This window comes from Vicia villosa, linkage group LG1 (genome assembly GCF_029867415.1).
Source record: "Vicia villosa cultivar HV-30 ecotype Madison, WI linkage group LG1, Vvil1.0, whole genome shotgun sequence".
NCBI classification, from domain to species: Eukaryota; Viridiplantae; Streptophyta; class Magnoliopsida; order Fabales; family Fabaceae; genus Vicia; species Vicia villosa.
The window spans coordinates 138,230,835-138,375,013 of NC_081180.1; the positions used below are offsets into that span (position 1 = coordinate 138,230,835).

Consider the following 144,179-nt stretch of genomic DNA (forward strand, 5'->3'; position numbering starts at 1 on the left):
CTCTATCAGAAGAGGATGAAAAAAGCGTTCGATAAGAAGGTCCGACCTCGAACCTACAAAGAAGGTGACATTGTCCTCAAGAAGATATTGTTACCTCGACTCGACGCCCGTGGAAAGTGGACACCTAACTACGAAGGTCCATACATTGTAAAAACGGTTTTCTCAGGAGGGGCATTAGTCCTCACTACAATGGATGGGGATGAGCTACCGCACCCAATCAACTCAGACGCGGTCAAGAAGTACTATGCCTAGCAAAGGCAGGATTACCGGACATAAGCCGAAGGCAAACTACGAAGGATGAGAGGTCGTGCAATCATCTACTTCCAAAGTCGAAGGATTATTGGGGCCCTCGATAACAAAAAAAGAGCAACGGCAGTATTAATATCATTTCTATTTGTCATTTTCTTTCTTCGCATTTCTGTACACTCGCCAATTCAAGGCAATATCAATAAATTTTCCTTTTTGCATACTATGCTTCATTTCTAATTTCAGTACCATTTGCAAAGGATAATAAACCCTAACATGGATTTAACATGAGAAACTTACAAACTTTCAACGCAAAAGCAATAGAATAAAACTGTGAAATCTCCGGAAGGCTGCAAACACCCTGTGATGCGATCACTTAAAAAAAAAATCTAGCCGAACATCATTTTAAAGGATGGTATTAATGGATTAATCAGACTGAGCCAGAAAGTCACAAACAACTCAAAAGAAAAGGGGTTAAACAAAAGCAATGGGTGATAAGGAGATGAGTGATAAATGTAGGGGGTATCATATATACATACATTCATCAATCTACATGCAACATACACATGTGTAAGCATTCATACATACGCATTATACAAACAACAAGGGCATATGCACAACATATGAACATAATGCATACGCATTTACAAGAACAAAAATTCGACACAGGTAAATTCTGCAACAACACTTGCAGATAACCCTGTTAGTGCAGGTGAACTTGCTAGAACTATAGCAAGCAATCCTATTGGGATACAAACTGCGACGTAACTTGCCAGAACTATGGTGAGTGAGAGATACAAACTGCGACGTAACTTGCCAGAACTATGGTGAGTGAGAGATACAAACTGCGACGTAACTTGCCAGAACTATGGTGAGTGAGAGATACAAACTGCGACGTAACTTGCCAGAACTATGGTGAGTGAGAGATACAAACTGCGACGTAACTTGCCAGAACTATGGTGAGTGAGAGACACAAACTGCGACGTAACTTGCCAGAACTATGGTGAGTGAGAGACACAAACTGCGACGTAACTTGCTAGAACTATGGTAAGTGAGAGGTACACAAAATGCGAGTAGCTTACCAGCACTATGGTAAGTGAGGGATCCACAAACTACGGAGGCTTGCTGGACATAGCAAGCCGATTACACAACCAACAAAGGTCCTCGCTATGTAAGACTCAGGCTTTAGCAGGACATTTCTCTTCATCCACACTCAAGCTCAAGGCAAATTTAGGGGCCTTCCAGTATTTAATGACTCTTCGATCGGAACGACGCGAGATCTATACACTCTCTTGTCACCCAATCCAAGGTAATTAAATAGGGGCAGCTGTCATACCCCAAAATTTACCTCCCATACTTCTCTCATAACAAAGGCAAGTTCAAATCTCAAGACATGGCTCATTCAAATGACCCAGATAATTCACAGTCAACTGATTCAAACTGAAAGGTCAATCATAACCAAGGCATGATTCAAACCATAATCATTGGGCAAACATCAAGTATGGGGTGCATAACCATCATTTGATCAAGAATTGATCATGATTCCATTAATAGAAACTCAGAGATGAACAAATACAAAAAGGTTCAAATTAGGGTTTTCTTAGGAGAAAGTCAACCCAACTTTGACTGGGCATAACTTTCACATGGAACCTCAGAAATTCCCCACTCAAAGCCTATTTTGAAGGAAATTGAATTCTCTACAACTTTGTGGCTCACAAGCCAAGGCCAAAAGTGCTTCATTTAAGAGATACAAAGCAAAACAGTTATAGGTCATTTTCAGGCATCCTTCAGAAACAGTTTTTCCCCAAAGAGAATATGGTCAAGATAAAAGCTTCAAATGAAAAATATATTCCAAAGTGACTTATAGAGGACCTCTTGAGGTTTCTAAAAAGTATTAGATCTCCCTCATAGCTTAAAAATTGAAGGAGATATGCTTGATCAAAGTCAGGTGAGTTTGAGGGACCAAATGTGAAAAAGGAGGGTTTCAAAAGTGAAGTTCTTACAAATGGGCCTACATTTTATGACCCAAACTCGGTCCACAAGCCATCCAAAACATATGCCATGAATTGTATCATTTTATTGGATTTTACATAAGTTTATTTCATTTAAAATTATTTTTTAATGATTTAATTAAATGAAAAAATCAAATATTTGGTAGAAATAATGTTTTGATTATTTTTTTAATCAATATTAATGGCAATGTATGATGTAATTTCGTGGTAATTGGACCAAGAAAGAATAAAATCAAATATTGGCCAAATTAGTAGCTTGACATTCAAGTAAGGAAAATCAAATTTTCTCAAAATAGCAAGATTGGATTTAAGGGGAGTTTTGGGCAAAGATTTAACCTAATGTATTCACTATAAGTAGAGGGAGAATCGCAGATGGTTAGGGGACGAATTTCTGGAGAAAAGAGGCCCGAGCAAGAACAAGAAAAGAGCTTCAAAAAATTGAATTCGGTTTTGGAGTTCTAGGAGGTTTCAACAAGAACCAGCGGTTGCAAAAGATTCCTGGGAAGATTCTGAACGTGTCTGGATACTAGCATAGCATCAACACCCCCAGAAATCTCTCCGTTTAACTCAGGTAGGTGATTCTGAAAACTTGGTCGATCTGAATGATTCATGCATTTATTTTGGAAATTGATTGCATGTTTAGGTTTGTCTTGTTGTTCTGATCGTTCCTGAATAAATTGTTTGGTGTTTATGTGCCTTAAACATGATTTGCCATTAGAGGCCGGTTTGAGTTCTAGGTTTTCCGATTTGGGGTTTCTTATTAGGATTAAAATTAGGGTTAATTGAATATATGAATGAACTCGCGTGGTTTAGGTGAGACGATTGCAGGGGTCGCGAAAGATTTATGTGAGAGTATAGCCTAATCGCTATTTTCGTGTTCTGATTTGCTACGAGTAAAGCCGTAGCAATTTCGTAGCTAAATTTACAGGCCTTTAGGGAAACTTGCGAAGAAGATGATGCGTTGGCATCCGTTGGTTGGATCGTTTGAATTTCGCGCGCAGAAAATTCCATTTAGGGTCACATGTTTTATTTGTTTGACTGGAAGCGTATAATAATCAGATGTGTGGTTTGGTTGAGTTGGTTGTGCAGCGCGCCTGGGAGTGGGGGGTCGTGGGTTCGAGCCCTCCCTCCTTCATATTTTTAAAAACATGTTTCCATGTGATCCCATGCACCCAGCCTAGCACCTGTGCCATATGCCTTCAGATCTGAACCACTAAACCCCCACTAACCTCAGATCTAACCACCCAGAATGAATACCTATATCATACAACCTCATGAATGCCACACTGAACCAAAACCTTAATAAATCTAATTTATTTTAATTATTTGTTTATTTTAATTAAAATACTTATTTTTAATATATATTAATTATGTTATAATTATTTTTTTAACAAAATAAATACATAATGATTATATTGAATATTTTTAATTTGTTATTCGTGCCGATTAAATAAATTGATCGCTATGGTTAACAATAATTTTAATTAAAATACTATTTAATTAAAAATAAAAAAATCAAACTAAATTCGATTAAATGGCTGCAATCATCTTATTGATTGTGGTGATTAATCCTGCCTCGTTCTATAATTAATCTGTTATTATTTGTGACCGTATTAATCGGTTATGAGAGGTAACAGTATAAAAATACAAATTCATAAAATAATAAAATACATTAATTCATTATTAGTGATAATCGAATCAATCGATTTGAATTGGTAATGGTGCAAAACCCCAATCTTTTAACTATGGTGATCAAACCTATTGATCATTGCGGTTAATTGTGCCAAATCAGGGTTGTACGCCCGAAACATCTAAAATACACTAAACCACGATACTACAGGATTTTTATCCTGGGCAACTCAAAATGCCCTTTCAAATCAAATTCAAACTGCGATAGGCAATTCGAAGAGCCTCAAAACAATTTCAAAACAACTTCACACAATCTCTATAATCAATTCTAAGGCGTACAATTCTGTCCCCGAACTACGTTGACTCTGATTCTCCCTAAGGAGATACGTAGGCACTTGGCAACAAGGCGAGTCCCCCTCCCTAAAATCTCAATTTTCCCCCTATTCAATTCCTTGCCATAAACCTTTACCTTAGATTCAAAGCCAATAGGAAAGGGTTGAGGGTGCCTAACACCTTCCCTCGACCTGAATATAGTATCTTACCCTGATCTCTTAATTGCATAGGTTTCCTATTCGCCTTGGTAGAATAGGTGGCGACTCTCTAAGTATAATTTTAGGCAGGTTGCTACAGTATCTATAGTACTCTATAGGTTTCTTTGTTGTGTTTGTTTCATTCTATGTTATGGTGGAGGTTCTGTTGTGAAATAGGTGGGACCTAAGGTGTTTGTTTGATTATGCTCGCAAAGATCATCGCGATCCTCTGCATACATATCCCTTAGAGGGAATCAGAGCATCTGTAGCTCGGGGTCTACGGGTGCTAAGGTTTGAATGGTTTGAGGGAGAAGTTTTGCTCGCCAAGGATACGACCTTGTGCCTACGTATTCTCAAAGGGATGTTGAGAAAGTCAGAGCAATCGTAGTTCCCACTTATGCTAGTGGAAGCAAAGGATAATAGACAAATGTCATCTAAATGTTCGATGTATCTAATCTATATCATCACATACATCTGTTTGTTTTTTGTTTGAAAATCTTTTCATTATAAGCCCTGGGCCATGCCACTTATGGTGCTTAGAATGATAAAGATGTTTTTTTAGCCAGCCTTGTGGCAAAAACTTTCAATGAAGTCAGCCTTGTGACAAAAAGTTTTGATTAATCAGCCAGCCTTGTGGCAAAAGTTTCAATGAAGTCAGCCTTGTGACAAAAACTTTGATTAATCAGCCAGTATGGTGGCAAAAAGGTTTGATTGATTAGCCAGCCTTGTGGCAAAAAAGTTTGATTGATTGATTGATTGATTGATTGTTTGTGATGATATAGATGAGATACTCCTATCATAGAGATGAAAAATGTCTAATCTCCTAGGGATTTTTGATTTGGATATTGGGGATGCTTACAAGAAGCCCGTGGGTCCTTGTACGAAGCCCAAGAGGAGGCTATCCGAGGGTCCTTGCATTGTAAGCCCAAGAGGAGGCTATGGGAGGGACAATCCAGGGTCCTTGCATTGTAAGCCCAAGAGGAGGCTATGGGAGGGTCACTCGTTTGTACAAAGCCCAAGGGGAGGCATGGTATAGCTGGTTTGAGCTCTTAGAGCGATTTCACCGGGAAACCATACTCTATGTCCTAACCTAAACTAGGGAGATTCTTTGCACGAAGCCCAATAGGAGGCTATGGGGAACCTAGTGTTGTACTAAGTTGAACAAGCATATATAACATGAACAAACACATGAACAAGTATGAACAAACATGGACAAACATGAACAAGTATGAACAATTACATATATATGACAAAGTGTGTGTATATAATGGAGTTTATGAAGGAAATATACCTGTAAGCATGATCCATTTGTATACACGGGGCTCGGGACTTATACTCGGGGAGAGACCCACTTGAGTTTATTCAAAAGCTATGTAAACAAGTATTTACAAAAGGGCTTGGGACTTATACCTACATGGAGGCCCATGATATTTTTGGGAAGATTTAAAGAAAACCTTCATTTTTTGATTTGTTATTCAAAGTTAAATATAAAATGATCGAGGTATGTACAAAAAGGTGAATGTACAATGAAATACCTAATTTCATGTACAGGAATGGGACTTATACCTATGTGGAGGCCCCTGTTTTATTTTATAAGACTTGGTTGATTGCTTTGTTAACAGAACACGAGGTTTCGCTTTTGAAAAACTGTTTCAAGATTTGTTTTTGAAAAAAAGTTTACTTGTTTTGGACAAAAAAGACTGTATAAAAAGAAAAAGGAGTGGGTCTTATACTCTCTAATATTCGAGAGGCCCCACATAGTTTTGAAAATCAATTGATCAATCAAAAGATTTAATCAATAATTTCTTTCGAAAAGAAAACCAAAAAGCAATGCTTTATCGTTTTGAAAAACTGTGATCGTTTGTTTTAAAACAGTTTGAAATTTTGAAAGAAATCAAATTAATTAAGATAAACACAAAGATTATACTTAATTAACACCTAAATGATTAGGGTTTGATCACAAAATATTTACAAATGATTAAGTTTGAAAAATCAAATGAAAAAACAATATTTAAAGTACTTTAAAAAACACTTAAAAACATGTCATTTTAAACCTAATTAAAAATGTATTAAATAAATATTTTTTTGTGATTTTTTTGGATGTTCATAAAATATATATGTTAAATGAGGAGTGTATAAAAAATGAAGTAAAAATGAATTGATTTGAATGGTTAATTAATTAAGTGAAGTTGTTAAAAAAATGAAGAAAATAAGTGGTAAAAAATTGGGTTTTGTCTTCACAAGGGTTTGAACCCACGCCCTTATACTTACTAGCCAAAACAACAACCAACTGAGCTGCGCGCGCAGCTTGTTAATGATACACACTCATTTGATTATATTTAAAAACTAACAATTTGAAAATTCTGAACAGAAAATGGCGCCAAGAACACCATCCCCAATTGAATTTGAAAATTCTGAAAACTGAATTGTTTGGATCAAGTGAATAGCCTATCTTGCTCGATTTTTCACCAGGAACATGATGGTACCATTTAATTTCATTTATTTTCACTCTAAGGCTACTAATTTTCTGATGAACACGAAGAACCCTAATTCTGAATTTGAACATGAAATCGTGTATGATTGATGAATTATGAAATTGATTGAGGGCTAATGATCAGTGATAGTGCAGAAACAAGATGGCAAAGCAATATTTCATTTATGATGCATGATTCATAGAGTTTGAAGTTCAAGTGTTCTTACCTCAAAAACGACAAAACTGGAGATTTGATTCTTCAATATAAGTGTTACAGATGCTTTGTATCGATCTGGATAGCTTCAATGATGATTATGGAAGGTGTCTGGATGCTTGGAACCACCAGAATTCATCTGAGCATGGCCATGGTACCCGATCTGCAGAAGCTTCAAGAGTGAATCGAATTTGATGATGGAGATGTTTCAGGTCATGTGTGAGTGTTTGGATAGTTCACATATGGTATATGGAATGTGTTTGGATGATTAGCTTGGGCAGAATTGGCCTGGAATTGATTTTGGCATGATAAGGCTAAGGTTATGCATATTTGGGAAGTGAGGTAGTGATTCTGAGTTTTTGATGTTTTTGGAAGGTTTCAAAGGTTCAAACAACTTCCATATGGTATTTGGGAAGTGTTAGGAGCATCACTTTGCTTAGAACTTCAAAGGTTTAGAGGTTGAGAATTTACCTCTTTTGAAAACTATGAAACTTGCATTCTAAGAAAGAAAGAGAAAACCTATGTTTATGAGGTTTTGGTGTGAGTTTGAAGATGATTTGAACCTCTATTTATAGGCCAAGGATTCTGAACTCAAAGCTCTTGCAAGATGATTCAAGAATGATGATTTGGCTTAAGAGATAAAATGGAATCTTTCACATTAAATGCAAATGGTTAAAGTGACTTAACCATGGTTATTTCTCTAAGCTTCTTATCTCTTTCCATTCTGATCTCAAATCAGAAAATATCATTCAATTATTGCATTGGTGTGTCATCACTTGGATTATAGGTCATGTAGTCTTGAAACTTAGTGAAAAATGGTGAAAATTCAAGTGAAAATGATCACTAATGTCAAAATTCAAAACCATGGCTACACTCCATATTTTTTCATGCTCTTGGACATTTTGGAAAGCTCATGTTATGTACTTCAAAACCCTAGTTGGAAGTTTCTTAAAGACCTTTAAGGAAATGGGTGAAAAAAATCCATGAACTTTGAAGAAAATGAAGTTTTAAGTGAAATTTTCAAAAGATACCAACATTGAAGTTTCATATCTCTTAAATGGTTGATCTTTTGAAAAAAATTTATATGTGACAAAGTTGTTCATTGGATCAAAATCTACAACTTTCATGTTGGAAGTTTTTTTCAGTTTGTAGGTGAAATTTTGAGAAATTCCCTTCCAAAGTTTGGAAAAAACCATTGAAAAACACTTAGAATTTTTCTAAGTATGGAAAGTCAAACTTTTGACTTTTTGATTCTTGATTGATTTTCTTGATTTTCCTTGATCAAATGACTTCATATATCATATATTGATGACTCAAAACTTCAAAAGTCATGGTTGACCAAAATTCCCCAAAAGTCAATGGTGATTTTGTACAGTTGACTTTTTCAGACGAATCGCGTTTCTGGAGATTTCAAATGAAACAGGCTATCCTCACCAAATGAATGGTATGAATGGATAATATTGAGGCATTAGAGGATATTGAGCCATGGTTTGAGTTGTGGCACCATGTCCTGATTAAAAAGTCAGTTGTTCAGTTGAATTAGGTCAAAAAACCCTAATTGTCGACCTGATGAAATTGATGACTGTGGATCTTGAATTGAGATGTAATTTCCATTGGATGTTGTCATAGGGATTATTTGAAGATGATTGAAACCTTTGATTGACTTCCTGGGGATTTTTAGGGTTTCCCAAATGTGATCCCTGATTTCAGTCCCTGATAGTTCAAAACCCTAATCTGATGATTTGAAATTTCACTGTTGATCAATCCTTGTGTAGGAGATGTTCTGAGCCAATGGATTAAGTCAAAATGATGCACTTGGGGTCTTGAGGTCATGTCCCAAGTCATCAGGTCAAATCCTGAGCAAAAGTCAGGGGTGTGCTAACTTCAGTCAAAACCCTAACTTGGTTGATTCAGAGCCTTTGAGCTTGTTGAAATGAATATCTGAGGACCAAATGTTGATTGTTGATGAAGATGATTCATTTGAAATGAAGGGAGAACAAAACCCTAATTGATTGTTACTTGTACTGATGAGTGATTTCCTGATCAAATCCTGCTGAGTCACAAGTAGCAAACACAAGCTATGCAATTTGTTAGAGATGCAAATGATGCATATGCTATGATATGAGGTGGTATCTTAGGTCAAAAATTGGGGTATGACAGTTGTGACCTTTGCTTTGGTTCTTCTCTTTCTCCTTCTTAAGGTATGGACAATCCGGTTTGTAGTGACCGACTTTGCCACAATTGAAGCAAGGGCCTTTGATCTTTCCTTTGTTATTGTCATCTTGTTTGAACTTGTTTGATTGCTTTCTATAGTTGATCAAGCCTTTGTCGGAATGTTTTGCTCCATTTTTCTTTAGGTATTTGTTGTATCTTCGCACAAACAGTCCCATTTCCTCATCATCGGAGTCTTCATCATCACTTGTATCACTATCCTCTAGCTCTTGTCTTGAGGTCTTGGAGCTTGAAGCTTTTAGAGCTATTGACTTTTTCTCTACCTCTTTCTCCATGTTCTTCTCTTTCTTTGCCCTTTTCTCATGCATGTCAAGGCATTTAAGATGTTGTTCATGTTCTTCTAGTTTACCAACGAGAGTGGTGATGTCTAAGGTGTTTAGATCATTTGCTTCCTTTATTGCCGTAACCTTGGGTTGCCATTCCCTATTCAAGCATCTCAAGATTTTGTTAGTAGCAACTGCATTGGAAACAGGTCTATCAAGAGAGTTTAAACGATTTTTCAAATGAACGAATCTCTTTTGCATGTTTTCGATGGATTCACCATCTTCCATGTGAAAGAGTTCGAACTCTTGAGTTAACGTATTGATTCTAGCTAGTTTGACATCATCCGTTCCCTCATAGGCAAATTGCAATGTGTCCCACATAGCTTTAGCGGATCTACAATGGGAAACGCGATAGTATTCATCAACTCCTAGAGCTGAGATTAGAATGTTTCTCGCTTTCCAATCGTATCCATATCTCTTTTCATCTTCAGCATCCCAAGTATTTTCTGGTTTTGGAACAACGCCACCAGCTGCATTTGTCATTGTGATCTGAAAGGGACCATTGACAATTGCTGTCCAGATGTTCCTATCAATGGCATTGATGTGAACACACATACAATCCTTCCAATAGCCATAGTTTTCACCGTTGAAAACTGGAGCTCTATTGTGAGCCCCTTTAGGTCCGGAAGCCATCTTTCCAATAAGTGTTTCACGTAGCACGGAATAAACCAGAGCTCTGATACCACTTGCTAGACGCTAGGCTTAAGGATCTAGGGGGTGAATAGATCTCACAGAATTTTTCGGAATTATTTCAAACTTAAGCGAAAGCGGTTCTGAATCGACTTGCGTCTATTCCGGACCACTATTGCAAGGGTTGTATATGTGCTAGAACCACAAGATAATTGGGATTAACAATGAAAGGATATGTTATCGAATCAATTCGTTACACTAAAGAAAATCGATTTACTTCTAATTTGATAAACTTTGGTTTGCAACGCAGTAATAATGGAAGAAGCGAAAAGACAAACACTTGGTGATAATGTTCAAATTGATGGTGATTCAATGTGTGGTGAATTGTGATGTTTATTCAAGTTCTTAATTCACAATTTTAACACTTGAATCGTTTGTCAATTTGCAATTATAACCAAGTATGAACAGGACGTAAATGAAAAGATAAAAGCGACAAGAACACGATATTTGTTTAGGCAGTTCGTCGATCGTCCTTGCTACGACTACGTCTGCCCCCAATTCCAAACTGAAATTGGGAAATCTTCTATTAATGTTGAAAGCAATTTATACAAAGAAGATAACAAAGCGATAAACAATAAACCAAATTTGTCGATCCTTTGAATCTCCTTCCCCCTTAATCTTGAGCCAGATTAAGGTCTTCCAAGAGCTTCACTTTGATCCCTTTCTGCAGTGTCTTGAATTGCTTGAACACTTGTTCTTCAATCTTCACACTCAGCTGGATCCTTGATGAAGCCTCTTGATAAAAAACCCCAAAATTCACCAATCTTGGAGGACAAAACCCTCAGATTTTATTCACCAAAAACCCCACAAATCTTCACCCACTAGGAATCTTCAATTCCGTTCCATGGACGTTATCGATCTTGAACGCAAACCCTCAACGCAAAAATGATTGTGTGTAGTTGTGTTGGAGTTGTGTCGATGATTGAAGATGAGAAGCCTTTGTGTATCTTTCAGTTGTTGGTGTTGATCACTCAATAATTCACATTAGATCATATATATGAGGGCTGTCAGTTGGAGCATAGCAGATCTGCAAATTTGGCCAATTTGAGCAAATAGGTCGACCTCTTGTAGTGCTTAGGTCGACCTAACAGAATTGGATTCAACCTGGATGAAATTCTTCCCAGTTAGGTCGACTTGTCGAAGGTTTAGGTCGACCAGAGTTCTGTTGAAACATGTACTGAAGACTTTTCTTCAGTTTAGGTCGACCTAGAGGTTATGTGAGTCGACCTAACAGAGAGGTGTGTAAATTTCATCATTTTAGGTCGACCTGGAGTGTGAGTAGGTCGACCTAACTGTGGCATTTCTGAATCTTCCTTGTTTTCCTTGTTTTGAGTCGACCTAGATGCATAGCAGGTCGACCTGATTTGTCTTGAATAGCCAAACTTACTTTTCCTTGAGTTCTTCTGCTTGTGCCTTGTTGCTTGTTTGCTTGTGGAGTTTGCCATGGATCAAAAACTCCTTTGTGAGTGTGGTCTTGGATTCACAGAGGTACAATCAACAAACAGAAAAAACTAAAAAAATTAACATTTGTAATCGATTACGCAAAAGTTGTAACTAGTTATAGAACACTATTACCTAAATCATGTTTCAGTTGTAACGTGTTACACCAAAGTTGTAACCGATTATCCGATACTTTTGTTTAAGTGCTACATTTAGTAACCAATTACACTAAATCTGTAACCAGTTATACGAAGTTTATGTTTGAAATCTACAAAGGGGTGTAACTGGTTACAGCCCCGTAGTAACCAGTTACAAGCACTGGAATTAGTTTTTTTTACCTAACACATCATGTTAATTCATGTGCTCTAAGTCTTCCATGACCATAAACTTCTTCAATCTCTTGAACACTTCAATCAATATACCTTTGATCAACAAATCAGACACTAGATCTTCACTTCTACAATAGCCCAACCTCAATCTTCTTTCACTAACAAGTTCTCTCAAGTAGTGAAACCTCATATCAATATACTTGCTTCTCCCTTGTGCAATGGGATTCTTAGTAAGGTTTACATAGAAAACATTATCAACCATGAGTGTTATAGTGTCACCCTCTTTGCTGCCTAGCTACTTCAACAGATTCTTCAACCACACGACTTGGCACACACACCGAAGCTGCAATGTACACGTCCTCACAATAGAGAGTGTCATTATCGATTCCTTCTTCAAACACCATAACATTGGTGTTTCACTGAACATAAAGATCTATCCGACTTTGGATTTTCTTTCATCTTTATCTCCGCACCATTTGGAATCAGTATATCTGAGTAAATTGTATTTTCTCCCCTTGTCCATTGCGGGATAGAGAATTTCGTAGCCAGTAGATCCTATGATGTATCTTAGAATCCTATTGACTATTATCAAGTGAGAGACCATCAGTCTCTATATGAATCTGCTCAAAATACCGACACTAAACGTCAAATCTAGTCGCATATTGCACAAATAACACAAGGATCCAATCATCCCCCGATACTGAGTTGGATTAACATCCTGCTCATTCTCATCTTTCAACGAATCCAACCTCGGTTCATCCAGTGTAATGAGAGCATTACAATGCTCCATTTCAAATTTATTCAAAATATGAAGCGCATACCTTCTTTGGTGCAAGAGCAGTCCCTTCTTGGACTTATAGAACTCAATACCAAGGAAGTATGTCATGAGATCTAGGCAGGTCATCTCAAACCCCTTCATAAGCTCACTCTTAAACTTAGAAATATACCTTTCATTGCTGCTTGTAATCAAAAAACCGACTATGTAGAGCCATAGGATTATCACCCCCTTCATTTGTATCCTTCTTCACATACACACCATGTTTGGATATGCGCTTCTTAAAGCATGTCTCTTTTAAGAAACCATCTATCCTTTTGTTCTAAGATCTTGGAGCTTGATTAAAACCGTTCGACTCCTTATTCAATTTATAGAACTTTAAATCTTGATTTTTCACAACAAAACCATGAGGTTGTTCTACATATACCTCCTCTTTAAACAATTCATTAAAAAAAAGCATATTTCACGTCCATTTGATAAATGGATCAATTGTTGTTGTTTGTAATCCCAACACCAATATGATGGTTTCAATCCTTTCTTGTGGTGCGAACACTTCCTCAAAGTATATTCCCTTCTTTTGCAAAAATCCCTTAGCTACCAATATAGCGTTGTGCTTCACCACTTCTCCTTTTGGATTTGCTTTGACCTTGTACACCCATTTCACACCTATAGGCTTTTTACCTTGAGGAAAATAACTAGCTCCCAAGTCTTTTTCCTTATCAATCAATTCCATTTCCTCCTTCATAGCACAAATCGATTTTGGATCACTTAAAGCCTCCTCTATTTTAACGGGTTCAGATTCCCCCATAAGTATAAAATGCACGAAATTACCATCACCATTGATTTTGTTATCTTGGAATAACTCGCAATCTTAGAGTCTTGCAGGGAAACTTCTTTGTCGTGTTGATCTACTCACATTAACTTCCATTTGGGCTTTAACGGAGGATGATTATGTACCGTCCAGCATTGTAGAAACAAAATTTCCATTGTTGTAACTGGTTACTGTCCATTGGTAACCAATTTCAAGAAGCTGCAACTGCTTGATTTCATCAAAAATAACATATATGATAGTCACGATTCTTTTGTTTGTTGCATCATACAAATTGTAACCACTGGTAGAGTGATACCTTACAAGTATCATCTTCTTTCCCCTGTCATCTATTTTCTTTCTAAGTTGATTCAAAACATGTTGATACACCACCGAGCCAAAGAGTCTCAGGTGACTCAAGTTCGATTTCAATTTGAACCAAACTTCTTTTGGTTTGATATTTTCTAGCTTCTTAGTTGGATACCTATTCAACAAACATGAAGCTTTGGACACTGCTTATCCTCACAATTCTTTCGGAAAGTTCTTCCCTTTTAACATACTTCTAACTATGTTCATAGATTGATTTATCCTTTCGACAACACCATTTTGTTGTGGTGTATATGGCGATACTCCCTCACGTACTTTGCCCTCTTGATCACAAAACCTACCAAAGTAATTTGATACATATTTGCCTCCATCATCCATTTTGAGAACTTTGAGTTTGCGGTCGCTTTTCTTTTCAACATTGGACTTGAACTTTTTAAACACTTCAATCACCTCATCCTTTCTATTGATTAGGTACGTCCAATGTTTTCTACTATGATCATCAATGAATGTGACAAAATATCTATTTCCACCAATGGAGTCAACTTTCATCGGTCAACACACATTCGAATACACCACCTCAAGGTGACACTTGATTCTAAAACCTGCATCCTTATTAAATTTTACCTTATACTGCTTCGCTTGCACACATTCTTCACGAATTTTGGACGGTATGTTGATCAATGGCAGCCCCGTCACTATTTCATTCTCTTTCATCGCATCGAGATCTCATAAATTAAGATGCCCAAGCCTATAAAGCAATATCCACTATTCTTGACTAGCCATGTTATCAAGACACCTATGCTCCATAACCTTTAACTCAACCTTGAAATTTCTATTGGGAGCCATAGAAGTCTTTATGACCAAAGCTCCGTTTGCGTCCATAACACGTAACGTCTTGTTCTCCATATGAATCTTGTAATCCTTCTCAATAAATTGGTAAATACTTAAAAGATTACATTTGATTATGGGAATATTTTACACGTCCTTTATCAAAGAATGTCTACCATCCCTTGTCTCGACCGATACGTCATCGATTCCTTCCGCAGTTAGAGTGTATCATCCGTGAACTTCATCTTGTTCTTCATGGCACGATTAATTGTAAAAAAACCGATATTTATTTCCCCTCATATGTGTTGAACATCCGGAGTCCAAATACCATTGATCGTTGCACTACACTTCCTCTTTCGTAGTCATCATGGCATTTTCTTCTTCCTGTAACTGGTTACAGGATGGTTGTAACCTGTTACATACAGGTTGTAACTTGTTACATCCTTCTTTGACGGCATGCGTAACACGCTATAGCTGTTCGAAACTCCATTACTGCGACATTCTCCTTTAGTGATCATCACCAACAATGTGTTATCATCATCAAACTTTGGTCTAGCAACTCTAGGTTCACCTTCTTAAGGTTATCTCTTGTTGGTATAGAAACTCTTGGCCAACCTTTTAACAATTATAGCATTGCACATTGCTCTTGTCAACCATCATTCTTACACCTCTACCTCTAACATTGCCTCCTCTAGAGTTGTTTGACCTAGAAGCCCTATTGCCATTGTTTTCATCCTTTTGGAATGTTGATTTTTGGGAACTTTAGGATTCCCTTCCACCAAAATTCTGAAAGTTTCCTCTACCTTTGTTCATGGGTCCATTTCCCTCCGCCTTCTTGTTTCTCTCATTGAAACGCGCTTACAAAGCGATCTCAGCCTTTGCCTTATCAACATCAAATTCCTCCATCATTTTCTTATGTGCTTCAAGAGAGCTTTGTAGCTCCTCTTTGCTCTTCCCCGCCACATCTTTCAGTTCCTCAATCACTACGACTATGTTATCGAATCTTGCCGTCAAAGAACGCAAGATTTTTGCGACAACATATTTTTATGTAATTGTTTTCCACACACATTTACTTGGTTCACCAACCGAGTAATTCTCATTGTAAAATCGTTGATAATCTCCTTCTCCTCCATTTGAATCAACTCAAGCTGTCTTTTGTGAGTTTGTAATCTCATAACCTTTGCCTTGTCAGCTTCTGCATACAGCTTCTCAAGAATCTCCCATGTTCGTTTAGATGATTTGCAATCTCCAACTTTCTGAAATTTGTTCGTATCAACAAATTGATGGATTAAAAATAGCGCTTTGTAATCTTTCTTCTTTTCTTTCTTATGTGACGCTATTTGCTCTGGAGTCACACCGTCAACAAAAGGATTCACACATTTCTTGATCACATCGAGAACTTATTGGTAGCCAAACAATATATTCATTTGCTTGCAACATTTGTCGTAATTCTTTGCATCAAGAATAGGTAAATTTTCAGGGATTCTTTCCTTGGAGACAGGGGTCTTTTTTGCACATTAGGTGTTTGATGGACCGAACCAGGCTCTAGATGTCAAATGTTGAAACTTGGAGTCACAAGGATGGTGAATAATTGAGTGTGGAGATGGAGAGAGTAATTGAGAGACAAAACCAATATTATTATATTAATGTGATATCTAAAGAGTAATTATACAAAGTACAATGATTGAGGTACAATTAACAAACTGAAAACTGGAAAAAAAACTAACAGTTGTAATCGATTAATCAAAAACTGTATTCGGTTACAAAATGCTATTTCCTAAATTTTATTTTAGTTGTAATCGGTTACACCAAAACTATAACCAGTTACTAAAGGCTTCTATTTCAGTGCTATACAGTTAGTAATCAGTTACACCAAACTTATAAGCGATTACACGAAAATTCTATTTAAAATTTTAAAAATATATATAATCCATTACAGCCCCGCATTAACTAGTTACAAGCACTTTTTTTTTTTTGTTTAACATAACCCAATTCTAAATGATGAGAAACACATTTAAAAAACTAAATTTCTTGGACCTTAAATTAAGTTTTTTTTAATTGCTTTAAATGCATATGTTTTACATGTAATAAGGAGTCTCATTTTTATATTGCCATATTCGAAAACTCTAATCTCAGTACAGTTATACATAGAGTTGTCAAAATGGGTTCGGCCCATTGGGCCGGCCCATAAGCCCTATAATTTAGCGTGGGCCGGACCGCAAAATACCTTAAAAAAACACGACCCTGTCTTTTTGGGCCAGCCCACTGGGCCTATGTTTTTTATGGATTGGGCCGGGCCAAGCGGGCTTCGGGCTGACCCATTAAAAAAAGATTTTGGTAAATTTTGAAGAAAAAAGATTGAGATAAGGCCTATGTTTTTTATGGATTGGGCCGGGCCGGGCCAAGCGGACTTCGGGCTGGCCCATTAAAAAAAGATTTTGGTAAATTTTGAAGAAAAAAGATTGAGATAAGATATGATTTCATAAATGTGTTCTCAAGTTATAAAGAAAATTTAAAGAGGATTAAGATATATTTTTAAAATGATGTGATCAAGGAAATGGTTGTGAGATGTAGAAAAAATTTGATAAGTATTGGTGATAATATTAAGTTACTTTATACTTTTACATGGATGATTTTGTGGTATTAATATATATTTATGGATAAATATTGTAAACATCACTTATATACGTTTATGATGACTCTCTACTTATGTTGTATTGCATTTATCCATTACATCCTTTTAATAAAATTGAAATTATAATATTGAAATACGGGTCGGGCTGGCCCATCGGCCCGCGCGAGCCTTTGAAAAATGGGTCGGGCTCATTTTATATGGCCCATTTAGCAATTGGGTTGGGCCGGACCGGCCCATTTAAACACGTTGGCCCGCCGGGCCAAAGCGGGCTATGCCGGGCCGGCCCATTTGACAGCTCTAGTTATACATAACGAAGATAAGAGAGTTTGAGCGTTAATTACAAAACATGACTAGTTTATACATAAGCAACAAATTAATACACCAAAGATAAAAGAGTTTCTTCGTGTTATTTTTCTAACAATAAATTTATGGGTTAATACATATTTTCACCCCTGTCATATGGGGTTGGTTATAAAAACCTCCCTGCCAAAAAAAAAAAGTTGCAAGATTTCCCCTAACAATTGAAGATTCTCTCGTTTTAAACCTTGTAAAATTTTTACTTCTAAAACCAACCTTGCCACTTGAAGGACTCTGTCATTTTGAACCCTGTAAATTAATTTTTTTTAGTAAAATCAATTTTGCCCGTCATTTTCCAAAGGATTTAAAATGACATAATCTACAAGATTATAGGGTTTAAAATGACCGAATTTTCAAATGGCAAGATTAGTTTTAAAAGCAAAAATTTTACAAGGTTTAAAATGAGGGAATCTTCAAATGTTAGGGGAAATCTTGCAACTTTTTTTTTGGTAGGGGGATTTTTCAAACCTACCTCATATGACAGGGGTAAAAATAGGTATTAACCCTAAATTTTTTAAGTTATTTTTATAATTATATTAAAAAAATTATATCACATTGTCATTTTATTTATTAAAAAAACTATATTATGTAAGTGCAAAAGGATGTAGGTGTGGCAAAACGGGCCGCCCGCCCTGCCCGTCGCCCGCCCCGTCTTAAGCCCGCCAAAAAACGAATGGAGCGGGCATGCTCGCCAAGTGAAATGGGCATAAAAATCATGTCCGCCCCACCAAGATGGTGGGTTGGCGGGCGGCGGGCTTCCCCGCCTATTTTTATTTATTTATTTTCATTTTTTTAATAGATTAATAAACTTTTTTTTATCTTTTAATTAAATTTTTCACTTATTTTTTAAAACAAATTTTTAACAAATTTTACTTAAAAAAGTATTACATATATTTACAACTAAATATATAAAATAAACGATCAAGAATTGGAATTACTAGAATTAACTAAAAAAGAGGGAATTTTGGAGGAGGGACGGGCTTTGGCAGGGGCCGGACATTTGCGAGGCGGGCTATGGTAGACAGCGGATTTTGGTTGAGCGGACCTAAAATATCAACCTGCCATTATTTGGCGGGTGCGCGGGCAGGCCCGACAGACCACGATTCGTTTTGTCACCCCTAAAAGGATGACTCTTCATGCACTGAAATAATAGTGTTTGTTTGGGCAAGAAATATACACTCACATATTTGTCTATCTTTCCAATTCACTTGATGATTTTCCCAAAGAATTACAACCATAATCTTAAATTATGTTTTTTTAAACTGTTTTACTTTTACAATTTTGAGATGTATAACAATTTGTCTTAGAACAATATCTATAATTTTTAAGATGATTGATTTAGCATCTAAAAAAAGATAACGGCACAATTTATTGTTCGTTTGCATAATCTTGAAATATAATTAATGTAGTGATTTAAAAAAAAAATCATATTTAGATTTTCAAATTCATAAACTCTTTTTTGCATATAATCTCAACCCAATTATACATTAAAAAAAAAAAGGATTGGGAATTTATTACAAAACATGAGTATATTCTATATACCCAAGCAATTTGACAAACTAATGAACCAAATCCATCTCATAATTCTCTTGCCAAAATGAATTGTAAGCATGTTCTTCCCTATCAAACTCAAACCCATAATCACAAACCATTAAATGATCAACCATCACATCTTTCTCATCTCCAAAACACTCCCAACCTCCATCATCAAATTGGAAGGATGGTATCAAATCCATATCAACCCATTCAACCCCAAACTCATGCTCTTCACCCACTTGTCCTATGTTCCATGATTCATTGTAATTTTCTTCAAAATTTCTCTTCATTTGTAATGATTCTATACTTGTTAAATCATCATGATCACCCATCTTGCTTTCACTAATTTCAGCCTCAAAAGATCTTATCAAGATATCTAATCTTTCATCATCATTTTCATCACATGGTAACTCTTCCATTAGTGACATGAGAAGATTATCACCCTTGATTTCTACATCATAAGCTAAAGTTTCACAAACTTGTGAATCCATTTGTTAGATATTACTATTAAATTGGTTTAAGTTGTACCTTGAAGAAGAGAAAAGGATGAACAATAATAGAGAGAATAGAGAATAAGAGAAAAAGATTAAGAAGAATTGATTGTAAATGAATGAGGGAAGTTATGGTTTTATATACACAATTCATGTGAGGTGCCACATCACTTCATTAAGGGACATTACATCCATTATGGCCTAGACAGTCATGTGCACACTAAAATAAAAAAACTATATAGATGGATATGTGATCATGTTGCATTGAATATTAGCAATATGGCATAAATAATAAATTAAAAGTATGGAGACATAAATGTATATGTGTTGTGGCAATAGGGATGGTTCATAGTAATCAAGATATTGTGGTCATCATAGAATATGACCCCAAAACCTCAATTGATGGTTGGTGGGACAATGAAACATGAAAAGACAGAGACTAGTCTATTTTTTATTTGGAGTTGTGGTTAGTTAGATAAATATATTTCCAAACAATATAAATCTTTTTGATGTATAAGAATCGATGTGATGATAAATTATTTTAGGGCCTATAATAATAGTACTAATAACTTGTTTAGGGCTCTATAGGTGTTAAATATTCCAACACATAAAGGAAGCTTCCCTGCTGTGTATTATTTTTGGGTTAGATAATACTATAATAGCAATAACACAAAACACATAACATGATTTTGTTTATATTAATAATGTTTTTGGGTACGAAGGTTAGGAGATGTTATCATAAGATACGATAACAATAATGTGGGCTTCCTACAAGATATCAAACTCTTTTTCTAATTTCATTATTTTCCCTCGCTTTATTTTATTTACAGTGTGCTTCTTTTTTGCCATCTCGTGTTTATTCTTTATTTCATCTATTATTACGTTGCTTAATCTTTATTTGTTTTATAAAACTATCTTAATTTTTTATAAATCAAATTTTTTATAATTGGATTTTGATTTTCAATTCACCCTTCCTTTTGTATATGAAATAATTCAGTCAACAAGTGACATCAGAGTCTAACTCTTATTATATAATTAATCTTCTCATAAATTTCAAACTCTTCTTCTAACAATAGACTTTTAATGAATACATCGCCATCATTTAATGGTAAACAGTTTAATTATATAGAAAGAAAGAATAAAAATATATTTTGAAGCTACTAAATTTTAATTATAGAATTTTGTTATTAACGATATGTTTGTTTCTAATCATTTGACTAAATAAACTAAGTAATTTATGGACCATATAACATAAAAGAAAAGTTAAATTAAATTTTAAAGTCAAGTACTTAATGATGTGTGCATTAAGCACTAGAGGGTATCTCTATATTTTTTTAGATTAATAAAAAAAAATGAACATATGAATTCAAAAAAATGAGACATCAAGTGAACGTGAAAATCATATTCAAGGATGATTCTCAAACATTGAAATCTTTAGGAGCTATTTTAAAAAATTGTGTCTAACAAATATCTTAAATTTAAAAATTGGTGTAAAAAAATTGACTCAGTACTTGAAAGTAGAAAGGTTTGTGATAAATTTCAAGAAAAATCTAAGAAGGAGAAAATCATTCTAAAACTTGAATAGTTAATCCAGCTACTAAAATATGAAGGGAATAATTCAAGAATTTAAAGAAGCTTCGCCATTTTCAAATTCATCAAAAGAGTTACATGAAGAAAATGTTGAAAGACCAACACCAAAAATATCATTTAATAGAACTGTCATTGTGTATGAAGGATCCTCTGAAAAATCATCATCCATAATAATTTTTGAGAAATGATCCTCTGGAAGAATCTTTTAAGAATTATTATCGAAAAAATCATTTAGAAAATGATTGTATCAAGAGTTCATTCCAACGTACGAAAACTTGATAGCATCACATGAAACAACATATGAAGAATGAATTAGAAAAAATTTAAATTCTTCAAAACATACATAATTGAAAAACTAACTATGACATCCTATAACATTAAATATATTATTGAATATCAAAACATAATTAAAATTGTAATTTTTCAAAAAGTTATATTTTAAAAATAATTTTTATAAAAAGTTATTTGAAATAGTTTTAAAATTAAATAATGTTTTGAAATTTTGATATCAAAATTTTTTAATAAAATATTTGAAATAAAATTTTAAAAATAACTATTCAAAATAAATTTTCAGATTTTGTTGCGACGTAATGTTGCGACGTGATTATCACGTGGCTCAAAAAAGTGAGTTGCGACGTGATAATCACGTCACTATAAGTTTTTAATATTAAAAAACTAAAACCAACGTTGGCACATGGGGTGTCTGAAATATTATTTTAAAAAAATAGTTGCGAAGTGAAAAACACGTCGCAACCTTTAAATAAAATAAAATAAATTGAAAACAGATAAAGTAGTCTGACAAAGGGGGGAATTTCAAAGAGGGGAATTTCAAATTTTCATTTTTTTTGTTGCGGCGTGTATTTCACGTCGCAAGTATTTTAAGTATACCACGCCATAATTAATGCAGAACGTTGACTGACACATTTATTATACTTTAGGAAGTTGCGACGTGATTTTCACTTCGCAACCTAGACACGTGAAAATCACGTCGCTAAAGTCTTTATTAGCTTTTGCCAAAAAGCTTCTTCCCCTCTCTCGTTCCAGAAACGTTTCCCTCAACCCTTTCTTTCTCTTCTTCCTCTCAACCCTTCTTCCCCATTTTCTCCAACCCTTCTTCCCCATTTTCTCCCAAAATCTCTTCTCCCATTCTTGTAACACCCCAAATCTACCCCTCAATTAATAAGAGAAATCAGAGTATAAAACATCAAAACAAGCAACTAATTTGAGGCATCACATATTCGACTTAAACAAAACTACAATTCATGCTCAAAGTACATGGATACATAACACTTATATCAGAGGAAACTCATAATTCATCAATCTTTTAAATCCAAACAACTTCATAATATTGCAGCGGAATCCAAATAATAACACATATCTAGATCAACATATGTCCTTGCCAACATGGCACAATGTGTCCAAAACGTCTCCACAAGACGCAACATCAAAGTTCAAAAAAAGATAATCAACATAAAACAAGACACAAGCAAGTATCGCAAACATTCCCCCCGAGTGCTACGTATTAGAGCATCGACACACCGACTCGAGCTATAAGGTACACGGCTACTCCACGTCGTTACCTGCACGTTACCAACGGAGGGTAACATTCAAACATAAGGGGTGAGATATCATTCATTATAAAGAAACGTATGATAACATTCCAAGCAAGAGGAAAGATCATACATTGGTCACCACCTCTCACCACAATACTCAATACAACGATTTCACATCACATAATCAAATAAGAAACGACAACAATGTCATCAATTCGACTATGACGATAGATACAATTTGCAAGTAAAATTCCACACAATCGCAACAAACATCTCATCATCAAGTCACCACATCATAATCAAGTAAGACTCGAATGCAATTCACATGTGACTCGACTTATGCAAATGCATGTGGTACCATTTGGAGTAAAACTCCCACGTCTCAAGATTTGCCATTGGGCACACCGTCGCTAATTGCCAATAAGGCCACCGTCACTTTTTACCATTAAGGCCACTGTCTCTTTATGCAATGGATGTGACTCACTAAATGCAACATCCATACAAACACGACATTCACAAATACATCACAAATACCGACTAAACATCATTACTTTTATAGTAATTCGCCACTTCCCAATCACGTCGCTACGTTGCATCATCATACAACAACACACCACTTCACCACACAAATCATAACATCAAACAAATACATTTAAAGAAGGATTAAAATATTTATAAGCATTCCTAAATCACATTCATTAGAGAGGTCTCAATTATAGCTTCGCATAGGTTCAAACGGCACTTAAAAAGGAGTTACGGTTCAAAAGTTACATCATTTCAAAGTTTAGGAAAAATTCTGCAAAACAGGGTTCGCGGCGCCAACAAGGTTCGCGGCGCGAACTGAGCAAATCCAAAAATCCCTAACTTTTTGCCAAGCAGTTCGCGGCGCCAACAAGGGGTCGCGGCGCGAACTGAGCAGATCCAGTTTTTCCCAAGTTTCTGCCAAGAGGTTCGCGGCGTCAACAGTGGTTCGCGGCGCGAACTGGCGATTTTCTGAAAACCCCAAACACAGAAAACAGCATACGAAACCCATCCAAAAACCCCTAAACTCAACCCAATCAAGTTGGAAAACACCAAGCATCACGAATATCAATAGAATACATGTTATAGACACAATTATAACACCTATTATAGGTCTTCTAACATCATAACATCTTCAATCATGCTTAGATTCACAATTTCATAGAAGTCTAATATAAACTCTAACAATCTCTATTCAATTTCAACACAATCATGGAAAATAACATATAATCAAAACCCCACCCAAAACATCATCATACATCCCTTTAGCATGAAAGAATCCCACCCTTACCATAGATTTTGGATTGAAGCCAACTCTATCTTCAACCTTGAGATTCTCCTCTTTCTCTCCTCTCTTCTCTTCTTTCACCAAAAACTCCAAAATGAACTTCTAATTTCTATTTCCTCTAAAACTCTTGTTTTAGTTAAACCCTTACTATCTTAAATTACTAATGGGCTCTAACTAACACCCCTCACTTACTAATACCAACTTAGGCCCAATTATCAACCACACTTACTATCTTATATTATATACTAATAATTCCCAAATAAAACAACATAAAATCAATTAAGCATATAATTAACACATAGATCACAATTAATTCACATAAATAAGGAATTAAAGAAAAATGGTCGTTACAATTCTCTCAAATTGCATTTTATTCCTTCCAATTGCAAAATATTCAAGGTAAGTATGAAATCTTTTTTAATTTTCTGTATTTTATTTGTTATTTTCGTTTTAATTTGTATAATTTATTTGTTTGTGTTATAAATTTATTTTAGGTGTAATATTTGTGATTGAAGATTAGAGGAAGATATTTGAAGATTGATAGAGGAAGATAGAGGTAATTTTGGAATTTTATTTTTTTTAGGTCTTTTTTTATTGATGAATTAGATTGTAGAAAATTAGGTTTGTAGAAAATTAGATTGAAGGTTAAAATTGATGAATGTTAGTTTTGTAGTAAATTAGGTTTGTAGAAAATTAGTGTTGGAAATTAGATTGTAAATTAGAGTAAAAAAATTGATGATTAGAGTTGAAATAGATTGAATAGATTGAATATTGAATTTTGATTGACTATTGAATTTTGATGATTAGAGATGATGAAAAATTGATGAAATATATTAGGTATAATAAGTTTGTATATTTGGTATAATTGAATTTTGATGATTAGAGATCATAAAAATTGATGAACAAAATAGAAATGAAATGTTATTAGAAATAAAATATATTAGGTATATATTTAAAATAAAATACAATGGAGTAGAATTATATTTTATATTTCTTAAAAGGAATAATAAGTTTGTTAAGAGCAAAATAGTGTGAATTAGTATTTTTTAAACAACATTTTAAAAGAAGGTTACTACATAGTTATTAAAAAATAATATATTATTTTGTTTTAAAAATGTTATTATAGTGTAAAGTATATTATTTTGTTTTAAAAAATAATATAATAATATTTTGTTTATAGTTGATATAAGTAAATGTTTAATTATTTACTTATAGTTGATATAAGTAAATGTTTAATTATTGTTACTAAAAAGAGAATGATTGGATATATGTGCAGTATGGAATATTATTTATATTATCGTAGTTGGATGTACGATAGAGTGGAACCAGGAAGACGTGCACTTAAACCCAATTTTATAGAAGGAGTTAACGGGTTTATCACGTGGGCGTTTGCTCAAGAATGTTGTCGAAGCGAAGGAGGAGTTAGGTGTCCCTGTCTTAAATGTGAATGTAGACCTATAATTAGTGACCCAGATGAAGTGGTCATGCATTTGTATAGAAGGGGTTTCATGGAAAATTATTGGGTTTGGACGTTTAATGGTGAAAAATTACCGAGTAACGTACCAGAGACTAGCAATACGCATGCTTCAAGTAGTCGTCCGTCAATGGAATATGAGGAAAGACCGCCTATTGAATATGAGGAAAACTTTAATCAGATCGGTGACATGGTTGAGGATGCTTTTGGTGTGAACGTGACCTATGATCAACCTGAAGATTGTGATGGGGAAGAGATGTCGAACGAAGAAGCGCAGAGATTTTATCAGTTGTTGAATGAGATGAATACGCCGTTGTTTGACGGTTCGTCTGACTCCAAGTTATCAATGTGTGTGAGATTATTGGCCGTCAAGTCAAATTGGAATGTTCCTGATCAGTGTTTGGAATTCTTTGTAAAAATGATGTTGGACTCAACTGCAATGAAAGACGACTTACCTACAACATTTTATGAAGCAAAGAAGTTGGTGTCGAAATTGGGCTTAAGAGTAAGAAAGATTGATTGTTGCATTAATGGTTGTATGTTGTTTTATGACAATGAGTTTGGTACTCAAGATGGATTGTTGGAGGAATGCAAATTTTGTATGAGTCCAAGATATAAAGTTCGCAGTAGAGCCATTAACACTAATCAAGACCGTGTAGCAGAAAAGTCCATGTTTTATCTTCCGATAATTCCAAGGTTAAAAAGAATGTTTGCTTCAATGCACAGTGCAAGTCAAATGATATGGCATCATACAAACAAAACAAGTCCAGGCACTATGCGGCATCCATCTGATGGCGAGGCATAGAAACACTTTGATCGAATACATCCTGATTTTGCCGCAGAACCTAGAAATGTCAGGCTTGGATTATGCTCTGATGGTTTTGCTCCTTATGTTCAAGCGTCGGGAAGTGCGTATTCTTGTTGGCCAGTTATTGTAACCCCTTACAACCTCCCTCTCGAGATGTGCATGACAAAACCATATATGTTTTTGACGTGCATCATTACAGGACCTTCGAGTCCAAAATCCGGAATTGATGTGTATTTACAACCTTTAATTAATGATTTGAAGAGGTTGTGGATTGGTGGAGAATGGACTTATGATATATCACGTAAGCAAAATTTTACTATGCGAGCTGCCTTGATGTGGACCATCAACGACTTTCCAGCATATGGCATGTTGTCTGGTTGGGGTACACATGGCAGAATGGGTTGCCCGCATTGTATGAAAGAGACGAAGGCGTTTACGTTGGATAAAGGGGGGAAAAGCTCGTGGTTTGATGTCACCGCAGATTTCTACCAAAAAATCATCCGTATAGAAAGAACAAGACAAATTTCATAAAAGACAAACAGGTAACAGATATGCCTCCGCCCCGATTGTCACCAGGTGTTGTATGGGACAAAGTTTGTGGGCTACCAAAAATTACAGATACTGGAAAGGCATGTAGAATTGAAGGATATGGAGTCGATCACAATTGGACAAAGAGAAGTATATTTTGGGACCTTCCATATTGGAAAGATAATTTGTTGCGCCATAATCTAGATGTTATGCATATTGAGAAGAATTTTTTTGATAATGTATTTAACACCGTGATGGATGTTAAAGACAAGACGAAAGATAATGAGAAGGCTAGAAATGACATGGAAAAATGGTGCAATCGAAAAGAGTTGGAGTTGAAGCCTCAACCAAATGGGAAATTATTGAAACCGAAGGCTTGTTTCAGTCTGACCTCCCAAGAAGGTAAAGCGGTTTGTCGATGGTTAAAAGAATTGAGAATGCCCGACGGCTATTCTTCAAATTTAGCAAGGTGTGCTGACGCCAACACTGGGAAGTTGCATGGTATGAAAAGTCATGATTGCCATGTTTTTATGGAACAATTGCTACCAATTGCGTTTGGTTCTCTACCTAAACATGTGCTTAATCCACTAACTGAAATTAGTCAATTTTTCAGAGATATTTGTGCTTCAGCTTTAAAAGTAGATGACGTCATTAAGTTGGATCGAAATATTCCAGTCATTCTATGCAAGTTGGAACAAGTATTTCCGCCTGGTTTGTATGACTCCATGGAACATCTACCTGTGCATCTCGCCTATGAAGCTTATCTTGGAGGACCTGTTCAATATAGGTGGATGTATCCGTTTGAAAGGTTCATGGGTGATTCAAAACGATCAGTGAAAAATAAGGCTAGAGTTGAAGGATCGATATGTGCACATTACTTGCATCGAGAAACAACACATTTTTGCAGTCACTATTTCAAGCATTTGATGTTAACTCCAAGAATCATTCGAAATCCTGTCAATGTTAGTGAAAGGAGTCAATTCACTTTATCGATCTTCGGGCTTCCAGGTCGTCCATCTGGAAAAAAGGGTGTGCATTGGTTGACCCAACAAGAAATGCAACCTGCCCATGTTCATGTCTTAATCAACTGCGTTGAAGTTAAACCATTTCTTGAGTAAGTATACATACCCCTAACTTTTAATTTTCTTTACAATCATAAAACTCATTACTCTGAAACTTATAATGTGTTTCTTTTTAGGGAATTCAACAACACCTATTTTCATACTACCGGTGTACAATCAACATCTGGTGTTATCCATGCTCAATTTCCAACATGGTTTAAGGAGAGATTGTATAGCATTGTTGCACCGACTCCCGAAATACTCCATTTGAGAAACTTGTCTCAAGGCCCTATTCAAAGCGCAAATGAATGGCACACATACTTCGTGAATGGATATAAATTTCACACTCATACATGGACTGAAGGGAAAAAGACCATAAACAGTGGTGTTTTTGTGAAAGGAGTTACAGATGGTGGTGAAGATGACTTCTATGTTTTTGTCAAACATATCTACGAGTTGGTGTACACTTACTTCGAGGGGATGATGATCCGAGTCAGATTCATATCATTGACGGGAGATTTTTTATTAGGCCCGAAGGAAGCTCGTAAGTTTCTTATTTATCAATTTTTATTTAAGTATACGTTTCCATTTTTTATAACTTTATAATTAATGTTAATTCAATTAATGTTGTTTAGATTCACGCCGAGTCGGACTGCTGCCAAAGTTATAAGTTATATAATTCAGCAGAATTATAAAAAAACTTATAAAGACTTTTAAAGATGTTAAGGGCGATGATAGAGAACATTGGTTTACGCATTTTCAGGTATACTTAATTTATTGTTTAAGTTATTGATATTTAAATAACTTTTTCACTACAGTTATCTAACTTTTATTTTATCTACTTTTATTGCAGGAAAAATGTGTGTGGGAACCAATGAAAGAGAGACAGATTAAAAAAAATTATTATGGCAGAACTGCAAGACGACTTTCTGACATGCTACGACATGTTAGAAAGCGTTGGGAACTTCATGGCATCCGTCCTAGTTGGATAGGAGAAGAAATCTTTCGGGAACTTCTTAAATATTGGGAGAGTGATGAGTTTGCGGCCAAATCTGAAAATGCAAAGAAGATGACAGCATCTGAAAAGGGTGGTTGCCTTAATGCTGTTGGAAGTATAAGCACTGCTGAGCATGTTCGTCGCATGGTAATAATCATTACCACTTCTTAAAGTTATAATTTCAATTAATAATTGATATTATTAATTATAGTTTATTTTGTTATTTAGAATAAGGAATTAAATAGACCACCACTTATGACCGAGTTGGTTGCGAGGACTCGGAAAAAGAAAACAGGAGCTTTTGTTAACAATCGTACACAAAAAGCTATGGTAAGTTATTTAAGCTATCGGTATTATTTTTTTAAGCTATCTGTATTATTTGGTTAAGCTATCAGTATTATATTTGGTTAAGCTATCGGTATTATTTGGTTAAGTTGGGTATTATATTTGGTTAAGCTATCGGTATTATATTTAGTTAAGCTATCGGTATTATTTGGTTAAGTTGGGTATTATATTTGGTTAAGCTATCCGTATTATATTTGGTTAAGCTATCGGTATTATTTGGTTAAGTTGGGTATTATATTTAGTTAAGCTATTGGTATTATATTTGGTTAAGCTATCGGTATTATTTGGTTAAGTTGGGTATTATATTTGGTTAAGCTATCGGTATTATATTTGGTTAAGCTATCGGTATTATTTGGTTAAGTTGGGTATTATATTTGGTTAAGCTATCCGTATTATATTTGGTTAAGCTATCCGTATTATTTGGTTAAGTTGGGTATTATATTTAGTTAACCTATCGGTATTATTTTTTTAAGCTATCGGTATTTCTGTAAGCGATGAATTGTGATGTATTTGGTGGTGATTGTGAAGTGCCGATAAAGTGTTGATATATATGAATTAAATTGGTGATAAAAGTGCCGATTCTGAACTGATGTAAATGCTTATGTATGGCATAAATGATAATGTATCCTCTATCGTGTGCATATATATATATATATATATATATATATATATATATATATATGTGTGCTTATGAGATGATTGATGATATGATCGGTATATCCGAATGAATATTAACCTGATGATGCAAAAAATATTGCAAAGTGGAAACCATGAATATGTGATTCCTTAATTTGTTGATGAAGTTTTATTATTCTGATTTATTAATTAATTCCGACAGGTAGAATGTATGTGTTATAATTTTCATGTGGCATGTTGTGGCATGAAAATCATGTGGCAACTAAATTTGTGGCGTGAAATTCATGTGGCAACTAAATTATATTTAACTTTTTTTTTGTATGTGTAGGATGATTATCAGGCATTGCTTGTACAATTTCTGACTGTTAATCCTCAGTATACTCCAAGACCGGGAGAGCCGCTTCATCCGGATGTGGATTTTTATCTTTGGAGTAAAGTCATTGGCGGCAAGGGGCCTAACGGGTGTTTTTTTGGTGGTGGAAATTTGGCAGGCACCTTGAGATCTGATGATAGAACTCTATATCAAAGAGTTCTCGACGGGGAAGGAGGTTCACGTCCTGTAACTTTAACAGATGAACAGAGAGAGACACCGTAAGACAATTGGCGATAAATGAGGTGAGGCGTGAGACGGCGGAACGTGAAGCGGCACTGAAAGCCCAAATGGAGGCCCAAATGATGGCAATGCGGAATGATCATCAGCGGGAAATGGAGGTCATGGCGAAAAGACAATCGGATATGGAGGCACAAATGCGAAAATTTATGCAATCCTTTGGTGGAAACCAAAATATGGGGGGTTCTGCGCCGACTGATCAGGAAAATCTAAATGAGGATGAGTTTCCCGACCCGAACTGATTGTTGATTTAATTTAGTTTTTATTTTGTTGTTACTTTTGATTTTGAATTTGTGTAAACTATTAATTAAATTATAATTACATTATTTAGTAATATTAGATTTATAATTTTAGTTTCTTAATTTTAATATATTTAGTTTATTGAATTAATTTATAAATTTTATAAATTTTAATATATTTAGTTTATTAATTTAAATATATATATATATATATATATATATATATATATATTTGATGTTTTGCAAAAAAAAAAAAATATTAGTGATATGATTTCCATGTCACTAAGTAGTGACATGAAAATCACGTCGCAACATTACACATTAAATGCGCTATTTCATTCACTCCTAGACAAATTTAGTGACGTGATTTACATGTCACTACTTAGTGACATGAAATTCACGTCGCAACTAAAGATGCTTTTTCTGGATTTTCACTTCATTAAATAGTGAAGTGAAAATCACGTCACTAAAAGTTGCCACCTTACCTCCTGCGACGTAAATAGACACATCGCAAATGGTATTGGTTTGTGATGTGTTTTTTTGGGTTGTGGCGTGAAATTCACGTCACTACTGAGACATTTTTTTGTGTTTAAACATTTTTTTTTAAAAGACCATTTTAAGAAAAGGCAAAACAAATGGACCTATTATATACACTACTAAAAATCTCGCCTTTAGAGACCGATTTAGAGACTGAAAATCTGCAAAATCAGTCACTAAATTCATCAGCGACCAAATTCGCGACCAAAATTGGGCAGTAGCGAAAACCCTGGTCGCTAGTTCGTAGCGACCATTTTAGAGACCGATCTTTAGTGACCGAATTTAGTGACTGATTTCAGAGACTGAATTTAGTGACTGATTTCAGAGACGGAAACAGTGACCGAACCCATATTTTGAATTCAGAGACCATTTTTGTGACTGATTTTGAATTAATTTATATGTTTGTTGTGACCGAATTTGCTACTGATTAAGAAACATTGTATGATAAATTCAGTCTCTATTTCGGTCTCTGAAATCTGAGTTTGTTATTATAATTATTATTAATAATTTACATTTCCGGGTAGCAATTTTTTAGATTTAATTTAATATGTCTAAAATTATTTCATACACACCAAACAATTAAACAAGCACACAACCATATGAAAATAATATATTTAACTATTACCAAAAACTTATCAAAAGATACATAATCAATCCAAAACATAACCAAGACTAAGTTATCACTACTAAACTTGCAAGTATCATCAGTAAATGGATGATTTTCAACATATTCAAACTTACAAAAGAGGGAATAAATCCCTTTCAACTCTTGCATACAAAAAGCAATATACTAACTCCAAAACATAAAAAGTTAAGCCACACTACTACACTTGTCATTCTTGAACTAATTCATCACCATCATTAGGCACATCATCATTATCATAACACATATCATCATTATCATCAGCCACATCATCATTATCATCAACCACATCATCTTCATGAACTTGATCTCTAATATATGGCTTGGGCCGAAAGTTTAAGCTTTTCATCAATTGTTTTAACATATCACGAAGTTCATCCCTTTCATTTCTCATTTCTTCCCTTTCAATTCTCATTTCTTCCCTTTCAATTTTTAATTCTTCAAATTCATGCCTTTGCACCCATTCTGTTGACGAGGAACTTGAACCACGGTAATTTCGCCTGCTTGCAAATGAAGAAGATTCACTCCCAAGGCCATACACATGTCCTTTCCTTATTCCCGCAACTTCAGTCCACACATCAATTTCTTTTGGTGGCGGAGTTCCTTGCGAAGATTCTTGTTGAGTTAATTCTTCCCATCTACGTTTAAATTTTTCCTATTGACATAAATATAAGACAAATTAATATTTTAAAATAAAGTAAAATAAAATGAAATCAACATGAAAAATAAAAATAAAATAACTATTTAAGATTGAGAACTCATTACATAAACATGTTCAGATCTTCGATCAACCCAAGTATTATTCTTGCGATGTTGGTGTGTGTGAACAAACAAATCTGAAGGAGCGGGAGGAGTGCCATTCAGTTCCGTCTATAACAAAACAAAAAATATGAATTAGAACTAGAAACCAAAGAATATTTTTCATTTACCATCATCACAATACATATTGTCACCACAAAATGGTGATTGATTTATAAACTCAATTGACTATTTGCAACAATCATATGCAGCAGTGGAATGTTTCAATTTAGTAACTTATCTATTGGCGCGGATCTAATGAGGAGCCCTCAAAAATAGCATTCAATTTGAAAGTCACGTGTTAATATACAAAACAAAAAGTAAATAAATTAAATCAAATAATTATTTGATCTTCATGTATCTTGTACCGATAAAATTCTGAAAGGAATTCAGTGAAGAGAACTTAAAATATCAAGCTTGAGGTATTCAAAATCTTAGAAGTATCACCTAGATCAAAACTCGACTTTTGTATTCTCTCTTGTCACAAAGCAATTCACAATGCTCCCATAAGGAATACTAAAGTTTCTCATCCAATCAAAACTAATGCAATGAATGTTAAACTCACGCTAATTAAAGCTCCTATGCTGGTCCACAAACACGGTAATGTGTTAAGAAAATGATTAAACATTGGTTTTATGCTTTGTTGCATGGAGAGCAGCTAGGTAAGTTTTCAACTACATGGCTTTTTTTCCATTTGTCAATGTCTAAACTCTAAAGCATCCATGCCTACACATAGAAATATAACGATGTAGAGCAAAGGTGTTACTTGGAAGGTGATTTGGATTATGCTACATATCATGAAATTAATGGTCACAAGAATATTATCACACCAATAGGATTTTTCATTTTCATGGCACAATCCAATCTGTGTAATAAATAATTGTATAAATCTGTGTAATAAATAATAAATCCAATAGCACACTAAACCACTCAAAATCACAAACATATGCAGCAAAAACAAAATTAACAGCACACAAAATCAATCATATAAACACCATAATAATATAAACAACATAAAATTTACCAAATTAGCTCTATGTTGGGAAGTGGTGATAGAGCCACAAGTGTGAAGGGGCATTCCAAAACCTCCACAGTCAGATGCTCGATTTGTTTTTGCCTGCATACTCTTTTTCTTATATTCTGAAGTTCCCCAATGCTCACATAGTGTATTCCACATATTCAGATCAATCCAACTTGGTCTTTTCCTTGTGACACGGACCTTGTTTAAGTTATTTTTCATTATTGTTGCACCTCGTCTTTCAAAGTTCTTTCTAGCCCATGCATCATCCAGTGGAACAAAATTATACTTTTTCTGTATATATAGATATATATAACAAACATATGATTAGACAAATAGTTGGCTAAAACAAACACAATGGCTAACACAATAAGCATAATAATAGAAGTATTCGAAAAATACCTTAAACTCTCCAAACCACAAGTCCCTCGTATCACTGTCTATCTTCTTCCATGAGTTCCATGGCATACTATAGTTACTCCTAATGATATCTCCAATCCCACTAGCCGCAGCATATGAAGGCAAAAATCTATAAACAATACATATTAATAGGTAAGAAATATATATATATATATATATATATATAGTATATGAAAAGAACTAAAAGTAAGTATACATATATATACCCTTGTAAGTCAAGGTATAAGGTTTGCTTTCCGCCATTACTTCGTGTCTCGGATGGAACGACAGTTTCACTTGATCTTGGGGTTTGTGCCCCATCAGAATCAGAAGGTTGTGAAATAGATGGTGATGTTACCCCTCTTATTGTAGACGGGGGTGTGAGACTTGATGTCCTAGTAGCAGATCCAGCATGAGGAATTGAGACATTAGATGTCCTAGTAGCAGATGCAGAATGAGGAAGTGGGACATTAGGTGTCCTAGTAGCAGATGCAGCATGAGGAAGTGGGACATTAGGTGTCCTAGTAGCAGATGCAACATGAGGAAGTGGAACATTAGATGTGCTAGTAGCAGATGCAACATGAGGAAGTGGAACATTAGATGTCCTAGTGGCAGATGCAACATGAGGAAGTGAGGCATTAGATGTCCTATTAGTAGATGCAACATGAGAAGAAGGAATATTAGATGTTCTAGTAGCAGATTCCCTTGTAGGAGGTGCAACATAAGGATGTGGGCCATCAAATGTCCTAGTATAAGATGTCATAGTATGAGGTGGGCCATTAGATTTCCTAGTAATAGATGTCCTACAAAAAGGTGCAACACGAGATGTGCTTGAAGAGGGTGCAACATGAGATGTACTATGAAGAGATGCAAAATTCAATGTCTTGGGAGGAAGTGTAACATGTAATTTCTTATGAGAAGGTTCAAGAGGAGGAGATACATCATGAGATGTCATATGAGGAGGTGCATCATGAGATGTCATAGGTGGAGGTGCATCATGAGATGCTATATGGGGAGGTGCATCATGAGATGCATTTGGTGTTGTAGTCCAACAGCATCATAAATCATGTTCTCAAAAGTACTGTGGTGGTTGCTATGAGCCTCTTGTGCAGATTTTTCTTTATTAATTTCTACAAGCAACTCCGGATCACTTTCTCCATGACATGTCCAATACCAATAATTAGGTTTGAACCCTTTCTGAAAAATATGAACTTTAACTTCTTCGAAGTGTTTCAAAGGGACGTTTTTGCAATTAGAACAGGGACATCTAATTTCATCATTAATTATGCCGTCTTGTTGGAGTGCAAATGACACAAATTCATCTAACCCATTTCGAAACTCTTCTGTGTACCCCTTTCGGCCAGGATTTAGCCTATTATACATCCAACTACGATCTATTCGGATGTCCATGTGTTGAGTCCAACACACAATTATAAAATAATATTTTGAGAATACAGGTGGATAGAAAGACCAACAATGTATCAATAATTCCCTACTAGAAACCTATTGCCGGAGAGAAAGAAGCATGCATTAAAATATATCAAATTTATTATAAATATGCATATATAACTACCTAAAACAATATTTAGATTAGTGAAAGCTAATAATTATTAAACTGTTTACTTACATAATAGCATCTTTATCATAAAAAAAAATGAATAATAGAAATAGAGGGGGATATCCACGTACAGTAAGTGATATAAGTGGAAAAGAAAAAGCAACATTCATTCCCTCTCTTAATGATTTTCTTTATTTCTCATTACTACCCCTTTATTCAATTTATACACAAAACAACAACAAATTCAAACATGAATGATCGAAAATAATTGAGAAACAAAACAAACCGAGACCGTCGGAGGGAGCTCGTCGGTTGACAAGTGGTAATTTTCTTTTGGTTAATAATGTAAGTTACTTGGTTGTGGTTCAAATTTTAAAACAAACATATACACACATATGATCTATCATGCGAGCTCTTTAAAGCTAGACACATGCTATACACTAGGGGTGGACAAAATATTTCAATCCTAATGATGTAGTATGTGCACATCTGTACTAGTAGTCTGCTATTTCTAGGCTAATGTGATAGACCCAAAAAATCAATTAATTGATTTTCACTTTCCCACTCTCTCACGCATTCTCTTTCATTCCCTCTCTCAATCTCTCTTTTTCGTCTTCTTACTGTGTATTGTGTACCTCTCATCTTCTCTAAGAACCATCATCTTCTCACTTCTCTTATCTTCTTTTCACAACCATTTTAATCCTTTCCAATTACTATTTACTGAAGTTATCTTTTTTCACAACTTTTTCATCTATTCCAATTAAAAACATTTATTCTATTTTACTGAAATTATGGTTATTCTATTGTTTTTTCATATTAATGGTTGTTGTTATTTTAATAGTTTATATATTTTAATGGTTGTTGTTATTTTAATGGTTTATCTATTTTAATAGTTGTTGTTGTTTTAATGGTTTATATATGGGTTGTTTCCACTTTCTACTGGATTTTTTTTCTCCCGGGAGTTCAAACTTTAGATCGATTTCAAACCGGTTGAAACCACCCAAATAAACCGAAACCCGATAAATCCATAGTCCGACTTAACCGAGACCCAAAACGGATGGAAGTGGTAAAATTCCCCTCCTAATTTTTCAATAGAAATTAGAATCATATGTAACAAAATGAGTTATTTTTATGAGAAAAAAAATGCAATTACCTTGATTTCCTGTCTTCTTTGTGCAGTGTAGATACAGTATTAAGCAGTAGGACTTATCAATTGTGAGTCTCAAATAAAATTCTACCTGAATATTGAAAAAGTTAAGAAATATTAGGAATTTACAAACTTTTCACAAGAAATTTAGGGTTTACAATCTCTACAATTACCAAACAACATAAAAGTTTTTCTATGAAATTGATTAGAAACTTAGGTTTTAGTCAGAAATTAGTCAAGAACAAAAGAATTTGGAGACTTACCTTGGAGTCAACACGGCCATGGCTCCATATATGATGAAGGTGACAAATGTTGCCGTCGAACAACGAAAGAATTACAGTGAGAGAATCTGTCAAATGAGAGGAATGAGTGAGAGAGGGAGATGGGGTTAGGGCACACGGTTTTCACTCTGTTTCTGTTTCAAACGAATTCTCCCCTTAATTGTGTGAGGCTTAATTTTAGGAAAAAGTAGAGAGTGATTAATATTAATGATTTGTTTTGTTTTTCATTGAATAATTAAACTCTGCAATTAAAAAAGTATTATTCTTTTTAATTTTAAAATATTTTGACCTACGAATATTTATTTTATAATAAGGTGAAAGTTGAAAAGTTGGACATTTTATTTATTAATATTTTTTAATAAAAATAAATATTATGGTTTAAAATGAATTTAGCCCTTGTACTTTTATTCAAGGAAAAGAAGAGAACTAAAAATTAGGAGGGAATTTTACCGCTAAAAAAACTAAATCTTGTGAAGGAATTAATTATTAATAAAGAGAGACTAAAAGTTCAATAAAGATAATTTAACACAATGAGTAGGAAAACAAAAATAATAAATATGTTTAATAGTGACCGAAATTTTGGTCTCTAAATATAGTGACAGAGTCACGGATTTCTTTTACAAAATTAATAAATATGGCGAACTGATTTGGGTTTGGCATAACTATACATGTTAGAGACTGATATTTCGGTCACAACTTTTTCAGTTGCTAATTCCGTGGCTAATTTAATTTTGTGACCTATTTAGCCACCAAAATATTTCTTACTTTTATTTGGTGGCTAATTCGGTCACTATTGTGACCAAAATATTTTGGTGTCTAAATCAGTCTCTAATAGCGTTTTTTTAGTAGTGATATATATATATATATATATATATATATATATATATATATATATATATATATATATATATATATATATATATATAGAGCTAATTTTCTCTCCACTTTGAATTCTTTAATTTTAAATAAAAGACCAATTAAAAAATATCTTGTAATTAATTCATAACATATAGTTTTAAAAAGTAGGAATAGGTCCATATCATATTAATATTTTTATTGAAGTACTGAAAAGTCTGGTATGTGGGACTCTTTAAGATTTTAGCCAACTTTTACATTGTTCATATGGTGCACTCGAAAGATATGCTTCAAATGAAATAATTTGATGTCATGAAAAGAAAGTGGGCACATTTAAACCAAACAAAGAGCCTGATACCCATATTTGTGACCACTCAACTCATGTTACTTTAAATAATGGAGGACAAATGAACCTAGCTATATGATATGCCAAATCCAACCCCTTTTGGCATAAACAAATTCATTGAGGAGAGGAGATAAATAAGCATATATATTATTATATTATATCCTATGAATTTGACAAGCAAATGCTAATATCTATGGAATGGCAGGACCAAAGTCAGTGTATCTTCTATACCATTACTTTATTGCAAAAAGGTGACTCTTCATGCACTGAATAATATATATAGTCAAAAGCTAGTCCTCCGAAAAAGAAACACGACGACAAATTATTGGGTTAAATAAGTTTTTGGTCTTTATAAATATTGCAGTTTTTCTTTTTAGTCTCTCTCTGCCTTTAGGCAACAATTTTTACAAAAAAAAAACCGTTGCCAAAATTAGCTAAAACCATTGTCAAAACCCAGGAGAGATTAAAAGCGAAACTGCAATATTTATAGGACCAAAAAGTTATTTATAACTCTAAATTATTTTAGGTGCTCAATGTTACATTAAATTTTAAAATAAAGATCTTGCTTTGATATCCTAGCCTTTTTGGTTCTATACCAAAAATAAGTAAATAACTATTCAATTTTGAGGTGGATCATAATAAAAGCAATAAAAATAATAAATATTTTGTAGTGACAAATTAATATTGTTTTTTAGTGACAAATTAATATATTAATAAGAAAAGTGAAAAAAATACAAATAATTTTAAAACACAAAAAATATCTAAAGAACTATTAAGAATACAAATAAAAAATTAACAAAAAAAAAATTCAACTAAGAGAACAACAAACTAAATACAAGGAAAAATAGTCAAGCAACTAAAAACTCGCCCCTTATAGGATCATATTAGAACTCATGTCGTCAGAATCACCATCAACATATCAAAATTTACCAAAAAAATGACAAAATCATATGACATAACCTATTTCAGAACTAAGATAAACAATCGGTTGACTATTGGTTAAGGTAGAGAATACAAATCTGAAGTCAAACATTATATGTGCATGAGTTCATCCTGATCTACCTAGAAACCATTTAAAAAAATACTATTTTCCTATACTCATTTAACAATATTTGTAACATCATTAAAAAGGATATCATTATGAGCTCTCCAAATGGTCTAAACTAGAGTAGATAATAACAAAATGACCGATAGATTTGGTCCTACCACCTAAAGAAAGAAAAGACACAAAGAGAACCATATAATCACTAAGAAGAATCCCTTGTAAATCCAACTATTGGAAGATCATATACCACATAGACAATACTAACTCACAAATACAAAGAGATGAGAAACAAACTCTACCGAACTCCGAAAAAAAAAGACAAGAGATTCCACTAGAATCAATAATCACCCCTTTGATATAAGTTCTCTCTATAAGGGAATTTATCATGAGAATACTAACACTTTAGAATGAGTCTAACTACCCTAAATAAGGGTATTACACTAGGATTTTTAGCTAATGGAAAGTCAACGAAGATTACGAAGGAATATTTAGTGTTAATGGCATTAAAATCATGTGTTTAAGGACATTAATGATCCAGCGTCGACAGAACATTAACCAAGGATTCGACTGGTGTGATAGCTATGATTTGGAAGAATCACAAGAACAGATCCAGAAGATTAGGATCACCTAGAAACATGTCCAAAATCTTGAGAAGGACAGTCAATAGGACTTGTGTGTCAACATGAATATTAGTCGATGAAGCCACAGAGAAGTGAAATACATAGCAATTCCCCAAGTTCAAGTTTCAAACAAAGATGAAGTTGACAACACGTTGGTATATATTATCACGAGTTCGTGGAGAGGTTTGAAGTAGTTATTTCAACAAGGGTTGCAATCAATGAATTGTGGGTGACACGTAGACAGACTAGTGGAAAATTGAAGATTAGAAGTGGGTTGAAATGTGGAACCTCCTTAGTGGTCAGAACCATCATCGATGATTACTTGTAAGTAGAATATATAAAAGACTCATACATTCTAACAAGGGTCGCAAAAATTTGATACATACTCTCCATACGAATAGAGTACCCAAGTCAAAGAGCGAAACAGTTTGTGAGAAACATGTATGTGTCTGCGTCCAATATTTTCATTATTTTCTTATTTCCTTAAGTGAAACATTTGTTTTTTCTTTCTTTTATCTTTACCTTTGTTTAATATCATTTATTTCAATTTATCTTCTTGTCATTTATCAAAGCTCGCCTTCATTAAAATTTTATCTTTATGATGTCTTCACATGAACGACTACATTCCATTCGCATGCACGTGTTTTCATACAAATTATTTGCACAAATTTCTTTGGAGATAATTTTCGAGTTAATCTCTCTTGGGTTTTAAACTCGTGATTGTTTACTAAAAACACAAGTAAACAAAGGGGAAAGTTTAAATTCTCATCCATAAGAGACGGGGACAAACTAGCAAAGTGATCTTGATAGATAGAGACAACAAAGAAATTATTGTCTCTTGTATGCTTCCAACTCCACTTATCTCTCTCCTGAGAGAGGATAAAATTCTAGATCTTAGAGGGAAGATTTTCAAACACATGTAGAAAGAAATGTTTTCACCACCTGAGATCGTAAACTAGATCCTTGTTATCCACCCTACCGATATCTCCCACCAGCCCATCTAATTGATCAGAGTTAAAAAATATACCAAGGAAATTTAACTTTATGGGAATGGATCCTAATCAATGATCACTCAAGAAAGAATTATGAAGGCCCGACTCTAATTTTTAAGGATACCATGAACAAATAAATCAGAAGGGTCGTCCTATTTAGACCCAAAAATAGACACATTTTCCACCAAGTTGAAGAAGATAGGAACCCCAATACCCCTTCCCCTCAAAAAGAGGAAACGTCTGAAGAACCATACCTAGATACAAGAATATCATGCCACGTCCCTGAAATACCTGTAAGCAATCTACATCTTCACTTAGCCAAAAGGACTAGATTAACTAGTTGAAGATCTCTAACTCCTAACCCCTCTTTACTCTTAGGCTTACAAACATTATCCCATTTAATCCAACAAGTTTTAGATTCCCCATTCACCGCTCTCCAAAGAAAACTTCTATGTAACTTAACAAGTTTCTTGAAAATATTTACACGCATCTTCAAAAGGACAAGAAAAATATAAGAATAGCATTAAGCATAAAATTAAGAAGAATCACCCTACCTTCAAAACTAACATATATGTGTTTCCAGGAATGGGGCCTCCTAGTCATCAAATTGATTAAAGGGCCTCAAGTAGATTCCAACCAAGGATTAGCCCTTACCAGCAATCAAAGGTACTTAAAAGAAAGAGTTTCAATCTAACGGTTAAGGAAATCACATGCAGAAGGTAGTGCCTGATCAATATTTAGCAAGTGTACTAAATCTCATTGCAAGTAATAAAAATTGTTTTTATCATGTGCATTATTTTATTTTAACAAAATAACTAATGTGCTATAATAATAAAATTGAGAGGTTTTCAAGATTTGAATTTATATAAAATGCTTAAATAAAATGATGAAAAATTTATCAGATTAAATGCAACTAGGCTTTGTTTTAAATCCCCTATATGTCATTGTTAATATCGGCGTCTATTTGTCCTAAGTTGATTTATCATAAATTACAATGATTTAACCAAGTCATTATACTCAATCGCTTGGTGTATAACTTACTATTCTACACTACAACTCCCTAATCCCTTGTGTCAAGTTGAATTTAAAATACGTAATTTAGATCGTTAAACCATTTAGTCACAACTTATAATTTCTTACTGCTAATCAATTACTAAGTTGAATGTTCAAACAAATTCGAAATCACAAAGTTAGGGTCAGTAATCTCTATAATTATAGGTTCGATATTTGAGTGCGTAGACAGATACAAAGCAAATGAACACAAGATTAACTTAATAACAAATACTAAATAATTGAAATAATGCAACTAGGCTTTGTTTTAAATCCCCTATATGTCATTGTTAATATCGGCGTCTATTTTTCCTAAGTTAATTTATCATAAATTACAACGATTTAACCAAGTCATTATACTCAGTTTCTTGGTGTATAACTTACTATTCTACCCTACAACTCCCTAATTCCTTATGTCAATTTGAATTTAAAATAGGTAATTTGGATGGTTAAACCATTTAGTCACAACTTATAATTTCTTATTGCTAATCAATTACTAAGTTGAATGTTTAAACCAATTTGAAATCACAAAGTTAGGGTCAGTAATCTCTATAATTATAGGTTCGATATTTGAGTGCGTAGACAGATACAAAGCAAATGAACACAAGATTAACTGAATAACAAATACTAAATAATCGAAATATGCAAATATTATAAAACCCAGACATATGCCCTAACAAGTTTATACAGGTTCGTCTAACAAACCCTACTAAGTAGAAATTTAACTACTCATTCTAACTTGATTCATAGCAATAAAAGTAAAGAAACAATATATTAAATTACATTAAGAGTTAGGTTAATACCATTTTACCCCTGCCATATATGCGACTTCTAGTTTACCCACTGTAAAAAAAGATTGTAAAAATAACCTTGCCACTTGATGATTCCGTCATTTTAAACACTGTAAACTTTTTTTGTAAAACCACCTTTGCCACTTGAAGATTCTTTCATTTTAAACCATGTAAACTTGAATATTCTATCATTTTAAACCCTCTTGAATCTGACTGGAAAGGTTGGTTTAAAAAAAATACATGGTTTAAAATGAGAGAATCTTCAAGTGGCAAGGTTAGTTTTAAAAGCAATTTTTACAAGGTTTAAAACGAAAAAATCTTCACATGCTTAGGTTGGTTTTACAAAAAAGAAATTTACTAGGGGGTAAACCAGAAATCACCTATATGATAGAGGGTAAAATAATATTAACCCTTACGAATTTGGTCTTCAATGGTGAAAAACTTTGCTTCAGAGCTCTAATATCAGTCTTTGCCGTCAAATTTTATTTTATTTTATTTTCATAAATTCTTCACAAAACTTCCTTTAGCTATGTTTCTTCAACTTCTTTACTTTTTTCCTATTCCTTAATAAAATTCAACCATAATTTACTAAAATTGCTAAAAACATATGCAAATGTTTATTAAAATTATATGATTATATGGTGTCATCAGTGTGCCTGTTTGTTTCCGTTCTTTTAAATATAATTTTTGGCTTAAATAGTCTTTTATTTCTGTTAAGTTGTTATATTTTTTATTTTTCGTTCCTGTATTTTTTTTTAACAAGTATTTTGAGACCCATTTGATTTTTCATCCCTGTATATTTTTAAGTTTGGCTCTAATATGTATCTTTTTAAATTGGCATATGTTGAGACTCATTTGATTTTTCGTCCATGTATAATATATTTAAACAAGTTCTTAAATATGTCCCTTTTTCTTATTTTTCGTCCATGTAAGTTAGAGAGTTTTTAGTTTTCATACCTTTATCTTAGCAAGTTTTTGAGTTTTACAAGGATGAAAATCAAAAAAAAAAAAAAAAAAATACGCAACTTACATGGACCAAAAGATTATTTAAGCCAGAATTTATATAGTTTTACTTATTTTTGTGTAAAATAAACTTTACTTTTATTAAAAAAAATACTAATAAAAATTTCTTAATAAATTTTTTATAAAATTTTATTTTATATATTTCATCTTTTTATTATAACATTTTTATATTTAAATTTAAAAAAATAAGATTCATTAAAGATTTAGACTAGGGACATAAGGTTTGCACACATAAGGACAAACATAGTATACAATAAATTATCTACATTGCGTATTCAATCATTCACGTATTTGCAAAATGTTAATCATGTTAGCACTCTAAATTTGTATTCTCTCAAAATTTTATGTGATTAGAATTCTAAATTTGTATTTTCTCAAAATTTATGTTCGGTCACAATTAACACTATAGACGAAAGACTCACTCGTCTCGAATTATGTTCATGTTGACAAAGTATAAGCATCATCATTTGTGTTGCACTTGTAATTAATCATGTTTCGATAAGCAACAATCATATGCTACAAGAGGTAAGTGACCAGTTCGTGACTCGAGAGTATTCATAAGTTTACATTGAAAGGGAAATTTAAATGTTTATCATCTGCATTTACTCTTTTTTATTGGAGATTTTCCGTTGCTAAGGACTGGATCCTGAAGCCTTTGGATGTGGAAGTATCTCATGTTGCAGAGCACATGAGTGGCGTAAAGATTCCTACTCCACTAAAATCCACAATTTATGTCTTGAACCTAATATTTGCAGAGCTGTATCCCTTTCGATGGCGAGGAGAAGGTTATTTCAAGGAAAAGTGATTCATTTTGGTGATACATATTTGGGATGTGGTGGTTTTTCCTGTTTGTAAGATTATTAGTGATGATCAACGTTTTAAAACCGAACTGGAGAAAGAACTGTTAAAATATACGGGTCATGGTTCAACCGTGATTGAACCGTATATTAAATTTAAACTAAAAAAATTAATAAATATATTATTAAATATCCTAATAAAATTAATTTATATCAATTTATAAAATAAAATTCTCAAATAAATACGATAATAATAAACAAGCTCACAAAATAAGAAAAATTCAATGTAAGACCTAATAACAAATTATAAAATTAGTTAAGGACCAATATGTATATATTTGTCCTAATTGCTTAAGTCAAAGTCATAAGTTATTCATCTGTATAATGTTTCACATCTCTTTACATACCAACATCGGTTATCTTGTGTCGACATACATTATATTATTTCTTCTCTTTATATTACATTTACATTGTCTCGTGTCCTTCAATTTTATTTTTTATTTTTCATCTATATAATTTTAAATGTTTGTTATAATTAATTTTTTAGATTTAAAAAAAAATAAAATGAAGTAAAACATAAAAAAGGTTATCTTTGATTTTCTGAACCATCTAGTTCACCAAAATCGGTCTCAATTTTACGGTTATTTTGCGCTTGAAGCAATTTTATCACAATTTTATGGACCTATCTGTTTATTAGTTCAAACCAAACCGAATTAGACAACAGTTCAAAATTGAAAGTCAATCCAGATTTTAAAACTTTAGTGATGATTTGATTTGGAAATTGATGTAATTCAAGTATTATCGGACTTTCTCAATTTCTTTCTTGTGTTTGGAGAATTATATTGTAATGTATATTTTATGGTGAAACTAAAAGGAATATATTTTTACTCATGACTTTAATGCACTTGGGGTAATTTTTTTCTTGCTTATATCGAATTAAAAGATGAAATAAAAAATATCTAGACCATTAAATAAGATACTTCACATATAATGTGATTAATTGAAATTAACATGTTTGGTACATGTATTCTAGGACTCTTCCCTTCACAACAAATATAATACTATTAATTAATTAATTATTTAATTTCATAATACTACATTATTTGATACTTTGGACAAATTATAAGTTTCTCTATATTCTTGTTCCACGAAAACTCCGCAACATTAATGAAAATCATCAATAAAATTTTAATTTTCATATTCCATTTTCACATGCTCCATCTCAATTTTATAAGGAATTCATGCATTCACATTCACCTCATCAAACGTCGAGGAAGAGATCAATTTCATATCAACTCAATGATCATAATCAATGAATGACGATGTGGAACAATTTTGGTCATCCACATATCCTCCCATGTCATAATTTTGAGTGTCAATTATCTCAGCTTCAAGTGATTGAATCATACTTACAAATTTATCATCACTGAAATATTATCTTCAAATTCATGTGTTTCTTCCATCAAAGACATGAGAATTACATTATTCGCCTCCGAGAAATGATGCATTCCTAATTCAATTGAAGAAGACACTGTTATTACAATGAAAAATTTACTCTTACTTTTTAAAAGTTTAGAATAATATGGATTATGAATTGAGAGAACTTGGCAAGTTTAATGAGTTTGAAAGGTAAAGAAATGACCTTTATATAGGAAATTAAATGGTACTATACCATATGAATAGTAAATTACGTAAATTGGAATAAGATTAGTATAATTGTGACAACATAAGAATCTTAGTAATGAAAAAAATTATTAATGGTTTGACACATTAATGTCTATTTGTGAAGCAACATAAAGCATGGTTCCATGTGAGCATAAATTATGGTATTAGACTAGTTAACTGTAATGCTCCTAGTGGGGCATCTCATACAAGTTGACAAGATATTCTTCCACCTAAGGATCAATAATTTAGCATCAAATTAAGTTGATTCTAACTAGACTAACATATAATTTCTGTCTATTGTATTATAATATTCTAATTGGAGGATTGAAAAAATGGGAGTCAAGAATCCAATTCTCCACTCAATTAAGTACTTTTATCATAAAAGATCGATTGGTGGAGTTGTCGTGGATCATGTCAGTTTGGATTATGTATCAAATTTCAAGAGTTTTTAATTTTTTCATTAATTTATATCAAATAACATGTTATATTTTATGTTCCTTGTAATTTCGATAGGATTTTTCAAAAAATTTTAAAAATTGAATTGAATAACAGAATCGAACTATTTATTAAATGATTAAATAATTTCTTTTAGTTAAAGAATTAAGCCACACAAAATAATTCAATAACTAAGCCGAACCACAATTAACAATTAATTGTATTGAAGAATTATAACTTATTGAAAATTAAAAAATTGATGAGAAATTGGAAGAAATTGCAACTTAATTGTGGAGTATTAAGGCTTTATTGAAGGGTTTCGAGTTGGGTTCCGGCTTTCGTGTGAATTTAACTAAGAGCAAGTTATTGGGGGTTAATCTTGATTCGGTTTTTGTTCAAGCGGCATCGTCTTTTCTTAATTGTTCGGTGGGATCTTCTTCTTTTTCTTTTCTTGGTATTCTGGTTGGTGTTAATCATAGAAGACGGGATATGTGGAAACCGGTTGTTTCAAAGCTTCGAAGAAGATTGCACTCTTGGAGATTTAGACATTTATCGATAGGTGGGAGAGTGGTGCTTTTAAACTCGGTTTTATCTAGTATACCTCTTTACCTTTTTTCTTTCTATAAGGCTCCTAAGGTGATCATTAAAGAGATTATTAAAATCCAAAGATGTTTTCTTTGGGGTGGTTCGGAGGTGGAAAAGAAAGTGAATTGGATTGGGTGAAACACTATATGTAGACCGAAGAAGGAGGGAGGTTTAGGGGTGAAGCATTGTGGCTTGTCTAATGTTGTTTTGCTTAGTAAATGGAGGTGGCAGATCTTGAGTGAGAAAAATCTTTTTTGGACTAACATTCTTTCTTGTAGGTACGGTGATTTAACAAAAGCTATGCTTTCAAATTTGGTGATTCACAAAAGAAATAAATCTTCTCTTTGGTGGAAGGACATTTGTTTGGTGGGAGCAGGGGGAAATGGGCCGTTGGAGAATTGGTTTCCTTCTTCTATTCTTTGCAAATTAGGGAATGGTGATCGCACTGATTTGTGGTTAGATAGATGGTTGGGAGGTGCGCCTCTTTGCGTCCGATTTCCGGCTCTTTATCGTTTCGCGGATCCCTTGTGTTCTAAAGTAAGTGACAATGGCTTTTGGATCTCCGGTTCGTGGGTGTGGCGGATCAATTTTATCACCTCTTTGGGCGGGGAGGTCGAAGGGAAACCGTAGCCAATCTTTTAGCGGCTATCGGAGGTATAACTCCAACTTTTGGCTCGGATGACTTGTTCGTGTGGTGGAAAAACTCTTACGGGTTCTCGGTAAAAGGCGCTTACGACATGGTGTTGGAAGGAAGGGGGAGTGGTCTGAATTTAGATGACAACCTTTTGCTTGCTTTGAATGGGCTATGGAAATCTAAAACTCCTAGTAAGGTTCTTATTTTTGGATGGAGATTGCTTTTGAATAGAATTCCAACAAAGGTAAATTTGGCTCTTAGGAAGATTTTGGTGGATCCGCTTCTTGTTTGTTGTCCTCTTTGTGGCTTGGAGGAGGAGGATGTGGAACATCTCTTTGTTCGTTGTTCGGTTACTTCTCTTTGGTGGACGAAATTTTGCGATTGGCTTGACATTGACGGAGCGCTTTTTCGGGTACTATTCTTAATCGTTTTTGTCTTTTTGAATCTATTTGTAAATTCAAGTTTAAGTTGAACTCTAGGTAGCTTTTCGGGTTGGCTTTTTGTTGGGGGTGTGGCTTTGTAGGAATGAGATTGTTTTTAGAGAGGTTTTGTTAGATAGTTTTGATACCATGGGATTGATTAAATTCTTGTCTTGGGAATTGTTTCTCTCTTCCTTCCAAGTTAGAGATACGGCTCTTTGGGTGAATTGGTGTGTTCATCCGGTGTTGTGTTTTTGATTGTTGGTGTCGGTGTTTTTTGGTTGGTTGGTTTTGTTTGGTGTCGGAATTGTCGAGGCCTAATTGTGGGTTAGCACCGTGGAAAGCTTCACTGAAGATGCGTCACATAATAATAGGACGTTGTTTCTAAGTAGGGTAGGGTAGGTAGGTACACATGGATATATGTGACTTCTTTCTGGCAATTTCATGTTTGTTTGGTAGACTTGATTTTGTGTGTTTATGCTATGTTTCTTGTTTAGAGAGGAAGAATTTTTAAATTTTCTTGTTTCTAAGTAGGGCAGTGTAGGTGCACATGGATATCAGGATATGTGGCTTCTTCCTAATAAAATTTTGTGATTAGTCTTTTATACAATTTCTTTTATTTATTTGTAGTTCCTACAATAATTTCATGTAACAATTATAATCTTTATTATTAAATCAATTCTGGTTATATTTTGTATTGAAACATAAATAGATGGAGGTTGAAGATTACAATTGGCAAAATTTCTTGTAAAGTGATTATGGTCTTGTAAAACAATTACATTTTTTTAAATTATTGTGTAAAATGTTTTAAAATTTATAAATTAATTAGAAAGATTAATAATTTTATAAAATTAAAAAAAACTTAGTAACACTATTGAATAAACAACTTCAGTTTTTCTTTAAAAAATCATAAATTCTATTATATATTATTTAAATTATTTATTAATATTTTTAATTAAATGTCAAATAAAACTTTGTTTCTATTTTATTATTTTTTATTTTAAATTATATTTTAGAGTTGTAAATTATTTTTTTTATTCTATCATGCCAGATTTTAATTCAGCATATATTTACAATAAAAATTTAGATTAGTGAAGCAAGTTAAGATAAGATAAATTTCAAAACTAATTTATCATATCATATTATGTTATCAAACATTAAATTAAAATAAAATATTTTATCTTGTCTTGTATCATAAACGGATCCTTAATATTTATATTATTATTGCAAGTTGACGTTTTTGAGTGACTAAACTCTTTGTCTTTTAATGTTTCGTTGTCCCACCCAACCTCCAATTGAGGTTTTGGGGTCAGTTTCTAAGATTTCCACAATCTTGTTTACTACGAACCATCCTTATTGCCATAACACACGTACATTATCTCCATTTTTCTAATTTATTATTATTCCACAAACTTTATCTTTTTATTTATTTATTTATGCCATATTGCTAAGTTGATATGCAACATGATCTTCCATATCCATGTGATGCACATGAGTGTCTAGGCCATGCTGGATGTAATGTCCCCTTCATGAAGTGACGTGGCAGTGTCTATATAAAACTCAAACTTCCCTCATTTACAATCAATTCATCTTGAGCCTTTTTTTCTTATTCTCTATTCTCTTTATTATTGTTCATTATTTTTCTCTTCTACTTCAAAGTCATAAAAGGTTAAACCAATTTAACAATTTGTTTCAAAATGGATTCACAAGTTTGTGAAACTTTAGCTTATGATGTAGAAATCAAGGGCGATAATCTTCTCATGTCACTAATGGAAGAGTTGCCATGTGATGAAAATGATGATGAAAGATTAGATAGCTTGATAAGATCTTTTGAGGCTGAAATTAGTGAAAGCAAGATGGGTGATCATGATGATTCAACAAGTATAGAATCACTACAAATGAAGAGCAATTTTGAAGAGAATTACAATGAATTATGGAACATAGGACAAGTGGGTGAAGAGCATGAATTTGTGATTGAATGGGTTGATATGGATTTGATACCATCCTTCCAATTTGATGATGGGAGTTGGGAGTGTTTTGGAGATGAGAAGGATGTCATGATGGTTGATCATTTAATGGTTTGTGATGATGGGTTTGAATTTGATATGGAAGAACATGCTTACAATTCATTTTGGCAAGATAATTATGAGATGGGTTTGGTTCATTAGTTTGTCTTATTGCTTATGTATATAGACTATAGTCATGTTTTGTAATTAATTCTCAATCCCTTTTCTGTTGAGATGATATGCAAAAAGAGTTTATGAATCTGAAAGTCTAAATATGATTTTCTTAATTCTTTTGGTTTAAATCACTTCATTAATTATATTTAAAGATTATGCAGACGAAAATAAATTGTGTCGTTATTTTTTTAGATGGCAAAATCAATCATCTTAAAAAAAATCAATCATCTTAAAAATTATATTTATTGTTCTAGGACGAATTGTTATACATCTAAAAAATTATATCTATGAAAGTCTTATTTTTTGACCGGAGTTTGACCTTTTAAAAGGCTTGATCAGCCTATTAACCTACTTAAAAAGTTGTATTATTTGAACATATGTATATAAGAAAATCTACTAATATTTAAATGGACTAGAGAATTAAAAGTACTATGAGATTAAATATTTGTTTGCGTTGATTTATTTGAGTTTAAATTGGAACATAAATTTTGTGAGATAATTTCTTTTGAAAAACTTATGAAAACAATTTATGACATTATTCATAAAGTTTTTTCAACCCATTTTCACAAGTTCTTCGAGATCACTAAGCCTTACTTTTGTATTATAATATAAAGTACAAAATAAAATATAATAAATTTATTCATATTTATTGAAATAGGTCGGTCTGATAGGCTAAAAAATATTTATGCCATGTGGCCTAACCTATTTAGCTAAACAACCTTATAAAAAAACCTTTTTTATTTTAAAAAAATTGATCTGCCCTTAAGCTGTATAAAGTAGACCATAGATCTCTGTTAGTCGGTTTGACTTATTCTATAAAAAACAGTGGAGTTTACACCAGAGTTGCCACCCAAACTCTATAAAACTCTTATACTAGCAAAAGACTATCGTATTGAGACAACTTGATGATTAAGAAACTCACTCATGTTATTCATCTACTATCTTACTCATTACTATTCAATTGAACAAACTACCTAAATTGCCCTTTCACCAAAATTTAATTGCACTACTAAAAGGTCATTTTTTGTAACTAACAAATTAACCATCAACTTTAAATTTGGACTAATGAGAGAATGACAAATTGTACATTATGTAAAAAAACTAACAAGTATCACTTTGTCAGTGGCAACATTTCTTATTTCAAAATCACTCCTCTCTTCTTCCTCCTCGTTCCGTTCTCTCTCTCATCTTCTCTTCTATCTCCTTTTACATGAAACCCTAAAATTGCCGCAGTCACCAAAATTGAAGCAAAGAAAGAACTGAAAAAGAGAACAAGAAATGGCATTAGGGTTACGATTGATAACTGGAGATCCAACAATCGACAGAGAGAGCGATGAAGAATTGATGCGCGTTCAACCCGACGTCGACATAGCCCTCACTTATCTTCCTCGCGAATCACCAAACACTCTCTATATTACAACCAAGTAAGTAAAACTCTGACACATTCACTCATTCATTCAAATTCGTAAATCACGATTCTTGCGGTTGTTTATTTGTGTTGTTCTTGGTTTCACAGGAAAATTATATGGGTTAGTGATGTTGATAAATCTAAAGGATAAATTGTTGATTTCTTGTCGATTTCTCTTCATGGCGTTTCTAGAGATCCTGGTGCTTATTATATTATGCGTCTTTATACTCAGGTAACTTATACGTTATAACCAATTTTTGTGTTTCACTTTTGTTGTTATTTTGATGTATTTTATAACATGGTCTATAATTTTTGATGTTGTTGTCTTCTTCTCTTTATCTTTGTATATTGTCAATCAATTTCAATTTCTTTGGGATTTGATTTAGGTTGCTTGGAAATGAACTATTATGATCACTTGATGAAGTCGGTGTTTCTTGAGTTATCGATTCAGTTATGCTCAATTGTTCAAATAAAACTTATTTACAACTAATTATTTCAGTTATTTTCCTCAAATAAATGTAGGAATTGGAGCTGCTTGGAATACTAATAATGGGTCTTGAGAAGAAAGTAAATCAGGTAGCTTCGTTGCTATGCTTTCATTTTCTATCAAATTCATATGAATAGTTTTCGTATGTTGTAATTCTTTTACTTTCTTTATACGCAGCTTACAAATTTTCTTTATATGCAGCATACTCATAAAGGAATTGGTTAGTACATGAAAGAGTTTTTCATTCTTTACTTTCTATGTATGCAGCCTACAAATTTTCATCATAATTTTGGTTTCACTTCTTCAGAACAAAGTTACAGAGATGATTTGGAGTCTCTAGGATATGTTATTTTGTACTTTTTAAGAGGAAAGTATGTCTTGTCCTATTGATTCTACTTTTAAAAATTCTTGCGAGTATCGATTGTTTAAGGATTTTTAGGTAAATGTAGGACTTAACTGCTTGGTCCTTGCATTTTAGCCTTCCTTGGCAGGGTCTGCAAGCTGCCACGAGAACACAAAAATATGAAAAGATTTGTAAAACGAAGTTATCAATTCGCGCTGAGGTATGTAGATTATGGTTTCCCTATCCGGGATTAAACATAAATAAAAATAGTTTCCTCACTATGAATTTTTTGTTCTAAGGTACTTTGCAAGTCATATCCTGTGGAGTCTCTAGGCTATGTCTCTTTGCTCTTGCTCACAAATTCTCAATTTACTGTATAAAGGTAAGTTCTGAGTTCTTGATCTGTGGGGGTGAGGGTTATTTTTTATATTCAAGTTTTCAAAATACTTACAAGATTTTTCACAAATTCTAATATTTCATGTTTTCAAAATACTTACAAGATTTTTCAAATTTGTGGGGGTGAGGGCTATTTTTTATACAAATTGCAGTAGAGATGTGATCCTGGTCGAATCTTGTGTGAAATTCATCCCAAGATATAGACAAAAACAATTGGTAGATGACGGTAGGAGTAAGACAAGCCTACCCATAATTGCATTTGCATGTCCAGGTATAGAAATTCAACTTTGTTTTGGCAAATTTTTTTTGTGAAGAATATATATTTAGCTGCCAGACATGACTTCACACATGCATAATGACACAACAATATTCAAATCTTAATAACATAACTCATTTTAAATTTGCATTTATATACAATTCATTCATGATAAACTATAAATTATAATTGATAAACTACAAAAATGAGAAACTGCAAAGTCTAATTGTAAGGTTTTATAAAATTATTATTGTCCTTTTCTTAGGTCGGGAATCACGGGTCCAATATGACAAAAGAAGAGCTTGAAACACATGCCATATCAGCTTGGAAGGGAGGAAAAGCTAGAACAACTTCAAGTGTAACTATGACAACCTAACTCTAAATATCTAACCTTTAAAATTTATCGTTTCAATGATCTTCATTGATTTTCTTTTCATCTAATGCAGTTGAAGATGAATCACTTGTTAGCAGAGTACAGTGTTCGAGTATTGCTATCGTTATGTCTAAGTTGTTGGGATAAATATTAGGAACTAATTCGTAATGGAGCAATTCCAAGTCTGATAACATATAGGCCTGTGATTATGAATCTAGTAAGCATATCTTATTGGAAGTCACACCATGTCCCTTACCATGTTTCAAAGCTCACATTTTTATTTAGGTCAATGCCTTCTTTTTAGATTTGTGTTGCTTAGGTGATCTGAGTTATCAATTAAATTTCAGCATCTGGAGATTGTTGACAACATATATCACAGTTTTAAAATGAATTAGTTATCCTCACGGGAACTCTGTTTTTCAACATTTGTTTATTTTTAAAAATATCGACCTCTTTTAAATTGTTTTTTTTTTAAATTGATGATTTATTACGTGTTTAAAAGTGATCAATTAAGTTTTAATATTTTTTCACGGGTCAGTATCAGCATAATATCTATATAAAGTTAATCAATTCATATCTTAATTTGAGAGATAAATTTATTATTTTTAAATATTATTTTTTTCTCCATTTCACGATTTTTTTAATGATTATTTAATATAATTAAATCTATATGATTATTGTTTATTTTACCAATAAGTAAATCATTTTAAATTTACATGTGTCTAATTTTTTTTTCTTTTTAGATTCAATCTTTGACTACATTTTAAAGATTGATGTTACAACTTTATCTAATTTCATAATCCTTTATGACACATCTTGTATTTTATTTCTTCTTTTGATATTATCCAAGTGTTATGACATTAACACTCATTCAAGTGTTATCACATTAACAAATCTTTTGTTGTTATATAATTATTACATGATTATTCTTTGAAAATTCTCAATTACTATATATTTTTTTAGTTGGAATCACAATATCATAACTAAATTACCCGTGCAGGAGCAAAGGTTTCTTACTTGTTGAAAGAAAAGAATGAAACATCATTAACCTTCAATCATAAAATGATGATCTTACATATATATGGACCTATGTTGTTCTGGTTCGAGTACGCAGCTAATACTTGTACGAGTACAGAATATAGTTGTTTTAAAAACTAAAATATGAGTATGTGATATAATTTTTTTAATATAATTATAAAAATAACTTAAAAAATTTATTGTTAAAAAATAACATGAAAAAAAATATATTGCCTAAATAACAACAAAACATAAAAATTAGAAAAACAATTTGCTCAAAAAAAGTCAAAATTTGTCCAATAATATAAGAAGAAAGTCACACTTAAAAAGTTTCAATAATTTATGAAGTCAATAATAGATATCTGAAAATAGCATAACATCGGCACATGCATGCAATAGGGTAAATTACTCAATTTATATTGTAAGTTTTTCAAATTTGGAGATATTTACCTATCACCCTCACACTTTAACCTGACACATTCACACGAGCTATATTTTTACTGTTATGTCCTTGTCTAATATTTTTGGTTTTTTAAAAAAGTATCGATAAGTATTGAATTTTTGACATAATATCGGATTTTACCATTATTTTAAGTTTTGGTTTTTTAACTTAAGTTTTTGATATTCTTAACATAACAATATGATATTATAACAATTAATCCATATACACACACACACACACAAACACACACATACATAAACACACACTAGTGGGAAGAAAGTGATGTTAAGGTTCTTGGACAACGAGATCAATATGACATTGTATCTAGAAGCAATAGGGTAACCCATATCATGAGTCGTCATCCATTTCTCACGAACCTGCAGATCTAAGCTACCTACTCACAACAAACTCCTAACTTTAGGGACCGTGTCATAGAACATATTGGAACACAATTGATGATGTTGATAAACGTCAGCATCAATTGTGTTTGAACCAAAGGCCATGACTCTTCGCCTCATCCAAGTAAATTTGCAATAGCACGAAAACCGCAATTTGCATATTGACCCACATCATCAATGTCATCAACGTGCTCATGTAAGAAACAGGAAACTGAGACAAGTAAAGAAGTCTTGAAGACTGGCTAGATGGTTGACTTCTAGTTGGTTTTGTACGGGATCATTTCATAGTCTAACTTTCTTGCGAGCCCTTAGCATACTCCCACTGTGAAGGATCACGATACAAAAGAAAGTGCTTGGCGATCCCCATAAGGCAAGACTCAAAGAGGTAGAAGAAAGCTCACCAAGTTTGTGATCTTGATACAATTGCACATGATGCAAATGAAGTGGTGTCTTAGGGGTAAAAATAAGAGGATGATAGAGAAATCTAAAAGTTTGTGTTCCTTATTTCTTCTTCTGTTTTTATTTAATATATTGTTTACTTGTTATTTTAATAAATTCCACGTGTCATCATATGGTTGGTCTCTACAAATAAAAAGAAAAAAAAAAGAAAATATAGAAGAGAGTTTGATGGGGGTTTTGATTGAGTTCTCCCTCCACATGTTTTTATTTTTATATTTTAATTTATTTATTTTTTTCTATTTAGGGTTTTTGCTAGGTGTGGGCTTTGAGCCCAAGTTCTCATGGAACCTCCGAGGATCTTGTTACACCCCCTTTTTCCATTTTTTTTGTTAATAATTTTAGGTAATTAGTTAATTAGATTAAACAAAATATTCTCTCATTATTACAATAAAATTAAAAAATCTCATTTTATTTTTGCATTAAATATGTTTGTAGTCCCTATAAAATTACCAAAAATGTCTTTTAATCCCTATAAAAAATATTGACTTTTAGTCCCTATAAAATTACTTTTGCACGTAGTTTTAGTCCCTCTACAAGAACTAAAACTTAGTGCAAAAGTAATTTTATAGGGACTAAAAGTCGATATTTTTTATAGGGACTACAAACCAAAATTGAAATATTTATAGGGACCAGAGATATATTTAACCCTTTATTTTTTCTCAAATATTAAACTTAATTGACTTATTTTGCTAAATTGATTAAGTATTTAATAAATATTAAAACTAAGTTTTTTTTATAATTATTTTCACATTAGAACCAAATCTTTTTTCTCAAAATAAAACCTTGAATTGAAGGGATGATCGGATGTACATCCGTTTTGTTTAGAAAGATCAAACGCAAAGTGTACACTGTGAAGGCAAGCTTCTACAACACTATGTTTTGATGAAGACAACTATCATGAGTATACATCAATAAAGGATGAGCAAAAAGATCAAATTAGCTATGGATCAAGATTCTCAATGAAAGATCTTTTGTTTTGATGAAGACAAATCTCTAAATAACAAGAAGGCAAAGATGAGTTGTTAAAGTTAAAATATCAATGATCAAGGCTTTGGAATCAAGCTTGCACTTCAAGAAGGTATAATGACTATAATTACATTCTCTAAAGTCTTAGATGCTCAAGAAATCAACCAACCATTGCATAGACCATCCATGATAATAGCAAACATTTGCAAAATCTTTTATTCAAGTTTTACACTGGGTAAATCGATTTACCATAACATGAAATCGATTTGCCACTGTCTTAAAACATTTCCAGAAGCAAAAATTCACTTTTTGCACTATGGAAATCGATTTACCTAAAGAGGAAATCGATTTCCCACTGTTTGTTTTTGAAATTTTGTTAACGTTACATGCATGAAATCGATTTCATGCTAAGGGAAATCGATTTCCCCTGTACGTTTTTTGAAAAACAGCAGCATTTCATAGCACCTTTCCACACACCTTTTCATTGAAACATTTCCTTTAATCTTGGCAATTGTTCATGATTAATCTACAGAAACTTATGATATTTCAAGGGGTGTTATGAACATCTATATATACTCAAAATTTCAAATTCATTCTTCATCTCTTCCAATCAAAAACTCTTAGAAATTTTCAGAATTTCACATTGTTATTCTTCAATCTTTTTCAAGATATTTTCTACACACTTTCATATCATCCAAACTAGAAAATATTTTGAGCAATCTATTACTTTAAAGAATTGTGAATTATTATCATTGGAAGAGAAGATCAATCTTATTGATTGATATATGTTCATCAACATTTCTACTCAAATATATTTTGTTATTTTTGACTTGCTATCCAAGATTGTTGGAAGTAAGGGTTGTTGATTAGTGAGAGGATTGTTCTCATAATCAAGTTGGTAAATCCAAGAGGATTGTTCTTGGTAGTTGTAACCTTGTTGTCCATAGTTTTGGAAACAAGAGGTATCCTTAGGGAGGGTGTTCTCTTAAGGACTTATTGAAATCCAAGAGGATTGTTCTTGGTGGTTTTGTTAGAAGATTGTAGGAGGAGTCTTAGTATAGGCTTGTACAAAGATCTAACAATAGTAAAATCTCTTTCGTGTTTGAAAGGGGACTGGAGTACTCTCGGATTGTGAGGGGAACCAGTATATATCGTTGTGTTCTTTACTTTTCCGCATTTTACCGCTTTCATAACTATTACCAAGAAAAGAAAAGAACCATACAAAAACCTTCAAACACTTAACCAAAAAATAAGTACAAGTATTCTCATAAAACCGGATAAATTTTCAAAGTCCTAATTCACCCCCCTCTTAGGCGCACTCTTAAACTTACATACACCTTGTTCAGTGTCGATTATTTGCATTCCATTTAAATCTTAGTAATAAAAAGTGATGATCGGATGAACATCCATTTCATCTAGAATAACCGGACGCAAGATGCACACCTTGTTTATGATAAATAATTCGCCTTCCGCCAAAAGTTTCTAAATTAAAACTTATTAAAATCAACCAATCAACAAACTTATTCTATAAAAAACTACGTAGCTTTGAATTCCTCATCACACCAGAGAATACGTAGGGAAAGCGAGCAACGAGTCTAGTCAAATAGGAAACATAAAGTTAAAAATCAATGAACATACTTCACCTTGAAAACTAAAGCAAACTCAATCGCACTCAAATGCCTTAGAGTAGAGCGTCATGCCTTAACATGCTAGTCTACAACCACGTGCCAGAAAAAACGGTGAAACGTCTCAATAATGGGAAATGCATTTAATGCACTTGTTTCCCATTACTTCTGCAAACTGTCCCATGACATTCCCACTTCTCCCTACGATCGACTTTGGTAATGAGATGGCCATCGCAACTTTGAAAGACTTCCTGATTGATAAAACATCCGACAAGCCTTAGGGGCAATTGTTCTAGATCGACCAAAGACCCACTACAAGTGAAATCCATATATCCAGTCCAACCATACAAGATCCATTCAAAATTATCCAACGTATATAATCAACACACGTGAAATTCAAGACACACTTTTATGATCTCATAATTTCACTTCACTCATCTTGGACTCTGTAACTAATTTGAGCGTTAGAGTGTTAGCTCTGCAGGTCCACCAACGTATCAAAGATAAACACCACCCCGTTTTGGATCCATCGTTATTAATCAATCACAATTGTGATTCTAAGATAAAACATGCTAGACTCACAAGTTTAGAATTTGTTACGTAAACCAAATACTAATAAATTTGAATGAGTTAGTTCGAAATATATATATATATATATATATATATATATATATATATATATATATATATATATATATATATATATATATATATATATATATATATATAGGGAGCATATCAAGTGAGAGCATTTTTAAATGAGAGATGAGAGGAAGAAATATCAACCAATAGATTCATCAAGAGAGAGAAATTAATAGTCTTATTAATGTATTAACATTCTCTCTTGATGAATCCAATGATTGATATTTCTTCCTCTTATCTCTCATTTAAAAATGTTCTCACTTGATATGCTCCATATATATATATATATATATATATATATATATATATATATATATATATATATATATATATATATATATATATATATATATATATATATATATATATATATATATATATATATATATATATATATATATATATATATATATATATAGGGAATGTATCAAGTAGGAGGGTTTTTAAATAAGAGATAAGAGGATTCAATGCTAACAATTGAATTAATCAAGAGAGAGAAATAATAATTATATTAATATTTTAATAAATAATTTAATTTCTCTCTCTTGATTAATTCAATGATTAGGATTGCATCCTCTTATCTCTTATTTAAAAATTCCTCCTACTTGATACATCCTATATATATATATATATATATATATATATATATATATATATATATATATATATATATATATATATATATATATATATAAAACTGCGTTTAATTGCTTTGAGTGAGTTATAGTATAGTTAGCCCTTATCATAAGTATCCTAAATTTTTTTAAAATTAATTTTAATTATTTAAAAATAAAAATAATTTTATAAGAAGTAAGATAATTATAATTCATTACCATATTTTACTTTCTTATTTGTCCAAACACTTTCTTCATAGAGGATTGTTATTCTTACGCTTGCAATCCTACACCGTATATGTACACCTTCTAAAATACAACATATGCATTTGTTTGAGAAAAGATATTTTTACACCGGTTTTTGACACCTACACCGTATTGGTATAGGTAAAATATACTCTTTTTATTATTTTAATAATTTATTATGACTTTGGTTTTTGTGCAAGCATTTGCTGTGAGTTGTGACCTACGGTGTAGATAAGGTGTATCTACAAAGCAGTGTACAAATAGCAAGGCTGGCATTTGTTTATCTGTATCTTGGAAAAATGAAAAAAAATTATTAAATATATTAAAAAAGCAAAATAGTATAAACAGTGTCAGATGTAGCTTATATCTTTTCTCTTCTCCATAACATGATGACTCATGATAGTCAAATATTTTCGGGGACTTTGCATATTCCTAAGTGCTAAATTCCTTATAGATTTGTTAAATTAGAATATTTACTCTATGCGTGTGATTTAGTGAAAAAAATTGATTTTAAGTAAATTGATTATATAAAATTAATTTTGAATAAAGTCAATTAAAGGTAAAGTGATTTATGTTTGGATAAATTCTTGCAAAAGTGAATTAAACAATAAATATTAGTGATTTTTACACTAAAATTTATTGTACAACTCATTTTTGCAAATTTTTTTCCAAACATAAATCACTTTACGAGTGGCAGAGCTAGGAATTTTAAACAGTTTGGACAAAAACTTTATACCATTGATTATTCATCTGTTTTAATTTTCACACCCTGGTTTTACTAATTTTACCTCTGATTTTGTCTAAAAATCAACAATTAAATTGGGGGAGTACAAAGAAAATAGGGATTGAACCCGGACGCGTGTCCAAGCTCACTGGGCCTTGGAAATGCCCCTGCACTTTACCTTTAACTCACTTTTATTCGAAATCAATTTTACATAATCATTCATTCAAAATCAATTTTTTAACCTCAAAACCAAACACACACAAACAATGTCAATAAAACACAGTGTCAAGTTAAAATTACTTTTATACATAAACAGCTATAATTATTTTTAATGATTATGAGTATAAAAATGATTTAACTAAGTGGTTGAGCTTTATTGGCAAAGAGTCCCATTCAAGAACGTACTCGGAGAATACCGAGTTCGATTCTCAGACGGAACAATAGTTCACCTGTGGTGGGCCGAAACCGGTGCGAATAGAAAAAAAAAAAACATAACATATTCGGAGCAAAGACTGTCACAGCCCTGTCCCATCACATGACTCAGATCAAAAAGTTTATTATTTTAACATTATTTTTTTATTTCCTTCCAAAATTCAAAACTTATTCCTCACAACAATTGTGCTCTTATTTATGCATTATCCGTACACGTGGCATCCACCACAAATCATTGGGAACATCATCAATCCGGTCCCACTAGCCTCATCAACGGTCACAAACACTTGGAGATCACCACCCTCTCATCATTCAACACGTGTACGGCCCTTAGCTGAGCTCACGGTACATGTTACCGCAGGTTAGTATATCCTTAAAGTATGTGTGTGTGTGTGTGTTGTGTTAGACTGTTGTTAGTAGTAGTAACAAGAGGAAGATGTTGTTTTTGTTTTTGTTGAAAGAAGGAATCTTTTTCAAGGTGGAAGGAAAAATGAGGTCAAATGTTGGTGGGTTTTGCTCAGATTTCTTCAATGTGTTGAAGGTTTGTTCAAACTTTTCATCTTGCATTGTCTTGTACTTTCTTTGTACTTGTTTGGATCTTAGGTTTGAGACATGGGTTTGAAAAAAAATTAATTTTTTTTTTTATGTTGAACATGTGGGGTTGAAGTTTGTTTATTTGGAAATAATGATTTAAAAAAAGTGATTTTTTTTGTGTGGGGTGGTTCAGTTTCACTGGTTTCTTTAGTTGAATGCATCTCTTTTTGGTTGTGTTTCCCTTAAATGGGTGCTTGTTGAATATAAAATTGGTGCTGTGGGCACACAAATGTTTGAGATTGGTTTGTTATATGCAATCATTGCTCTTTGACTGTTGACATCTTGTAGTTGTTGATGTAATGTATTCCATTCTATAAGCACTTAATTAAGCTATTTATCTAAATAAGGCAATAAGTTGGTTGTTGTTGTTGAATTTAAGTAGCTGAACATGACAGGTTTGAATGGTAGCTTATGGCTTATGCTGCATTTGAAGTTTACTTGGATTTTTAGGGGGATTTCATTCTGATAAGTGATTTTGGGAGGAAACTGGACATGAGTATGCTGGTGGGGATATGCTCGAACCGCGTGAATCTGATATTCCTGTCCTGTTTCTGGTCTTGGTTGTACTCCCTTTGGTGGCTTACGTCTTACTTGGAAAATGGAGTGAGACTGCCACGAAGAGAAATAGGATAGCTTTGCTCGCTCAATTGGCCGCTGAAGAAGCCTTTAAAGCCGAACAAAAAATGGCTGTTGCTGATGTAATTCCCCCGCAACCTCAAGTCTTTTATTTTCCTAAGAATAACGAATCGAATCATGATTGTGCTCGGTGTTCTGCTCCTGCTAAAACTCGCTGCTCCAGATGCAAGTTTGTTAGATACTGGTAACTAACTATTTTATTGAATTTTCTGTTTGACATTAAGATTGTTATTTCTTGAAATTTGAGCTGTAAGTGGTTTGCAGCTCTGGGAATTGTCAAATAATCCACTGGAGGCAAATTCACAAACAAGAGTGCCAGCCATTGGAAACTCATGAATCAAGCTCGTTTCCTCTGCCGCTTTCGGTTGAGGAATTTGGTCACGCAAGTCGCTTTTACGATAATTTAAACAATCCCTACTTTGGTTGCAATTTAAACAATTCGGACAATTTGGTTCACCCGCTGACAGGCACTGCCGCAGTTTCTGCTACAGCCAATATTTCTCTTTTTAATAATTCTCAACCTCCCACTTTGGAGAGAAGAGCTTCCCGTAAATCCAACCGAGAATCACGGCGAAGAGATAGTGGTTCTATTTATGAATCTTCTATTGATTCTTCTGATTACAAAGCTACCGCTTCTCATGAGACGTTTACGAGACAAAAGGTTCACTTGTTTTACTATGAAATTGAAATATCATATTGGCATAAACACTTTGTACATTCACTAAATGTAATAAATATTAAACTCTGTTCGTTATGCTAAATTGTTGCTGCAGTCGAGAAATAGCAGCGATGATTCTGTGTTGGAGGAAGAAACTTCAAAGGTCAATTCAAGAGGCTTTGGAGTTTATGCTTATGAACAAGATGGTTTGAGAAACAAAATGCACGAGGATGGGAACTATCAAAGTCAATATGGAAATGCATTTGCATCAAGAAACAAATATGGATGCTCTACTGCGTCGAGTGCTGCAAATAACGATGAAGGTGTAGATGAATTTGAAACAAACATCGTTACCAAAGGAGGAAATGTAGTCAAAGGGGTAAACGTAAACCATCATTCCGATCAAGTACTCCAAAACAGATGCTCTCCTGAAACAACGGTTAAAGGAAGTGCAAAGGCAAAAAAGCCGTCACATCCTTCGTCAAAGGTTAAATGTTCTAAATCACCGAAGTCAACATCAAAGACGACAACAGACTTTAGTGGTGCAGAAATAGAGAAGAAAGGGAAAATTCCAGATGAGCCGAGTTAGTACCGTAGACCAATAATTTGGTTTAACTTTTGTTTTATGTTAAGGTATTCTCCTTTTATCATAAATGTTCTTTTGAAAACACAATCTATACTCATCATGCAGAAGTTACTGGAAGCAGAGGTAATGTCCCTTCGCATGCTGTCAATGGAATTACAAGCACTGGACTTATGAAAATGATGGGTTTAAGGAAATCAACTAAACACGCTGTACTCCCCTCATCAGAAGGAAGTGGAGTAAGGTCCAAAAAAGCAAAGAGTATAAAGGTTAGTATTATGTAGATGCTTTCAAACTTTAAAGCCTATTGTTGTTCTACTTGAAAAGTGCTTATTGTGCCCCCAATGTAGCGCTGACACTTCAGATTGAAAGCGTGTTTGATGTCCAACACATCTCAATGTTTGACACCTACACGATATCAATACTCATTATAACATTTCATATTTTTATTTTCTCGAACATTATTGGTGTAATATGTCAATGTTTGACTCCTACACGATATTGGTTTAATGTGTCAATATTGTGTCTGGTGTTTGTTTAAGTCTGTCAGGGCTTCATAGATTTTGCGTAGGTTAAAAATAGATGCCGTTACTAACAAATTAATGTCTTGATCATGTCTCAGATGTTGTTTCCTTATGATGAATTTGTGAAGATTTTCCAGAGTGAAGTCTTTGGTATATTCCCCAGGGGCCTTTTGAATATTGGAAATAGGTAATACTAACATATTATGTAAAACACGTATTGTTCCTTTTCGGTGTATTTGAAGCATGTTAAATATGTTTTTTTTCTTCTTTATTTTGCAGTTGCTATGCCAATGCTGTGTTGCAGTGCTTAACTTCTACCAAGCCTCTTGTCGTATATTTGCTTTATGGATCGCATTCAAAATCCTGTATTTCCATTCTGTCTCAATCTTTTCACTTAAACAATAATGCCAATTTGCTTCAAATGCAATTTTTAATATAAAAAATTGTCATCTTCTTCATTGAATGCCAGGTTGTGCTAAAGATTGGTGTCTCATGTGTGAGTTAGAGCAGCATATGATGATTTTGAGAGAGAACGGGGCTCCTCTTTCTCCGAGTAGGATACTTTGGCACATGCGGAGCATTAATTGCCACATGGGCGACGGAAGTCAGGAAGATGCTCATGAATTTTTAAGGTCCTTTTGGGATTATTGCCTCTTTGTCTCCATTACAGAAATGAGAATGTTATGATAGATGATGAGTAGACACACCAGACAAAGTAGGATTAGGAATGAATGTGTTTAGAGAGGAAGTTAGGGATGCACCTATTGTAAAAAAATCGACTCTTGCTTTAGGTGTTTTTAGACTAAAATACTAACACAGTCACAAACATCGGACAAGACACTGATATTAGTTAGTATTTAGTAGACATCGGACACGACATTGATATTAATAAGTAGACACGTGTAAGAAGTTAAGAAAATGGAAATGATTAGTGTCGACTACATGTGTCTGTCAGACACTCATACATGTTGAACTCCATATAGAAAAGGATTTTAATTATTTAGTGTAGTTTCACCGTGCTTGTTTGAAACATATGCACAGTCGATGCTAAATTATATCATGCATTGATTTGTATAGGCTTTTAGTTGCATCGATGCAATCTATATGTTTGGAGGGGCTTGGTGGTGAGAAAAGAGTAGATCCTAGATTACAAGAAACAACTTTCATACAACATACTTTTAGTGGTCGTCTTCAATCCAAGGTGTGTGTAATCCTTTTCTCTCTCTGGCTCTAAGTCCTTGGCTGTAGTGCCCTTAACTTTGCATTTTTTTCGACATCGTAGTGAATTTTTTATATCTACAGGTTAAGTGTTTGAATTGTAGTCATGAGTCAGAAAGGTATGAGAACATTATGGACTTATCGTTGGAGATATTGGGTTGGGTTGAGTCACTCGAAGATGCACTGACTCAGTTTACTTCTCCTGAAGATTTGGATGGAGAAAACATGTATAGATGTGGAAGGTATGATCATTTAAGTTTTGTATTTTGCGTTGCAATCTATGAAGCCAGACCTAATATAGACACAGAAACGTTCACACTAATAATAATTTGAGAACACGAGAGTAGTTGTGTAATCACATGTGTCGGTGTCATGACTCATGTCATTGTCAGACACATTTTCAATCTAAAGTGCTGGTGCTACATAGGTCGCAGTTACACGTGGTTTTGTTAGTTAATTTTTTTTAGCTTTCAATTAAGATATGTCCCTTATGTTTATATATTATGATCTAGGTGCACTGCATATGTTCGAGCTAGAAAGCAATTGAGCATACACGAGGCTCCTAACATCTTGACCATTGTTTTAAAGAGGTTTCAGGTAAATCATAGGTCTTGTCAAATCGTACTTTATTCTGTATATAACACCTAATAATGTTTTGAATTTCATGATTTTCTATATATTAACCCATTGAATTTTGTTTTCATGGTTATATGTCACCAGGAAGGAAGATACGGGAAAATTAACAAGTGCATAACGTTTCCTGAAATGCTAGATATGATTCCTTTCATGACTGGGACCGGCGATATTCCTCCACTCTACGCGCTTTATGCCGTTGTTGTGCACCTTGACACACTGAATGCATCTTTCTCTGGACATTACGTTTCGTACGTGAAAGATCTACAAGGCAATTGGTTCAGGATAGACGATACTGAGGTAATGTTGTTCCCTGTTTGCAATCTTTGCGCGTACTTAACCAACCATATTTCATGCTAGCAATTTGCTTGAACTTTCCTTGTTCATTAGTTTTGAAATTCTTAGATTATAAAATTTTACAGGTTCAGCCAGTATTAGTCAATCAGGTTATGTCAGAAGGAGCATACATCTTATTCTACACAAGGTAATGACTTGGTTGCTTTCGCAGTTGTTGTAATTTGTTTCCCTTATCTAACGACACCGGTGCTTACTTTTTTGTAGGTCCTGTCCCCGTCCTCCAGTAGAATTAACCGGGAAAGCCGCACAGCAATCCGGCTCCGATTCTTCAAAGCTCTATCCATTAGAAACGCAGAAACCTTCTAAACCAGGACATAGCCGACACGTCAGTCAAAGTTTTGTCTCCGAGCCTTCCCCGAATACCAGGCCAGATATCGACACCTCTGACGGCCTTCTTAAAAGAAGCACAAACAGAAACGTCCATCCAGTAATACAAACATACGCCGAAAATATCAGGCACGAGTTTTCAGATGTGACCACGTCAAGTGACTGGTCCATTTTCACAAGCTCAGACGAGGCTTCTTTCACAACCGAGAGTACAAGGGACTCCTTCAGCACTGTAGACTACGGCGATTCGTCTTCCATCATGGATCCAATTTCATCTCTCTTCAATTACACACCAGAAAACAACAACTACATGAAGATTTCACATAGTAGGCCACTAACAAGGATCTTCCCTAAGAAGGGTCATATTGAAAGAGTGCAGAAAACAACTATATGGGAATCTTAATTAGAATGGAGTAGGTGCTATGTCTCAAAATTTTCAATATTTAGTTGATTGAGGCATATAGCTAGCTATTTTAAGCACATATGTATTTTTATTTTATTTATTTACTTTAATTGATAATTGTAAAGATGACAGAAGTAGTGTTCCTCTGATTATCTATTGATGCATGGAAGTCTTTTTCTCTGAATTTGGATTTTCTTGCAGTCCAAGTTACGCACTTACTGCAGTTGCTGCATATCGGAACTGTTGGATAGATTTGTTGAAGTCTTGTATGATCTCTATCTAACGAGTAACGACTAATATTGGCCGACTGCAATTATTGCGTTATTATCTGACTGCAGTGAGTAAATTGTTTTTGAGAATCATGCTTATTTGAGGACAATCAATGTTAGCAATACTAGCTTTCAAGGCAGCAGGTTCCCACACAAGAGTTGAATTAGTTACAACTTACAAATGCAGCTAATTGTGTTGGTGTTACATGGAGACTTTCCATCTTTGTCATGACTACACATTGGGTTAGTTTTATTGGTCAAATGGGGTGTGTTTGTTTATGTCCAAAGAGTTCCAAAGGAATTTAATAGGCTTGGGGATAGATGATGATGATGTTGGATGGTGATAGATGATGTTGGATGGTAGCTGTGAGTGAAAAGCAACATTCGGCCATGAGATAGTTTGTTATTTACATTCAAATCTGAATTTTAAAAAGATATGTTGTTCAGCCACAGACAGCGACAGCGTAGGCATAGCGTTTATTGACACCGTACAAACTATAAAATGAGAAATTCTCAATCCATCACTTAATAATTAAAAAGTCCTCTAAAATCTATAATATAAGAAAATAATTTGTTGTTCTGAAAATCACAAAAATATTTTTTTGTTAGTTAAATTTAAATTAATAATTTGAGGGCAAAATTTTTATTTTTTTTTTTGATTTTTTCTAACTCACTTTCCAACTCAATTTTCAATTTTCACTTTTTACTTTTATAACTTTATTATTATTATTATTATTATTATTATTTCTAATAAATTATTAATCAAAATATTTCAATAAATTAACATTTAATAAAAAGATTATTATTATCATTTTAAATGTCTGTTAATTTATATTTAAAATAGTATTTAATTTTGAAAAATTAACTTTAATAATTGAATATTAATAACAAAGAAATATAATTTAAGATAATTTTTATTTTAAGATACAATATTTTTTAAGAAAATAATAATAATTTTAGTTAATTTTTTTTATTTCAATTAAAATGAATTTAAATATATACTTGAAAATGTGTGTTATTGGATAAAATACAAAAATGTGTCACTTATCATTAACTTTAATTTATACTATTCAAAATATTATTATATTAATATATGTCATTAATGAAGTTTATACAATTAAATATTTGTTTAATTTATTTTGTTGCAAATAAAATTTTATGAATTTTGCTCATTTGAGATTTTTACATGCATATTTGGATTGTCTCTTAATAATTCTTAGTGTGATTCTTAATTTGTTACATTGATTGCTCTATTCATTTGATAGGTTCATGTAATAAGGTTGCGGTATATGTTCAGTAATTATCAGCTTATTTATTTCTAAAGAAATATTTTTTTAATAAGGTTAATTTCTAGGCATCTATGAAAGTTAGTGATCTATTATATTTAATAACATTACCATTATTGTTAACACATGTAAATAAGTCATAAAACATAAACATAATTTTAATTTAATTTAAAATTACATTTCCATCAAATGACTTTATTTATTAATGAACTTACCCGTGTGGATGCACGGGTCTTCGACTAGTTCTATTAAGAAATAAATACATATTCTATCACACCCTGCAGTCGAAGCGGAAAGATAATAAATAGTATCGTTGGAGAATGAAAATGGAAACCTCATCAATTTTCATAGTTGTAGTAGTGGTGCGATGTTGAGTCGCAAAACATGGAGATCCGTTGGTAGTACAATCCTTTTATAATTCCAACATAAAATATAATATTATCATTAATCATCAAAACAATAGCAAACGATCATCAACTCAAAAAACCACTCGAAAAATCGAGCTATGAGACCCAAAACGGTCAATCTAGGGGCTGACCGTTAACCCCTCGCAGGGCTGACAACCGTCACCCTCCCCTATTAATCGCCCGTTGTCACTAACTGTTAGGGAGAGAACGCCCATCACGATGAGCTGATGGTCGGGCTGTCAGTTGGCTGACACCCGTTAACTTGGCTCAAGAAGCATTCTTTCCAACGCGATGAAGGGATGGTCATCACCCTCTGTGGCACCCGTCACCGATGTTCATAACACACTTTTGCGTTTTCTCTATTGCAACAACAATCATCAAACACAAATCACACAATAATTAACACATCAAAACACACTGATTTGACATTTAATTCATCAATCAAGCATGGATTCATCATCATATTTCACCAAAACATAACCTAAATTCAAGAACATCACAAGTCTAAATTTAACTCATATAGTCACATAATTTACAACTATTAACAGAGCACAAATTTGAATTAATAACAACAATCGAAAGAGGTTTTGGACAAACCCCTTCAAGATTCAATCCCTTAATCAATGGAGGAAAATAAAATAGAAAAGAAAAGAGGATAAGGACTCCTCTCTATTCTTCATGCGTCTCTTCAGAAGGTTTGAATAAAGATCTAGTTAAGACTAGTTCAGTCTTATCACCCAAAATTAATTCTTCAGAATGTGAAGATCTTTGTCTGTGTTTTCTCAGAGGAGTCTGAGCTTCAACAACTTTTGGTTGAACATCTTCAGTAGGGGTGTTCGCGGTGCGGTTTGGGCGGTTTTGACGAAAAAAATCATCCGAACCGCAAGAGAAAAAATAGTGCGGTTTGGTTTGGTTCGGTTGACTTTTAAAAAAATCAGAACCAAACCAAACTAATGCAGTTTGGTTCGGTTCGGTTGGTTCAGTTTTTACAAATATTTTATTAAGCCATACATACACATATAGATGACAACACAATTTTGTATTTAGACATTCATACACTATCAAATAACAACAAAAGTCGTCATATTTTGACCACAATTTTCCATTTAATATGTAAAAATTAAATTAGACAAAAATGGAATATTAAACATAAAATTATAGCATAAAAAAATTTAAACATTATTATAATGAAACAAAAAAATAGAAGAGACGAAAGATTAGTGAAGGTGAAAAAGAAAAAAAAAGTGTTGAGAGATTAGAGAAGAAGATGTGCGATAAAAACGAAACTGAAATACAGAACATTTACATGAAAATGAGAAGGTTAAAAAGAAAGAATATAAGAGAGTAAAGATTATAGAAGAAGAGGAAAGATGTATGTGGCAAAGAAGGTGAAATAATGTTATTAGAGATTTGAGAAGATCGGGACTGAAATTATATGTGTAAGGATGAGAAAATTGTTCGTAATCTTAAGGATAATGTATAATAGGTTTAAGTTTGAGTTGGATGTGAATTAAGTAATATTTAGGTTGTAAGATAATGCAGTTTGATTCGGTTTGTTTCGGTTTACAAAATATAAACTGCAAACCGAACCGTGCGGTTTTGTTAAAAAAATGACTCAAACTAATCTGAACCAAATACGTTTTTTTGCGGTTTCGGTTTGGTTTGCGGTTTTCTATTGGGTTGGTTTGGTTTTGAACACCCATAATCTTCAGAGTCCTTAGTCTCAGATTCTTTAGCAGCAACTTCTTTATCCTCAGAACCTGAATAGGTAATCTCCAGATCTGCGAACTTCTCAACAAGCTTTGACTTTTCATGGTCAAGCTTATCATTAAATCTAACATGAATTGATCCCTCAAAAACTCGTGTTTCAGTGTTACATACTCTATAGCCTTTTAAGCGTTCAGAATATCCTAACAATAAACACTTTTGTGCCTTAGAATCAAACTTGTTGAGATTGTCTTTAGTGTTCATAATAAAACAATCACATCCAAAAGGATGTAAATATGAAATTTTAGGTTTTCTTTTATTCCAGAACTCATAAGGAGTCTTACCTAGAATATGTCTTATAGAGATCTTGTTCTAAATATAGCACATTATATTTACTACCTCAACCCAAAAGTGCTTAGCCATGTTAGTCTCATTGATCATGATTCTGGCCATCTCATGCAAAGTTTTATTCTTCCTCTCCACAACTCCATTTTGTTGTGGAGTTATAGGGCAAGAGAAATCACGGGAGATACCATTCTCATCAAAAAGTTTTTCAAAAAGCTTATTTTCAAACTGCCCATCATGATCATTTATGACTTTAACAATCTTGATATCCTTCTCGTTTTGCACTTGTGAGTATAAGGTATATAACAATTATGAAGAGCTTTGTGTTTTGCCTTAGGTTTTGAAATAGGTTTTTCTTTAGGCACATGACCAAGAAATCTTGTTCAATTTCTGCTAACTCTATAGATCATTGAAGACATTTTGCTTCTATTTATATTTTTAGTCATAAATGTCTGAAAAGATCTGTCATACTTCTTTATGACATTATCAGAATCCACAGAAGCTTCTAAAATAATTTCTTCCTCAAGTTTTAACTCTTGCTTTTAAGGATAGAGTTGTTATTCTTAAGAATAAAATTTTCTTCATTTAAAGTGGAGAATTATTTTTTAAGCTTACTATGTGCTTCAGATTCAGACACATGAATTTGTTTCAGATCCTTGTATTTGTTATGAAGTTTCTGATACTTTTTCATCATATGCTTTTCTTCTCCTTCCCTCTGAAGACTTTCTTCTTGGACTTGTCCTTTTTGAGCTTGAGACATTCATTCTTGTAGTGACCCGACTCCTTGCATTTAAAGCACGTGATGTCGTTTCTAGCACCAAAATTATTTTGTCCAAAAGTAGATTCTAATTGACCACCTATCCTTCTTGATCCTCATAAATTTTTTCTTTTATTCCATAGTTGGTTAACTCTTCTTGAGAGAAAAGACAACTCATCTTCTTCTTCCTCTTCAGCTTGAAAGGCTTTAGTCTTTTCAGATTTTCCCATAGATTTCAGAGCCACATATTTTCCTTTTCTTTGAGGCTCATATTTTTTAAGCTTTATCTCATGACGTCTCAAAGAACTAACAAGTTCCTCAAAAGTAGTGTTGTTCATATCCTTAGACAATTTCAGTGCAGTTACCATATGCTTCTCTTAGGTAGGCTTATGATAATCTTCTTAACATGATATGTAGTAGAGTAACCTTTGTTTAGAACCTTCAGTCCTACAACTAGAGTCTGAAACCTTGAGAACATGTTCTCAATAGTTTCATCATCCTCTATCTTGAAGGCTTCATACTTTTGTATCAAAGTAATTTCCTTGGTTTCTTTCACTTGAGAATTTCCTTCACGAGTCATTCTCAATGAATCAGATATTGTCTTAGTTGTATCTCTGTTTGTATTCTTTTCATACACAATGTATGAAATAGCATTCAACAAAATGGTTACAGCCTTGTGATGATTCTTGTAGTCTTTTTTTGTTGGTCAGTCATCACTCTTCTTTCTATCTTGTTACCACTAAATTCAATAGGTTGAATGTAGCCATCAACTACCATATCCAATATATCTACCTCATGGCCAAGAAAGAAATTTTATATTCTATCTTTTCAATAGTCAAACTTTTCTCCAACAAAAATTGGAGGTTTGACACTAAAGTGATCTCTTTCACTAACAACGGGTGTTTATAAAGATGCTTCTATGAAAGCAGATTACACAAATGAAATACAATGAATAACACAAAAATGTTAAGAGCAAGTATACGAACAAAAGTTCATTGCTTTACAACTTTTTTCACAAAGATGAAATATTAAGATTATTGTACAAACGTTCGCGTGAGAGTTGTATCAAGAGCTCGTGTAAAAAAATTATTGTTTTCCATTCTTTCAAGTCTTATTTATATAGGCATAGAAAGATCCGTTAGAGGGTAGAATAGGAATTCCATAATTCTTAGTTGTATTCTTGCATAAAGCTCAGTGAGAGTGGTAGACAAAATGGTACCATAGTACTATTCTTGCCCATAAAATCACCGTAGTAGAAGGAATATTTGATATGGTATCATTTACTATTCACTCTTATAAAACCTTTTTGATCTTATCTTCTAATCTTCAGAGGCTTCAGAATGCATGTTGGTGAAACATGTTTAGAAGGATCAAAAGATGAAAGAGAGTCTTCAGAGTCTTTAGAACTTCTTCTCCATAATTTTGTCTTCAGAGTCTTCAAAAATTGGTGTTTAAAATCTCAAAGCTTGAGAGCACGCAATCTTCAGAGCTTGAAATCTTCAGAAGCTTTTAGACAATCGTTATTCATAACCATCGTTTAGTAGCATTCCAAAACTGGACTAGCTAATTACGTTGAAAGAAGGTAAGTATTGAGGAATCTCGACAGAAAGAGCTTCAACATATTAAATACATTGACCCATGAGCATTTGACGAAACGTGGTATGTTTGGTTTGGAATAATCTCAAGAGCAGCTCCATTAGATTAGGACCACTCTCTCCTCTAAACATGTCCAAAATCTCCTTTTCACTACTTGAATCCCTAAAAGACCAGACACGATTTCCACTACTTGAATCTCCATGTTCTAACTTGCTTCCCCATCATCGTCAATATTAACAATATCATCAACTACTTTATGCTCAACATATATGTCCACTACACACTTTATTTCGACAACATATTCATAAACCTCATTAGCATCACTATCACTAACTATTCTACTATGCTTGTCTGATACATTGTTATACCACCATAACCAATATTCAGAGCACTCAAGCTGACAAATGTCTTTCACGATTGTTGAACGAGTATACTTGAGTAGTTTTCGTTTATATCGTATCCACAGGGATTATTGCGATATCGCCGCCGTTCTATAGCCTATTTTGTCTTGACTTAATGTTACTTTGGTTTTGAGTTTGCAAAAGTTCATTCAATACTTTTAGTAACAAAGAGTAAATTAATGAAAGTTCTAAGTTAAAGAAAATGTATCAAGATTCGATTTCATCGACCTAACTTTGTATGTCTCCTTATAAATATATGTATATGAACTCGTTAATGATCAATATAATTACGTATCGACGTCTATACCGTCCGTGTCCGCAACGATATAGCTAGATTTACCGTATTGTCTAACCGACGATTTCTCCACCGTTTAAACAATACAAATAACGTTTTAAAACCGATACTAAGTAAACATCAAACACTAAATCCATGTCTGCAACTTATAGTTTGATAGATGATAAAGTTAGGTCAAGATACAAACATTGATGTCTCAAACACTTATACCATAGAAAAGCTTTAATAAACAAACTAAACCATCTATATTGATCATCACTTGTTCATACATAATATATTCACAAGAAATACATACAAAAGTCAAGGAGGATTACATCTTATCTTGATACAAAAGAGATTTAGCTATCCATGAAAATGGTAGCTTGCTCAAGAAGGTAAGGATGAAGAACAACAAGCATCTACTGCGATTAATCGACGATCAAAGCTTCGATTCTTCAATTCTCATTTTGCTACAGTAGACAATGGTTCTTGGAGCTCTTAAGATGATCCAACCTTTTGAAAATATCAGACTTGCTCCTTAAATAGCAATTTTGTTTTCTGTCAAGGGCGCGTCACGCCCTCTAGCGCGCATCGCGCCAATACACTTGAAAGTTAAACCGCCCAAGCGCGCATCGCGCGCTTCTCTCTGCTGGAAGCTTCAGAAAATATCTTGCCCAGGGCGCGACGCGCCCTATTACCGCGCGACGCGCGCTATGTTCTGCCCAGCTGTCTTCAATCAAGGCCAAAACTTGCTCAAAACTTCCCAAAATGAGCTAAAACCTACAAAATCATAACTAAAACACATATTAACATGAAATGAAAGCTAAAAATTATAAACTTTAAATAATTATCTAAAACTTCAGGGAATTATACGAATACTCGATAAAAATGGTCGAAAGGTGCCACTAATTAAACTAAATATTAACACAATTTGGCACCTAACAACTCTCCCCAACTTACTCTTGTTTGTCCTCAAACAAAACAATGATAAATTACCGGGAACAGAAAATATCACAAATGAAACAACCAAGTAGAAACAAGAACAATTGAATGGTTCAAATTCCAAAAGTACACAAAGATCAATCCTTACCAATTTCAATCAAAGTACCATGATAACAATGCTAATCCTACATACAAATTCTATGTCAGAAATTCCACAAGCAAAAGAAGTTCAAGAATGAATCACACCTACGCACTTCTCTATTGAGAGAACAAAAATGGAGGATCCTAACACTCACCAGACAATGACGCAAACATCCAGAATTGATTATGACTCATCTAAACAAAAGATATATAAAAAGCGTAAAAGCAAAAATCACAAAGACTTTAGGGTTGTAGCTTAGCTTGGTTAACAAGGAAATGTCATTTCTCAAGGCCATTGAAACGAAAGGGTCAATACCTAAGAGAGCATTCAATATCACATTTACATCCACACATTCCTATCAACCGATCACAAACTTTTATTGCTCAAGAGTTCACCCTTTTAATTTAAGGGAAACTAGCTATATACAAAGCTCTTTTCTTTTTCTTTTCTCTCTTGAGCAATCACTTATTTTCTTCTCCACACCAATACAACCATTTTTTTTATTCTCCCCACCTTGAATATTACCACCACATAATCACGAATGCTCCCTATTCTAAAGCGAAAAGGAATCAATCCTAACCACGTTTCATGGTACTCTTTAAGGTTAAAAGAAAGTCATCAAGATTCAGATCAAAAATCAGCAATTATAAACAAGGAAATGATACCGATTGAATCTTGGCAAAGCGGCTCAAAGTGGTTAGCAAATACTCACACACTCACCGGGTAGGTTATATTTGGTAGAGAAGTTATACTCGTAATGCGAAACAAAATGCTTTGATCACTTTCATGCTTTACACAATTTAATAAAAATGTAAGATTAATCATAAGGAAAACGAGTTAAAATGCACATTGCTGGTATCCAGCACAAATATATATACAATGGAAAGTCTCCTCACAACTAAATCTGTGCTAAAGTGATTCACAATTGAACTAATTTTACCAACAGAAATTAATGACAACTAATTTGTACAATTAAAAGCATCAGAATCAAAGGTACTTGATAAAAAAAACGATAAAGGATGTACCTTGCACGTACAGTTTTCAACTTATATCATCACCACTCAAAATTGTATTGCATCACCCACTTTCATCGTGACAACAAAAATTCGTGTTCCAACTAATTAATCATCAGGACAACAATCAAACACCATTATTTCTTCAACACATAAACACTAAAATAAATCTACTTAAAATTAAATGCGATAATAAACTAAACTGAACTTATATATATATATATATATATATATATATATATATATATATATATATATATATATATATATATATATATATATATATATATTCGTGTTCCAACTAATTAATCATCAGGACAACAATCAAACACCATTATTTCTTCAACACATAAACACTAAAATAAATCTACTTAAAATTAAATGCGATAATAAACTAAACTGAACTTATATATATATATATATAACACCAAACGGTGTTAACTATCCAAAGGCGTAAACTTAGCCTTTCAAAGTACCTCATCCAAAAGGATGGAACAAAATTAAAAACAGTGCAACTAAAAATTGTTCTAACATAAAACTAAAAACAATAAAACATAAAATAATAAAACATAAAATCTACTCCTCATCGGAAGTCTCCTGATCATCCTGCTCCATCCCCTCCTCAGGATCTGGCCTGCCCTCAGGCCATGAAGCATAAGCAGACAAATCATCCCTGGAACCAACAGGCTCCTGCAGAGATAACTGCCGGATAGAATCCTACAAAAACATAAATGCTCTTTGATGCGCCATGTGCATCTGATAGTTCCATTCACTTGCATCACCATACTGAGAACCAACAGGCGGTGCAGCAGCAACTGGAACAGCTCGAGCAGCATCAGGAAGGTCAGGTGCATTAACAGGTACACCATGAGGACGGCCACTAGGCAGACAGTACCTATTAGCAAAAATATCATCTATAACGCCATCCATGGGAATCATTCCCCCAGGTGGAAACCGAACTCCAGCTTTCCTGCACAAACCCATTATCAGTCCAGGAAAAATCAATCTACACTTAACCCCATCGCCATGACGAGTCCCATTCAGGGCGACTCTCTTCAGCTCATTCGCCACAATCCTCGACACATCAACATTATGCCCATTTAAGATGCACTGAACCAGGCCTGCAATATCAATGGTGATGGAAGAAGTGTGACTTCGTGGCCTTATGTTGTAAAGGACCACCGATGTCACCAACTGAGCCTCCTCCGTCAATTGACTACGAGTGAATGTCTTCGGTAGCCCAGCCTTAGTCAGAGTATAAGTGAAACCAGGACGACAAATCTGCTCCCTAATACTCTCCACATCCCAATTGCCTCTATTCAACCTGGGATGGTACTCACATTCTTCCACCAAAGCCAAAGGATTGTCAAGAAAATAAAAAATTGCATCTTTGCTAAAGTCAATAGCCTTACCTTTCACCCATGTTTTAATCGGGTAAGCCTCAGTGCCTACCCAACTGCTCGGAGGCAAAGAGTTTGCATAGAACTCTCTGACAATCTCCACCTGATAGAATTTCCCTTGATTGAACAATTTGTCCCAGCAAGTGTCACACAAAGCAGTCCACGCCCTTTGGAAGTGGCCGTGGTCAATAGGAACTACCGTGCGCTCGCTCCATACAACACGGCCTTGAAGATCATGGTACCTAGCCTCCTGATCCGGTCCTTGAAATTTTGACCGATCAAACCTAGCAGCCTGTGAGGAAGATCCCTCACCAGAAACAGTCTTCTTTCTTTTCAAAATAGGTGCCATACCTGCACAATTTAAAACAAACGAAACACACACACAAATTGAAACAAGTTAGCACTATTAAGCAAATCCTCACAATAGAAGCACACATCAGGCCACATTCATCATCAACTACAAAACAGGCCCTATACAATTACTCAAAATGCAAAATAAAAAAAAAAATTCAAAACTGCACCCAGGGCGCGATGCGCGCTGAACAGGGCGCGACGCGCGCTCTACGAAACCCATGAAAAAACTTCAGTTTTATGCAAAACAGAAGAGGAGAACAAGCTTCTCCTCCCTTCTAAGGGTCCCAGCAGGCAATATTTACAGTTAAAGCGTGGTTTCTACCCTAATTTCCATAAATTTCAAAGAAATCCCTAAATCTAAAAACCTAAGCTTCTAAAACAAAATTAATGGAAAGAGAGGAACATAGAACTTACCTTTGTTGATGATGATTATGGGGAGACGAAAATTAGTGAGAAAATAAGCAAGAACTAGATGCTTGAATGTGTGATTCTCTTTTCCTTTCTTGACACAAATGGGAGAAGGTGAACAATGGAGGCAAAAGACCTCCAAAAACCCTAACTCCCCTTCTAATCCTCGGTTTGGGTCGGGCCCAGCATGGGTGGGCCCAAACAAAATTATTTTTTTCAAAGATACGTAACGCGCGCGACGCGCGCAGAATCGGCGCGACGCGCTCTCATCTCTGCCTGGAAGGGGTGATTGAAGTCACTAAGCGCGCGACGCGCGCTTTATGGTGCGGCGCGCGCTACACCAGAAACAGCAGAAAATATGCTTTTTTCAGCACACCTTAAAATACCGGTAGATCAGTTCTGGCTCGACGACAACACAAAAATCCCACCTGCAAAAATAACACAAACACAAGTGAATATATACAATTTGGGGTGCCTCCCAAGAGCGCTTTGTTTAACATCGGTCAGCTCGATGGTCAAAGGCAATCAAGGATCACCAAACGATAAGACACATGTTTCACGATTAAAATCGCTTCCTCGATAAACCTTCAACCTCTGACCGTTAACAACCCACTCTTGCTTAGTTTTCTGGTATTCTACCATTATAGCCCCTTGGCTTCTAACTTCTTTGACCAGAAACGGTCCTGACCATTTCGATTTCAACTTGCCCGGAAAAAGTCTTAACCGAGAATTGAAAAGTAACACCAACTGCCCTACCTTAAAGTCCTTCATTCTAATCTTACTATCATGATAGAACTTGGTCTTTTCTTTGTAGATTGAATTAGACTCGTAGGCATGCAATCTCATCTCCTCCAACTCATGAAGTTGGATTTTTCTCCTCTCACCACACAACTTGTGGTCAAAATTTAGAAGCTTCAAGGCCCAATATGCCTTATGTTCTAGTTCTACAGGAAGGTGGCAACTTTTACCATACACCATTTGGAATGGCGTAAGACCGATCGGTGCTTTGAAAGCAGTCTGATACGCCCATAAGGTTTCATCTAGTTTCATCGACCAATCCTTCCTAGAGCTAGACACAGTTTTTTCAAGAATTCGCTTTATCTCTCTATTGGTCCTCTCAACTTGCCCATTAGTTTGTGGATGATATGGAGTAGCTACCTTGTGCTTTACTTCATATTGCTCCAACACTTTCTCAAGCGGGGCATTGTAGAAATGAGATCCGCCATCACTAATCAACACTCTTGGCGTGCCAAACCGCGAAAATATATTTCTCTTCAAAAATTTGATCACGGTCTTACCATCCGCTTTGGGTGAAGCAATCGCTTCAACCCACTTTGACACGTAATCCACAGCCACCAAGATGTATTCATTTGACATAGAGGAAAGGAATGGTCCAACAAAGTCAATGCCCCAACAATCAAATACTTCTACCTCCAAAACACTTTGGAGGGGCATTTCCTCTCTTTTCCCAATTCCACCAGTTCTTTGACAACTGGCGCAAGAGGCAACATGGTGGTAAGCATCTTTGAACAAAGTAGGCCACCAAAATCCTGATTGCAGGACTTTTGTGGCCGTACGCAAACCATTATAATGACCACCATACGGCGAATTGTGACAATGCCACAAAATGCTTTTTGTTTCCTCATCAGCGACACATCTTCTCAAAAGATTGTCACTACTTAACTTAAACAAATGAGGCTCATCCTAGACATAAAAATTAGCATCATTTAAAAACTTTTTTCTTTGATTCCAAGTTAGATCCTCCAGTATCCAGCCGGATGCTTTGTGGTTAGCCATATCCGCGAACCAGGGTCTAACTTCTTGAACCATGTACAGTTTTTCATCCGGGAATTCATCCCCCACTTCTTTTTCATGTTTTGTTACCTCGGTATTCACTAACCGAGATAAATGATCTGCAATCAAATTTTCTGTCCCTTTTTTATCTCTCACTTCAAGATCAAATTCTTGAAGTAGAAGAATCCACCTTATAAGCCTCTGTTTTGAATCAGGCTTGGTGAGAAGATATTTGATTGCGGCATGATCAGTGTAACACACTACTTTCGAACCAATAAGGTAAGAACGAAACTTTTCCAATGCAAATACAATTGCGAGCAACTCTTTTTCAGTAGTGGCATAGTTAACCTGTGCCTCATTTAAAACTTTGCTCGCATAATGTATAGCATGGAAATTTTTGTTCTTCCTTTGGCCTAAAACCGCACCAACCGCATAATCGCTTGCATCACACATGAGTTCAAATTCAAGCGACCAATTAGGAGCGACAATTATGGGTGTGGTGGTCAATTTTTCTTTGAGTTCTAGGAAAGCTGTTAAACATGATTCATCAAAAATAAATTTCGTACCTTTGTTGAGAAAATTACTCAAAGGCTTTGCGACCTTGGAGAAATCCTTGATGAATCTTCTATAGAACCCAGCATGTCCCAGGAAGCTCCTTATGCCTTTCACATTCACCGGAGGAGGAAGCTTCTCAATTACTTCGATTTTTGCTGGATCGACCTCAAGTCCTTTTGAAGAGACCTTGTGGCCAAGAACTATCCCATCCGTCACCATGAAAGTACACTTCTCCCAATTGAGAACCAAATTTGTTTCAATACACCGCTCCATCACCACATCAAGATTCTTCAAGCACAAGTCAAAAGACGACCCGTACACAGAAAAATCATCCATGAATACCTCGATGCTCTTTTCGATCAAATCCGAGAAAATAGCTTGCATGCACCTTTGAAATGTTGCAGGATCATTACATAGTCCAAATGGCATTGTTCGGTAAGCAAAAATGCCAAAGGGACATGTTAAAGCAGTTTTCTCATGGTCCGCCAGATTCACAGTTATTTGATTGTATCCTGAATAACCATCCAGGAAGCAATAGAAATTTCTTCCGGCTAACCTCTCTAACATTTGATCCATAAAAGGTAATGGAAAATGGTCCTTTCTTGTGGCTTGGTTCAACCTACGATAATCAATACACATACGCCACCCGGTCACCGTTCTCGAAGGAATCAATTCGTTCCTTTCATTTCTCACAACTGTCAATCCACCCTTCTTCGGAACTACATGCACCGGACTTACCCATTCGCTATCAGAGATAGGATAAATCATCCCAGCCTCTAATAACTTCACAACCTCTTTTCTAACAACTTCTTTCATGGTTGGATTCAATCGCCTTTGAGATTGTGCCACGGGCCGAAAATCATCTTCTAACATAATCTTATGCATACAATAGGTTTGACTAATACCCTTCAAATCGGATAAAACCCATCCTATTGCTTCTTGATTTTTTATCAAGATTTCCTTCAATCAATGCTCTTCTTTGCTAGACAAACCACTATTAATGATAACCGGCTTAGTGGAATTGTCATCGAGAAACACGTATTTCAAGTGAGACGGTAACATATTCAACTCCACCTTTGGCTCTTCAACTTTAGGCTCATCTCTCAATTCTTCAATTTGAGTTTCAAATGGATTCATCTCATCACAAGCCTCAAGATTTCTCAAGAAATCTTCAATTTCTTTCTCTTGATCTTTGGTGAGCACTTCAAGAGCTTCCATCAAAGTTTTCTCAAGAGGATTAGACAAGTGTATTTGATTCTCCACTTTCATAATAGCTTTTTCTGTAGCATCGATTTTAAAACAATCATCATCATCACTCAGATGCTTGATGGCTTCAAAGAGATCAAGACATAATTCCTCGTCTTGGTACCGTAATTTCATTAAGCCATCATCAATGTCTATCATCATTCGGGCCGTCTTCATAAAAGGCCTTCCTAAGATTAATGGTATATCAGGATCTTCTTCAATGTCTATGACGACAAAATCAACAGGAAACCAAAATTTGTCAACCTTAACAAGCAAGTCTTCCGCAACTCCATGAGGTTGAGCTGTAGACTTATCCGCTAATGATAACGTCATTCTAGTCGGCTTCAAGTCATTAATTCCTAACCTTCTCACCATAGACAATGGGATCAAATTAATGCTTGAACCGGTATCCACCAAACCTTTGCCTATATGAACATTTCCAATAGACACCGGCAAGGTTACCCGTCCAGGATCATTTGATTTAATCAGTGTACTGCGTTGAATTAAAGCATTGCAACAAGAGCTCACCGTTACTACCTCCGGATCCAAGAATCTTATCTTTTTGGTAATGATGTCTTTGATAAATTTCGAATACATCAGCATTTGCTCTAATGCCTCGGAAAAAGGAACATTTATTTGCAACTTACTAAAAATGTCCAAGAACCGAGCATAGTTCTTTGCATCTTATTTCTTTGATGGGCCGGGAGGGTAAGGTAATTTTTTCACATGAATTGAGTTCTCTTTCATCTTCCCCTTTTCACTCACACTCAATTTTTTTCTTCCTTTTTCCACTTCTATCTCCGGATTTTCTTTTTCCACTAATTCTTTCTCTTTCTCATTTTCAACTAAATCACCCTCAACATTTTTTTCTACTTCAATCACTCTATCTTTTTCACTTTCAGCAATTTCTTCCTCAACTATTTCTCCTACACCCATATCAATATTTCTACCGCTACGAGTTAGAATGGACTTACAATGCTCACGAGGATTCTCTTGAGTAGTGGCCGGAAAAGGACCTTTGTTTTGATCGGCAAGTTGTTTTGACAATTTCCCGACTTGAGTTTCAAGATTCTTTATGGCCGCATCCGTGCTCTTTTGGCTTGATATTTGCAATTGCATGAAATGGCTAAGAGTTTCCTCCACAGAAATTTTTGTTTGTTGAGGTTGTTGAGGTGGTTGATTATAACCACCTTGATAAGGATTTTGATGATTCGATGGACCCGCATCCGGCCTCCATCCTTGTTGATAACCTTGATTACCTCTTTGTTGGTAACCTTGGTTATTGTTGTAAGGTTGTTGTTGTCGCCCCACATATCCTTGATTAGGATTTGAGACGTAATTCACTTCTTCACCAGGTGGAGGACAAAAGCCTGTTTGATGGTCACCCCTACATAATTCACAACACATCACCTGTTGATTTTTAGAAGGGATCCCATTTATCTCTTTGATTTGTTGAGGGAGTTTTGACATTTGTTGAGTAAGCAATTCTACTTGTTGAGTCAATAACTTATTTTGAGCAAGAATTGCATCACTAGTATTCAACTCAAGAACTCCCGGCTTTCTTTGCGATGCACTACGATTGTGTTGCCCTTGATGATCATTCAAAGCCATCCTATCAATGATAGCAATTGCTTCTGCAGCAGTTTTTGACATCAACGAACCACCCGCGGTAGCATCTAAAAGTGTTTTTGGTTGAGGTTGGAGTCCATTTCTAAAGATATGGATTTGAGACAATTCATCAAATCCATGCCCTTTGCATTTTCTAACCATAGACTTGAACCTCTCCCATGTTTCATTGAGAGATTCATTCGGACCTTGAGAGAACACCGCAATAGAAGTTTTCGCTTCCATGAACCTATTGTGAGGAAAGAACCGATCCAAAAATTTTTCTTCTAACTCGTTCCAATTAGTCATGACATTGTTTGGTTGATCAAGGTACCATTCCTTAGCTTTTCCAATTAAGGAATGAGGAAATAGTCTCCTGAACACCTGTTCTTCTTCGGCCTCCGGAGCACCAATGGTTTCGGCGATCTCATAGAACTTTGTTAGATGAGTAAAAGGATCCTCGTGATCTGCTCCTGTGAAAGGATTCTGGTATAATAATTGAAGTAACCCCGTTTTCATTTCGGAGTTCCTTCCATTGGCTTGATCACGAGCAAATTGTGCATTCAGACGAGGGCTATTAACGCAAGGCCCTCGCACTGGAACATTAGGATCCGCAGCCATTTCTTCCTCAACTGAGTTTTCAACCGGAGTTGAAGAAGAAGATGCTTCTTGTTGTTGTCTTCTTTCCCTAGCTAGTTGTCTCTGTCTACGAGTTTTGCTATTCTCTCTACACGCAGTCCTTTCAATATCGGGATCAAAAAGGAGTTGATCTGCAGGTACACGTCCTCGCATAAACTGTAATCTGAAAAACAAACCAGGAAAATTAACAAACACAAGGGATAAGAGCTAAGAAATAAGAGTATTAATTATAAGTCTCAATACAAAACAAACTATTGCAATGCTTGCAATATCTAAACAACAATCCCTGGCAACGACGCCATTTTGTTGAACGAGTATACTGGAGTACTTTTTGTTTATATCGTATCCACAGGGATTATTGCGATATCGTCGCCGTTCTATAGCCTATTTTGTCTTGAGTTAATGTTACTTTGGTTTTGAGTTTGCAAAAGTTCATTCAATACTTTTAGTAACAAAGAGTAAATTAATGAAAGTTCTAAGTTAAAGAAAATGTATCAAGATTCGATTTCATCGACCTAACTTTGTATGTCTCCTTATAAATATATGTATATGAACTCGTTAACGATCAATATAATTACGTATCGACGTCTATACCGTCCGTGTCCGCAACGATATAGCTAGATTTACCGTATTGTCTAACCGACGATTTCTCCACCGTTTAAACAATACAAATAACGTTTTAAAACCGATACTAAGTAAACATCAAACACTAAATCCATGTCTGCAACTTATAGTTTGATAGATGATAAAGTTAGGTCAAGATACAAACATTGATGTCTCAAACACTTATACCATAGAAAAACTTTAATAAACAAACTAAACCATCTATATTGATCATCACTTGTTCATACATAATATATTCACAAGAAATACATACAAAAGTCAAGGAGGATTACATCTTATCTTGATACAAAAGAGATTTAGCTATCCATGAAAATGGTAGCTTGCTCAAGAAGGTAAGGAAGAAGAACAACAAGCATCTACTGCGATTAATCGACGATCAAAGCTTCGATTCTTCAATTCTCAATTTGCTATAGTAGACAATGGTTCTTGGAGCTCTTAAGATGATCCAACCTTTTGAAAATATCAGACTTGCTCCTTAAATAGCAATTTTGTTTTCTGTCAAGGGCGCGTCGCGCCCTCTAGCGCGCATCGCGCCAATACACTTGAAAGTTAAACCGCCCAAGCGTGCATCGCGCGCTTCTCTCTGCTGGAAGCTTCAGAAAATATCTTGCCCAGGGCGCGACGCGCCCTATTACCGTGCGACGCGCGCTATGTTCTGCCCAGCTGTCTTCAATCAAGGCCAAAACTTGCTCAAAACTTCCCAAAATGAGCTAAAACCTACAAAATCATAACTAAAACACATATTAACATGAAATGAAAGCTAAAAATTATAAACTTTAAATAATTATCTAAAACTTCAGGGAATTGTACGAATACTCGATAAAAACGGTTGAAATGTGCCACTAATTAAACTAAATATTAACACAATTTGGCACCTAACAACGATACCAGTAGCTTCAAAGAAGCTCCACTTATCAGGATCAATGTATACTATATAGTGAAAAAAACTGTAAAAATGCATTTTGATGACATGTTTTTGGTGAGAAATATATGATCCACATGTTTAAATGAGTTTAATATTAAAAATGAAAAAATAAATGCCAACTCAACAACGTTAGTCACATAAGATTTTTTTTAATAGAGTTTTGACGCCAAGGACCAACACCGACAAGAAAGTGAGATATAGGGACTTGGACAAAATAAAGATTTAATGACTAAAATCAAAAACTCGTCGACTTACTGGGACCAAAAGACTATTTATGTCTTAAAAAATTGTACCATAGGTTTATTCGGATATATACTTTCGGACTCAACCTAATTTAATAAAATGAAACAGAGTATATCCGTAAGTCGAAATTGGATATCTAAGGTCCATATTAATCTAAAACTTGTATAAATAGGGGTGTCACTATATTTGTTAGCGCGCACACAAACACACACAACACACACATGATGTCTGAATATGCGTATCTCGTTTTTGTCTACTTCAACAGCGAGAAGCCCCCTCTTCAATTTAGGTTCACAGGGATAACTCGTCTTGTCGATCTAACATTAATACTAGAGAATCTATATCCAGACAATTGAAGAGTTCTGAAGCCCTATTATCGTTCATCTTCAATTGACAACGGATGAAAGGTACAGTTTAACAAGTTTGAGTTAAAGATACATGAAGCTTCAACTATTATGTGGAGTATATTTTACTTTTACGAAACAAAAAGGTCTGATCAATGTAGATGCGAAAATTGCGAGATTGACCGAAGATATTCTAAAGATGTTGAAATGTCCTACATGATGTTGAAATGTATCGTTAGATTTACATTAACGGTTATTTATATAATGCTTCGTTTTTAATGTATGACATAATAATGATTGATGTTAATTTACGTTATATCTTTTACATTTGTTTCTAATTTTTTGGACTTTAATAGTTTTTCAAAAATACATATCTCAATTTTTTCAAGGTTTACATGCGTCTAAAAATATTTTTCGTATTTGAGAATATTTTAGAATTTTCATAATGGTGCGAGAGTAACACAGAAAAAATAATCCTTTTATTAAAAAAATGACATTAGAATCAAAATAAGAAGTTGGACTATTACTTTATGAATCTCTCACTCTAACCTTTTGAGTATTACATTCATAATTTCATCTATCACTATATAAAGTTATTCAAAAGCAAGAAACTATCATTTGAAAGTGATTTCTTAGAGCTTCTCCATCATTTGCAGACTACATGGAACTCACCGACACATACTTAATGTATTATATTAAAGTGAACAAAAACTTATGAATATGTTCTTCAAAGGAATGAAGATATAAAATTTGCTTAAAAACCCTTCACCTCACTCTGAAAAGGTAACAAAAACCATTACACAAACCATCTTTCAAAAGTTCAAATCACTTAGTGGCTATTATAATACAAAAGAAACAACTAAACAAGATAGCAGAAAAATGCATACACATCAGTAAGCAACTGTTTCCTTTAGCACCTTCTGCTACCACCTAAACATGATCATAGTTAAAATACTAGACAGAATTACTGCGACACCGTGATTCTGTCGAAACTCCAAAGTATAGCTTTTGTCAGAATCACAGTGACACGCACTGATTCTGCCGTGAATCAAAGAGTTGCAGAAATTTCACTTTTGGCCTTTCTTCTTCCACAAGTCACCAAACATTCTTATACCAGAACCCTTCTTTTTTCCACCTCCGAAACCGTCATCCATATCATCATTCATACCAGGAGAACCTACATATCCATGATACCTTCCAACACCAGGTGTCTCGAATGTTCCACCGACGAAGTTCTTATCCATTGAACCGCATCTTTCAGGAGCCCTTGCAGCAGCACTCATATCAAAACCTCCTGCAAGCACTGCAGCTGCAGCATCTGCTGCTTTCCTCCATTGTTCTGTCTGCACTCTTAGCTTCTTCATTTCTGATTCTAACAACTCCTTTTCCCCTTCCACGGATTTCAACTTCATGTTCAATTTCTCCGCGTCCCCTTTACTCGCTTCCAATTCTTCATTCAATTGCTTCACCTGCAGTGTAGTTCCTTCTTCCTTGGTTTCATAAGCTTTCACTTTAGAAACTGCTTCATTCAGTTGAGTCTTTAAATCATCGTTTCCCTTACTCATTGATTCCAACTCCTTCATTTTCTCTAACAAATCCGATTTCAACGACGCTATCTCTTCGTTTTTCATCGTCAGTTCATTCACAAAAGGCTTCTCTGACTCTGATATTGTTTCCTTTTCTAACTGATCTTCCGGCTTTCTGAATTCGATTTCCATCTTTTCGATCGGAACTTCAAACACATCGGTCTCTTCCTGATTTTCATCAGGCATAACATTAACAACATCTTGTTGTATAGTTTCAGCTTTGTCATCACACTCTTGAACTTTCTTTGAAACACTTTTCTTCACAAGTTCATCTTCAGCTTTTTTCTTTTCAGCCTCTGCAGAAGACAGCTGATCCTTCAAATTTTTCAACTCTTGTTGTGCTTGACCAAGCTGCGATTCCAAATCCGCAATGCGAGTACCGAGCTTCTTCTGGTTCACCGTCTCCGATTGAGTACTACCTCTCGGAGAACGCCGGTCTCCTAGCTTTGGACTTCGATCAGTAACCGGTCGATGATGCAACGGATCCGAGTCAGAACTCGATGTTCGAAGCTGATGAGTAGTACCTCTCGGTGACTGCCTCTGAGGCAAATCAGATCCCCTATTCGAAAAAAACAACAATTACATGTAAAAACCAAACATATCAGCATCTTCAGAATCACTTCGAGTTTAAAAAAACCAAGATGCTTTTTACAAAATCGCGGTCACATATCAAAATTCTCCTTAACTTACTGTCAATCGAAAGTCGAAACACGTGTTTTACAACATGATTACATTATAACAAAAAGTTTAACATAACATACATACCTTGATCTTGGCATTTGATAAGCTTGATGACAGAAAGTGATAGAACAAACAACACTTGTAAGGAACTTTTTAAGCTAAAAGAGAATCACACTCACCTGTTAAAGTTAACAAAAAATGCAAAATTCAAATGAAAGATAAAATGTAGATGTAGTACACATTATAATAAATTTCACTAAACAAAATGGACCCTTTTCAAGTTAATGTCACAATTAAGCTCTTAAATTAGGTGTAAGAGATAGAAAGACAAAGAAAAAACATGAATAGCTATGAGTCATAAATAAGCCAACTCACTACAAATGTGACTGATAAACTAAAAGGTGAGTAGTAATTTTGATTTAAACTGAAGAAATCAAGAATTATCTTACACTAGAAAAACTAGAAAGGCATTGCATTGATGACCCTTTTGGAAAAATCAAGAATAAAACACAACTGAATAGAGATATGTCCCACGTCACAATGGTCCTGTGTTCAAAACAATGACATGCAATAAAAGTATGCTTTTAATACCACCACCCTCAAGAGCAAAAGCATGCAGTGTAGTGTCAGAGGTAACTTTATGCAGTGCTTTTTGCTTTGTTTAAAAGTGAATAAGTGCTGTATAAATAAGTCCAAATTTTTAACTCAACCTTTTAGATTCTTTAAAAGATCGAAATTTGAACTGTTCAATCTTGATCAGACGATTCAGATGTGACTAACTGCGTGCAGTTTCGTTGTGCACAATCTATAGAGTTAAAATGAGTTAACCCTAGCAGCCCATTAAAGGAAAAAATAATTTATGTGACCCTATGCATATGTGCAACATGATACAGTACTAGAAAATAAGTAACTCTTTCACTTTCCCTTAAATTGCATTAGGCCCACCACACATTCAAGTTGTTGCATAATGGAGTAAACATTTGTACAACTCCAATAGGAAAATAGATTTACTGCGGTCGAAATACCGTGCAGTCAAAGTAGTAAATCAATAATAACCACTAGATTATGATCGGCGACTCGAGAGTGTACTCCTCTCAAAGTTTCAGATTCAAATTCTACTAAGTGCTAGACTTTAAATAGCCCCCAAGTTTTTCATCTCTATAAAATTTACACTTTGTTTAGCATATGCATCCACTTTCAAATGAGATTTCACAGAGAAAATAATAATAAGCTGGTAGAAGATCCATTCTCTGTAGAATTGTCTCCCTCTTTTAGGAAACCAAAACCATCAAGACCCTACACAATTATATGAAGCAAAGGTGGCAGTGGACCATAGTGGCCACAACATACTTATGAATGGAGGGAGATTCAGATCCATACGGTAAAGTTGTGAATTTATGTCACAAGTATAAGTTTATTATTTACTTTTTTTTTCTTCGAGAAACACGGTATCCTTTGCACGCAGAGACTAATCACTCGAGACAAAGGTTATACACAACTAAAAGTGATGGAATAATATGTATAATACACCATATTCCTTTGCATGCCGGAAGGACCAAGTCTGCTCAGTTGATAGTTGTGCAAGACATCCGAATGCATAGACATTTATTCGAACTCACGACATTTCAGTTAGGAAACTAGACCAAGAAACATGTAGAATGAAAATTTCTAATCATCAGCTAAGAGAAATTGAAAAAATAAAATAAAATTTTTTTCTCAATAAATGATTAATAATATCAGTGATTGCTAAATCATTACATCAGTTACATAATTTAATAGGAATCATAAATATTGTATAGGAATAATTAGTAATTTTAATGTATCATTAATGAAAGAAAAAAAAAAACTAAACAAAAAAGTTAGCAAAGTCAAAGGTCTAAGAAAAATGAACAAAAAAAGTTACCTTGATAACACTGTATTTTGCAAGAACAGAAGAGTTGAAGGATCTGAAAGCATCACATAATGAGAAAGAGAAGTTTCACTGCAAAAATAAGGAGGTACAAGAAGCTAGAGAGGCACAACAAAGAAGAAGAGAAATGTGATATTTTTTTATTTGAAAGTTTTTGAATTAAAGCTGTTTTGAACTGTGTGTGAGGACACTAGCCAGTAGCTAGTGCTTATTTATGAGTTTCAACTTTCAAACTCTGCAGAAAGAGTACAAAACAAAAAAGGTCATTTTGGGAAATAACCATGCATTTATTTAAAATAAATATATTGTTAGATTAAAATCAAACGGAGTATATTTTAAATTAAGTAGTTTATATTATTTGAAAAGTTTATTCTGTATTAAATTTTGAATCGTTAGATTGAAATCCAACGGCCATTATTATTGTGGCTACGTGACAACCGTATGTTGCTGATGCATGCAATCCACTTTCATATTTGAAGAGTCCCAATATATTTGGGATGTGAAAATAGAGAGGTAGAAGGAGTAGCTTCAAAGAGGGTAATAGTTGTGTAGATATTTTTTTTAAATATAGGCTTGTCTGCTTATCTCATTAGTTTTTGTCTGTCTGTCTGCTTATCTCATTAGTTTTTTTATTCTATCCTCGATGAGATTAAAAATGATTCTGTAAAGAATAGGTTAGATATACATTTCTTTAGGTTCCCTCATTTCTTTTGATGGGGTTTTTGCCCCTTTTTTTGATAAAGGCAAAACAAAAATGAATGAACGTGAGGAACATGTGTTTTTCAATTCTCTCCTTAAGCAGACAACTTTGCCCCCAAGACATCATACACCGTACAAATCAATTTGACGGTTGTCCGTATTGCATGCCTCACTCCACTCATAAGATTTTATCTTCTCCCACTATATAACAAAGAAAGCACGTCATTCTCATATATTTAAATTCATTCCATTTTCACATCACTTTTCACTCTCTCGCTTACTTAAACATATGAGTGTTAATCTTGCAAGTCAACATTATCTCCGTCGCACCAAAAATTTACTTTATTATACCAAAATTCTACTTTACTGTTCAATGAACAACTCTAATTTCATCAATGTAACAACTATTATTGAATATTTATATATAACTATGAAATTCTGAAATTTCAAATTCAAAATCAAATAATAGTGTCTAACTTAACAATTTTAACTTTTTATCACATGATGTATGACTTGCAAAGTAACAAATTCAGTTTCTAATAAATCATGTTGTAGAAAGATATTATGTGCTTGAAATTTTAAAATATCATTTCTAACCTTATTTCTAACCATATTTAAGGGTCCATGCGCTTAAATAAAATTAACCTTATTTATTGAAATTAAAAAAATAAATCATTTCTAACCACGTTTTAAATATAATGACAAAATACCATATTTTCATCGAATTTCCTTTTTCAAAAATTAAAATAAAGTTACAAGAGTGTTGGTCTCTAGGAAATCCAACTTGTTTTATCTTACTCTACTACAAGACTGGTCTTTTTGTCAGTTTCTTACACAATTCAAAATCCTTGCTATTTGATATTTTAACATTTTCCTTTTGTTTTATCCCGCAATGCGTGCATTGAGCTCTTCGTTTGAAATTTTGGTTGTAATAATTTAATATTCATTGGAGTAGAAAATAATGCAATGGTTATACATAAATAATGGATTTTGCTTTTCGGTTTGAATAAACAAGTGTTTGATTTTGTGTGTATGGACAAAATCTCTTTACCAAATCTTCCACGTGCCTGACATGAGAATCATCTAGCAACACTTTGGCAAACTAATATAATCTTTCTAAACAAATCATGTCTTATATCATTTGGCAAAATTTTCCCTTCTTACTTTGAGCATCATCAAATCGAATATGATATATATGTAAAACCAAATATATCAAACAATGTTAGTAATTTTTTATAGTATTAAGATCTTAAGTTACAAGCTCTATTTTTTCATTCAATATGAAAAGAAAATTATTCATCAAAGTTGTAGGGGAGTCACGACTTTAAATTATTATTTTTTTAATATCATTTTAAAGAAATGAAAAATTCCATTGTCGTGATTGCTTAGAACGACTAGAATCATGAAGCATAGAGGAGAATGCAAATTGCCAAAACCACGATCTCAAAGATTTTATATTTAATTCAAGATAATTATAACCAGATCGCGTGATAAAATCAATTTTTCATAATAAGATTCAAACGTTTATTAACATGAAGTCCTTTTTCAAAACCGTTTCACACTTGAGCCAACTTTCAATTTCAAGCACAAATGAAAATTTTGGTCAACACCAAGCTTTTTCCCGCATAATCAAAATCATTTCTAAAGCCTTTTTGCAATAAAGTTTTGGATGAAATAGGGAATGAGTGAATGTACATTCGTTTTTTTTTAGTATCGGTGGTTTAATGTATACTTTACTCGCACCCATTACTTGTCATCCACATAAAAATAATCCAACTCGTCAAATTATCTCGTTCGCCCATGCTCAAGTCCTTTTTCAAACAACCTTTATCGCCCAAGTACGAATCTTTCATCAATCTATCTTTCTTCACCCAATCGCGAATCTTTTAATCAACAAATCTATTTTCGCTCAAGCGCAACTCGGTTTTGCAATTAAATTCATCCAACAAACAAAGTTCTTTCTATCCAGAACTACGTAGTCTTGAGTTCCTCATCGCACCAGGGGATACATAGGAGCAAGATCCAAAGTCACGTCAGACTCAATAATAAAAAACCTAAAAAACCCTTTCTTTTTCCGCATTATAATTAGAAGGAAACAAATAGATATCACGCTAATACTAATTTGCAAAACTAACTAAATGGGTCATGTTGAGTACAACGGATGTGAGGGGTGCTAATACCTTCCCTCGCATAACCGACTCCCAAATCCGACCTGGTTGTGACAAACATTTTCTTTTCTTTCGCGGGTGTCGCACGCTCGCGAAAAATGAACAGAGTCGCCACCAATATATTTATCCCATAAGGGAAAGGGATATCAGATAACCTAACAAAGGAAGGAACAGGGTCTTGCGACCAGAGAATCAAGGTACGGGAGTCGGTTACGCGAGGGGAAGGTATTAGCACCCCTCACGCCCATCGTACTCGATGGTATCCACCTATGTCTGTTTCTATCTAAAGGGTGTATAACTATGTCTATGTCTAAATGCGAAATGAATGCAAAATGTAGGGAAAACAAAGAATTGTACTCGCACGGGCCCTACCCCGCTGCCTACGTATCCTTTTCAGGAATCAGAGTTACCGTAGCTCGGCTAAAGATTTTCTGTTTGTTTTTGTGTTTTTTAATTGGGCGGCGTTAACGCTCGCGCTCTTGCATAAGGGACCGCCTAGGATGCAATGGAGCGGAGATAACGGTGCCCTTAGGTGCCAAAGAGGCAAAAGGAAAAGAGATTGGTTTGTGTCTTTTAGGGTAGATGAGTGATGAACAGTTCCCAATACCGGGCCACTCACCACTTTCTCTACTTTGCTTTAGTCCGAACCATTGTTAGGTGTTTTAAGGTGTTTTTTTGGTTGGGTATTTTTTAAGGGAATTTACTTCACGATTCGAATCACATAAAATGTATAATGATCGAGAAGCAGATTAGGGAATGAATCCCACTCACTTCCATCCCATTATGTAATGTTTGAGAAACAGATTAGAGAATGAATCTCACTCATTTCTCTCCCATTAATTAATGTTTGAGAAACAGATTAGGGAATGAATCCCACTCGTTTCTCTCCCATTAAGTAGCGACCGAGAAACAGATTAGGGAATGAATCCCACTCGTTTCTATGCCACTAAGAGATTGAGAAATAGATTAGGGAATGAATCCCACTCATTTCTCTATCACTTGCTTAATGTGATTCGCATCTTCCTTTTATTAATGTTTTAAAGAGTTGAAAAAGAAAAAGAATGCAATGGGGAACTATATCTAAATTCTAGTCTAAGTTGTCTATACAAGTCTAAATCCTAATGTTAACATGGGGTAGATTCTAAAAGAAGCATTAAAAGGGTATTAACAAAATAGGCCAAAAATACGGCCAAAAATACAAGCAATAAAATCACACAAGTATCATACAAAGATAACATGGAACTAGCACAAAACAATTCAAGCATTGATGCAAAATTACACTAAAATACTACTATTTTTTATGAGTTTTTTGTGAAAGAGAAATGAATTCTAAATCAAGCAAAAAGGGGACTAAAACCATAAGCCTAAAACTAATATTTTTTATGAACATTTCTATGCCAATTATCACCTAAAAATCTAACAAAATGTTAAAGGTTTTATCATGTTTTTATCAACTTAAAAATAATAGAAAAAAAACTATTGTGAAGTGAACCTAAAATCTAAACATTTTAATGGAGTCAGGGGGGTGCAAGTTAAATCAGGGTGCACATGCAGTAATTAGCTGGGCCCAAGGGAATGGCCCGATATAGTTTTTGTTCATGTTCTTCTTAGCACACCAAAAATGGTGCGTATGGGCCTCTTGGGGGGTGTGAATGCAGAGTTCGTATGAGGCCAAGTGACACTATGGATCACATTCAGATTTTTATTTTTTCAATTAACAAAAGAATTAAAATAATAATAAAAAAAAGTGAAATTAGGTTTTATGTCGTGACTCTCAAAACCTCACCCTCAGACCCAAATCTTCTTCGCTTTCTCATGTTCATATGGCCACGGCGGCACCGCCTGCCGGGAACTGCTCACGGTGGCGGAGCGAAACATAAACTCTAAATTCTCCCACCATTAACCTCGCCTCGACTCCCTCATCTCAAATCTCAGCTTTATCTCTTCGAATCCCCTCTCAAATCTCTCTAATCTAAACCACAACAAAACAACCAAAAAAACCTAAACATCTAAATGAAATTAAACAATCACGACGTCCGGTTTTGTGCAATCGATGGAGGGGAAAGACACTATGAGATGCACACAATCATGATGATACAACGGTTTATGCAACAGAATGACGGTTTAGGCTTACCTACCGGAGCAGTTCCGGTGACTCTTCACCGGCGATTACGAAGACGAGAAAACCAGAGGAACTTCGAATTTACAGGTAATATTATGCATCCATTGATCTTCTTTTCTTGCTTCGTTTTTCCGGTTGGATGATTCTCTTCTTCTTCTTCCTTCTTCTACCGTTTTGAGTTTTGCGTGAACTGTTGTGTTGTTCTTGAGGGTAATTGAGATGGTGATGACGATTCAGCGAGAGTGTGTTGAAGGTTTAGCTCAACCGTTCAGAGCTTCCATTGATGAAGCTCTGACGGTTATGGTTTCCTGAGCTTTAGTGAGGTGAAGAAGATGAAGGTGATGGTGAAGGTCGATAGAGAATCTGAGAGAGGATGATGAAGTGGATGAAAGATGATGAAGTGGTGGTGAATGAGTGGAAGCGGCGGAGAGTGGTGTGTGGGATGAAAGAATCAAAAGATTTATGGAGAAAAATGGCGTGTATTGATGGAGATGAGTGGATATTGAAGGAGGTGGAAGATGAGTGTGAGAGAGTGATGAAGAGTGGATCTGTGTGAAAATGACGTGAAGAAGAATTGAATTGTGGAGGGAAGGTGATTTATATAGGATTGGTGAAGGATTCAGTTAGAGATTGGGAGATTGGAGCCCTTGGATTCAAATTCGGTTAGAAATATTGGAGGGTGAGATTAGAGGTTAGTTAGGTTCTGTTAGGACAGTTAGAGGTTAAGTGTTGAGCTGGCAACTTCGGTTAGGATTAGTTATGGGAAGTTAGTTTTCTGTTGAGAGTTGGTGAGGTAACTGTTAGCTGAATGGGACAAGTTAGTTAGATTGGGAGAAGGTTAATAACTGTTTGGGTTAGAATTTGTGTTGAAGTTAGTTATATGGAGGCTACAGGTTTGTTAATTCAGTTATGTTAGTTATTTCTGTTGTGAATTTGTCAGTTAGGGTATGATGAATGGTAGAAAGGAGATTGGAAATTGAAACAGTTAGTTTGGTTAATAAATGTTAGGAGTAAGTGCTAGGCCAAGAAGAAATGTCTGAAGAAGTTTAGTGTCTAATTTTCGATTTTTCTGCTAATGTATTTTCTGTTTGGGATTTGTTCAATATTAGTGGTTCGACTGTTAATTCTAAGACTGTTAGCTTTATATGGTTAAGCTAGGTTAGTAGAGTAAGTAATGTGTATGCAATGCCTTTGTGAATGAAGTATATGGCTGATGCGAATTGGACGCGGGTGGCTTGGGTTTTCTCTATGAATATGTATGTGTATGTGTTACATGGATAAGGTATGAGTCAATTGCTTGTGCAGAGCTGTAGTAGGTCTTATCTATGGAGTTATGGTGTGGATTGAAGACTCATGTGAATGATTGGCTTTGTTTTGGTTGTTGTAAAACTAGCAGCATAACCGGCTCTGTTTTGAATGAGTGAAATTGTAGGGCTGCCATGTATGGTTTAATTGAGGGATTTTCTATATTGTTTTGTTGAATGTGCAGCAGGTTTTGGAAACATGGTTTGCTAGCTAATCTCACTCCCTTTTTCCTTGTGCAGATTTGGTTTTGGATATGGCAATTGGAAACTAATGAAGGGTGATGGCTGTTCGGGAACGCGTGCTTTGAGCTGAGATTAATTGTTGATTGAATTCATTTTCTGTACCATGTCTTTGGCTGCTTCTTCCAGTGAGAAAGAAGGCAGAGTAGGTTCAACCACAAAATCAGTTTGATGCTCAGTTAGTGATAAAATGCAAAGAGGAAATTATGCCTGAAGGTCAATGCACTGCACATCGGTTGGCTCAAGCTTGAAAAGAGAGGCAGTTTACCCCATGCGTAGCCTTTTTCTCTTGTAATTTTGTGATGCTACTTTGTATGTACTGTAATGAATTATAATGTCAAGTGGATAGAAGTACAACGCAGTTGTTTTTTTTTTTGCAGCGAGAATTAAAATGGCATTTGATGGTCTTCATTAAGTGATGTAATTGAATCAGTTCTTGTAAATACAATGAAATTTGACAATGGGATCTGTGTAGTTTAACTTTTGGTATCCTTTAATGACTTTTCCAATGCTTGAATTCATAGCATGAATATGTGGATGTTAGGCATAACTTTGGTTTAAAAGACGATCTTTGAAATTGACTTTGACCAAAGTCAAAGAGCTTGATTGTGCGTGTGCGGTGCCTTAAACCAGCACTTGTAATTCATCTCACATCTCCCTTTGAACTATTATACGCAACCATAGTTTGTGCTTCGGATTTTAAGTAACAAATGACTCGCTTGAATGATGAGAGTCGGCTCCTCATGTGATGAGTAAGACTCAAGCGTTGCGAATAAGGGATTCTTGATGACCATATAACCAAAACTTTGAGGATTCATCTGATAACCATGATCACATTCACACAAATCATAATCCACGACCGCTGAGAATTTATAGGAAAACCCTTAAAGGTGAAGAAACCTCTAATCCACTTGCTTTTGCTGAACTTCGATAGGGGAAAGCCTTGTACACTGAATTAGCCTTGGGTAAAAATGAGAGCTTCAAAGCATAAAAGAAAACCCTAACATCAAGATTATTGATCCCATGCCAAACTTTATTGTTTGATGAATGTATGATATGTTAGATGACCTAGTGGAAGGTATGTACTTGAATGCGAAGCTTAAGCCAGTTAGAAATTAAGGGGTAGGACAAATTTGGGGTATGACAGCTGCCCCTATTTAATCGTCTTAAACCTGAGAGTGAGATTGGCGTTAGCCTTTCGAACATTCAATGTTTAAGAAGATTAAATACAAAGACCTGAAATTTGTCCTGAAAAGATGGTGTAGGTGTTATCCTTATTTTTGTTTTGATATCTGCTGGGGAAAGAGAAATTTTTGTTTTTCTGGTGGAAGAATTTACAGTGAGTAATTGGACGAATGGAGATAGCTTGTAACGTAGCAGTGCCGACACGGGGTTTTCAAAGAGAATGGTTGTATGAAACAATGATCGAAAGAAAAAGACCTCGTGCGATTTACGACTCAACGTCAGGGCTGAAAGGAATAAGATCTCGTGGTGATCTATGACTCAACATCGAAAGAAGATCTCGTGGCAATCAACTCGTCAACAGAAGAAAAGGGAATAAGATCTCGTGGCGATCTTATGACTCAACATCGAAAGAAGATCTCGTGCGATTTTCCACACTTTGGAAAGGAATAAGATCTCGTGGCGATCTATGACTCAACATCGAAAGAAGATCTCGTGGCAATCAACTCGTCAACATAAGAAAAGGGAATAAGATATCGTGGCGATCTTATGACTCAACATCGAAAGAAGATCTCGTGCGATTTTCCACACTTTGGAAAGGAATAAGATCTCGTGGCGATCTATGACTCAACATCGAAAGAAGATCTCGTGGCGATCAACTCGTCAACAGAAGAAAAGGGAATAAGATCTCGTGGCGATCTTATGACTCAACATCGAAAGAAGATCTCGTGGCGATCAACTCGTCAATAGAAGACAAGGGAATAAGATCTCGTGGCGATCTTATGACTCAACATCGAAAGAAGATCTCGTGGCGATCAACTCGTCAACAGAAGACAAGGGAATAAGATCTCGTGGCGATCTTATGACTCAACATCGAAAGAAAATCTCGTGCGATTTTCCACACTTTGGAAAGGAATAAGATCTCGTGGCGATCTATGACTCAACATCGACTCGACATCGAGGGACAAAAGAAGACATTGTGTCAGACACTCATCAGAGATTGAAGATACCTCGCATCGGCACCGTGGTTGGAAGAGATTTGAAATGTAGTAGCAGATATCAATCGGAATTTGTAAGGACAACCTTTTGTGTGGGGATGTATTATTGTCTTGACTGGGTGCGGATTTGTATTATCTGGCTTATGCTTTGTTATGCATGTTTGAATTTTTCTATGGCGTAATGATCCGCTTTGACGGATACGCTACGTTTTTGAGGATGCAATGTTATATGCAGTGAACACTATATGCAGGATGCCAAATAAAGGCATTAGTGAGGTAAACACTAGGGAGAATCCCCTTAGTGTTAAGGACCATGTGGAGGTGCCAATAGATATTGGACTTTTGATTTGTAAGATGCACTTTTCTTTGACTTGAAGAATGATTTCTGACTTCTCACCATGTGCCACTGCTTGGAGGATTTTCAGCTTGAGGAGATTCCCTCGATTCACTATGTTGGGGATGGGAAATCCAGATAAGGAGCCTTGATGGGGGAGTAGGACAACTCCTAGGAGAAGACAAACTCCTATGCTTGAGGAATGGAACAAACTCTCGGGAGAAATAAACTCCATGCTTGGGGAGAGACCAAGGTTCTAGGAGAAATAAACTCCTATGATTAGGGAGGGGACAATAAAGCTCAGAAGATCGTGCCCCAAGTTTCATGACCCATGAAGGAAATTGCCCCAATGGATCCTTGGAGAGATTTGTCAAATCTCGACGTAACTGCCCCAGATTGGTTGAATCTGAGAGAGATTCCTCGACTTGATTGCCCCATATTGATCAAAGCTTGCAGAGATTTATCGACATGATTGCCCCTGATATGCTGAATTTGAGAGGTCAAACCTCGACTCAATTGCCCCTGATTAGGTACATCTTACTAGAATCCCCAAGCTTTCTTTGTTTTGAAGTCAAACAAACATGGAAACAACTTTACCACGCTCAACGGAGTCTTCAAACTCTTCCCCTCGGAGTAATCGAAGAACACATCAACTATTCAAGCCCAACGGGTTTCTTTAGAGAACCTGCCCCTTGATGGTCAACATTTGGAATGATTAGCTTTTACTCCTCGGAGTTCTCAAGTCTCTCGTACTTTGACATGATCAAGTTACTCACTGATTCTCATCCTGAAATTTTTGATGTTTAAGCAGGTGTTTTGTATGCAAAGGAATGTTAATTCTAAGAATGATAATTCTAATGCAAAGCCTATGTTAGTCTTGAAGTTTTAAAGCTTTTTTTGTGAAATGAGGTTGCGACCTCTTGTGACCGAATCACTAGTTGACACAACCTCGATTTTTGCATATGGAAGATAAAGCAAACGTACGATACCAACATGGATATGAGTCTCGCTTCATTAGGAGTCAGTTAAACGCTATCTAATCGGAGTGCGCTTTCAAAATAAACCCTACTTCAATTAGGACTTTTGAGGGTTGTAACTTGGCCAGGTTCACGGTTTTCAGAAAACAAAGGATTTTAGGCTCAAAATTATCTGGTACCCACCCCCTTCGTGATGTTCTCCATTCCTAGGTTCCATTAACTCGACATGAGTGTTCATTCCTCACAAGGAATTTGGGATGGTTGAGGAACCAATGAGGTTTTTTGGACATGGCAGTCACTCACTTTCTTATTCTTCTGATTGATCATCACACGACTTTGTTCCTTTGATGAGGATTTTTATTTTGTAATTCTTGTTTTTCGCTTCTGCTTTCCCTAACTTTTGCCTGGACAAATTCTCTTGAATTTTATTTTGGAGTCCAGCGGGATGCCCTAACTTTTGCCTAAGTCACTTATTTCAAGTTTTTGACTTAGCGGGCTTTCTTTTTTTTTTATTCACTTTTTGAACAAGTCGTGTGATCTTGCGTTGCTCTCGATTTGTTTGAAATATTGTGACTGCCTCATTCTCTGATTGATGAGGGATAACCATTGTGGCATCGTCCTCTTTTAACCTCTTGATGGAATAAGGATAATCATTGCGGTTTTGACATTCCTCAGCCCTTTGAAGGATAACCCTTGTTGTATCCTTAGATTCATACCTTTTTGGTGAGTTCTGAACACTCGATCAAGTTAAATGAACACTACCCTGCCCCAAGGTTAAAATAAGGGTTTTTATGATTAGAAAAAGAAACTCCTTCTCCAAGGCTCAAAGGGGTTAACGAGGGTCTATCTCCCTTATATCTCCGGTGTTTGGGGATTTGAAACAATGCCTGTACATCCTCAGTAGGGTTTTTATTCGAAAACACATGATTAGAGATTTTTCATTTTTATCTTTCATCATTCTCCCTCAGCTTTTTGCATAAGCAAGCAATTAGTAAAGTTGGTATCGTAATGCCAAAAACATTTTATGAGTGATAACGAATGGATTACTTCAAGACAAACATAGACAATGTATTATGATTTTCATTCAGAAATTAACAAGTTTTTACATGCTATTGATGCTTAAACACACAAGTGAAAAATTACAATGAGAATGCAGTAAGAAACTAAATGGGTGTCGTTGTTGAGGAGACTTGACTCCGTCTGGACTTGTTGAGCTTGAATACTTTCTGCAGTTCCTTCCAAACACTTCAGATTACTTCAAAAGAGAACTCCAACAAAGTCACCCATGAGTCGTAAACTTTGGCCTTGCTTTAGGGATTCGAGCAACGCGGGTGGTGCAATGCTCAAGATAAGAGTACGTCTTGCTTATCCCTCGTGCGGGAGCCCCAAGCATAGTTGTTAGAGTAGTAATCGCCATCATAAATGAGAAGAATCTTGTATGATCATCAACTCAAGAGAGCCACTTGTGGTGAAGAAGACCCAATACTAGAATCTTAACCAATTGTGATTCCAACAAACAAGGAAACGAATGAGCACAAGGCAATCACATCAATTTGTTTCTCATATTCTTCTTGTCTCTGTTAACTAGCAAAGCCCCTGAGAAGGAGATCCTGAGAAAAGGCAACTGATATCTGAAGTAGAACCTTGAGAATGAGGATCATTGTGAAGAACACTCTTGATTATCACACAGAAGAAGATTCTGACGGATTCACATAGGAATTTGTAATGCTTTTAGGGATTCGAGCAATGCAAATGGCGCAATGCTCAAGATAAGAGTACGTCTTGCTTATCCCTCGTGCGGGATCCCCAAGCATAGTCATTGAAGAAGTATTTGCCATCAAACATGGAGGAACCTTGCATGGTCACCAAACTTAGAGAAGCTACTTGTTGCAAGGAAAGCTCAAACACCAACTGAAACACCAACCTCCGCAGATATAACTGAGCACAAGAACCTTGAGAATGAGAGATGCTTCTACATAACATCTTGATCTTTTTTTTTTTGGAAAAGATTATGACGAAGTTGCTCGAGAATTTGTGGTGCTTTTATTATTATCATACCAACCAATTCAGACAAGGAAGTAGTCTTCAACAAAATACGGAAATGAAATGATGATTGCCAATGTTGAGGGGCCTTGACTCCATTTGGGCTTATTCTTCTTCTTCTTTTTTGGGCATCCACTTATGCATGAACTCTACGTTTTATGCGCAGGCCATTTGGAGTGAATGATATTACTTTGGAGTCAATGAGATCTTGGACTTTGTGTTTCAAAATATTACAATCCTCAGTTGAATGTCCAGATGGAAGATGAGTGTGAGAGAGTGATGAAGAGTGGATCTGTGTGAAAATGACGTGAAGAAGAATTTAATTGTGGAGGGAAGGTGATTTATATAGGATTGGTGAAGGATTCAGTTAGAGATTGGGAGATTGGAGCCCTTGGATTCAAATTCGGTTAGAAATATTGGAGGGTGAGATTAGAGGTTAGTTAGGTTCTGTTAGGACAGTTAGAGGTTAAGTGTTGAGCTGGCAACTTCGGTTAGGATTAGTTATGGGAAGTTAGTTTTCTGTTGAGAGTTGGTGAGGTAACTGTTAGCTGAATGGGACAAGTTAGTTAGATTGGGAGAAGGTTAATAACTGTTTGGGTTAGAATTTGTGTTGAAGTTAGTTATATGGAGGCTACAGGTTTGTTAATTCAGTTATGTTAGTTATTTCTGTTGTGAATTTGTCAGTTAGGGTATGATGAATGGTAGAAAGGAGATTGGAAATTGAAACAGTTAGTTTGGTTAATAAATGTTAGGAGTAAGTGCTAGGCCAAGAAGAAATGTCTGAAGAAGTTTAGTGTCTAATTTTCGGTTTTTCTGCTAATGTATTTTCTGTTTGGGATTTGTTCAATATTAGTGGTTCGACTGTTAATTCTAAGACTGTTAGCTTTATATGGTTAAGCTAGGTTAGTAGAGTAAGTAATGTGTATGCAATGCCTTTGTGAATGAAGTATATGGCTGATGCGAATTGGACGCGGGTGGCTTGGGTTTTCTCTATGAATATGTATGTGTATGTGTTACATGGATAAGGTATGAGTCAATTGCTTGTGCAGAGCTGTAGTAGGTCTTATCTATGGAGTTATGGTGTGGATTGAAGACTCATGTGAATGATTGGCTTTGTTTTGGTTGTTGTAAAACTGGCAGCATAACCGGCTCTGTTTTGAATGAGTGAAATTGTAGGGCTGCCATGTATGGTTTAATTGAGGGATTTTCTATATTGTTTTGTTGAATGTGCAGCAGGTTTTGGAAACATGGTTTGCTAGCTAATCTCACTCCCTTTTTCCTTGTGCAGATTTGGTTTTGGATATGGCAATTGGAAACTAATGAAGGGTGATGGCTGTTCGGGAACGCGTGCTTTGAGCTGAGATTAATTGTTGATTGAATTCATTTTCTGTACCATGTCTTTGGCTGCTTCTTCCAGTGAGACAGAAGGCAGAGTAGGTTCAACCACAAAATCAGTTTGATGCTCAGTTAGTGATAAAATGCAAAGAGGAAATTATGCCTGAAGGTCAATGCACTGCACATCGGTTGGCTCAAGCTTGAAAAGAGAGGCAGTTTACCCCATGCGTAGCCTTTTTCTCTTGTAATTTTGTGATGCTACTTTGTATGTACTGTAATGAATTATAATGTCAAGTGGATAGAAGTACAACGCAGTTGTTTTTTTTTTGCAGCGAGAATTAAAATGGCATGTGATGGTCTTCATTAAGTTATGTAATTGAATCAGTTCTTGTAAATACAATGAAATTTGACAATGGGATCTGTGTAGTTTAACTTTTGGTATCCTTTAATGACTTTTCCAATGCTTGAATTCATAGCATGAATATGTGGATGTTAGGCATAACTTTTGTTTAAAAGACAATCTTTGAAATTGACTTTGACCAAAGTCAAAGAGCTTGATTGTGCGTGTGCGGTGCCTTAAACCAGCACTTGTAATTCATCTCACATCTCCCTTTGAACTATTATACGCAACCATAGTTTGTGCTTCGGATTTTAAGTAACAAATGACTCGCTTGAATGATGAGAGTCGGCTCCTCATGTGATGAGTAAGACTCAAGCGTTGCGAATAAGGGATTCTTGATGACCATATAACCAAAACTTTGAGGATTCATCTGATAACCATGATCACATTCACACAAATCATAATCCACGACCGCTGAGAATTTATAGGAAAACCCTTAAAGGTGAAGAAACCTCTAATCCACTTGCTTTTGCTGAACTTCGATAGGGGAAAGCCTTGTACACTGAATTAGCCTTGGATAAAAATGAGAGCTTCAAAGCATAAAAGAAAACCCTAACATCAAGATTATTGATCCCATGCCAAACTTTATTGTTTGATGAATGTATGATATGTTAGATGACCTAGTGGAAGGTATGTACTTGAATGCGAAGCTTAAGCCAGTTAGAAATTAAGGGGTAGGACAAATTTGGGGTATGACAGCGGGTTTTATCGATATTTTCGCTTTCCTTTGGAATAAATAAATTTTGGTGGCGGCTCTGCTGTATTTCGAGCGTGCAATATACTTGATTATTTTTTGCACCGCGGCAACATGGTATATTTTTCTTTGATTTCGTAGAAAAATTAAGCATTCAACTTGAATATGTCAAAAACTTCAGCATTTAAGACATTGGATCCCATTGCCTCTGTAATAATTGAGATTTTGTCTTTCACCATCTTTTCCTTTATGTTGATTGTCGTTGACATAGATAGGGACATTATCCTCGATCTCTTGTCCATTTTGTAAAATCAAGTTTCTCCAAATTCTATGTATTGATGAAGACATCTACCATGCTAATGTATCAAGAGAGGATGAGCAAAAGATCAATATAAAGAGCTATGGATCAAGACTTGTCTTATAAAGCAATTTCATTAAGATTAGCTTTGATCTTCATTAATCAGTACAAGTTACAATTCGAGAGTTGATTTGTGCTCAAGAATATCTCGACACATTCATACATATCCATTACCACTTAAAATTTCATTGCCATTAGTTTCAAATAATTTTTCAAAGTTATTTTTCATTTTAGTACAGTGGTAATCAGTTACAACATTTTGGTTAACCGGTTACATGATCCAAGAAAAGTTGTCCAGTGGCAATTTTTGAATGTGTTAACCAGTTACATCATTTTTGTTAACCGGTTACACCTGCCCAAAATTCGAACTTTTTTGCCAGTGCTTCAGCTGTAACTAGTTACATCATTTGTGTTAACAGGTTACTATTGAAGCAATGGAACTTTTTCATTTTGAATAAAATTCAAACGTATTTGGATTTTGTACCTTTAAACATTGCATTGTTTGATCAAAATGCACTCATTCAAAGTGGTATGATACCCTTATAAATACTGCATGTTTCATATTTCAAATCTTCACTTCTTTCATACAATTCAATTCTATTATTTCTATAATTTTCAAACATAAGTGCATTGTCTTAAACTTTCATTGAAACTTCCTACATACAATTGTCATAACAATCCAGAAAGTTTCAGCATTACATTCATTAAGCACTTGTATATCATTTTGAGAATTATACACTTGAAAGGGAAAGTCAATTCCTGTATTGTATTCAAACTTCTTAATATTTTTCCAGAATTTCTTTGGTATACCTTGTTGTCCAGGATTATTGGAAGCGAGATAGTTAAATTAGAGAGGATTGTTCTCATTTCAACTTGGTTAAATCATAAGGTGTTTTGCCTTAGTGATTGGTTAGAAGCTTGTGTCTACAAGTATAGGATTAGGCTTGTACAAAGTTCTAACAACTATTAAAATCTCTTACATGTTGTAAGGGGACTTGACGTACTCTCATACTATGAGGAGAACTAGGATAATTCTCAGTGTTCTTTATCGTTTTGCAATTTAATGCTTTCATCACTTAACATAATCCAGAAAATAAAGAACCATCCTTCCATAAAACCAAAAAATTTTGAAGTACCTAATTCACCCCCTGGGCGTACTCAATATTTACATTTGGAATCAGAGCAAGTTATAGGTAACCTGTTCCTAAAGATCCAGAATGGCTTCCGTAAATTCAATCTGATTTTTAAAGACGGTGGTAGCAATAACAAGCCTCCATTGTTTTGTGGTGAATATTTTGATTTTTGGAAAATACGCATGAAGGCGCATCTAGAATCTCAAGAAAAAGAAGTATGGAAAGCAGTTGAAAATGGTTATTTCGTTCCTATCAGTGTTGTTAATGGTGTTGGCACCCCCAAGCCTGAAAGTTCATGGGATGAAAATGATGAGAAAAAATTTCTCTACGACAACAAAGCAATAAATCTTCTCCAATATGATCTTAGCATGGATGAATTCTTTTGCTTTTCAACATGCACAATGATAAAGGAAATATGGGATACATTGGTGGAAACTCATGAAGGAACCTCTGAAGTTAAAAGATCTCGATTGAACACTTTGAGTCAATGGTACGAGTTATTCAGAATGATTCCCAGAGAATCAATCCTCGACTTGCATAAAATATTTATTTATTTGACCAATCATTTAAAATCACTTGGTAAGACTCTTACTAACGATGAACTTAATATTAAAGTGCTTATATCTTTAACCAGAGAATGACAACTAAAAGTGACGGCGATATCCAAAAAGAAAATTCTATCCACAATGACTTCCACAACATTATTTGGAAATCTTCGAGAATATGAGACGGAACTTGGAAGATTAGAAAAGCATGAGAATCAAGAGAAGAAATCCAAAGGCATTGCTTTAAAGGTTGAATCAAAAGAGGTTAAAAAAGAATATAATCCAGTAGAAGACAAGAACTTCATGCTTCTTATAAAAAATTTATGTAAATACTTTGGTAATAATGATAATTCTAACTTTGTGAAAAAGAAGAAAAATTTTAACAAGAAGGAAGCCTCTACATCTACACAAAATATCACTTGCTATGAATGTGGGAAACAAGGACACATAAAGACGTATTGTCCAAAACTTGCAAAGTAAAGTTTCAAAAGAAGAAATTAGTCAAAGCATAAAAGAGCCTACATTGAATGGGATGATAGTGAAGTAAATTCATCATCAGATGCAGAAAGCAAAGAATGTGTAAATCTTGCATTGATGGTATCACACCATTTTAATGATGAAGAAGAAGAGGTTAGTAGTGAAATATCTTCTTATAATGTTGATACACAAGGTGCTATAAATGAATTACTTAATGAATGTAAATTTTTGTATAAAACAATGTCAACACAAAAGAAACAAATTGAATCTCTGGAAGAAAAGATTGACACCATGCAAAAAGATTTTGAAGTTGAAAAACAACACTATGTTGACAAAAAAAAAAACTAAACTTTACATGCAAAGATTGTGATTCACTTTCCTTTCAAATTGTCCAATTGAAAAGAGTTTTTGACAGATATGAAATAAGTACTAGTAAAATTATATTTGTTAAGGCAAGTGACCAATCCAACAAAGAGAAAATGAATAAAGCACAAAAGGTTCATCATCAATCTAAGAAGATATTTCCTAAAAAGAAATCTTATGTTCCTAGATATGTAAGTAATTTTGTTGCTACATGTTTCTATTATGATAGTATTCCTACACCTAATTCTTGCTATTTAAGAAACTTTTGTGTTGCAAGTGGGCATTATGTGCGGGCCAAGAAAGGAATTAATTATGAAGGACCCAAGGCACGTTGGGTACCTAACAAACTTAATTTTTTTTGTAGGCATGCTTTGAAGACCACTAAAAATTTATGGTATCTTGATATAGATTGTTCGAAGCATATGACGGGAGATATAAGCAAATTTTCAATTCTAGTACTTAAGGCCAAGGGTTATGTCACTTATGGGGAAAACAACAAAGGAAAAATTCTTGGCATTGGTAAAGTTGGAGCACCACCTTTCACAACTATTGAAGATGTACTTTATGTTGAAGGACTAAAGCACAATCTTCTAAGCATAAGCAAACTTTATGGCGAAGGCTTAAAAATCAAGTTCACCAAAGATGAATGTTTGATTGAAGATGAAGCCACCCGTGAGGTAAGACTCAAAGGTAAAAGAATCAATAATATTTTTATGATGTTTTTAGATGATTTATCTTTGAAAGTAAAATGTCTCATGATAAACAACAATGACCTATCGATTTGGCATAAAAGAATAGCCCATGTTCATATGGAACATTTAAATAAATTAGCCAAACATAATCTAGTCATTGGTTTACCAAAGATTATATTTGTCAACGATAAATTATACGATGCTTGTTAAAAGGGAAAACAAACCAAATCAACTTTCAAGCCAAAAAAATGTGGAATCACAACAAGGCCACTTCAATTGTTGCACATGGACTTGTTTGGTCCATCAAAAACAAGAAGCTTCGGAGGTAATGTATATGCCTTAATTATTGTTGATGATTTTTCTAGATATTCTTGGACTTTATTTCTTGTGCAGAAAAGTGATGCTTTCTGTAGCAACCTGCCCTAAAAACTTAGATTTTTAGAGTCGCCACCTATTCTACCAGGGCGAATAGGAAACCCTACGAAGTTTAGAGATCTGTATAAGTTATTATAATTAGGTCAAGGGAAGGTCCCTTTCCTAAGGTTTTGTCTAAGGTAAAGGTTTATGGCTAATAAAGAAAGGTGACAAAAAGTTAAATAGGTTAAACCTTAAACCTATTGAGATTTTGAGGAAGGGGACTTGCCTTGTTACAAAGTGCCTACGTACCTCCTTAGGGAGGATCAGAGTATACGTAGTTCGGGGTATGTTGGTGTTTTTTAGAGGTTGTATGCCTTTGAAGTTTGTATGTTGAAGTGTATTTTAAATTACCGTACGCAGTTTGGTAATTGTCGCAGTTTTGTGTAATTCGCAGTTTGTGAAGATGTTAAAAGTTTATTATATGGCATACAACCCTTTTTAATATTTTGAAACTTTATTAATCGCGTTGATCAATTGATTTGATCAACATAATTAACAAATTAGTAAAGAATTACTAATTATCGCAACCAATTGAATTGATTAAAACCTTTAGTAAATAGAACCAGTTTAAATAAATTAAATTAAATTGAATAATTGATTATTAATCATCATAATCAATTGATTTGATTAAAACAATTAATAAATCGACCCTAATATAAATTAGCTTGACAAAAATTAATTTTTGTCGCTAATCATCGTAATCGATTTATTCGATTAAAACAATTAACAAATTAAACCTTAAGTGTGCATATAAAATTATATCCAATTATTAATATCAATTTGAATATTTTTTATCCGAAGAAATATTATTAATCAGCACGACTATTAAATACAATCGAACCAAATAACAATTATTTAAAATTAATCATATAATTTAAAACAATTAATTATTCTTTCTTTTGACTAGAACGCGTGAGGTGTATTTTTTGGTTTAATATTAATCCAGAGGCGTGTTAATCTAACCCTAAGTTGAAGAACCCTAACCCTAAATTTCCAAAAACCAACATCAAAACACACATGCATTCGACATAAAAACCTAAGCTAAGTGTCTCGGGTTACCTTTTATCTTGAATTCTGGATCGTGTAAGCTCCAATCTCCTTATTAGTCCTCTTCTTTTTTGCTTGCAGGTGTCGGCGCAAGGTTGAAGGCTTCGCGTTTCAACACCCTTCTCCGATCTCTCTTTCTCCGTCTTTTAGATTAGGGTTTCTTCTTCATCCCCTTTTCTGTAGACTTAGGTTTCTTATTTATAGCCATAGGGTTAATTCATATTAGGAATGATTCAATTTGTTGTAAATTAGATTTGATTGTAATATATTTGATTTGTTAAAAAAATTGGATTTGATTCTGTTTGATTTGATTCAATCTTTGATTTGATTTTTATAAATTAGATTTGCTTTGTAATTGATTGTAATATATTTGATTTAATTAGATATTTGTTTTAGTCTTAGGTTTTGATTTGATTTTTCGTTTAAAAATTTTGATTTGTTATAATGATTCATAAACTAAATAAAATATCTCACTTTGGGTGTATTTTATTTTGATCTTTATGGACTTGGGCTTGAATTCTACAAATTAGGGTTTGTGAGATAGTGATGGTGGCCGCAACTGGAAGAAGAAAAAGATGAACATGGTTTTGCCCTAGTTGACTTCGGTCAACATTCTCAAAAAAATAATAATAATTAATATAAATAATAATTAATAAAAATAATAATTAATAAATAATAATTAATAATAATAATAATTTAAATAACTAAATATAAATTAACAAAGAGATGGATCAACTTGTTTTTTAAAAACCTAATTACTAGATAAAAAGAGTATTTTTTATTATATAAGTTTCTATTGATTAGAATAATAATAATAATGACCTAATAACCATAATTTAAAATAACAATACTATAAATTATACCATAATGAATAATATTACTTAATTTAATAATTGGTTAACTAATAACTCTAATTAACTAAAACAAAATAATTAACTTAATAAATTTTAAATAAATAAATTAATTAATAAAGACTAATACTTAGTTAAAAACTTAAAGGATCTCAAGCAAAACTTGAAATGGGCTCAATTCAGGCTCAAAAGAATTCTTCTAAAATACACCCCATATTCGATTAGAAGGTTTTTTTATAAGAGATCGGGTTTAACAATACAAATGTTAAACCCCATAACTCCTAATTTTAATACCCTCATTAAATTAATAGACTTGAATCGTATCGGGTAAATTTTGGGGTATGACAGCTGCCCCTATTTAATTATCTTGGACCGGGCGACGTGAGAATACGCAGGTCTCACGCTTTTCGGATCGAAGATTTATTAAATAATGGAAGACCCCTAAATTTACCTTGTACTGGATTGTGAAAGAAGAGAATCGTCCCGCTAAAGCCTGAGACTTACATAGCGAAGACTCGCAGCTCGTTGTGTAGAAGATGGTCCACTTGCAATAGTACTAGCAAGCCTTCGCAGTTTGTAAACAATTCACTTACTATAGTTCTAGTAAGCTTTCGTAGTTTGTGTAAAGGGAAGGATTTACTATAGTTCTAGTAAGCCCTTGTGTACATCCTATATGAGGAAGGGATCACCTGTTATAGTTCTAACAAGTTTACCTGCGCAAAAGGGATTACTTGCTATGGTTCTAACAAGCTTACCTGCATAAAAGGGATTACCTGCTATGGTTCTAGCAAGTTTACCTGCGTAAAAGATATTCTTGCTATAGTGCTAGCAAGATCACCTGTGTAAGAAGATTTACTTGCTATAGTGCTAGAAAGATCTCCTGCGTAAAAAGATTAACTTGCTACTGTGCTAGCAAGATCACATGTGTAAAAAGATTTACTTGCTATAGTGCTAGCAAGATCACCTGTGTAAAAAGATTTACTTGCTATAGTGCTAGCAAGATCATCTGTGTAAAAATATTTACTTGCTATAGTGCTAGCAAGATCACCTGTGTAAAAAGATTTACTTGCTATAGTGCTAGCAAGATCACCTGTGTAAAAAGATTTACTTGCTATAGTGCTAGCAAGGTCACCTGTGTAAAAGGTTGTATTGTAAATGCGTATGAACCATGTACATGCATGTGATCCTATTGTTTGTACAATGTGGATGTATGAACCGTTTGTATATGAGTAATGTTTGATAGTATGATCACTGGATGTCGAGTATAAATGTTGCATGTATGTATGCTAATGCGTATGTATGTATGATGATCCCAAAGTTTTTATCTCCTCATAGCCCATTGAATTTGTTTAACCCTGCTTAGCCTTGTGCCACGACTTTGCTTATGCCGGTTTGTAATGTTTATGTGTAGAATGTTTCTGAGTGGAACTTCGGGTTTTAGTCTCCTTTTAGACCGTTAGGTCCGAACCAATCCCTTGGTACCCTTTGACTTTGGAATTGTCTAGATGTTTTGAGATGTGTGGGATGTCATTTAGAATAAATCCTAGTTCGGATTATATTTGAATGATCCGTTGATAATGTTTTTGTGAGTGCAAAATATCCTTCGTAAAAGGGTCGTGATAGATCAAAGTGATCACGGCGTAGGGCGTATGGTATCCTCCAGAGATTTTTCGCAGTTTTGTTTCGTTGCTTTTATGTTGAAAATTTGTTTTGTAAGTTCCCCATAATAAATTCAATATAAAGTTTATGAAAATTTTGTCCTTTGCAAATGGTATTGAAATAACGGGAAAGCGCAGTATGAAGAAAAGAAAACTTTATTGATATTGCCTTAAATCGGCGAATGTACAAGATGTGAAAAGAAAATGACAAATAGAAATGATATTAATACTGCCGTTGCTCCTTTGTTCTCGAGGGTCCCAGTAATCCTTTGCCTTTAGCAGTGAATGATTGCACGAATCCTTATCCTTGTAGTTGGTCTTCGGTTCATAGCCTATGATCCTGCCTTTGTTAGGCGTAATATTTCTTGACCGCATTGGAATTGATTGGGTGCGGTAATTCATCCCTGTCCATTGTAGTGAGGACAAGTGCTCCTCCTGAGAATATTGTTTTTATGACATATGGACCTTCGTAGTTGGGTGTCAATTTTCCACGGGCATCAAGTCGAGGTAGTAGAATTTTCTTGAGAACGACATCTCCTTCTTCGAAAGTTCAAGGACGGACCTTTTTATCGAACGCCTTTTTCATCCTTTTCTGATAGAGTTTCCCGTGACACAAAGCCGTCAGTCGCTTTTCTTCAATGAGATTAGGCTGATCAAAACGGGTTTTTACCCATTTCGATTCTTCTAACTTTGTGTTAGCTAAGACTCGTAATGAAGGAATCTCCACTTCGATAGGGAGGACTGCTTCCATACCGTAAACCAAGGAAAATGGTGTTGCTCATGTGGAGGTGCGTACCGAGGTTCTGTAACCGTGCAGGGCGAAGGGAAGCATTTTTGTGCCAATCCTTGTATATTTTCACCATCTTTTGTATTATCTTTTTAATATTCTTATTTGCAGCTTCGATAGCGCCATTCATTTTAGGCATGTATGGTGAAGAATTGTGATGTTCGATCTTGAAATCCTCGCATAGTTCCTTCATCATGTTGTTATTTAGATTCGACCCGTTGTCGGTGATGATCCTGTTTGGAATCCCATACCGGCAGATGATGTTGTGCTTAATGAACCGGGTGACTACTTGTCTTGTCACGTTAGTATAAGAAGCGGCTGAAACCCATTTGGTGAAGTAATCTATGGCAACCAATATGAATCGGTGTCCATTAGAAGCTTTTGGTTCGATCATCCCTATCATGTCATACCCCCACATTGCAAATGGCCACGGTGAACTCAGAATGTTCAACGAATTAGGCGGCATATGTATTTTATCAGCGTAGATTTGGCATTTGTGACATGTTCTTGCGTATTGGAAACAATCAGCTTCCATTGTCAACCAGTAATATCCTGCTCGTAGTATTTTCTCTCCATTGAATGTCCATTTGTGTGGGTTCCGAAGGTTCCTTCGTGTACTTCCTTGATAATCTCCTTGGCTACTATTCATCATCTTCTTAAAGTTTCCTGCGGATTCTGCTGTGCTTTTTGTCACGACTTTTGCTGCGGAATTGGCCCCGAGTTCATCACCTTCAACCTGCGAATTTTGAAACACACAAAAAACGAACAAAGCAAGGAAACTACCAACCCAGATCAACTAATTAGGAACTTCTGAGTTCAATGGTACTATCCTTACGCCCTAAAAATCGCCGGAAGTATGAAACCTAAGGAAGAGCTCCATTATGCCCTAATAATGGTGTTTCATGATTCATGCGCTAAAGCTTTGAACTAACTATCCAGATACCTCCTAAAACATGCCAGGAACTCAAGCAAACCATTAGATTCAATTGAAACATATTAAATTGTGAAAAACGAAAATCAAGTATGTATGATATTTATGAATATGATGGTATCGTTTTACTCGTCATGGGACCTCACCAATGACCCATTCTTACCCTAAAATACCTGGAGAGGAGATTAGAATGCTTGTTTGGTCTTGAATGGGGCTGGAAATAGGAAGTCGATGTTGCCACCTTAGTGTGAAAATTTTGGAATGTAAACCCTAGCTTTGTGGCTGCAAGAACGTTCCCTTGTTTCTGATTATGTTCCTCTATATATAAGGGTCTTTTTAGGGCTAACATTTGATCAAATGAACAAGTTGATTGATTGAGAAATTATTTGAAAAAGATTATGATTAAAATTGATTCAAATCTTTCCACTTTGGTTCCAATCTTCTTTCAATATCCCTTATCACGTTTTTTCCTTCATATTTACTCAATATTTGATTGAGAGATCAAACAATATTGTATCTTTTATATTTTTCATTATTTCTTTTATTAAATTTGAATTAAAATGAATATAATTCAAATAAAAATAAATAATAATGCAAATAAGGAAAAGATGACGTGGTGGGCTACTAAATACACCATGGGCGTGTTTAGAACCAAGAAACTTTGGCCCATTAGTCAAAAAAATGAATTTTGTCAATTAGGGTTTCTCCTTTTCCTTGAATTTTAACCAACTTGTACCAAGCATATCTCTCTCATTTTTTATGGTATGGCAGTGTTCTAGGACTTTTTGGAAATCCCAAGATGTCCTCTATAAGCCACTTTGGAACATATTTTTCATTTGGAGATTTTATCTCGATGATATTGCTCCTGACAAAAAACAGCTTTTTGCGAGCTTCTAAAAGGACTTGTAATCTTTTGATCCATATCTCCTAAATGAAGCATTTTTAGCCTTGGCATGTGAGAGACAAATTTGTAGAGAATTCAATTTCCTTCAAAATGAGATTTGGATGGGAAATTTCTGATGTTCCATGTGAAAGTTATGGCTGGTCAAAGTTCAGTTGACTTTTAGTCCAAAAACCCTAATTTAGAAACTTTGAATTTTGTTGATTTTTGAACTTCCCTTGATGAATCATGATCAACCTTAATCAAATGATGAATGATACTTCAAAATGAGGATGTTGACAAAAAATCAGGAACTTTGACTGTGATTTGACCATAGTTTGACTTTTAGGTCAACCAGTCGATTGTTGACTGTTTGGGCCATTGAGTGAGCAATCTTTTGAATCAGGGCTTGAAACTTGGCATGAGGGTACTTTGAATCATATGAGAGATCATGGAATCCACTTGAGGTATCAGAAGTTCAAATTCCTTGATTAAATCAGAAACCCTAATTTTGGATCTGTTATTTAGGAGAGAGACTGCATGCTTCTTTCTTGTGTATCTTTGGGCAAATTTTGGGGTATGACAGCTGCCCCTGTTCAATTTTCTTAAACCTGAAGATGTAGATTGGCCTGTGTGCCTGTCGGAGTCTGAAGGTAGAAGAGGATTGAACACTAAAAACCCAAAAAAATTGGCCTTGCTGAGATAGGGACTTTTTGTAGGAGATGGGCTTAAAGATGCCATTCGTCCAGATGTGGACAAGATATGTGTCTGAAGAAAATGCTTTTTCAGACTAGATCACATGCATTAATTGTATCTGAAGGGGAGATTCATCAAAATGAAGTAACTTCTTTACAGAAGACTTCCTAGAGAGTTTCCCGAATAGGATAGATCATTGACTGATGTAAAAGAGATTAGGCTTTACACAAAGCTAGGGAAGAAGTGTCTTGTAGAAGATTAACTGAGAAACTCCTTGAAAGGGCAGTAGATGTCTTAGAAAATGTTGGATAAATATTTAAAGGAAGATTACCTAAAGAGGTTGAGATATGTCTTAAAAAAGACCAACCTAGAAAGGCTCCTAGAAAGGATATGATATGTCTTAAACAAGACTACCTAGAAAGGCTCCTAGAAAGGATATGATATGTCTTAAACAAGACTACCTAGAAAGGCTCCTAGAAAGGATGAAACATCTTAGAAAAGATTACCTAGAAAGGTTCCTAGAAAGGATGATAGATGTCTTAGAGAAGACTACCTAGAAAGGTTCCTGGAAAGGATGATAAATGTCTTAGAGAAGACTACCTAGAAAGGTTCCTGGAAAGGATGATAAACGTCTTAGAGAAGACTACCTAGAAAGGTTCCTAGAAAGGATATGAAACATCTTAGAAAAGATTACCTAGAAAGGTTCCTAGAAAGGATGAGAAGTTCTTTGATTGCTCCTGAATTATCTTTGAAGAAAGACCCGGAATGAAGTGTCAGAATTGTATTTGTCTTGAATGAGTGTTGAGATTGAATCGTTGATACGATTGTATTTGCACCGCACTTGGATGAAGAAATGACCTGAAAAGGAAAGATTAGTTTTATGCAATGTCATGATGCATGTATTGAGATTCTCGAAATAAACGAGAGTACTGTATGTTATGCATTTATGAATGATGCAGGGATGGACTATATAGTCGAAGCATATTGATAACTCTTGTATAGCAACTGCTGATCGAGAAAATAAATCCCTGTATGCTGTTGGAGATAATGACAAGAGAATTCCTGTCTTTCGTTCGATGATATCCAGCTGGGGATTTTGGATCTTCGCTTGGGGATGAGATTGACTTGAGTGATCTGATCCTGATGTATCCTGGGGACAAGAGAGATGAGTATACTATCCGACCAGATTTCTGAGCGGCAACTTTAATGGAAATAGCGAGTTTGAATAAACCATGCTAGAGAAGAAGATTGTGTCGGAAAACCGGCAATGTCGGAGGTATAAATTCCATTGGGGAACCAAGTTTCTGTTGGGAATAGATTGCTTGAAGATAACTTCTTAAAGTTTGCTATGTGGGGATATATTATGAAAACTGCTCTGTGGGGAAGATTTCCAGAGATTTCAACTTTTCATTGCCCCATGTCTTTGAGTACTTGGTGTTGGAAAACACATTTAACCATATATGGTCTTTCGCTTGCGGGCATATACTGCCCCTGGAATCAGTAGCCTGATATGCTTGATACTTGAGTTTGGAATTAGAACTTCAAAGGAGAGAAAGATACTGACATCGTCTGATGCTAGTAGCCAAATAGAATTTGTTGAGATTTGTGACTGATGTGACATGCCCCAAGTGATGAACTAACTTCTCTAGTTTTTCAGTGCCTCTGAGAGATTCTATGAATCGTGACCAGCTTTCCCCCAGTAGATGGGATAACAATATGTCATGCCCCTTGTGTGAATAAGCTTTTAGCTGATCGAGTCATGCATACGAGACGTCTCTGCAAATTTATTTGTCGGGAGCACTTTTATTCATTAATTATGCCCCATGCAGATTCTTCCTAATGTCAAACATTTGAAATTACGTAGACAAAATTGTTTTATAATGACACTCATAAAAATGCAATGCATATGTCTGTCTTGGAGTTTAAAAACATTTTTAGTAAAACAAAAGATGTAAGAAAGTGATATTTGTAAAAACATGATATCAACTCAGGATTTTTGGTAAACTTTAAGGAGTCAGGATACCCTTTTTTTGTGACAGTATGCTTTCGAACTAACCATGCTTCAGTTAGGACTTTCAAGGGTTGTAACGTGGTTTGGTTCACGGTTTAAGAAACAAAGGATAAAGGCTCAAAGTTTATTTGTACCCATCCCAATCTTCGTGATGTTCTTCGATCTTATGCTCAGTTAACTTTGCATTTAAGTTCTAGCAGGTCTTGAAGTCGTAACATTGACCTTTGATGATGGTTGAAGCACTGGAAATTTATTTGAACAGGAAGTCATCCTTTTTGTAATTATTTTTCTTTTGTCGAGGATTTTGTATTGACCTCTTTTTCGACTTTATTATCCCTAACTTTTGCCTGACCTGTTTATTTTAAGATTACAGTCAGCGGGATGTCTCAATTTTCGATAAGTCTCTTTCATAGGTTTTGACTTAACATTTTTTTCTCTTCTTTTTTCTTTTATGGATATTGACTGCCTGACTTGAGAATTATGGGAATCCATCACTTGTGTAAAGCACTTGGTATAATTGAGTTAACTGAGTAACTACCCTGCCCTAGGTTATGAGTAAGGGTTTTAATCTGTATGAGAAAGAAAACTTCTACTTCTTAGGCTCAAAGGGGTTGACGAGGGATTAACATCCTTATATCTCCACTATTTAGGAATTGAAACAATTCCTGTACATCGTTAGCATAGTCCGTTCAAAAGCATACTGTATGAGGTTGCGGTATCATTTTCGTCATCCTCCCTGAAAAGGTTCACAGCTTTAGCGAGAGTTAAATATCATAAAGAAAACCAAGTAAGAACAAAGTTTAATATAGCAATAGGAGGAGAAATAAGTTAAGACAAGCGTATGCAATGCATTAATGATTATGATAAAATAAATAGAGTCTGACATAAGACAAATGTTTAAACAAACAGGAAAGAAATTGCAAATGCGAGTAAATTAATGATCTAAATAGCCATCCTTTAGACTTTGTGTGGCTTCTCTGGTTGGCCAAATTCGACGATCCCTTCTTCAATCAAGTCTTGAATTTTATGTTTCAATGGCCCACAATCTTTTGTATCGTGACCAGGACTATTTGAATGGTAAGCACATCTTGCATGATGCTTGTACCCAGGGGCGGGATTAGCAGGAGCTAAGTATGGAGGCAATAGAGTTATCAGACTCCAATCGAGCAAGTGTTGCAAAGCTTGAGCCAATGGCATGTGTAGTGGGGTAAATGACCTTTTGGGTTTGGATTTCCAAGTACGTCGGCCACCTTGTTGCTTACGTTGATCTTTCTGTTGTTGTTATGTTGGAGCCTGACTAGAGACCAGGACTGCCCCAACAGTGTTGGATTCATTCTTTCTATCGTATGGCTTTTTTACAGCACCAGAAGATGTAGCCGCCTGAATTTTTCCATTTCGGATACCATTTTCAACATGTTCTCTAGTCAGGATGAGGTCGGTGAAACCAGACGAGGAGTTTCCAAGTAAATGGCTGTAGAAAGGACCAGTCAGTGTATTCATGAACATGTCAACTAACTCTCGGTCAGCCAAGGGAGGTTGGACTCTGCCAGCCAAGTCTCTCCATTTCTGAGCATATTCTTTGAAGCTTTCATTAGGTCCCATGGATATACTTTGTAGTTGCATGCGGGTTGGCGCGAGATCGGCATTGTATTGGTATTGCTTATAGAAAGAAGTTGCCAAATCTTCCCATGTATGAATGTTGGCACCATCCAATTGATAGTACCACTCTAGTTGAGTTCCAGATAAGCTCTCTTGAAAAAAGTGGATCCTTAGCATCTTGTCAGCAGTATGAGGCTGAATCTTCCTCACATAGGACCTTAAGTGCAGTTTAGGACAGGAGACCCCATCGTATTTAGCAAAGGTGGGAGTCTTGAACTTCAGAGGGATAACAACTCCAGAGATGAGTCCTAGCTCTTCAAAATCCAACCCAGGTACTTTCGGAATTTCCATAGCTTTCATACGTTCTTCTAACAACTTGTATTTATCACCAGGATGTTCATCCTCATGGTAGTAGTCCTCTTCTTCCTCAGAGGGCTTGGAGGAATCGTGGTTACTTTTCGCATCAGTTTTGACACTAGCACTATCGTCTTGTTCATTGTCGTCCTCTTTAGAAACCTTGACTTCTTCAGCCCTCTTGAGTGGACCTCGGAATCTTCTTCCCATGTTAAGGACACCCACAGATCTTCTAGGCCTTTTCTCTTTCTTGGTCAGGAGTGCTTTCAGTTCATCTTGCCCCTTGGACAAGTTCAGGATCAGACCTTGAAACTGGGCATTCTGAGCTTGAAGGTCTGTGACTGATTGCTTGAGATTCATGATGCTGAAATAAACAGCGAGGATGTGAGAAACCTGTGGTGGAAACCTATGATGCGATGTTATGAATGCAGATGCAATATTTTCAAGGATCTTTAGGAGATTTAGTTAGCAACATTGGAAAATGATTTGGTCGCATCTTTGTTCGAAGAACTCTGATTCTTGGATGTTCTTCCATGGGAATCAAGCTCACCATATCCAGTGGGTCATAGCCTCTGATTCGAGATACTTCTGAATTTGAAGGTATATGACTAGAGGAAAATAAATCCTCTTGTCTCTTGATAGGTACAACGTCTCTGATTTGGAAGACAAATGCCCAGAGGAAAGTAAATCCTCTTGCCCCTTGATTAGGAATTCAGTCCTTGATAAGAGCATCTGAAATTGTGCGCCCTAAATCCCTAAGATCCTTGAAAGGGTTAGTTAACATGCTATGTTATGAGGTTATGATGTCATGATGTTATGCGAATGCAGTGCATCAGGAAAAGCATAAGATAGTTAGGACGAACAAATCCTACAAAGGAAACCTGCAAGGAAAACAAAGGTTACTAGCAAACACAAACAAGTCACACAAGTGCCCTTAGGTTTAGAGGCTTGCATGAAGTTCGTAGGTAAGTACCCTCCCCACTGAAGTTTAGTTGGTTCAACCTGTCCTATATAAAGATCGGGTTCTAGGGAGCTCATATCATTGACCTTTCTCGAAGGCGCTTATCTCAGTTCGGTAATCGAATCACCAACCGAGAAGGTCCTGAAAGTCCAGTCCATATGAGTGTAGCTTCGAGTGTCAACCAACTTCAGTCGGAACCAAAGTCAGCCACGTCGCTACTTTCTAATAGGCCAAAGTCAAGTTCAACTAGGGTTCTAAGGGCAAATTAGTGCTTAATGACACCACGCAGCAGCCAAGTGTTTCCTCAAGTCGGATCCCAAGGAACACCAGGACAAACCAATGTGTCACACTAACGATGGCCACCATATCAACCACATCAGTATACGTTGTGCAGTCTCCTTGGTCTCATGCCATTTACCTAAGGTACTCAGATTCGGGTTAGGATCTTTCACACAAGTAATATTCCCAAAACAGCCTTTAAAAATAAAGCAAACAAATCAAACAATTTTAAAGTGAATCCTAAGCTTTAAGGTAACCCCTATTTTAATTCGAAAGAATCCCCAGCAGAGTCGCCGGTTCTGTAATACGGTGAACTGACTTTATTTGAAATGTTGTGGATAGCATGAGTCGCCACCGACTTTTATTTTATCCAATTTATAGAAAGGCTAAAAGAACAGGAAAAGACCTTTTAAAAAGATTTTGAGTTCGGGGGGTAAATTATACAAAGGGAAGGTGTAAAGCACCCTTTGCATCCATGGTTATCCATGAGCTCTTAATTGCTTAGCTCAATTAGTTTTCAAAATGTTTGAATTGTTTGAAAAGTAGGGTGTGAATAGAAATTTGAATAAGAACTTTAGCTTGTAAATAAGCGTAGTCTTTTTTGAAAATTGATTTTGAAAAGAGTGGGAAAATGATTTTTGAATTTAGAGCAAGCAATTAATAGCGGATACCCTAAGTTTTAAAGTTTGTTCTTTTAGCTTTTCAGGGTGAAAGGGTCTATCCGTACCATGAGAGGGCAGGAAGTCTTTCAATTGGATGTTGAAGGGTCATCGAGAATAATCGTTCGCCACAAGACTGTCCCTGCCATAAAGAGGGCAGGTAGTCTAAGGGAAGGATGTAATAGTCCTTAATTATTTTAGGCATCATGCGAGGATACCTTAGCAATGGGGACAATCATATTTTACCAAGGCAACTTCGAGGGACAAACTTGATAATTTCAATGGTTAAGGCAACCTTTGCTTTAGGTATCCTCGGAATCGAGGGACTTTGACTATTTAGTATACTTAGAGGCAACAGAATCATAAGGCAACAGGCAACAAAGGCAACAAGAGGGATTACCCTAAAGGTGTGTGGGTGCAACAATCACGTGGTTAACTTTGATAATATTTATCTTGTAAATTAGTGACCTATGTTCAATTCATGGTTTATCACTCCCTAGGGTTACTAACCACGCAGTTTAAAATTGCAGAAATTAAAGGCAGAAAATAAGAGGGATAAATAATTAATTTAAATATCTTGAATGCCTTGATCTTTCTCGAACCTTCGATTGACTCTGAACATCTGAGAATTAAACGAAAAATAATAGGGGTGAGTGTATTACAGATTCAATGGCTATTGAGGCAAACCCTATTAAAAGGCAGAATAAAAACAAATAGAATGATATTTAAACAAGAGAAATTAGAAAACTTAGCTTTTTTGATCTGGTAGCGCGTGGCTGAAGGATCTTGGTTAACCCTGAAAAATGAAGAAGAGAAAGGTAGAAAACTTTTTGTGGCAAATACAAGGCATTGATAATAAATAATAGAGGTTCTGAAAAAGGCAAAGGTTTTGAAAACATTCAGGGTAAACCCTGATCTTTAGGGAATGAAGGTTTTATGAGAAAACTCAACACACTAAGTTAATGGACAACACCTACCTAAAGAGCTCTAGGGTTATCTATGGTTTGTGAAGTTTAAAGGCTATCTATAAAAACCTAATTATAATTAAAATTAAACCTAAAATTACTAACTAAATTAATTATCTAATTATCCTAAATTACCTAATTAATTAATTATCCTAATTAATAAAATTAACCTAATTATTATAATTTTAATCTAATTATTAAGATTAACTAATTAAAATTAACTAATCCTAATTATTAAGACTAATTAAAATTAACTAATCCTAATTGTTATTGTTAACTCTATATAAAAGAAAGTAATTGGTTTTAATTAAAAAAAAAACTGAGCTTGTAAAAAAAAAAAGAAACAAAGAGTTTTAAAAAAAAGAAACAAAATAAAAACAACAAAGAAAAACAAAACCTGGGCGTGAGAGATTCTATGTGGCTAGGCTTTGAGGGTGTATCATGATCCCGCGTATTCAGGTGCGTCGGATCAATTCTTGGGAAGATCTGATGGTGGTGCGTGATGGTACAGCGTGTACGCGTATGCCTTGAATGCATCTGATCTGTTGGCCAAGAAACTCAAAGAAAATAAACTGTAAAAAGCCTGGGTTCGAACCCAGGACTTTGAGGATAATAAACATCACCACACGCCAACTGGACAATGAGGGTGGAAAGAGGAAGCATGAATTGTTGACCACCCAATTAGCAGGCGCCACGCATGGAGAGAGGAAGCATTCATATTGACCAACGAATCACACACAGCCACGCAACGATCAGGAATCAAAGCTACTATTCATCATCTTCTTAAAGTTTCCTGCAGATTCTGCTGTGCTTTTTGTCACGACTTTTGCTGCGGAATTGTCCCCGAGTTCATCATCTTCAACCTGCGAATTTTGAAACACACAAAAAACGAACAAAGCAAGGAAACTACCAACCCAGATCAACTAACTAGGCACTTCTGAGTTCAATGGTACTATTCTTACGCCCTGAAAATCGCCGGAAGTATGAAACCGAAGGAAGAGCTCCATTATACCCTAATAATGGTGTTTCATGATTCATGCGCTAAAGCTTTGAACTAACTGTCCAGATACCTCCTAAAACATGCCAGGAACTCAAGCAAACCATTAGATTCAATTGAAACATATTAAATTGTGAAAAACGAAAATCCAGTATGCATGATATTGTATGAATATGATGGTATCGTTTTACTCGTCATGGGACCTCACCAATGACCCATTCTTACCCTAAAATACCTGGAGAGGAGATTAGAATGCTTGTTTGGTCTTGAATGGGGCTGGAAATAGGAAGCCGATGTTGCCACCTTAGTGTGAAAATTTTGGAATGTAAACCCTAGCTTTGTGGCTGCAAGAACGTCCCCTTGTTTCTGATTATGTTCCTCTACATATAAGGGTCATTTGGGGCTAACATTTGATCAAACGAACAAGTTGATTGATTGAGAAATTATTTGAAAAAGATTATGATTAAAATTGATTCAAATCTTTCCACTTTGGTTCCAATCTTCTTTCAATATCCCTTATCACGTTTTTTCCTTCATATTTACTCAATATTTGATTGAGAGATCAAACAATATTGTATCTTTTATATTTGTCATTATTTCTTTTATTAAATTTGAATTAAAATGAATATAATTCAAATAAAAATAAATAATAATGCAAATAAGGAAAAGATGGCGTGGTGGGCTACTAAATACACCATGGGCGTGTTTAGAACCAAGAAACTTTGGCCCATTAGTCAAAAAAATGAATTTTGTCAATTAGGGTTTCTCCTTTTCCTTGAATTTTAACCAACTTGTACCAAGCATATCTCTCTCATTTTTTATGGTATGGCAGTGTTCTAAGACTTTTTGGAAATCCCAAGATGTCCTCTATAAGCCACTTTGGAACATATTTTTCATTTGGAGATTTTATCTTGATGATATTGCTCCTGACAAAAAACAGCTTTTTGCGAGCTTCTAAAAGGACCTGTAATCTTTTGATCCATATCTCTTAAATGAAGCATTTTTAGCCTTGGCATATGAGAGACAAAGTTGTAGAGAATTCAATTTCCTTCAATATGAGATTTGTATGGGAAATTTATGATGTTCCATGTGAAAGTTATGGCTGGTCAAAGTTCAGTTGACTTTTAGTCCAAAAACCCTAATTTAGAAACTTTGAATTTTGTTGATTTTTGAACTTCCCTTGATGAATCATGATCAACCTTGATCAAATGATGAATGATACTTCAAAATGAGGATGTTGACAAAAAATCAGGAACTTTGACTGTGATTTGACCATAGTTTGACTTTTAGGTCAACCAGTCGATTGTTGACTATTTGGGCCATTGAGTGAGCAATCTTTTGAATCAGGGCTTGAAACTTGGCATGAGGGTACTTTGAATCATATGAGAGATCATGGAATCCACTTGAGGTATCAGAAGTTCAAATTCCTTGATTAAATCAGAAACCCTAATTTTGGATCTGTTATTTAGGAGAGAGACTGCATGCTTCTTTCTTGTGTATCTTTGAGCATTTGAAAGTCAGATGGACTGAAATATGGATAAATATGTTGGGAAAAATTATCCAAACCCTAACCCAAAATCAGCCAAACCCTAATAATTAACCATATGCCTAAACCCTAAACCAAACCTAGGAGCATAATAATTCGCCTTTTGTTTATCCCCAGCAGAGTCGCCAGCTGTAGCAACCTGCCCTAAAAATTTAGATTTTTAGAGTCACCACCTATTCTACCAGGGCAAATAGGAAACCCTACGAAGTTTAGAGATCTGGGTAAGTTATTATAATCAGGTCAAGGGAAGGTGTTAGGCACCCTTAACCCTTTCCTAATGTTTTGTTTAAGGTAAAAGTTTATGGCTAATAAAGAAAGGTGACAGAAAGTTAAATAGGGTAAACCTTAAACCTATTGAGGTTTTGGGGAAGGGGACTCGCCTTGTTACCAAGTGCCTACGTACCTCCTTAGGGAGGATCAGAGTCTACGTAGTTCGGGGTATGTTGGTGTTTTTTAGAGGTTGTATGCCTTTGAAGTTTGTATGTTGAAGTGTATTTTAAATTACCGTACGCAGTTCGGTAATTGTCACAGTTTTGTGTAATTCGCAATTTGTGAAGATGTTAAAAGTTTATTATATGGCATACAACCCTTTTTAATATTTTGAAACTTTATTAATCGCGTTGATCAATTGATTTGATCAACATAATTAACAAATTAGTAAAGAATTACTAATTATCATAACCAATTGAATTGATTAAAACCTTTAGTAAATAGAACCAGTTTAAATAAATTAAGTAAATTAAAGTAAATTGAATAATTGATTATTAATCATCATAATCAATTGATTTGATTAAAACAATTAATAAATCGACCCTAATATAAATTAGCTTGACAAAAATTAATTTTTGTCGCTAATCATCGTAATCGTTTGATTCGATTTAAACAATTAACGAATTAAACCTTAAGTGTGCATATAAAATTATATCCAATTATTAATATCAATTTGAACATTTTTTATCCGAAGAAATATTATTAATCAGCGCGACTATTAAATACAATCGAACCAAATAACAATTATTTAAAATTAATCATGTAATTTAAAATAATTAATTATTGTTTCTTTTGACTATAACGCGGGAGGTGTATTTTTTTGTTTAATATTAATCCAGGGGGTGTTAATCTAACCCTAAGTTGAAGAAACCTAACCCTAAATTTCCAGAAACCAACATCAAAACACACATGCATTCAACATAAAAACCTAAGCTAAGTGTCTCGCGTTACCTTTTATCTTGAATTCTGGATCGTGTAAGCTCCAATCTCCTTATTAATCCTTTTCTTTTTTGCTTGCAAATGTCGGCGCAAGGTTGAAGGCTTCGCGCTTCAACATCCTTCTCCAATCTCTCTTTCTCCGTCTTTTAGATTAGGGTTTCTTCTTCATCCCCTTTTCTGTAGACTTAGATTTCTTATTTATAGCCCTAGGGTTAATTCATATTAGGAATGATTCAATTTGTTGTAAATTAGATTTGATTGGAATATATTTGATTTGTTAATAAAATTGGATTTGATTCTGTTTGATGTGATTCAATCTTTGATTTGATTTTTATAAATTAGATTTGCTTTGTAATTGATTGTAATATATTTGATTTAATTAGATATTTGTTTTAGTCTTAGGTTTTGATTTGATTTTTCATTTAAAAATCTTGATTTGTTGTAATGATTCATAAACTAAATAAAATATCTCACTTTGTGTGTATTTTGTTTTGATCTTTATGGACGTGGGTTTGAATTCTATAAATTAGGGTTTGTGAGATAGTGATGGTGGCCGCAGCTGGAAGAAGAAGAAGATGAACAGGGCTTTGCCCTAGTTGACTTCGCTCAACATTCTAAAAAAAAAATTAATAAAAATAATAATTAATAAATAATAATTAATAATAATAATTTAAATAACTAAATATAAATTAACAAAGAGACGGATCAACTTGTTTTTTAAAATCCTTATTACTAAATAAAAAGAGTATTTTTTATTATATAAGTTTCTATTGATTAGAATAATAATAATGACCTAATAACCATAATTTAAAATGACAATACTAAAAATTATACCATAATGAATAATATTACTTAATTTAATAATTGGTTAACTAATAAATCTAATTAAATAAAACAAAATAATTAACTTAATAAATTTTAAATAAATAAATTAATTAATAAAGACTAATACTTAGTTAAAAACTTAAAGGATCTCAAGCAAAACTCTAAATGGGCTCAAAAGAATTCCTCTAAAATACACCCCATATTCGATTAGAAGGTTTTTTTATAAGAGATTGGATTTAACAATACAAATGTTAAACCCCATAATTCCTAATTTTAATACCCTCAATAAATTAATAGATGTGAATCGTATCGGGTAAATTTTGGGGTTTGACACTTTCGAAGCATTTAAGAAGTATTCAAATCAAATTCAAAATCAAAAATCATTAAAGATCGCATCAATTAGAAGTGACAATGGTGGAGAGTCCCATAGTGCATCGTTTGAAGAATTTTTTGAAAAACATGGTATCTTCCACAATTTTTCAGTACGTAGTGGTGGAAAGAAAGAATAGATCCTTAGTGGAACTTAAAAGAACAATGCTTAGCGATTCAAGTCTACCAAAGTATTTTTGGACGGATGCGGTTAGCACGACATGCTATGTAAGTAATCAGGTTATTATAAGACCAAACTTGAAAAAGACTCCATATGATCTCTCCAAAAGAAGAAATCCAAACATTGCCCACTTTCATATCTTTGGATGCAAGTGCTTTGTCCTCAACAATGATAAAGACAGTCTCGATAAGTTTGACAAGAAATCTGACGATGGCATATTTATTGGTTAATTCTGAAATTTTGGAACTTTTAAAACATGTCAATACTGATGTCCCAACATCAAAACATAATGTCAAGACAGATGTTACAACATATGTTGACATATAGAACCAACATATCAAAACTGTAACTTATGCAGAAATAAATTGAAAAATAATAAATAACATAAATAATTGTTAACCCGGTTCTGTGCAACGTCACCTACTCTATGGGCTAGCAAGTTGGAAGGAAATTCACTATGATAGTAATAGTTCAAAGCCTAAACAGTCCCAATTTACAACTTCCCGCCTAATCCCTGCTGTGTGAAATTTCTACCCATAACCCTCTAGATATGATATCCCCTCTCGCTTCCTATAACCAATCACCTCAATGATAAAACAGTCACAATCCCAGTGACAAAAACTAGTCACAACCCCAATGACCAAAACCAAAACAACCAAAATAGAAGATTACACTTCTAATACAAAATAACTCAGATTTGTTTAAAAGTTTTTCACTGAGAACAATACCCAACTCTATGCTTAAAAGCTTCAAAAGTGAGAATAATAAGTTTATCAACAATCAAGTAACAATTAACCTACCTCACTGTATCAAAAGATACATGGGTGACTTGCAAAAAACACAAGATACTCTCAAAATCTAAGACTTTAAGCTTCCCCTAATTTTATAGTTGTGAAAAACTTGATTACATTAGGTTTAGGTATCCCTTTAAATACTACTCAGTAGTCCATGGGCTTCAAAATCTTCACCTAGATAATACTTAATCCACAAGCTGAGAGTTGCATCAATTATGCAGAAAAATATCCTTAAATCTTGGAACAAAACATTAAATTTCCTAAATTGTCTCAATATCCAATTTTAGAAACTTATTTACAGTTGAAGATTAAATCACTTGTTTCAGATTAAATTATCTTGAACTGCGAAAATAAGTGAGACATATCCAAAAGAAATCTCACAAAATCAATTTACATATGTCAAGAATTAAAACAGCTTGTATTGATGTTCTAGTACATCATATCAGAACATCTGTTTTCAATGAACCTAACCAGCACGTTAGAACTAGGGGTGGCAAAACGGGCGGCCCTCCCCGCCCTGCCATATGCCCGCCAAAAAAAAAAACGGGGCGGGCAAGCCCGCAAATTGAAATGGGCATAAAAATCTAGCCCGCCCTACTAAGGTGGCCGTTTGACGGGCACCGGGCTTGCCCGCCTATTTTTTTATTTTTTTAATAGACTTTTTATATTTTAATTAGATTTTTCACATATTTTTTAGAAAAATTTTTTATAAAGCATTTTTTAACAAATTTTACTTAAAAATATTGCTTATATTCACAAATAAATGTATAAAATAAAACCATCAAGAATTAGAATTAGTAGAATTAACTTTAAAAAATAGCGGATTTTGACGGAGCGGCGGACGACGGGTTTTGGCGGGGCGGGCTATGACAGACGGCGGGCCTAAAATGTCAACCCAACCCGCCATTTTTTGGCAGGTGCGTTTTGCCACCCCTAGTTAGAACATCTCTCCCAACATCTTGTCGTAAACCATGTTTTAGCGAAAATGTTGTCAATACTAAAGCCATGGTTATAACAATCTCCCCTTTTGGAAAATTTTGGCTAAAACAACCAAAGCACAACTAATATTGGGGATAGGAATAAAACCACAACTAAACAGCACAAGCTACATGAACACGTGTAGATTTTGTACAAACAGCAATCATATAAATATATCACTAATATAATATAGTTACAGATCTTATGCAGTTACAGATCAGACATGTACAACTACTCCCCTATCACAGAGAATAATTCTCCCCCTCTGAGAGAAAACCCAAAGCACAAGAAAACCAACCATTTCTCCCTCAAGGGAAAAACCCAAATCACAAGAAGATCCAGCCTGAGATATCCAAAATCACACAACATAAGCACGAGCAACAGAAGCCTCACACATAATTTAGAGCATAATAACCAAGGTTCTCTATAAACCCCCATAGGCATGATGTTAGAACATCTGGTAAGACATCCTGCACCTAACCACATTAGTAATAGCAACATAAGTAGCATTAGTAACAGCAGCAACAACACAACACCAACAAGCATGAGATACTATCATGCCCCCTTAAAAAGTTGTATAGAACAAGCAACCACACTAGACTACTCTATTCTAAGCAGTAGAATAGTCCTATTCTCTATTAACATATAAATACATGTGACATGCAATAGAGTGAGTGTACAAAGACACTAGAAATGGAAACAAACAAAAATAACATTTTTTTGTATTTTTTTATTTTGGCAGAAAAAACAACTATCCAATCCTTCCACATGGGTTCTTGAAGTTGACCCAATCTTCATTAGCATTTGAGTCAGATTCATGTAAATAAACATGATTGTTCTTGAAGGACTTCATTTTTTACACAGATTTCTTCCCTGTCACTGATGCTCTAGTAGATCTCCAACATTGGACTCAATCTTCTCTGGATCAGTACTCTTATCCTTCTTGGCCTCCAACAGATGAACCTTTTTATCCTCGGTATTTTTGGTAAATTTGCTCATGTTGAAATGCAGCTTGAGAGGAGGAACAACCAGTAAGATATTAATTGAAACAGAGAGTTACCTTGTTTGAAATCATACCTTTCTTGTAACGACAGATCAGTCAATGAGAGAGTACTTTAGAACGACGTTAAATCAACCTTATTAGCAGTGCACCACTCATCATAGGAGAGAGACACTCTCTTGTTCTTTTTTCTCTCTTTCCAAGCTTTGACTGCTGAAAATGTTCCACATAAACCTCTTCATGTAAGTACCCATTCAGAAAGGCACTTTTCACATCCATTTGAAACAGTTTAGACTTCAATAAACAAGTTATTCCTAACTAAAGTCTGATGGATTCAAGTCTAGTAACTGTAGCAAAATTCTTATCAAAGTCTATTCCTTCAATCTGAGTGTAGCCTTGTGCCACAAGTCTTGCCTTATTTCTTGTGACAATTCTACTTTCATCAGTTTTGTTCTTGTACACCCATCTTGTACCAATGACATTAGTTCCACTAGGCCTAGGAACTAAGTCCCAAACTTCATTCCTTTTGAACTGACTAAGTTCTTCTTGCATGGAATTGATCCAAAATTTATCAGTTAAGGCTTCCTTTACATTCTTGGGTTCAATCTTAGAGACAAAGCATGAGTTAGAAACAACTTCCCTTGATCTAGTAGTAATCATGTGGTTAGGATTTCCTATAATAAGTTATTTAAGATGATCTTTCTGAATTCTAATTGAATGTCCCTTATTTACTTGAGTTTCCTCAAATTCAACATCAGTTGTCTCAGCAATGGTATCATCTTCTTCCATATTTTCTAACTCATCATCCATTTGGAATGATGTTCCAACACTGTATACAATATTATGATTATTGTTTGTGCTTGAGTCATCAACCATAACATTTATAGACTCCATCATGACCTGAGTTATAGTGTTAAAAACTCTATAGGCACTATTGTTTGTATAGTAGCCAAGAAATATCCCTCCATCACTCTTGGGCTCCATTTTTCTTCTTTGTTCACGATCATCCAAGATATAGCACTTACTTCCAAAAAGATAAAATTATTTGACAGTAGGCTTCCTTCCTTTCCATAACTCATATAGAGTATTTGTTCAATTCCTTAAGGTAACTCTATTGTGATATAACAAGCAGTATTCATAGCTTCTGCCCAAAAATGATACGGTAACTTCTTTGCATGAAGCATGACTCTTGCCGATTTTTGTAGAGTTCTATTCTTTCTTTCAACAACTCCATTCTGTCGGGGAGTAATAGGAGAGGAAAATTCATGACTAATACCTTCATAGGCACAAAATTTAGAAAACTTATTATTTTCAAACTCCCTACCATAATCACTTTTGATCCTGCAATGTTGCTTTCCTTCTCTCTTTAAAGCTTTTAGCAGAACTACTCGAAGACCTCTAAAAACTTCTGATTTTTCTCTGATGAAATTCACCCAAGTGAATATTGAAAAATCATCAACAACAACATAAGCATACATTTTTCCGCCAAGACTTTCAACTTGCATAGGTCCCATTAGATCCATATGAAGAATTTCCAGAACTTTTGAGTTGGTCTAATGTTGAAGATTTTGGTGTGACATCTTGGTTTACTTTCCAATTTAACATTCTCCACAGAATTTTCCTTCCTTAATTATGAGCTTAGGAATGCCTCTGATAGTTTCTTTAGACACAATCTTCTTCATACCCTTCAAATGTAAATGGACAAGTTTTTTATGCCGCATATTGACTTCATCTTGCTTGGACAACATGTAGGTGGAGGTATCATTGATTCCTTGAGGTGTCCACATGTAACAATTATCCTTAGACATGTCTCCTTTCATTATCACTTCACTCTCCTTATTAGTGACCAGATGTTGCACCCTCAAATTTTCCCTTACATATTCAAGACAATTTGTCTCATGGTGTCTCATATGCTCCCAAATATCCTCATACCAAGTTTCAAGCCTTGAATCACAAGTTTGACCAGTCAGTCAGTTGACCAACAGTCAACTGTATCAGGCAAAAAGTCAACTATGGTCAACATACAGTCAAAACTTAATAATTTTGGTCAACATCAACTATTTGAAGTCATATTCATCATTTAATCAAGGGTTGATCATGATTCATCTCAAAACTCATCAAAAATGAAAAGTTACTAAATTAGGGTTTTTGGTTATTTTTGAAGGAAAGTCAACCCAACTTTGACCAGGCATAACTTCCACATGCTTCATCATAAATTGACCAACCAAAGTTAATTTTGAAGGAAATTTCATTCTCTACATCTTTGTCTCACCAAGGACTTGGCAAAAAATGCTTCATTCTAGAGATATGAGACAAAACATTACAAGTACTTTTAAAAGTCAATAAAAAGTCATTTTTTCTCAAAGAGTGGTACATGAACATGGTAAAATCAATTGAGATGAAACAAAAAGGATATTTTATAAGACATCTTAAGCTTTCCAAAAAGTCCACGAACACCTTCATGTGACAAAAATTGAGGAAGGTATGGATCACACAAGTTGGTCAAAATTCAAGAGAAATATGAAAGTCACTTTGACCAATTTTGGATATTTGAGTTAATGGGCCTAGGTTTTGGACTCTAAACATGTTGGTGACCTAAATAAGGACCCGTAAATTTATTCTCATATTTTTGTGATATTTATTTGATTTATTTTGATTTTTTATGCATTTAAATGCTAAATAAATTAAGTAAAATCATAAAATAATGAAATAAATTATAAGGCTTGTGTTTTAATCATCCAAAGGCCCAATTAACACCACAAGAGGAGTCCAATTCGTGAACCTTGCTTATGGATAAATGTTTTGGCAAAAATAGAAATATTTATACATAATTCAATCAAATCTTTTTCAATTTTTTCTCTCACCAATCACTTGAAGGCCAAGCCTTATTATAACCCTAAATCACTCCCCTATATATTCACAACAAAGTCAGAAGAATAGGGGACAGAAATTCTCAAGGAGGATAGGGTTCTCAAAGGTGCAAAATTTTCAAAGAAAAGGTGAAAATTCGTGTTCCTCATTCAAGCAAGCTTCAAGTTCAAACGATCATCCCAAGTCATTCTTGAGGTAATATAGAGTGAGTATGCATGGTTACTAGGGTCACATAGCACGTGAATACATGTGTCATGATCTTCATATTTATTCATATTCTTGAAATTCATAACTCATGATTTATTGTGTTTCAATGCAAGTTAACTATATATTTGAGTTCATGATGTTTTTTAGAAGCTATTTGAACCTTTGGAATGAAGCTTTGATGCCTAAAACATGAAAGACATTGTTAGGGCATAAGGAAAGGAAGCTTTTATTTTCCTACTTGCAGGGGTTTTTATCCAAAACAAATACCACCATCACGTTTAGGTTTTCGCTACGAAAAAATCGTAGCTAATCCCCAATTTTCGTAGCAAATTTGTGGCTACGAGTTTAGGTTTTTTTATTTTGCAGGTTTGGTGCGAAGATCTCATAGCTAATTTGTAGCAATTCTCAAGCTATTTCATAGCAAATTTCAGGCCTGGAATGAGGAAGGAGATTGTCATGCACTCGGTTTTTTACCGTACCTCTCGTGGAGAGATATACGAACTGACACTCTTTTCTTTTTGCTTTTGTGTTTTTGAAAATCAGAGAGTCGCCACCGACTTTTATTTTATCCAATTAAGGAAAGGTTTATAAAAGAAACAGAAAAAGACCTTTAAGAAATTCTGGGTAAGGGGGTAGGTTATACAAAGGGAAGGTGTTAGCACCCTTTGTATCCATGGTTATCCATGGGCTCTTAATTGCTTAGCTCACTTGTTTTGAATCATGTGTCTTGCCTTGAAATGCTTGTATGTGGTCTTAAAATTCATTTTGTGAATTGACTTTGTAATGATCCTTGTGCGGATGTATACAAAGTGTTTTATCTTTCGAAAGATATTTTGAAAAAAAGAACGTTAACTTCGTAACGATCCTTGTTTGGATATATACCAAGTATTGTCTTTTTTTGAAAGTTTTGATTTTGAAAAACAATGATATATGAGACATTTGTTTGTTTGATTTGAGCAAGCAATTAGGAGGTCTACCCTAAGTTATAAGGTCTTTTCCTATTTCCTTTAGAAAATTCTCCTTTCACCGGATGTAAACGAAAGTTCGATTTTGCATTTGAAACAGTAGAATTTGATTTTTTGATTTTGAAAAGAGTAAAAGAGGGATTACCCTAAGAGGTGCAAGTGTGATTGTATTTTGATTTCAGATATTTTATCTTTGAAGTTAGTGACCTAACGCTTCAATTTTTATCTTTGACATACACGCAATTTTATATGTACTGGAATTAAAATGCGGAAATGTAAAATGCGGAAAGTAAATCTACGCTATTACATCGATTGTGCAGGAAATGTAAACTACGCTATTTACATGATTTTGACAACCTATACACTTGATCTAGGAATTTACATTGCAAGAAGATAAAAGAAATATTTTTGGATTTTTTGATGATTGATTTTAATTAGAATTAATGCATGATTAATTTAATTAAAATGAGAAAAAGGTAGAAATAAAATTTAAACCTAAAAATTAAGTTTGAAATATGTTCAAAATGCTTGTTAATTAATTTTAAAATAAAACTAATTTTTTTTTTATTTTTGAAGTTGATTTTGAAAATTATTAAGTTAAATTAACATAATTATGCAAATAATTACATAAATAATTAAAACATAAAGAGAAAAATATTCTAAATATGTACAAAATTAGCCTATAATATGTAAACTATATTTAATATAAAGAACAATTTTTTTATGATTTTTTGATTGGTTGAGATAATTAAAAAGCAAATATATAAATATATACTAATTAACTAAGCAAAATATTTTAATATTTAAGAAAAAAATAAAATATTTTATGTCAAAAAATAATATATTAAATTATAAACCTAAAAATATTTTTGTTATATTTTTTGGATTTTTTAAACTATTTTTAATTGATTTTGCAAAGAAAATAAAATAAAAATAAAAAATAGAAAATAAATAATCATGTGTGATATGCTAAAGAGTCCATGGTATGGACTGCTTGTCTGGTGCGTTGGATGTGTTGTGATCATGATCTAAGGGTTGTAAAAGTGAGGGAACATGCTATGATGGTGGGTGACATGCGCTGAATTCAAGGGGAATATATTATCCAGACTGGGACCCACGTGTAGTTGACCAGCGAATGAGAGGAAGGGAAAGTGCCACACGAGCGGTCAAACTTTCCACATGCACTATTCATCATCCCTAACCTATTTCCTGCGGATTTTGCTTCAGAAACAGCTGCGACTTTACCTGCGGATTTCGCTTCTTTTTTTCATGCTTTTTAAAACCTGCAAAAACAAAGAAATAAATCGTTGCAAACAACCCAGATAGCCTAATTAGGACCTCCTGAGTTCATTAGTGGCATTAGTTTTTGTTAAAAGTGCGTGCAAGTATCAAAACGAAGAGATCGAAGCTTAGAGCTTCAAAAATGGCACATGATGTTACAAGGCATAAAGCTCACATGTACCACGTTGGATCTTCTCAATTTCATGTTAGGAACTCATAGAACTCGTTATATTACATTGAAATGGATTATAGCATGAGATACCACAAAACGAAAATTCAATGGAATATGGAGATATGGTTATGCATGTTCTATGTACAAGCAAGCATGACTATTGGTCTGAACCTGTTCTATAATAGCCCAGGAGAAGATTGAAGTGTTTATTTGAGATTGATATGAGCTTACACAAAGAGAACGAAAATGTTCAAAGTATGTGATATTTTTGAGATTTTTTATGAACTTCTCTACTATACTCTTGCCAATTTTTGTGTGTGTTCCATTGATGAAGTGTGCTACTTCATTTATAAGCTAAGAAGTGCTTAAAATCTAAGCCAAGAAGCATTGATTGCTTTTGTTGAATTTTTGACTTGTTTAATATATTAAGCTTTGAATTCAAGCTACCATAGCTTGAATTTTCCACACCTCTTGCTCTTAGCCTTCTTTGTACTTCCCTTTGCTGCAGAAAATAAGCTACCTTGATGACTCATGCAAGGGACAAAGCTTTGGATAAGAATCTTGCATCATTTCTTTTTCAATTTAACTTTAAATGTAATAAAATTAAACCAAAAAAGAAACAAAAATGCTATGGGCCTTGGCTTGGTCGTGGGAGGCCCTTCACATTATGGGGAACATGTTTGGATCATGAAAACTTGGCCCCTTTTGGAAAAAAAACATTTTTGATCAATGTTGATTTAATGCATTTTCCCAAAAAATGGTCAACTTCAACAAGGCATAAATCCCTCAATTTTTATCATATGAAGGAGTTCTTGTACTTTTTATAAACCTCAAGATGTCCTCTAACCAATGCCTTTGGTCTCATATCAAAATGATTTTCCATGCTCCTTGTGTGTCCTTTTGAAAAAAGTGACTTTTTGTTGACTTTGAAAATGACCTATAATGTCTTGGTTCATATTTTTCAAATGGTGAATCTAATGACCATGGGACCAATTGCATTTGAAAGATAATTGAATTTCCTTCAAAATGAGCTTTGGTTTGAATTTTTTGGATGAAGGATGAGAGAGTTATGACCAGTCAAAGTTCAGTTGACTTTTTAGGAGAAAACCCTAATTTTGAAACTTAGGGTTTTGTTGATTTTTGATCTTTCCTTGATGAATTATGATCAACCAATGATCAAATGATGCATCTTTTGACAAAATATGGATGTTGACAAAAAATTTCATTTTTGACTGTCTGTTGACTTTTTGGTCAAACGGGTCGTCTGTTGACTGTTTGAGCTGCTGACTGTGCGTCTGAGCCAGTTGAAGTTTGAAAATCTGTATGGTGGTACTTTGAGATATATGGAGGTCCATGAAATCCATTTTAGGTCTCAAAAACTTGTTCTCCTGAAAAAAACAAGAAACCCTAGTCAGGGACTGTTTGTGTAGGAGACAGTTAAGCGTACCTGATTTTTGTGCAGTGCTGAGTCTCTGCTAATCATGTGATATTTAGAAGACTTCTAGAACAAAAATCTTGGAATTTTGAAATGCAAAATATTGATTTTATTGATGGTACAAAACACGGAGAATTGCACTGTCAGCGGGTTTGACTGTCAACTGGCTGTCCGGGTATTAATGTAGCAGTTAGAGTGAAAATTCAACAGTCAAAGTTAATTTTTTTCTTTTTGTTTTTTGTTGTGTTAATGGTGAAAATTTATTTACATGAGTTGTTAGAAAAACACAGACATAATAAATAAATAATATATACTGTATGCGAGCAAAATTACCAATAATAACCCTGAAAAAGATTTAATGCCCAGAAAAATAAATATTTAACTGGCAGAAAACACACAAAATATTATCTTAATAATTAAACAACAGTACGACAGATAGTACGACATTTAAATATTACATACTATAATGAACAGTACGACGAGTGAACGGTACGTTATTAAAAAATAAAAGATACGACAAATTTTAAGAATGATGATTAATAACCCATGCTACGAATAATAACATATAAATGATTGGGAGTATAAACATCCCATGTCCGCATTTTTCAGGACTATGCAGACAGAAGAAGGACATGATTACCACCACGACGGTGATGACCATAAGAAAACATGTTTCCATCCGCTTCGCCATTTTGCCGGGGAAGAAGAGAGAATGAATATGAAGTAGAATTTTGAGAGATGATTTAGAATTTGATGTGAGATTTTATGGAAAAAATGAGAGGTATTTATAGAATGAAAAGAAGGATAGAGACGTTGGGGAATGAAGTGATTCCGTACAAAAAGGAAAATTTGAGTGGAAGTAGGATTTGAAAGAAAGTGTATGGTAGGGTTTGAAAAAAGAGATGTATAGAATAAAGTTAGGATTTGATTTTGAAAGAAAGAGATTTGAAAAGAAAGGAAAAGATTTTTGAAAATAATAGAATATAGTACAAAAATTAGTGGGAAACAAAAGTTAATAATAATTTACTTGTTACCAGTACAGTCTAAATCCCCGGACTTTGTGCCTGCAAAAAGATTTAGTTCTGTACCAATTGCGTCAGTACTATTTATCTGTAAATAAATCCCAAACAAATAGCGTGTGTGAAGTAATAAACAGTACTTGGCGTTTGTGTAAGAATAAATTCAACAGCGAGCCAAAATACCATACAAGGAAAATTCTAAAAACCAAGTGTTCATAAATCAGGATATTTATGGAATAAAAATCCAAGATTATATGAAACTCCCAATTTTTAGACAGAAGTCTGTTGCCTTCTTTTTTTTGAAAAAAGATGCGGGAAAATTTTGGGGTATAACAGAGATGACGCACGCGTGGCAATTCTGTCACTTCGGATTCGTTAGTCAAAACACGCTGGGACCCACATTGACTGCATTTTGAATTTAAATAATTAGCACACATTTTAATATTTGTTTATTGGTAGTGGTGTTATTGACAACAAAATAATGCAGCGCAGGTGGTAAGAGATGGAGTCATGCAACCACCAAGACCTGGGTTTAAACCCTGGCACCCCTATTCTTTTTCCCATTTTTACTCCTCTTTACACTTTTCTCTTTATTTCCTTTTAACTTAATTAATTAACATCTAATTATTTTCTAACAAATTAAAATCACAACCAATTAGAATTAGGATTAATTTAATCAATCATTCTTTTTCCAAATTAATTTCATTAATTTAAATTTGCTTAAGATTAGGTTATACCAATTATTTTTCTTCTAATTAATTTGAGTATTTTTTAGGATTTTCATTTAATGTTCTTTTAATTATAAAAAAACACAAAAAATATTAGTTCTAATTTGATTTGATTTATTTTTCTAACATTAATTTTATTTGATTAGATTTAGGATTTGATTTGGAAATAATAATTAGGATCAATTTATAATTTAAAAATTAATTAGATTTAATAATTAGAATATTTCTTTAAATAATTAGATTTAGGTTTTTTATAACTTAAGATATTTTTATAATTTAAATCCCTTTCTCTCCATCCCCAATATTTTCTCGATTCCCCGATTCGTGCGATATTTATACTTTGCTTGCATATTATTTTTACAATTATTATGTAATTGTTCATAGTTTATAATAGTTTAATTAGGATTTATTTTCCGTATTTTTTTAATTATGTAACTGCTCATGGTTTGTAATAGTTAATTAGGGCTTTACTTTCTGCACCCCCTTATTATGTAATCCCCGCATCCCGAAGCCTTGTAATAGCGTAGGATTTTATTTTCCGCTCTTTACTTTCTGCACCATATAAACTGCTATAATTGTTAGATGTATGTTAATAGGATTGTATGGCAAGATAAAATTGAATATAGCTAACAAATAACTTCAAGATAAAATATATGAAAATAATACACTTGCACTCACTCACCTTTAGAGTAACCTCTCTTGTTGTCTTTCGATTATATGGTCAAGTCCCTCTAATGTAGGGATGTCTTAGCAAGTTTGTCTATAAAATCATCATAGTCCCTTCGATATAAAGATCATAGTCCCTGGAAGACCCTTCGATGTTGCCTACGAAATATGATCTTGTAACTTGAGTTGCCTACGAAAATGATGATAGTCCCTTAGATTTCTAAGATATCGTTACAAGTTTCCTTCTATGACCATACGACGACCCTACGCGTGTCCTTTCACATCCAATGCATAAGACTATCTACCCACTAATGGTATGTGTTGAAAGTATATTGGAGTACTTTTAGTTTATCGTTTCCACAGGGATTGGTATGATATCACCTCCATTCTATAGTTTATATTTTCTTGAGTTAAAGTTACTCTGAGTTTGGTTTGGTAAAAGATCATTCACAAGTTTTAGTAGCAAAGATTTAAATTAGGAAAGTTCTAGGGTTATAAAGAAGTATCAAGACTTGATTTCATCAACCTAAAATTATATGTCTTCCTACGAATATGCATATGAATTCGTTATCAATCAATAATTTCACATATCATTCGTTTATACCGTTCATTTCCGCAGCATTATAGCAAGTTTTACCGTATTGTTCAACCAACTATTTCTCAACCGATTGAACAACAGAAATAACATTTATAAACCGATACAAAGTGAATATCAACCATTAATTCCATATCTAGAATTAATGTTTGATAGATGATAGAGTTAGATCAAGATGTTAATATTGTATTTCACAAACATTTAAATCATAGAAATTCAAGAGTAAACAAACTAGATCATCTATATTTATTCAAAACTTGTTCATACACAATATTCACAAGAAAAACATACAAAATGAAAGGAAGATTACATCTTGTCTTGATACGAAAGGGATTTAGCTATCCATTGACATGGTAGCTTGCACAAGAAGGAAAGGATGAAGAATAAAAACATCTACGGTGATTTCTCGATGATCAATGCTCCGATTCTTAGATTCTATGTTGCTACAGTGATATATGCTCTTTGTTGCTCTTAAAAATGGTTTCCCTTTAAAATATCTAAACTGAACCTTAAATAGAAAAAATGAATTCTGTCAAGCGCGCTACGCACGCTAGATCTCGCGTCGCGCCACCTCATTAAATGATCAAACCGCCCTAAAGCGCGCTACGCGCCCTCCTTTGCTCGTGACGCACACATGGTTCTGGAAAAAGGCCAAAAATAACCCCTTCAGCGCGCTACGTGCGCTAATGCCCGCGATGGGCCCTTGAAGCTGACTTTGAATTTTCTTCTTTGAGATTCTTTCAACTTTTCAAGCTCCAAGTTCCACCTAAAAGATATAACTTGTACAAAAATTAACTAGAAAATAGATTAACAGAAAACAAAACCTTAATTAACTAAACTATTATTATTTACTTTGAAATAAATGGGGATCACATGAATATGTGAGAAAATAGTCAAAAGGTATCAAAAACTAGACTATATATTAACACAATTTGGCACCTAATAGTATGGATAGTGTTATCACTTAGGAAAAGTCATAAGTACAAGAAAGACCTTACAACTTAGGGTAGGTAGTTCCTAATTGCTTTCTCACAACCAATTCAAATCCCCAAATACTTTTCACACCTCATGTTTTTCAAAACGTCTTTCAAATAATACTTTGTATATGTTCATACGAGAACCATTGCAAAGTTAATTCTTTTACAAAAATGTTTTTCTAAACACACACCACATTTCAAGCAAATCAAATAAGTTAAACAAAGGTGAGCTAAGCAATTAAGAGCCCATGGATAACCATGGATACAAAGGGTGCTAGTACCTTCACTTTGTATAACCTACCCCCGAACTCAAAATCTTTAAAAAGGTCTTTCATGTTCTTTTTGCCTTTCCTAATTGGATAAAATAAAAGTCGGTGGCGACTCTTGCTTACCCCAACATGTTTTGCGAAAAACAAAACAAAAAGTCAGTTCTCCCACCGTATGACACCAGACAATCAGATTTAGTAAAGTTTACCTTAAAACATTGATCACATTGCGGACTAATACTTATCAGATTGGCAATCAGACCTTCTACAAATAGGACTCAATCAAGTTTAAGATATCCTTCAGAAGCTAGTTTTCCAACACCTTTAATGACTCCTTTGGCACCATCTCCAAAAGTAACATAGCTAGTTGGTGAGGTTTAATATCTTCCAATAAGTTAACTTTAAGAGAGGTATGAACAATGATATTTTTGAAAATATCTCTCACTTTCCATACATTTTTAGTCCTGGTCAGTAAAGAATTTGCACTGGGTTGTGATAAATGTTTTTGATATCCATGAAGCAATTGACAAACTTGCTTTGAGAGACAATTTCTTCCACAAAAATGACATTTCCAAGGCTGGAACTTGACTCTTGTATGAGTTTCCTAAAACCTGACATGATGTTTTGACATGTGGTCAAACATCTTGTTCTCATCCTGTATTTTAGCAGGGACAAATTTTATCTCAAGGGTTTTCTCTTTATTTGTCAAGAGTTGATGGCTATATCCAATTCCAGTATGTCTTCTACCTTATTCTACCTCTTAAAGGATATCATCTAGCATATTAGATCCCTTGTTCAACATCCTAACATCCTTGATCAAATTAACAAGTTTTAATGTTAACAAGGTCACTTTATTTTGGAGTTCAGAGTTATCAGCTAGGTATTTTTCCTTCTCATCTCGGGGTTTAGTTATGATCATTATTTGTTTTACTCCTATTTAATAGACTTCCCTTCTTTTGTTGCATAGATCTCTTTAATAGGTAGTCAATTCATCATGAGATATGTATTCACTTTTGAAGTCTATCTTATAATCCCATCTTCCTATTAAGGCAGTCACATTCTTAGCAGAATCTTTCCCAGCAGATTCATCATCTGATCAAGAAATAGTCAGTCCCTTAGGTTCTATATTGAGATAAGTAGGATATTTTGTTCTAGTGTGCCCAAATCCTTCACATTCATGGCATTGAATTCCTTTACTTTGACCAGACATCTCTCCAATTTTGAGTTTAGTTTATAACTCATGGTCGTTACTAATGTCAATTATATGTTCTTGGCATTTGATCTTTCCTTCCTTTCCAATATCTTCAAGATTCTATTGAATTGACTTCCAACTAACACAATGGTGTCTGGAAATCTTACCTCAGAATCTATGGTACCCGAAAAATATTCTCCCTGGAGCTCACCCAATAAACAGAATAGGGTGCTTGCTCTAATGCCAATTGAAATTTTGGTACTTTGCAATATATGTGTCAAGACTGATGTCTCAACATAAAACAAAATGTTAGGAAAAATGTTATGATATCATATGATGACAAAGAACACTAGGTAAAATAGGAGATTGTGCAGAAAGTAAATTATAGAAAAATAACAACACAATCAATTGTTAACTCAGTTCGGCACAACGTCACATACTCTGGGAGCTACCAAGCCAGTAAAGAAATCAACTAGGATAGTATTAGTTCAAAGCCTAAACAATCCCAATTTATAACGTCTCACCTAATCACTACCTTGTGCAACTTCTACCTAGAAACCTCTAGATATGAGATCCCTCACTCACTTCCTACCAATCACCTCAGTGATAACAAAAATGATAACCCGTGACAAGAACCAAAACAGAAGATTACACTTCTGTCATACCCTAATTTTTGACCCCCCTGAGATGAC

The 144,179-nt window shown here is 34.4% G+C and overlaps 7 protein-coding genes across 9 annotated transcripts; 3 read left to right on the plus strand and 4 right to left on the minus strand.

Annotated features, from left to right (window-relative positions):
- Positions 1-13,356: 13,356 nt before the first annotated feature.
- LOC131655477 (uncharacterized mitochondrial protein AtMg00820-like) lies at positions 13,357-13,701 on the minus strand. Its single transcript, XM_058925340.1, has one exon. It carries the CDS (start codon positions 13,699-13,701, stop codon positions 13,357-13,359), a length of 345 nt encoding a protein of 114 aa, XP_058781323.1.
- Positions 13,702-19,260: 5,559 nt separating this feature from the next.
- LOC131617936 (uncharacterized) lies at positions 19,261-19,991 on the minus strand. Its single transcript, XM_058889208.1, has one exon. The coding sequence runs from the start codon at positions 19,873-19,875 to the stop codon at positions 19,408-19,410; it is 468 nt and encodes a 155-aa protein (XP_058745191.1). The 5' UTR covers positions 19,876-19,991; the 3' UTR covers positions 19,261-19,407.
- Positions 19,992-32,373: 12,382 nt separating this feature from the next.
- LOC131655488 (uncharacterized) lies at positions 32,374-35,402 on the minus strand. Its single transcript, XM_058925349.1, has 6 exons — positions 34,648-35,402; positions 34,424-34,550; positions 34,028-34,315; positions 32,971-33,075; positions 32,492-32,860; positions 32,374-32,406 (listed from the first exon to the last, which is right to left on the minus strand). Exons 1-6 carry the CDS (start codon positions 35,400-35,402, stop codon positions 32,374-32,376), a joined length of 1,677 nt encoding a protein of 558 aa, XP_058781332.1.
- Positions 35,403-48,347: 12,945 nt separating this feature from the next.
- On the plus strand, positions 48,348-48,921 carry LOC131655500 (uncharacterized). The gene is made up of 2 exons (XM_058925358.1): positions 48,348-48,656; positions 48,724-48,921. The coding sequence occupies exons 1-2, from the start codon at positions 48,348-48,350 to the stop codon at positions 48,919-48,921; spliced, it is 507 nt and encodes a 168-aa protein (XP_058781341.1).
- Positions 48,922-50,231: 1,310 nt separating this feature from the next.
- Positions 50,232-50,928, plus strand: LOC131617946 (uncharacterized). The gene has a single exon (XM_058889219.1). It carries the CDS (start codon positions 50,361-50,363, stop codon positions 50,829-50,831), a length of 471 nt encoding a protein of 156 aa, XP_058745202.1. The 5' UTR covers positions 50,232-50,360; the 3' UTR covers positions 50,832-50,928.
- An 11,148-nt stretch (positions 50,929-62,076) lies between these two features.
- LOC131644320 (ubiquitin carboxyl-terminal hydrolase 15-like) lies at positions 62,077-67,858 on the plus strand. The gene is made up of 14 exons (XM_058914786.1): positions 62,077-62,212; positions 62,661-63,085; positions 63,166-63,562; positions 63,675-64,143; positions 64,251-64,411; positions 64,765-64,853; positions 64,946-65,031; positions 65,136-65,298; positions 65,744-65,867; positions 65,969-66,126; positions 66,397-66,481; positions 66,605-66,817; positions 66,940-67,001; positions 67,079-67,858. Exons 2-14 carry the CDS (start codon positions 62,778-62,780, stop codon positions 67,602-67,604), a joined length of 2,841 nt encoding a protein of 946 aa, XP_058770769.1. The 5' UTR covers positions 62,077-62,212; positions 62,661-62,777; the 3' UTR covers positions 67,605-67,858.
- A 19,805-nt stretch (positions 67,859-87,663) lies between these two features.
- LOC131644321 (interactor of constitutive active ROPs 4-like) lies at positions 87,664-91,245 on the minus strand. 3 transcript variants are annotated; one of them, XM_058914787.1, is made up of 3 exons: positions 91,050-91,245; positions 89,231-89,325; positions 87,664-89,024 (listed from the first exon to the last, which is right to left on the minus strand). In XM_058914787.1, exons 2-3 carry the CDS (start codon positions 89,242-89,244, stop codon positions 87,947-87,949), a joined length of 1,092 nt encoding a protein of 363 aa, XP_058770770.1. In that variant the 5' UTR covers positions 89,245-89,325; positions 91,050-91,245; the 3' UTR covers positions 87,664-87,946. The 3 variants fall into 3 exon arrangements, with proteins under 3 accessions (XP_058770770.1, XP_058770771.1, XP_058770773.1); XM_058914788.1 differs by lacking the exon at positions 91,050-91,245 and adding an exon at positions 89,596-90,567; XM_058914790.1 differs by lacking the exon at positions 91,050-91,245 and adding an exon at positions 89,522-89,540.
- Positions 91,246-144,179: the final 52,934 nt, after the last annotated feature.

Coding starts and splice junctions, on each gene's coding strand:
- LOC131655477 (XM_058925340.1), bottom strand. CDS start 13,701: ATGGGGGAATCTGAACCCGTTAAAATAGAGGAGGCTTTAAGTGATCCA.
- LOC131617936 (XM_058889208.1), bottom strand. CDS start 19,875: ATGGATTCACAAGTTTGTGAAACTTTAGCTTATGATGTAGAAATCAAG.
- LOC131655488 (XM_058925349.1), bottom strand. CDS start 35,402: ATGACATCTCATGATGCACCTCCTCATATGACATCTCATGATGTATCT. Junction 33,076..34,027: donor CCCAACATAGAGCTAATTTG/GTAAATTTTATG, acceptor GTTTTGTTATAG/ACGGAACTGAATGGCACTCC. Junction 32,861..32,970: donor GAAGATCTGAACATGTTTAT/GTAATGAGTTCT, acceptor TTATGTCAATAG/GAAAAATTTAAACGTAGATG.
- LOC131655500 (XM_058925358.1), top strand. CDS start 48,348: ATGGTGTTGGAAGGAAGGGGGAGTGGTCTGAATTTAGATGACAACCTT. Junction 48,657..48,723: donor TTGACGGAGCGCTTTTTCGG/GTACTATTCTTA, acceptor GTTGAACTCTAG/GTAGCTTTTCGGGTTGGCTT.
- LOC131617946 (XM_058889219.1), top strand. CDS start 50,361: ATGGATTCACAAGTTTGTGAAACTTTAGCTTATGATGTAGAAATCAAG.
- LOC131644320 (XM_058914786.1), top strand. CDS start 62,778: ATGCTCGAACCGCGTGAATCTGATATTCCTGTCCTGTTTCTGGTCTTG. Junction 64,412..64,764: donor AAAAAGCAAAGAGTATAAAG/GTTAGTATTATG, acceptor ATCATGTCTCAG/ATGTTGTTTCCTTATGATGA. Junction 64,854..64,945: donor CTTTTGAATATTGGAAATAG/GTAATACTAACA, acceptor TTTATTTTGCAG/TTGCTATGCCAATGCTGTGT.